The following is a 144,179-nucleotide window of genomic DNA, read 5'->3' as shown; positions in this document are numbered from 1 at the left end:
AATAATAATAAAATAAAAAAAATATTATAGAAGATTAAAAAATAAAAATAAAAAAAATAAAAACCTCAATTTCAGTAAAGTTGGCAGGACAGATATTCTGGTGGATATAAAATGAGAAGCTAGTGCTTGAGGGTGGTTTCCTTGGGAAAGAAAGTCATCAGTTTGCCTGAAGACAGCCTTTATAATGAAACAGATAATAGATTTTTTAAAAACTTTGTGTTGAATTCCTATGATGCCTAGAGTGTCTTGAGTAGATTTTGAGATGAACTTGATTAAGAGGCAAGTTGTTTTCATTGGCATGGCCTTCCTGAGAATTGCTGTTATTCTTTACATTTGATTTCCTTTTTGGGACCAAGATATAATATACATCTTTAATTTATCTCATCACTCTTGTGGGGCACTTTCCAACATATGCTATTGAATTGGTTAAGTGAAGGCATATCTTTATTTTGTAATCCATGAAAGCTGGTATTAAAGACAAAATAAATACACTTCAGAAAAGATAACATTTTTCACAACAGATGTGAGAGCAAAGACACTGCTGACATGTTTATTAGCAATGGATAAACTGAACGTTTCAGCTTGGCCCAGCACTCAGAAAATGCAGATGGGAATCCAGATGCAAACCTTGAGAGTCTGCAAAAGAAAATTTGTATTGGCCATTCGACAAGATTTCTGGCACTTCCTGCTTGACAAGAAGTACCCCTGAGAGTCACCTATCTCATGATATTTTGGCAGTTTTTCCCCTCTGCTCTGGTAACAGGGCATGGTGTTTTGAAAAAAGAGGGAAAAAAGTAGAAGTTTGCTGAACTATTTTTGACCATCAAGTTAGAATTTTAAAAAACGGGTCTGGCTTGAAATATAGAATGCTGGGTCATCTTTCTTCTCCTTAGGTTATTTTTACTAGTTGTGAATAAACTGAACGTTCTTCAGCCTTTGTAAAAATTTATTTAAATGCATGAGACCTCAGTTTAATTCCTTGATTGTCTTTTCCCTAGTGGGAAAGTACTAGACAAGTCTTAACAAATATCAGCATTTAGTAACATTGTTTTAGGTATGCTCTAATTCCAATGAGAAAATCAGGCTCAAACAAAAGAATTCATGCTTTCAGTAATATTTATTTGAAATAAAAATTACATTAGGCAGTATCCAAAAACGTAAGAATTTGATGTTGTGTCTACCCTGGGATGTATGATCACTGAGTCAATTAAATTTTTGATTGAAGTACCTTCCTGACTATTTCATCAGTTATATTAAAAATAACAACAATATTAGTAGCTACCTTTGATTTATTCAACTACAAATGCCAAGTACAGTGCTGGTTGCTTTACATGATAATAGTAACAATAGCTAATTGCACAGTTAGACACTCTTGAACTGTTTTTTTACTTGAATTATTTCATGTAATTCTTTCAAGAACTTGAAATCAATCTCACTATTATGTATATTTTACAGATGACAAAACTAGGGCTTAAGTTTTAAATTCAAAATGACTCTTAGTAAGTTTCTTTTTTTAAAGAAAATTGAGCTGAGGGAACACTGTTTTGAGATTTTTAAAAAATTGTTTCTATAGTGTTGAGATTGTTTTATTGCTTTATGAACTTTTTTAGACCACAAAAGGCCTTGAAAATTGTAATGGCATTTAAGTAATAAATCTAACAAATCAGATAGATCTTCCTCGACTTATGATGGGGTTATGTCCCAATAAACCCATTGTAAGTTAAAAATATGATAAGTTGAAAATGCATTTAATACACCTAACTTACCAAACATCACAGGTTAGCCTAGCCTTCCTTAAATGTGCTCAGAACATTTACATTAGCTTGTAGTTGAGCAAAATCATCTAACACAGTCTATTTTACAATAAAGTGTTGAATATCTCATGTAATTTAGTGAATACCATACTTGTTACTGAGTCCAAGTGTGCTCTGCTCCCCTCACAATAGGTGAGTAAATCTGAGAGATGAGGTGTTGAGGCAAGGAATATGACTTCATTCAGAAAACTGACTAACCAAGAAGATAGCAAACTCATGTCATCTTCCTAGGGTCTGAATGCTGGGTTCTATAATAGAACAGAGATGAGGAGAGGTAAGGAAGCAAAGTAAAAAGCCTATTGATCTTGCAACTATCTCCTAGAATGGCAAGTCTTGAGGAGGCGATGTAGCCTTCCTGCCATCCACATGTGGACAAGGTCCTGAACAAAGGCACTTTAGTTTAATTTTCAGGCAGAGAGAGAAGGGTTCCCTGAGGCAGCCACTCTGTATAAACAGTGTCCTTTTAGTGAACAACAGCAATGGGAAGCAAAGGTTAAAGTAAAAGATCCAACATGGAGTCAGAATGGGCTCTTCCCTGCAACAGACTGAGGGTGAAAAACAAAATGGTCGTGTGGGTGCAGAATGGTTGTAAGAGTACGAATTGTTTACCTTTGTGATCTCACAGTTGACTAGGGCTGTGGCTGCCACTGCCTAGCATCACAAGACGGGGTCAGGTCACATATCGCGAGCCCAGGAAAAGATAAAAATCAAAATTTGAAGTACGGTTTCTCCTGTTGACAAATCTTTAAGTTGAACCATCCTAAGTCAGGGACCACCTGTGCTGATTTACTTGACTGGCCACTGCTATTCTGTCCTCAGTGCCAGGAAAACATGGTGAGTTGCTCAAATAACTGAGCTCACTGGAGGCAGCAGGACTCAGAAACCAAGAACCTAGGGCAGAACCTGCATTCAAAACAAAAATCAGGACAAAAAAAAAAAATTTGACATACAAATGAACCTATTCTCAAAACAGAAATAGTCCCAGAGGTAGGAAACACACTTATTGTTAACAAGGGGTAAAGGGGATGGAGGAATAAATTGGGAGATTTGGATCATCATATACATTACTATATAAAAATAGATAACTAATAAGAGCCTACTGTATAGCACAGGGAACTCTACCCAATACTTTGTAACAACCTATATGGGAATATATGGGAATAGCACCTATATGGGAATAACGACCTATATGGGAATAGCATCTAAAAATGAGTAGATATATGTATATGTATAACTGATTCCTTTAGCTGTACAGCAAAAATTAGCACAACACAGTAAACCAGCTGTGTCATGCCATGTTCAGCTGTTCAGTTCAGTCACTCAGTTGTGTCCGACTCTTTGCGATCCTATGGATTGCAACACTCCAGGCCTCCCTGTCCATCACCAACTCCCGGAGTTTATTCAAACTCACGTCCATTGAGTCAGTGATGCCATCCAACCATCTCATCCTCTATTGTCCCCTTCTCCTCCTGCCCCCAATCCCTCCCAGCATCAGGGTCTTTTCCAATGAGTCAACTCTTCACATGAGGTAGCCAAAGTATTGGAGTTTCAGCTTCAGTATCAGTCCTTCCAATGAACACCCAGGACCGATCTCCTTTAGGATGGACTGGTTGGATCTCCTTGCAGTCCAAGGGACTCTCAAGAGTCTTCTCCAACACCACAGTTAAAAGCATCAATTCTTCGGTGCTCAGCTTTCTTTATAGTCCAACTCTCACATCCATACATGACTACTGGAAAAACCATAGCTTTGACTAAACAGACCTTTGTTGGCAAAGTAATGTCTCTGCTTTTTAATATGTTGTCTTTGTTGGTCATAACTTTTTTTCTAAGGAGCAAGTGTCTTTTAATTTCATGGCTGTTGTCAGTATCTTCAGTGATTTTGGAGCACAAAAAATATAGTCTGTCACTGTTCCACTGTTTCCCCATCTATTTGCCATGAAGTGATGGGACCAGATGCCATGATCTTAGTTTTTTGAATGTTGAGTTTTAAGTCAATTTTTTCACTCTCCTCTTTCACTTTCATCAAGGGCTCTTTGGTTCTTCTTTGCTTTCTGCCATAAGGGTTGTGTCATCTGCATAACTGAGGTTATTGATATTTCCCCTGGCAATCTTGATTCCAGCTTGTGCTTCATCCAGTCCAGCGTTTCTCATGATGTACTTTGCATATAAGTTAAATAAGGAGGGTGGCAATATACAGCCTTGATGCACTCCTTTCCCAATTTGGAACAAGTCTGTTGTTCCACGTCCAGCTCTAACTGTTGCTTTTTGACCTGCATATACATTTCTCAGGAGGCAGGTCAGGTGGTCTAACTCTATGCAACCCTATGAACTGTAACCTGCCAGGCTCCTTTGTCCATGGGATTTTTCAGGCAAGAAAACTGAAGTGGGTTGCAATTTCCTCCTCCAGGGGATCTTCCCAACCCAGGAATTGAAACTGCATCTCCTCCATTGGCAGGTAGATTCTTTACCACTGACACAGAAGCCCTAAATCAACCATACTCCAACAAAAATTAATTTAAAAAATAAAATAAAATAAGATGAGTGAAAGTATCATTCAAAATATGAGAACGTTGTTCTTACAGGTCCATTCCAGTCTGTCTTCTAAGTCTTGATTTCATACTCTTGAAACTTGATCTGAAAATATCTGTGCTAAAAAATCATCAATATTTTTGAAATTTGAGGCACCATTCTGAATTAATGTCTGCATGTACGTGTTTCTGGTACAATAGCAGAGCATGAATGTATTTCCAAAAATATTTAGAAACAGAACATTTTGAGTATTTGTTTATACAAGCCAAATGTAATGTTTTACCAATTTTCACTAAAAATAAATATAGTGATTGTGAAAGTAGGCATAGGTTTTGTTAAACTTACTCATCTTTATATTTTATAAGAGTCATCCAAAAAGGCTTTGGTTTTAATTTGCTCATTAGTTAGTGTTAATCACTCAATCGTGTCTAACAAGTTGCAACCCCATGGACTATAGCCCACCAGGTTCCTCTGTCCATGGAATTCTCCAGGCAAGAATACTGGAGTGGGTAGCCATTCCCTTCTCCCAGGGATCTTCCAGACTCAGGGATCAAACCCAGGTCTCCTGCATTGCAGACAGATTCTTTACCATCTAAGCCACCAGGGAAGCCCTTAATTTGCTCATTAGTTAGTTAGTTAAGTTGCTCAATCATGTCCAACTCTTTGCGACCCCATGGACTGTAGCCCACCAGGCTCCTCCATCCATGGGATTCTCCAGGCAAGAATACTGGAGTGGGTTGCCATTTCTTTCTCCAGGGGATCTTCCCGACCCAGGGATCGAACCCAGGTCTCCCGCATTGCAGGCAGACGTTTTAACCTCTGAGCCACCAGGGAAGCCCAATTTGCTCATAATCACACCCTATTTAGGACCCCAACCATATTACCCATATTTACTTCATTCACAGTCTTCAAAATGGTCATGATTGTTGCTAACATTCAAGGTCATTCTTTAAAAGAACAGATTTGCAGCCTGGAGTACATACCAAAGAATGTTTCAGAGGCTGTTATAACAACACAAAAGGCGTAGTCATAAAAAATGTTTGGTTTGAGAAATAGAACTGTCATTGGAATAAATATGCTGTTTCCAAAGGCAACTGCTTTCTTAAAATGTAAAGTGAGAAGTATTTCCTTTGAACATGCCAAACCTTGTATGTTTAGAGCTGTTGCTCTCAAACTTTCAATGTGTATTACATAATTTAGGAATTTTATTAAAATAAATTTGCAGATACCCTGGGGTCCAAGTACAAAATAATCCAGTGGATCTGTAGTAGGGCTCAGGCATCTGCATTTTAACAAGCTATCCCAAGGGCCTCTCATGCCCACAATCAACAGGCCATTTTCTACAACAGACTCATCTGGACAGATTACCGCAGAGCCACATGCTATGCATCCAGGAATGTTACTTCACTATGCCATGTTTTCTTTTCTTAAACCGTCTCAACATAGCTTAATACCATGTTTGGGCTTTCATGGTTAGTCTCAGTTACAGCTCATGGAGCATAGTTAAATGTTTCACCATGACCTTAAGCTAGTAACTTTTTCTGGATTACAAACGAAATCCCTCAGACTCAGAATTATAATCTCTCCATAGTATCCAGGACTACAGGCTAATAGTTTTATCTGTGCCTGCCTGAATATTTTTTAAAAACCCTTGGAAAAGAAGCTTGGTTTCATGGGAACACCAGAGTATACAGGACAAGGTCCCAGCTTTGAGGTCGCTTCTGTTCTAGAGAGAAAGAAAAGAGGGTATGCAAGTAACTAAAGTTAATGTTGCATGAGAGTCAAATGAATACTTGAGTACCATTTCTTAAATCATGTTTGACACACCTGGTTCACGTCTGCTTGAGATGTTAACAGGTATCACAAGTAAAAAGTATTTCATGCCAAAACATCCAAGATATTAACTAAAGTTAGCTTTCTTTATTATGAGACTTACCAGAAGCCTTAACAAGCTAATGTGTATTATCACTGTGCATGAGGGGTTTTAGTATAGAATTTTCTGGACTTGCTTGGTGCTGGAGATTTTCACAGACTAATAGAATGTATCTGGGCACTAGTGTAATATGCATCACATTTTGGGAAATAACAGTTCAAGCAAACATACAAGCATTCTCAGGAAAATGAGATCATTCCCAAACAAGGTAATCTGGGAAGGTCCCGTGTAGATGTTGCATTTGAGCTATGCTCAGTGATCACTAAAAAACTTTTCTCAGCAAGCACAAAATATTCATGAAAAAAGGTGGTTGACAGGACTTTCTTGGTGGTACAGTGGTTGGGAATTGCCTGCCAATTTAATACCAGTTCAGTTCCCTGGTCTGGGAAGATTCCACATGTCTCAGAGCAACTAGCCCTTGAGTCACAACTGCTGAAAGCCTGCACACCTAGATCCCATCTCCACGACAAGAAAAGCCACCCCAACGAGGAGCACATGCGCAGCAACAAAGACCCAGCGCAACCAAAAATAAATAATTTGTCAAAAGTGGTTGACAGTAGAGTTATGTTATGAGTAGTTGTCATCTTTGATACAGGATCCTATCATCAGAGACAAAACTGAATGTGATTACTTGGAGAACATTACCCTTTGGAACAGCAGAGTTGGAGAAATAGAGGTGTGAAAGCCAAATTTCACAGGATCAAAAATAAAGAGTTAGAAAGTAGTTTCTTAATTCAATATTTGTAAAAAGAAGATGGCAACTTGGTGTGTGTGAAAAAGTAGAGTGAGGGAACCCATTTGTTTTACATGGGGGGAGGCCTGAATATTTATTTTATCTTAGTGAACAAAATTTTTAGAAGCATATTTAGAAATTCTAAGTTGCAGGGTTCTGACTCAAGATAATGATGAGGCCATACATTAATGCAGTCCCTATTTACTGGATACCTACAGGGTATCAGTTCTGTAGGTTCTGTGTATAAATAAAAGAGGTTTAGAAAAATGAGTCTGGCTTGTCTCTTCCTTTGCTTGAATTCCATTAGCTTATCAGATCCAGCTCAATAAATCAAGTAGGACCAAATAAAAGGAATTTCTCACCCCAATTCATTTTCACTTTTGTTGTTTATTTGCTCAGTTGTGTCAGATTCTTTCGTGACCCCATGGACTGTAGCCCGCCAGGCTCCTCTGTCCACGAGATTTCCCAGGCAAGAATACTGGATTGGGTTGCCATTTCCTTCTCCAGGGGATCTTCCTGACCTAGGGATTGAGCTCAGATCTCCCGTATTGGCCACTTGGTAGATTTTTACCACTGAGCCACCAGTGAAACCCAATTCATTTTCATTATGAATAGGTAAAATTTACTCTTCAGAGAAGCCATTGACATGTTCCTTTATTTATTAGACTAAAAATCAACAAAATCTTTGCAGGCCCTAATTGCTCCCTCTGCCCTCCGTCGTCTGCTACCCTCCATATGCTTACCTACTGCTGCGCCTGATTCACTGCTCCCAGCACTTTGCATGATTGCCGGTGGGAGGAAGTAGTGCAAGACTGAAAAACAAGAGGAGCCAAGGAGATGAGAAGAAGGATATGGGAGGAACTTGCTTTAAAGACAGCAGTTAAGACAATGTGGTTTTACACAGGGACAAACAAGTAAGCCAATGAAACAGAATAAAGAGGTCCAGAAACAGGCTCACTCAGAGACTGGTACTGATATATGATAAAGGTGGTACGAGAAATTAGTGGGGAAAAGAAATTTTCAAGAAATGATACTAGGACAGTTGGATATCCATGTGGGAAATAAAATGAAAGTGGGGTCTTACACTAGGCTGTATATAAAAATTAATTCCAGATAGGGTTTTAAAGCTGAAATTGAAAAGTGAAACTATCAAGATTTTAAGTCCATAAATAAGAATAACTCCAAGTAAATAAAAATAACTTCAGGATAGGAAAGGATTTTTTTTTTTTTAAATAACTATAAGGTAAAAGACTGATGTTTGACTATATTAATTAAATTATTAAATTAAATATGTCTGTTCATCAGAAAATCATAGACTAAGACAATGTGTAGTGCGCTTTTAACACATGCTTGCAACATATACAATTGGCAGAGAAGTTATATTCAGAACAGATGAGGTTTTTACATATCATTAAGAAAAGGGAACTCCAGTATTCTTGTCTGGTAGATCCCATGGACAGAAGAGCCTGGTGGGCTACAGTTCACAGGGTCGAAAAAGAGTCAGACTTGACTTAGTGACTAAACAACAGCAAGAGAAAGAAAATGGAATAGAAAAAAAAAAAATGAACAAAAAGCTTGAACACATGGGTCATAGAAAAGAAATCTAAATTGACAAGTTGCCTATGAAAAAGAACACAATGTTATTAGTAATGAGAGAAATGAAAAACCAAAATAGAAATATTTATATCCCACCAGATTTGAAAACAGAAATCTGATACAGCCAACTGTTGATGAATATATGAAGGGGTGGAAACTCACATGCTGCTGATGGAAGAGAAAAAATAAATAACATTTTAGAGAACAGATTGGCACTATGTATGAAATTTTAAGATGTGTATTCCTTGAGACAGAGTTGCTCTCAGGACTCCTTTAGACACTTAAAAAGTATTAAGAGCTTTGTTTATGTGAGTCATATATGTAGATATTTACTGTATTTGAAGTCAAAACTAAGAAAAAATAAAAATGTGTATTAATTCATTAAAAAATAATGATGTTAAAATAATATTTAAAATAAATATCAACCCATTTTTGAAGATCCCCTGGAGAAGGAAATGGCAGCCCCCTCCAGTACTCTTGCCTAGAAAATCCTATGGACAGAGAAGCCTGGTAGGCTACAGTCCATGGGGTCGCAAAGGGTTGGACACGACTGAGCGACTTCACTTTCAACCCATTTTTAATTTAAAAAACTATAAGTTTCAAATAAAAAAATTAGAAGAATGGCATGGTTTTACATTTAGCAAATCTCTTTAACGTCTGGGTGACTAGAAGACAGCTGGACTCTCAAATCTGCTTCTGCTTTTAGCTTGGCTCAATATCACATGTCATGTAGCCTCTGGAAAATTCCATGCTACATTCATGAGAGACTGAGAGTGATAAATTTATAATCTTTACTCATGGACCCCCAGAGACAGTCTTGGGGACCCCAGCAATCTCTGTGTCACACTTTTGAGAACTGTTGTTCATACACTAGGATGCAAGATGAAGATGTTCATAGCAGCATGTCCAGAATGCTTATTGAAGCAACTCAAATGTCCATTTAAAGTAGGATGGATAAAAATAAAACACTGTTATTTTCACACTATGGACTGCTATGCACAGTAGAAATGAACTAACTATAGCTATGTGTGTCCATATGGATGAGTATCACAAATGTAAGTTCAGCAAATGAAGCAAGTCATACAAGAATACATACAGAGTGACTCCATTCATAGAAAATTCAAAACAGGTAAAATGAACCATAATATTTAAGAATGTATACACTAGTGGTAAAACTGTAAGGAAAAGCTAAGCAATTAAAGTCACTAAAATCATGACAGTGGTTACTTATGGGCAGGGGTGGTTACGAGGAGACAAGAGCCTTCGGAATGTGTTTGGGTGCTAGTAACATTCTATTTCTTGACCTAGGTAGTGGTTACATAGGTGCTTGTTTTACAATTATTTGTTAACTTTATTAAAATGTACATATAAAGTTTACTTGTGTTGTTTTCTCATAAATATGCTGCACTTAATAAAACAAAAATATAAGAGGGAAGTCAGGAAATTTCTCTGGATGTCATACATACAGACACACAAGATTACTTCAGTTATCTATTACTGTGTAACACACCACTTACCTAAACTTAGTAGCTTAAAATAATAGTATTTTATTGCTCCTATGACCTGTGAGTTCACCAAGCTTGGTGGGACAAGGGCTGAACTTTTTAAGATTGTCTTTCCAGTCACATATGGGGCTCCTCAGAGAGATGACTGTTACATCTAGGGCTGACTAGGTATCTTTGTCTCTTCGGGGGGCTCTCTGGCAGAGTAGACCACTCTACATTGTGGCTTGGGGCTCCAACATCAAATATTCCAAGATGATAAGCCCCAATGTGAAAGTGGTTATCAAGCCTCAGCATCATGCGAGATTGTATCGCAGTGAGACCAGAGTCAGTGTGGGTAAGGCCTACACAAAGGCACGGAAACCAAAGCAGGGAGGCATGCTTCATCGGGAAATCTGGCAATGCAAGAGATGTAAGAGGTGTGGGTTCTATCCCTGGGTCTGGAAGATCCCCTGGAGGAGGAAATAGCAACACATTCCAGTATTCTTGCCTGGAGAATCCAATGGAGAGAAGAGCCATGTGGGCTATAGTCTATAAGGTCACAAAGAGACTGATGCAACTGAAGTGACTTATCACTCATTGATTCATGCTTCATTGGGAGATATGTATATATATATAAAGTTATAAGCATATAAAAATATATACATGTAAAGGTATGTATATAAACCAATAGAAGTTTATCAAGGTTTAAACATAGATATACCTGTATTACATATATATATTTGTGTATGTGCATATACATATAAATAAATATGTATATATATACATGAAAACTCTCAATTGTCTAAGGATGGCCCCACTTGAAGGTAAGAGGATGATTCAAATGATTACTAAGCTGCATCCAAATTTGATTCTGATACTTGTTACATAAGAAGTCACAAGTTTCCTTTTTGCACAGTCCTTGCCATCTCCATTCTCCTTAGTCCAACTTAGCCTTGACTAAAGTACCAGTAAACAAATTGGGTGTTAAAAAGAAATAAAGAAAAAAAAAAACTAGTGCTGAAAACCTGCCATTCCGTCTGCACATTGACATGGCTGTGGTCATCTGCAAATAATTAGGAAGAGCAATCATCAGCAATATCGCCTTCATTTCTAGGCTCAGCATTGATAGCAACTTATTTGACCTTCTTCAGCCAGAAAATCCTTACAGGGGTAAACAATAATAACTTCTATTGGCCTGGAAGATAGCATACATACCAAGTAAGGAACACAGCGCCTTCCGCCCTGCTCTGACTGCATGGTTGTGTCCTGTGGACAGCCCCCCGGAGCACAGGGCTCCTGCATGTGCCACAGGAGGTTTGCTGGAAGACACAAAACAGGCAGGGAGGGTCCCTGAATGGAAAGATTCTGCCAACAAACATGCTGATTAAATAGTTTGGGAATTTTTTTTTTTTTTAATTTGGCAGAACGTCTACTCTAGTTCAGCATTTCTTGTAAGCAGTTATGTGGTAGACCTCTCTCCATTGGGCCATAAGCTCTCAGGGGACAGGGACGAATTCATTGCTTTCTTTGTAACTCCCTGAAGACCCTTGAACTCACTAGTACACTGTACCCCATGGGTACTTAATCACTGTCAGTGATTTGGGGCAGACCCAAATCTCAAAATCCAGAGTCCTTAAGAACATGTTTAGCCAAATATTTTTAGAGTTTTAAAGAGATTTTGTTTTGAGTTTGAGGTGGAAGCCCAGCTAATCTTCTTATTTATTTTGAAGAGTCCCTTGGACTGCAAGGAGATCCAATTAGTCCATCCTAAAGGAAATTAGTCCTGAATATTCATTGGAAGGACTGATGCTGAAGCTGAAACTCCAATACTTTGGCCACCTGATGCAAAGAACTGACTTATTGGAAAAGACCCTGATGCTGGGAAAGATTGAAGGCGGGAGAAGAAGGGGACAACAGAGGATGAGATGATTGGATGGCATCACCAACTCAATGGACATGAGTTTGAGTAAACTCTGGGAGTTGGGGATGGACAGGGAGGCCTGGCATGCTGCAGTCAATGGGGTCACAAAAAGTCAGACATGACTGAGTGACTGAACTGAACTGATGCCTCCAACAGAAATTTTGCATAGCAAAAATAGATATATTTACAAAGGATTCAGCTCAATTTAACTCCCTTCTTGGCATATCACAGACCCTTGTGCTCAGACTCCCCCAAGCCCTTGAGAACTGTCCACTCCCAAGAGGAGCAATTTATTGCCTTAATTTGATGCTGATTCACTCCAAGCTGGGATAAGATGAAGCTCTTGGTGATTCCTGTGCTGTGCTTAGTCACTCAGTCATGTCTGACTCTTTGCAACCCAATGAACTGTAGCCCGCCAGGCTCCTCTGTCCTTGGGGTTTCTCCTGTAAGGTCCTCAAATGTAAAGGACAGAATTCAAAAAGAATTTTCTATTGTTCTTTGCTTTTCTCTTTAAATGCAATGGCTGACACATGTATCCATACCTTTAAGGACATCTAATGGGATCCCTGGGTTGGGAAGATCCCCTGGAAAAGGAAATGGCAACCCACTCCAGTAGTTCAGCCTGGGAAATCCCATGGACAGAGGACCCTGGTGGGCTATGGTCCATGGGGTCACAAAAAAGATGGACACAACTTAGTGACTAAAGAACAACAAGAAAAACGGGACTCTATTTCTTTTTACCCATCATCGTTTTCCTTAAAGGGAGCTTCAATTAATGATTTATGTCAGAATTTTCATTTGAAAATCCTATCTGAGATGTAATGAATGGTCCATCGATAAGCAATACTGAATTATCTACTTGCTGAATGAATGCTGAATAATTCATTTCATATTTAAGTGCAATCATTTGCATACCTACCAAGGGTCAGATACTGTTCTCAGTATCTGAGAACGCTGTCTAGAATAGAAGAATCTGTCATTGTAAAGCAGGCCATTTTTTGGCACATGACTTCCTTAAAGTGGATTATGTTTCCCTTATTCACGTCTCTCTCCCTTTTAATTTTTTTAGGAGAAATGGTGGGATGAACCTGACAACTTTCACCCTTTATCTTCACTTACAATTTTCAGGTTGGGCTTGACTTTTCTATGCCGTTATACTCTTACAGACAGAATTTTGCATCAAGTATGTCAAAGTAAGAATCTTGTACTAATGAGATTAATCATCTATTTTACTTCTTAAATCTAACACTTCTTTTTAAAAGTTTTATTGGAGCCTTTATAAGAAAATAACTCCTATGTGTAGAGACCATCAGGAGTCCAGCACAATTTAACAGTAGTGACAAGACTCCTATTGTTTTGCCAGGATAGATTGCCATGGTACCCATGCCAGGTTTTCCATTGCCTGAATGCAGGGCACAGTGATAGCTCTCTGGGTAGTTATTTCTCTACTTAACGTGGCCACAGTGGAAGGATAAATTAAGTACTCTTGCTAACTGACATGACAAACTATGGCCAGTTGGGAGATGGAGTGTTTTTTGGTCACATAGTCTCAGAGGTGGGCTGGTTGCTATTCACCATAAAGATGCTTTCCAAGCCCATGCTCTGTCTTCAGGGCACATGGCTGACCTGAGAACCACGTGCAGGACACCCTCTCTTCCCTCTTCACAGAGGTTTCTGCTGGACAGAGTGAAACTATATTCTACTTTTCCCAACACCAGATCTACCTTTCCTTGAAGTTCCTTCTTCTTCCTTTTTTAAGTATTTATCTATTTATTTGGCTGAGCTGGGTCTTTATTGTGGCATGCAGTCACAGTCTTTAGTTCTGGCACTTGGGCTCTTGGTTGCGGCACATGGGATCCAGTTCCCGATCAGGGATTGAATCCAGACCTCCTGCCCTGGGAGCACAGACTCTTAGCCACTGAACCACCAGGAAAGTCCCTTGAAGTTCCTTCTAACCACTTATCATTTTCAAGTTTTTAGAAACTGCCTTTTACTTTCCTTCCAGGGTATTTGTATATTTAAGAGAAGTTTGTTTCCAAAAGTCTTATGCTCAAATTACACACTAGTTTTAAGAAGATACTTACTTCTTGGCCTACACTGGGATGGATGAATGGGAAATAAAAGGAGTATGCATGTGATAACTGAGTGGTGGGCAATAGGAAGCCTACATCTCTTTTAAAATTAAAATATATATTAACTTTCCTTTTAATTCTGAGAAATTATAACCTTTCAGTTCAGTTCAGTCACTCAATCATGTCCAGCTCTTTGCGATCCCATGGACTGCAGCACACCAGGCTTCCCTGTCCATCACCAACTCCTGGAGTTTACTCAAACTCATGTCCATTGAGTTGGTGATGCCAGCCAACCATCTCATCCTCTGTCAGCCCCTTCTCCTCCCACCTTCAATTTTTCCCAGCTTCAGGGTCTTTTCCAATGAGTCAGTTCTTTGCATCAAGCAGCCAAAGTATTGGAGTCTCAGCTTCAGCATCAGTCCTTCCAGTGAAGATTCAAGACTGATTTCCTTTAGGATTGACTGGTTTGATCTCCTTGCAGTCATATTTTGATGTAAAAATACTCAGCGTTTAAAGGTGCTTTTAAAATTTGACAAATAAAGGGTAAAAAATCAGTCTACCTTAGCCAGTATGAAATCTTGATTAAATCGATTTCATCTAAGGTTCTCACTTCTCCCTAGACAGCTCAGTAAGCTAAGCATGTGCCCCTGTTGGAGGCAAAATAGACCCCAGTATTCTGTATAAGCCTCCCACAAACATGCACATTTATCATTCCTCAGCAATGGTCAAGCAGCATTTAGACTTCTCTCACAGAAGCTATGAGAGTGGATTTCTTCTGCTGGAAAGCTACTGCTCCTAAACAGGAATGGTATCAGGAGACTAAACAACAGACCAGTGATTTCCAAAACACATCTAAAGATGCTTGCTAAGCCAGGGCAGATCCTATTTCTGCCTTCTTTAAATTTTGGGCTTCCCTTATGTCTCAGCTGGTAAAGAATCCACCTGCAATGCAGGAGACCCTGGTTCAATTCCTGGGGTTGGGAAGATCCTCTGGAGAAATGATAGGTGACCCACTCCAGTATTCTTGGGCTTCCCTTGTGGCTCAGCTGGTAAAGAATCCATCTGCAATGCAGGAGACCTGGGTTTGATCCCTGGATTGGGAAGATCTCCTTGAGAAGGGAAAAGGCTATCCACTCCAGCATTCTGGCCTGGGAAGTCCATGGGTTCGCAAAGAGTTGGACACAACTGAGCGACTTTCACTTTTACTTTTAAACTTTGGAGGCTTGAAAATATTCACCACTGTAAAAAGCTTCCTCGACAGAGTTAGGAAAGAACATTGAGATTTCATGCCTTAAAAAATTAAACAACTATTTTTTTTTTCTTTAATTCAAAAGGCAGTGAGTTAAAAAAAAAAGAAATTTTTTTCCTTGTGATAATTCAGATTGAGGGACAGAGAAGAAGGAAATTTCCAGGAAAAGTTAAACACTTTTCCATGGTTGTGAGTTAGTATTTCATGCATATTGATTTTCAAAGAAAAGACTTTTTTTTTTAATTGGAGGATAATTGCTTCAACAATGTTGTGTTGGTTTCTGCCATACAACAAGTGAATCAGCCATGAATATACATGGGTCCCCTTCCTCTTCAACTTCTCTCCCACTCCCATCCCCATCCCACCATTACAGGTTGTCACAGAGCACCCGGTTGAGCTCCCTGTTTTATATAGCAGCTTCCCACTAGCTGTCTATTCTCCACGGTACTGTATATGTGTCAACACTACTTGCTCAGTTTCTCCCACCCTCTCCTTATCTTGGGCTTCCCTGGTGGCTCAGAGGTTAAAGCGTTTGTCTGCAATGCGGGAGACCCCGGTTCGATCCCTGGATCGGGAAGATCCCCTGGAGAAGGAAATGGCAACCCACTCAGTATTCTTGCCTGGAGAATTCCATGGACGGAAGAGCCTGGTAGGCTACAGTCCATGGGGCCGCAAAGAGTTGGACGGGACTGAGTGACTTCACTTTCACTTTTCTTACTGTGTCCACAAGTCTGTTCTCTATGTCTGCATCTCTATTCCTTCCCTGCAGGTCGGTTCATCAGTACCATTTTTCTAGATTCCATATTATATGCATTAATATATATTAGTTTTGATATGGGAATCATCACAGGTGAAAAAAGCCCCGAGCATGCAAGGAACATGCACAGGGCTCCAGATTAGAAAAAGGCAACAGGGTAAGTTAACACTTTGTTGCTAAGAGTATGAGGCTAGGAATTTTACAGACCTGGCCTCACCAGTTATCTGTGAGACTTTGGAACAATTATTTTACCTTTCTGTGTTCATTTCCTCATCTATAACATGTGCATAGTAACATGAAATCAGCATCCCTCCTAAAATGGAATGAGATCATGCATAAAGCACTTAACACAGTGCCTGGTGCAGCTTAAAGCCGCTGTTAAGCATTTTTATTTTTTTCTTCTTGCAACAGATTTCTGTGGTTGTTTCGACAGTTTAACCCCACATCTTTACTGAGTAGCCAAAAGAGAATTTTCCATCTCTGTCCCTCTTAACCACACCCTGTTTTAATCATGAGCCAGATTTCAACACCATCTCTGAAAGGTCACCACCCACTACAGATTTTCCTCTATGTGGTTTTAAATTTCACTATATCCAGAAATGCTAATAACTGAAGTGATGCTTAGCACCTCTTATTAAGAGATTGTACTGTTATGGTATGCCACAATAATCTAGAAAGGAAAAATATGTGATTTAGACATCATGAGAATGAGGACATTCACAGGACCCTCAATCCCCACTGCTTCAAGATGATTCTCTCTGTTTTGTGCAATGAAGGAAAAGTTTATACCATATAAGGCCATCTCTCCAAGAGCTACAAATACCTCAGTAACGATAGCACATCACCCAACACTTCCAAATAAACCTCAGCCTCTCCATCTATTCATCTGTCTATCTTACAGAATAGTTCCAATGATGGAACACTGTAGGTGTTGAAAAATAAAGTATCTCCCAACTTAATTGATGTTTCATATTATATTTATTTCAGATTTTAATTTTGCTTGTGAAACACACCACACCCAGCTTATAATGTAATTATCCTCAGAACATTGGCAACTTTAATTTTGGAATAGATGTTGACAATTCAGTGGTTCTCCATCTGTATCAGTTCTTTCTTGTGCAATGATGGAAAACCTAAGTAAATTTGTGTTAAGCCAAAAACAAAGGTGGAGGGAGGGAGTGGAGGAGGGAATTTTTTGGTTCTCCTAACCAAACGGTAAGGGGAGAACCAAGTTTTACATGAAGCTATAACCGTGGACTCAACAGATGCCCATAGACCTTCATTGCCCAGTGTCTTCCAGTTCAGCTCTTTAAGTTGTGACTTCATTCTTAGGTCCCATGAGTTGGCAAGATGGCAAGTAGCTCCAAGGCAAGTTGGCCCCAGGTTTATGTTCGACAACAACAAAGTCTTTTTCTCCCCGCACCCTCACCTTCTTCTCAAGTCTTAGTGAAAGATTCAAAGCACGTGAAAATTGAAGATTGAACAAAGAAGCTTGAATAGTTGTGATGTAGAAAGGCAAGCTATGTGTGGAGTGACTCCCTCTCAAGTGGCTTCAGGAAAGAGTGAAATGATTGTTTAAATTGGGTTACCCTGCGACTGAGGTTGCCTGGTGGCTCAGATGGTAAAGAATCTGCCTGCAATGCAGGAGACTCAGGTTCTATGCCTGGGTGGAGAAGATCCCCTATAGAAGGAAATGGCAACCCACTCCAGTATTCTTGCCTGGGAAATCCCACGGACAGAGGAGCCTGGCGGGTTACAGTCCATGGGATTGCGAAGAGCTGGACATGACTTAGTGACTAAACCACCACCAGCCTGCAACTGTCACACTGTTACAACTGCTAGAATATTTAGATATAACCCCATCCTATACAACCTTCTCAAAGCATCTCACAAATGCTAAACAGCTTCTCAAACTACATTTTGGGCAAGCTATAGGGTTTGAAGAAATAGACATCTGTACTACCAGCTTTCACAGTACCCACTTTTCATGTAGGCATCAGGTATTTCAGTCTAGTTAAGGGGAAAAAAATAGAGACAGTGAAAACGTTCTCAGATTTTGGGTGTTTGTGTGTATTATGTATACACAGAGTTTGTAAACAAAACAGACAACAGAGAGCAACTCACATCTCTGAGATATATTAGATCCATAAAGATCAGTTTCTCTTAAGTCCAAACATATCCAGACCCAGGGGACACAAAATGATTTAGAACAAAAATTTTTGTTGTTTAGTCGCTAAGTGGTGTCCGACTCTTTGCAACACTCTGGACTATAGCCCACCAGTCTCCTTTGTCCATGGTATTTCCCAGGCAAGAATACTAGAGTGGATTGCCATTTCCTTTTCCAGGAGATCTTCCTGACCTAGGGCTTGAAATTATGTCTCCTGTATTGGCAGGTGAATTCTTTACCACCTAGCAACCTGGGAAGCCCAGAGCAACTTTGCTGCTCCCTTTTATTGAGAAAGGTCAGAGGGTGTGGAATCGGCACTGATTGACCACTTAGTGGGTTCCTGAGATTTCTCCCTGTGACTTTAGGAAAACTCACAGAACAGAAAGATTTGCTTGAGATGGTCCATTTTAGAGTCTGTGTTATTTTCAGCCAAGACTACGTCTTCTATTATTTTAATCAAGAGAAAAAGCTGCTATCATTTTTTTCCTACTCTGATATACACTTGTGAAAATCCTAGATTATTGACTCAAATTGTGAGCCCTCGCAAGATTTTGTTTTGTTTGGTGTAGGACAGGGATAATAGAATTATTTAACCAGTTCCACAACGTAAACAAACATTGGAAGAAGTTTAACTCTTCTAAACTATGAACCTTAAATATTCCCCTCTCTGTTCTTGTATTGGGTCACCCATATCAGAGAGTTTCTCTCAGTTCTCACAATCAAGAAAAGACAGAACTGGAGTCATTCCAGATATCTATGGAGAGAATCTGGGCCAGTGAAACCCCATCTGGACATAGAAACTATGCCCTGTTCTTATTTTCTTAGCAAATAAATGGTTGCTTTGTGGATACCAGGAAAGTTCCCTTTGAAAAGTTTTTATGAAATGTGGTCATACTATTTAACACTTGCATAAGGCATTCAGGATCTGTGGCTCTGGGTTTTACAGACTGGACAGTGTTAGCATAGGTTGGGACTTACTATCATGGCTAGCAGAACAGGATCTGCCATCAACATGCAATTTTGAGGCTGTTTGTAGGATCTGTGTTTTTCCTAGACAATTCAGATTAGAATAGGTAATCTGCCTATTGTGGGTTTTTTTTTTTTTTTTTTTTTTAGTTTCTCCTTATAAAATTAAAGCACTGTAGTGTGAAGAAAATTCTTAAATAAATGGGAATACCAGACCACTCTACCTGTCTCCTGAGAAACCTGTATGCAGGTCAAAAAGCAACAATTAGTACAGAACATGGAACAAAATTGATTCAAAATACCAGGGTATTTTGTCAAGGGTATATATTGTCACCCTGTTTATTTAACTTATATGCAGAGTACATTGTGAGAAATACTGGGCTGGATGAAGCTCAAACTCGAATCAAGATTGCCAGGAAAAATATCAATAACCTCAGATATGCCACCCTAAAGGCAGAAAGAGAAAATGACCTAAAGAGCCTCTTACTGAGGGTGCAAGAAGGGAGTGAAAAAGCTGGCTTAAAATTCAGCATTCAAAAACTAAGATCATGGCAACTGGCCCCATCATTTCATGGCAAATACAAGGTAAAAAGTGGAAACTGTGACAGATTTTATTTTCTTGGGCTCCAAAATCACGGCAGATGATGACTGCAACATGAAATTAAAAGACGCTTCCTGCTTGGAAGGAAAGCTGCGACAAACCTAGACAGCATATTAAAGAGAAGAAACATCACTGTGCCAACAAAAGTTCATATAGTCAAAGGTCTGGTTTTTCCAGTAGTCATGTACAGATGTGAGAGTTGGTCCATAAAGAAGGCTGGAGCATTAAGGAATTGATACTTGTGGTGTTATTGAGAAGACTCTCAATAGTCACTTGAACTGCAAGGAGATCAAATCGGTCAATCCTAAAGGAAATCAACCTGGAATATTCATTGGAAGGACTGTTGCTGAAGCTGAAACTCCAATACTTTGGCCAGCCACCTGATGCAAAGAGTCAACCCACTGGAAAAGACCCTGAAGCTGGGAAAGCTTGAATGCAAAAGGAGAAGCGGGTGGAAGTGGATGATATGGTTAGATAGCATCACCAAATTAATGAACATGAACTTCAGCAAACTCTGGGAGACAGTGGAAGGCAGAGGAGCCTGGCATGTTACAGTCCATGAGGTCACAAAGAGTCAGACACCACTTAGTGACTGGACAGCAAATTGCTTTTTAGTTTAGTGAAATTATATCACCTTGAAAACGAAAGAGGGGGGGGAAGGTCATCAGCTTCACAAAAGTGATAGAAAAAGATTCTTTAAAAATCAGAATTTCAGATTCACAGAGAGAAGTTTAGCTACTATTTTTGTTTGTTAAAATTTCCAAAGGATTTATGCAAATATTTAGATTCTAGATGTTTGTTTAGGCATGTATGTGTATACATTCATGCTCAAAGCACTCACATTAATAGAGAAGATGATTGAATTATGCGGGATTGTCTTGGGGAAGAAACAATAAAGTTGACTAGATTATGAAATTAGACTAAGAACAGGATTGACCAAATTTTGGGCTTGTACTGGGGAAGCTGGTTGAATAAAATTTGAAAAGCTACACAATCCCCAAATATTTCTGGTAGCATCTCCTGAGAGTAAGTTGTCACACTTTTCATTCAAGATTTAATTGAAATTAAGGTTTTCATGGAAACTTAAATGCTCAGTTGTCTCAGTTGTCATAGACATCGTTCCAGTTCTCAATTGTTTAAAAGCAGGTTTCCAAGTGTGTGTAATTTCCCCTGAAATTTATTATTTTCTTTCTCCCTTTTGCTGGACACTTTTGAGCTTAGGAGAAAACATAGACAACAATTTCCTCTAAAAGACTATATGGAAAATGGTAGGAATTTAACTGATGAAATGAAAATTTTGAATTACCAAGGGATTTGAATCACCAAATCTTTGATTTGATGCAGTAGATATAATGTGATGTAAGAAAATCATCTAATCTTCTATTGGATTTAGTTAATAAAAATTATTAAATTAATATGCTCTATCACTTTTTCATGCATTACTAGTTTTCACCTTCTTCTAGTCCAAATATAACCACTTTCAAAAAAAGTAGATGTTCTGGTTATCTCGAGAAGTCACTGTGATACTGAGCCACCCAGTCTTGAGTGGATGTAGAGACTGAAATAAAATTTGAAGAAATATTTACAAGCACCAGCTTCCCCTCCAGCATTTCCAATTTAGCCTTCCCCCTCCCCACAGTTTTTGGCCTCCTGGAAAGCTGGCCATCTCTTCAAGGATCAGGATAATTCCTCCAGTTTCACTCTATATGGATGCTCTGGCAGTTATTTGCTGTTTTTATATGAAGGTTTTAAATCTGTGCCAAACAGCTTCCAGTCATTGGATCAAAAAAGATAAAAGTTTTCTACTCAAATTGGAAATAAAGACAGTTGGGGTGTGTGTGTGTGTGTGTGTGTGTGTGTGTGTGTGTGTGTGTGTGTGTGTGTTAGAAGATGGAGATTTCCTCATGTCAGATACTGGATTTTCCTACAAACACACATCAAAGGAAAAGTCTGCTTCTCAACTGGTTCTCATGTTTTCTTCTACTTGGCTTCTTACCAAGATGATTCAGAAAATGCTGCTGAACTGTGGTGCACAAACAAGGACATGGGGTACTGGTGACTCAACCTTGTCAAATCCTCTGGGGTTTCTCTGCAGAGCCCAGAGGGTGATTGTCTACTTGAAAAGATTCCCTTCTATCAAGACATGTAGAGAGAAATACAGGAAAACCTGGTTGTAAAAACTAAATGGAGATTGCGTTTTTTTGCAAGCTCTTCTTAAAATTGTTTTTAGCATTTTACTATGTGTATGGCAGTTGCTGAGGAGAGTAAAGCCTGAGATTAAGAATGGTACTAATGGGCCCTAGAAGAGTGTCTTCTAAATTTTAGTAAAAATTAAAGCCTCTGAACTGGCAATTAAGGCATTTGGCTATGACTATAAACCCAGAAAAACATGTGATTTTTGGCTTTCCAATCAGCCCAGAACATGTTTGTTTTTCAAAATTAGATCTGATTAAAAATATTTCTCGTTGATAAAAATTTGGGTTATTTCCAGTTTGGGGCTAAATAAATAAATCTACTGTAAACATTTGAATACAAGTCTTTGGGTGAACTTAAGTTTTTATTTCTTTTGAATAAAGGAAAAAAGTAGAATTGGTGGATATCTAGTAAGTATATATATGTTTCCCTACATAAGCAACTTCACTCGCTCACTCACTCACGTAAGTTATTTACTCTTGAGAGCCCCTTGGACTGCAAGGAGATCAAACCTGTCAATCCTAAAGGAAATCAACCCTGAATACTCGTTGGAAGGGCTGATGCTAAAGCTGAAGCTCCAATACTTTGGCCACCTGATGTGAAGAGCTGATTCATTGGAAAAGACCCTAATGCTGGGAAAGATTGAAGGCAAAAGAAGAGGGTGGCAGAGAATGAGATGGTTAGATAGCATCACTGACTCCATGGACATGAGTTTGAGCAAACTCTAGGAAATGGTAGAGGACAGGGAAGTCTGGAGTGCTATAGTCCATGGGGTAGCAAAGAGTCAGACACAACTTAGCAACTGAACAACAACAAAATGCCATAAAATAAACATCAAGGGCCTACTATACAGCACAGAAAGCTACATTCAATATTTTGTAATAATCTATAATGGAAAATTACATATCTATCTATGAAACTAAATCACTTGCTGCACACCTGAAACTAACACAACATTGTAAATTAACTGTATTTTGATTTTATTTTATTTAAATAAACTATATTTTGATTTTAAAAAGTGGTTTAAAAAGAAGTATGTATCAATCACTAGTATTTAGGTAATGATCTGTTTGCAAAATATTTGTGCAATTTTATAATTTTATGCCTCATTTATCCTTTTAAAAACCTCACTTGGGTTTTATTACCATTAGTAAGTTCCCAGATTTTTTTTTTTTTTAGTTTTTAAGTTGAAAAGTGTTGTGTTAGTCATGTTCACAGGCCATTTTAAGTGTTTGTAAGTTGTCTACAGATATAAGATACAAAAATATGAAACCTTTCTATTTTTGTGAGTAAACAAACTGGTTCAAATATTGGGTTGTCCAAAAAGTTGATTCAGGTATTTCTGTAATATCTTATATATATCTTTGTCTGACAGGGCCGTCCGTTTATCCAGGAAGAAACTTTTACTAACAAGTGGTGTGATCAAGAATGTCTTATTAATGAAGCATTGTCATGATGTATACAAATGTAGGCTTAAAAATTCTGTATGATTTGAAATCTGATTAACTCCAAAATCACCTCCAGTTATATTTAGTCTTGACAAAACTCCCCCAAATCACTGAAGTCACACATAACTTTTGAGTACCCAGAGACTAACACCTTTCTCTGAAGCTCTTCATCCCTTTCAAGGCCAGACAGAGTACTGTCAAGTGAAAACCAGGACATGCCAGCAAATTCTGCATGTTTGCAACCTGGAAACGACACCAAGATAGACTTTGGACTATTTTGTTTTCCTCTCAGGAAGGAATTTAGTCAGATGATTAACTATAAATGTATTTACAGCTCATGGATCCCAGGACCCACTGGTGTGATTCAATGTAGTAAGTATTCCATCCAAAATCCGAGTAGCTAAGAAACTGACTAGCTAAGGTAATGTGAGAGATGGAAAACTAGAGGGTAATTTTCAAGGTGATTGAACTTACAGAGTAGATAAACTTCAAGGTAGTAATAGTGAAACCGTGCCTAGAAGAGCAATGCCTGGGTCCACTTCTATCCAACCTGACCAAGACAATCAAGCCAGAGCTTTACCAGATGCCTACAGATTCTGAATATGTTGGCAGCCACCCAGTGCTTTAGGGAATGAGGAAACAAAGGCATTTTCCGATAAAAACCCCAGAGACTTCTAACCCAACTGCATTATTCTAACCCTCGTGCAAGGGAGACATCTTGTGTTCCACTAAGCCCAGAGGCTTTATTTTTAGTGAGGATAGATGGAGGCTTTTCTCCATTATCCTAGGTGAGCTTTCAGAAGACACATTTATCCTAACGAGTCAAATATAAATCTATACTCAGGCTACAGATGACGCAATATAGATTTTTATTTTGGATTGAAAACACTTTAACCACAATAGCTATGGATGGAATTCTTCAACCTCCTATTTTTGAAAGTTTCATGCTGGAGAAATACAAAGAATACCACTGTAAACTAAGAAACTTAAATGAGAAAGACCATCAATTAATCAGGCTATGCTAAAAGACTAAATCAAATCTAATGACTTCATGAAGCTGGTTTTATTGCCAGCTCATCAAATGTTCATTGAGAGTCTAGGAAGTGTAAGGCACAGTGCTGAGTGAAAACTGTGATCACTATGACAATATAGTTACATATATTACATAACACATATATATGGAATCTAGGAAAATGGTACAGCTGATCCTATTAGCAAAGCAGAAATAGAGACACAGACATAGAACACATTTATGGACACCAAGAGGAGGAGGAGGGGCGGAATGAGTTGGAAGATTGGAATTGACATATATATGGATTTGTCATATATACACGTATTTACGACTATATATAAAACAGATAACTAATGAGAACCTACTGTATAGCACAGGGAACTCTACTCAATACTCTGTAATGGACGTATGGGAATAGAATCTAAAAAAGAGTGGATATATGTATATGTATAACTGATTCACTTTGCTGCACGTAGAAACTAACACAACATTGTCAAGCAACTATACTCCAATAAGAAAAATTTTTGAATAGGATTTTAGTCTAGAGGAAACAAAAAACTGTATCTTAACCAGGCCACTACTTAGCATGTTAGAAATTAGAAGTGAACATAACACGTGCTGCAGGGACATTTTACAGAGCAGATCTCTGAATTTCCCAGGCTTTGTCAATCAGCTTCAGCAGAATGTGCAAAGCAAGTGAGTGCTCCTCTGAGAGCAGTTCTACACAAGTGTGCGGAGGGTGTTGTGCCGGCAGAGCAGTCACTCTTCCTCTCACTGATGCCATGAAATGTGAAGTGCAAAAGCAGTTTGGATCCCTATTTGCAATTTTATTCAAAAATGTTCTGGAAGAGAAATTCAGTGTATGGATCAATACAAACACACTTATGGCTGAGAAGTAACAGGGGCAGAAACACAACTGGATAGTAACAGACTCAGGCTTTCATAAAGGAACCTGGGGAGACCGTCCAATCCTAAATGGAGAAGGGAAATCAATGGCAATGGAATTTGCCCTGAAAACTTTGCAGCTTAAGTTGTAAGCAAAGTGTAAGCCTTGAAGACAGCGTTCTGCTTGCAGAAATCTTACCTTGTGGTGAAGCACTGTGTTGGGCCCTGAGAGCTCTAACCAGCCACTGACATGCTAGGGAGACTTTCAGGCAGGATGTGACAATTTCAGCGACACTGAAAGCCCTGATATGTTTATATAGTCATGTCCAGTTTACCTGTGTCAGATGAGACTTTGACAGGTCTAAGAGAAAGAACTACACGGGGTCGCCAGTTAGCCATGCTGCTGGAAACACCACTAGCCCTGCCAGCCAGAGAAAAACACATGTGCCTGCCAGAAGTAACAAAGTAATGAACTTTCCATGAAAGCTATCAGTTCTGGACAATTTGGTGTTTTTAAAGAAAAGACTTATATATAGTAGAGACCATGATCATTAAGACCTGAACTGATGTGGCTCATGTATTCAGAATGAAGGTGAGAGTTGCTAGTGAAGAAATGAAGCATCAGTGCAGAGCATTTATGTTCTCGAAGGAGCAGTAAAGCACAAATAGGGAAGTAGACAATAACCTACACTTTAAAGCATCTAATGTCAGAGTCCAAGGGTTCTTCATGGCAGCAGTCCCCAACATTTTTGGCACCAGAGGCCAGTTTTGTGGAAGATAATTTTTTCATGGACTGGGGTCAGGGGATGTTTTCAGGATGATTCACGCACATTACATTTATTGTGTATTTTATTTCTATTATTATATCAACTCCACCTCAGATCATCAGGCATTAGACCCCAGAGGTTGGGGACCCCTGCCTTATGGTACCAACAATCTGTCATGATTGCATAGTTTTGACTGAGAAACAAGGGCTTAGCAAGTCTAAATATGCTTTACCTACAAGCTACACTTGTACTCACTGTAACTTAGAAATGGAAAGAAAAGACATATACAAGATTTTCACACACACTAATAATCCCTAAGGGTCCTTGGCCAAACAGTCCTGAGCTAGGATGTATTTTGGTTCATTGCGGTCTTGTACATTTCCAGAAATTTCCTTAGGGCCAATTTAACACTCAGATCTTAGAGTTATAGATTTTTTTTTAAGTATGCTTTTTACAGCATATCAAATAAGATCACACACTTTCTCAGACACAAAAGCAGACAATATTTGAGCAGTACCTGGGGCTTAAAAACAAACAAATCTCTAAAAAAAAACCATGGTAAATGTCTGGTATAAGTTTGTAAACATGAAACTTCATATTTTTCTAGTCCTTAACACAACATCTTGCACAAGTTTATTACCTAGAAAAATCTTGGCCTGAGAATGAATTTTTTTCATTAATAAGTGAATCCTGTATAAATGTCAGTATTCTTAGTAGCAACCTATTTTATTTCTTCTAGGACTGAAAGCATCACTTAATCTAGGAGTGCCAGATGTCATCATTCAATAAAGTATTCAGCACTCTATCTATCTGAATATTCATGAACCCAGATGCCTAGGAAATGTCAGATTACCAATACTCCGGTGAAATGGTGTAACGGAAACTGCTCAATGTGTGTTTTGGGGAAAACGAGCTCCAGGCTTGAGTCTTTTTACTCAGTATTTAGCTGCAGGTCCATTGCCTTACTTAATGCAAAGTTTCTTATCAACACTGGAAAGTTTGGGTTGTAATCTCAATTTGTTTCTTTTACATAAAAGTGTTTGTGTGGATAGAACTGTAGACCAAGAGACATGTCACTTGTCCCTTTCTCAGCAAGATATCCTTTGTGATCTTCTCATCATGGATAACTGACAAAGGTAAAATCTATCTCCAGAAACCATTCACTTGAATTAATGTTTATTGTCTTCCAAAGTTAGATGTTAAATTATGAGAAGCTATTAGGGTAGATACACCAAATGAGAGAACTGATTCTTTCCATAAAAAGCTTAATGTAAAGATTCATTAGTGAATGATTTGCAATCTTATATACATACATTTCAATTCTATACACTTAGAATTCAATTCAGTGTTGGTCAAATATTGGTATTTGAGGTCCTTAAAGTAGCAATCACACTTCAAATGCAAACTTAGGAACATGAAGTGAAGAATCAGAATGTGTCTTTTGCAGCCACATGGTTCAAAAGCTTCTTATTGCATCTAGAATAAAATTTTAACTCTTCACCATGACCAACTGTTCTACATGTTCTGCATATCTTCTGTGGCCTTCCCCAAGCACCTCTGGTCTTCTGTCCACCATCTTTGTGATGCTCCAGCCACATGGCCTTCCTTAACACATGCAGGTCCTAAGGTCCTGCCTTGATTGTCTCATGTAGTGCTCCCTCTATCTCCAGACATTCTCGTAGATCCTTCTCTCTCTCCTAGATCTTACCGTGGCTGCCTCTGTCTCAAATTTAAATACTTAGCCTCAGTTTCCTCCACTCTCCACCATGGAAGAGCTTCTCCTGAAATCCAATGTAAAGTAGTTTCTGGCTCCCCAGTCACCCTCTAGCATCTCTCCCTGTTTAATTCCTTTATTTGTCTTTATAATGCTTATTAAGTCCCAAAGTGATCTTGTTTATTTGTCATTGTTCTATTTCCACCAACTGAACTCAATCCATGTTGAAAGCAGAGACCTTGCCCGTCTTGTTCATTGCTTATTTCTGGCACATGTGGCCTGGCATATAGAAAGTACTCAATAAATATTGGTAGAAAATAGAAACCAAAATGGATCAAATAAACCTCTGTTGTGGGTAACTGGATCCTAATGTGGAGCCTGTGAAGATAGTGATTCAGGAATCCAACAAGGATGGCCCATATTCAAGCCTTATAGGGCAAAGTGCCCGGATTTAATGTGCACAAGTAACCTTCTGACAAGTTCATCTAACCCAACCGGTCTCTGCTTTTCTTGCCCCTATTTAATCACTCATACCAAACCTTTCATCTGGCCTCTCCTATAATTCCTCCTGGATATTCTGGAAATGACACATGGAAACGTGGACTCTGTCCATGGGAACCAACACATAGTTAACCACTCTTCCACCAAAGCTCCATTTAGTCTCCAGTGTGTTTGTACTGGCTGTTTGTCAGGGCACAGGGCACTGGTCACTCTCAGAACAGGGGCTTTGCCTCCAATTGTTATAGCTGTCTGTGTCTTAATCAGTAGCTCTATTTTAAGTGGTTAGAGTTGCATAGTATTTGGCTTCAACCACAGGCGTCCCTGGAAGGAAAATGGGAAGATGAGCGGTCAGTTAATCTGTGGTTGGAATCAAAATACCTAAGCCCAGTGGGGGCTGATCTAAATGAGGCTGAGTATGCAGTATAGCTTGAGAACTAGAGGGGAGAGTGGTTCTGATGCTCTGGCAATATTCAAGGAAAGAAGAAGAAAAGTGTGTAGAACAGATGGGAGAAGCAAGGATCTACCAACTGGAAGTCTTAAGATTTCATGGATGTATCACTTCGTTTTACTGGAAAATATTTTTGAGTAGTCAAAGCTTGAAGGGAGAGTTGTTAATTTTCTATTTTCAATCAAAACATTTTGACAGTATATTCACAAAAACTCTGGAAACTCTGACCCCAGCTGTTGTGTATCACCTACTGTCAAAATCATAAATATTACTCCTCACATCTCCATGCATCTTTTAGAGTTAATATCTGCGTGCAACTTGGTGATTCAGCTCTGACACAGTGAGAACAGAGAGCAAACTGATGTTGAGTTCTGTTTGTTTTAATTTTTTCCCCTTCTCCTCTCTCTATAACTTCTTTAAGAGAATCTGACTAGCAGAATTTTTAAGGGTGCTTGTTCAACTAGTGCAATGTGTTTGTTTCCCCAAAGCAGGAGAGGAGAGTATTAAGTGCTGGACATGCGAGGAAATTTTTGTTGTCCAACACCCGAGTGGACTCTGCCTTCTTGCTGTGTGCTGTGTTAACAGGAGATGAAAGCCATCTGTTCCCCATCCAATAATCACGTCTTCTTGATCTGCCTCTTAAAATTACACCCTTATTAGAAAGCTCTGTCATCCATTTCCTGTTTGCCAAGACACCTGTCATGTGGACTTTACGTTCAGAATCAATAACTACTAGTCTGTGGGAGCAAACACAACTTTCAAAAGACAGAATGTTGAGAACTCAAAAGTGCTGGATTCTTATCGTGTCTTTGTTGCTCATGTTCCATGATCTGTCAACTGGTCATCCTATCATTCACCTTGTAGGGGTGTTGTGTGGCTCAGGTTAATTAATATGCATAAAGCACTTGGTAACTAGTAAGCAATAACATGAATATAAATAGGAATTAAAGAAGTTTCTGAGAGATATATGAGAGAGGTCTCTATCACAGCTTCACAAAGAACATCATGTTTACTAATTAGGAAGTTTCTTCATGTGTTGCTAAATCACTTACATTTCATGTGAGCTATATAACCTGTTCCTAGGTCAGAAGCTATATACTGCTTTTCTAGAAAGTATGAAGTTTAGTTCACAATACTAGTTTCAATAAATGGCACATGCATTTGTTCCTCTAAATCTAATTTAATCTGTTCAATCAGGGTGGTGGAACTTTAAAACCCAAGCATTTGCAATGTTAGTAAGGGGCAGTAAGAGATGAAATTTCCTACCTCACTGTATCATTAAAGAACTAGGAGAACCTTGGCAGTCTAGAACATTCAGAGTGTCTTTTTGTCATTGGTCAATATTGATCATTGCTGAGTTATTCATTGTCCAAACACATTTGTGCCCTTGAAGGTGGGCAGCCCTGCTATTTCCATGTTGGCCTTAGATTCCAGATGTTTTGCTGAATTTGGAGGCCTCTACACATCTCAAACCCACATATCCCAAACTTCTGCTTAGTTATACCAGGCAACCAATGCTTTCTAAGCTACTGCCACCTCCCCAGGTCATGGAAAGGAAGAGACCACTGATTGTGGCAACAATTGTCTAAACTGAACCTAGAAAAATGGAAATCTTGTATTAAATATGGAGTTACATTACATCCTCTATTTCAAACATTTATTGAGTACTTTGCCAGATGTGTGGGGGCTTGTAAAGATAAAAGACAGTGTCTCTGACCTTAACAACCTAGCAGATTCCAGATTCTTTCATGAAGTTCATCTAACTTAATCCTTGACTCAAGATCATTCTAGTGGTGAAAGTACAGGCAATGGTACATATTCCTGTTTCACGGTTGAATGAACTGAAGCTCAGAAAGGCATCCTGATTCACACAGGATCATATCCAGTTACAGGAAATGCTGGAAATACATCCAAAGATTCAATTTCAGTAATCATCACGTTGCTCCACTCTGAGTTCCAGAGTTTCCTTCAGAAAGGAACTTAGGATGGATTTGGTGTATCAGCTAACGGGAGGAAACAATTTGAGTTTTGGAGCTTCTTCCCTAAAATGGGATGCTAAAGCAGTTGCTCAGCTTCATGTCTTGTCAGCTTGGCACTGTGTCGATCATTGGCTGAGAGAACGCAATCAGTGAGAGCCTCCATCATCCTGGTGTGAAAAGAGTTCATGCTTTGGGGTAGACAGATCTCGATTCAAATACCAAGCCCCAATAATGCAAATTAATCTCCATCCGCCTCCATTCTCCAAGACTCATTCTGGTGACTTTCCTCGTGGGACTGGTGGAAAGAATGAGTGAGATAGTTCATAGAATGAATATAGTCCTGTGCTTGCCACCATGACCCAGAGGAGGCACTTCAAAATCCCCACCCACCCCAACCACCCAAACATGCACACACTTTACTCAGTTTGTGCATTCAACAAACAGACATCTATCAAGTACCTACTCCATAGGAGCCTCATTGCTGGGAAAAAAGAATACAAATATCAATCCCCTTTAACCCCTGCCTCAAGGAATTTGGCCATCTATTGTACTTGTTAGGGAAGAGATTTTGCTCCAATAAAGTTTGGCATTTGGAGGGAGAAAGTGGGGGGTGGGATCCTGGGAACAGGGAGCAATCCTTCCCCACTGCCACTTCCAGAGGTGTAGAGGAAATGGGACCAAACTCCCTTTTGGATTTCACTCTCAGGCTGGGCGGTGGGTTTGTGGCAGGGAATGTGATGTTGCCTTACTCTTGGGAGAGCTGTAACCAGAGGGAATTCTTATTTCCTATGTCTTTTGTTCCCTGACATTTTTAATATTCATCACAGGAGCCTTTGCCAGTCATCTGCTTTGCCTTTACCCCGAAATTCATTTCCTGGGAAGGTGCAAGATGCCATGAACATCTGGCCCAAATGCTCAGAGCCGTCTTTCCCAATTGGTTGTTCCTCTGGTGATGCAGCCGAGTGGCAGCACTGTCTTTGCCCTGAGACAGTGAGACTCATGGCTCAGCGTGTCCTATGTCTGCCCAGGTCCCCTCCTCCTTCTCTAAATACTGGCAGTACCCTTCATGCTTCACTTGCCACTTTGATTTCAAATAAAACTAACCATCCTTAATAGTAGAAGAGTGGTGCTGAAATTCACTGGGGCATGTCTCTTTCTTTCCTTCGGAGAGTTCAGGCAGGGAGTTCCCATGGACCTCAGAAGGATTCTTTCCAATTCCCTGCATGCACCCAAACGTAGGGACAACAAAGCATAAAAGAGTAAATGCCAGTTAGTGTGTGTGTGTGTGTGTGTGTTTAAGAGACAGAGAGATAGAGTGAGACAAAGACACACAAAGAGAGAGAGACAGAGAGACAGAGAATGAACAACTATCACAATTGCCCTATTTCAGAGTAGAGGCATTTTTACTTAAGAAATTTCAAAAAGTACTCCAAGATAAATGTGAACACATCTACTCTGAGCAACCAGAAGCATTTTCTCAGACTACATGTCTCCTGAAGAGAATGTAGAGTTTCTACTTCTGGCCAGATTGGAAACTGTCCCCATGCCCATCTCCTCCTGCCAGAGCTTTGATCCTAAAGAAACACTTCACCATTTCAAACTCAAACCCACAATAGCAGACCTTGTGGTAGATGTGTTTCACATTCGTGATCTTCTTAATTCACACCAACTCTCTCAAACCACACTCAGTACGAGGTACATACCACACGTCCATTCCCATTTTCCTGACTGCCAGCCCCAGCCTTCACCATTCACTTCATAAACTTTTTTTTAAATCAGACTCCCTTCCCATTCACCATGCTTCAAGAGTTCCTAAAACTTCAAGTCTCTTCCAAACCACCTAAACTGGAAGTGAGATGGAATTTTCTCTAGCTTCAGAGTTCCAAGATGAAATTCATATGTTTAACCACACTGCAAATGACAACAACTACAATACTTTGGGTGTGAGGGTTACCTTCTCTAGAACTCAATGCATTTTTTTTTAAAGATCATCCTGTTTTGTCGCTGCAGCATCCTGCCAAGTAAAAAGAGGAAGGCATTGTTTTCTCATTTGACAGCTATTAAGCAAAACTGTTAAGCGGCATACCGGATTCCCTGGGCGTGATGAAGGAGGAGGCAGGGTGGGAACAAAAATAGCTGATTCTCAAAAATAATGATCTATGTGTTCCAGACCCAAAGCTTCCTTTACTACTATCTTCATTGTTACTTCTCTTTATGACCATGGTTTTTTCTTTGTCCTTATACTCAGATGGATATTAAAATTATTCAAAAATAATCCTTCTTCTCAATCATTTTGTATGTTTTCCTTCTTCCAAACACGTGTATGTTTCCCCCACCATATTGCTAGGCTGTGCCTGAAATTCTGAGCATGAGGATTAGAGGTGAGAAGGATTTCTTGCTTTCTCCTCCTCTGCCTTCTAACTCTTCTTCTGGGAATAAAGTAAGCTGATACTTAGTGCATGATATATTTAATGTGATTTTAATATTTGTAACACCTTTACTTTGGTATAATCTTCCCTCGGAAGATTTAAGTGCCTTCTCTACATTCTCACAGTTTCCAAGATGCAGAGCTGAGCTGTGAACCCCTGAGGTCTTGCCAATTGCAAGACCTATATGTTATTTCTGCATTTTTCCCTCCAAGTTTGTTCCTGATGTTCATTTTAAACATATTTAGGTCATACTAATCTCCTTTATATAGATGCTCAAAAAATGAGATCAATGGGTATCTTTATCTTTGTTATGGAAACCGGGGTTGAAACTTTTCTTTTCTTTTTTGGTTTTCCTAAACATTTTACTTTCTTTTTTGGTTTCTCTAAGCATTAAGTTGGCTGACTTAACATTCTTATTCCAGAGGCTGGGAATAAGATGAAAGCCAAGGGTCTGATTTATTTCTTCAGGGATTCATTTAAATCATACAAAGCTATTCATTGAGTTGGCTTTTCCCTTCCAAAGATCTTAATTTAGAGTGGTTCGATTTCATGACCAGTGATTGGGAGGATTTATTGCATGGAAGCAAACTATATGATCCCTTGGAGAAATATGAACAGCATCACCAGCTGAGATGACCCATGAATAAAATGGGTGAAAAGCATTTTAGAGAGGAAGAATCTGTAAGACAGATTATTTTCAGAGGAAAAAAATTACCATTGGAGGTAATAACATGTCTTAGGCTAGATATGTTCTTTGGTCTCCATAGACAGTTTCTGTGAGATGGAATCTTAAAAATAATTTTTTTCTCTCAGACTGACACACACAATCATTACAAGAAAAATGTATGCAGAATAAAAACAAAAAACAAAATAAACATACATAATTCTGCCCACCCACGTATACCAATAGTAGATATCTTGATATGTGAACTTCCATCCCTTTTCTCTGCATATATAGTTTAACAAAAACAGAATCATATCATAATACCCCTTTGAAATTTGCTTTTTTCATTTAATATTTTGATTGCCTATTGATATTCATAAGGAAACTTTGATAACACTATAATTAAAGACCTTACAGATTATATTCTGAGCTGTGTCATAACTTACTGAACCTGTCCTTTAGAATTACACAATGAGATAGTTTCCAATTTTTCATTTTAAATGGTGATACAAAGGATGTCATACAAAAAAATTTTACATGAGGGAAAAACTGAGGGATAGCAACATATGTTTGGAGGTAGAATTATTGTTATATTAAATGTATAAAAATTTTTTAAGGCTTTTGATAGGTGTTCCAAAATTATTTTTCCAAAAGTTACTCTAACATACATAGTAGCATATTACTGTGTCCATTTCCCTAAACCCATAGATTGATAGAAACAAATGTCATTTCATCATGTTAATATGTATTTCTTTGGTGAGTGATAATGTTGAATAATTTCACTGTACACATTGGCTGTATATATTTCTTATTTTGTAACTTATTTATTGTTTACTTTTGCCCATTGTTTTCTACCCTGGTATTAGTTGTTCACTTATTTAATTGCACAAACTCTTATTACTTTAAGTATAGTAATACATTATAATACATGTGACAAATATACTTTTTCAGCTTGTCTCTTTTTTTGCCCTTTTCTTCTGGTATTTTATAAAATAAACTGAAAATTTATGTTTCTTGGTAGCCAAATTTATCAGCTTTTTTTGTTTTCTTTTTGGTTTCAGGTTTAGACCATCCTGAAGACTTTAAATCAACTGAAAAAGTCTTACTTATGATACATAAGCTCTCTAGAAACTCAGCATCTCCATGCATCTCTATTTATGATAAGCTTCTCAAACTATGCTTTTAAAAATACCATTCTTCTACAGTTTTAGCCAAAGTATTGTGCCATTAAATATAAATGATAGCAGTCTTTCCAATTTTTCAGAAAAATACTTTTAAAGGAATATCTTTCAACTCCAAGATTTCCCACCACATTTTTCCCTCAAATGTTTGGTGCTGCTCCTTGTTGCTTTTATTACTATCTAATAAAAATTGGTGTCATATTATATATTCTGTTATTTTAAATTTAATACGTCAATATTAAATGGTGTTGTGCAAAGATCACTATTATTTCCAGATGTTGTACTAACTGACAAATTCAAGAATCTCTAGTGCATGGTAGATGTTTGCTACAGTTATAACTGAAAGGAGATAATGTTCACAACACGTAAGGATTAGAAAACTGAAGACTAAGAATTTTGTTATAACTGTTAATTACTTCTTACTTTCTTTGAAATGCCAGACCTTGATTACAAATATCACTGACAAATGCATTCAATGAATCTGATTGCCACACTCTTGTGAAATTATCATTTTCCAATGGGCTCAGATAACTTTTCTAAAGGTAAGATACTTTTTTTACCCACAGAAATTATTATTCTTGACATTAGAAGTACAAATGGGACAAGGAAATTTATTCCTTGTTTTTTAATGTTTCCTGAAGCAATCTTTATTGCTGTAGTGGGTCTGTGAAGAACATACACAAAGGCACCTCTCAACTGGCACTCACAACTAGAAGCTTTGAAAATATGCACCTATAAAATGCATGCATTTCCTGAACTGGTAGCTGCTTTATTCAACAGACCATTAAAAGCCCATTTAGAGGGCCTCTCACTAGCTCATGTGCGCTACAGGTACTTAAAGCTGGTGGACCCAGCATAGTAAGAAACAAAACAAAACAAAAAGTTGGACCAACATCTACTAAAATTTACAGAGAAAAAAAGCTCTCTCCCCAAACCTAAATTTCCTCCAACACTAACACTTATATAAAGAACAGGTAATGTGACAAAATTGCCCCACTTCCAAACTCTCAGCCAAAATCCAACACCCCTCCTGCCCTCCAACGATCAATCATCAGCCCAGGCAAAGCAAATGAACTTTTAATCAATAACAGCTACTGTTTCTTGTACCAGGACTGTTTATGATTTAAAAGGGGAAAAAAATTTAAATCAATCCTGATGTGAATGTTTTCCCTATTGAAGAGAAAAAGCAACACCCTGTGTCAAAGAGGGTGTTTTAAAAATATGCTAAAATAAAATAAATTTGAAATTGTTTTTACCCTTGTTAGCTATGGACAAAAAAGTAACTGCATAGGATGCTTCAGACTGATGAGTTAAGTTAGACAAACGCTTTCAATCTAGGTCTTCACACCATTGTCTTTCCTGTTTATATTCATACTTTGGTGGAGATTAATAGAGCTAGAAGGGAATTTAGGGAACATCTGTCCAAAGATGGCTGTCTTGGGAGCCCTGTCACTGGGGCTGTTTAGGCATTGGCAAGAGGATAATCAATTGGGAAGCTGTAGAGAGAACTCAAACAACGAAGTCTTTCTGGGTTATATTGGTGGGTGAAACTGATCATATGTGGATGCCTATATGTAGAATCTGGGCTTCCCTGGTGGCTCAGTGGTAAAGACTCTGCTTGCCAATGCAGCAGATGCAGGAGTTGCAGGTTCGATCCCTGGGTTGAGAAGATCCCCTGGAGGAGGAAATGGCAACCCACTCCAGTATTCTTGCCTGGGAAATCCTGTGGATAGAGGAGCCTGGTGGGCTACAGTCCATGGGGTTGCACGCATTGAACAGGACTGAACAACTGAACAACAATATGTAGAATCTACAAAAGTAGGTTGGCTATGGCTGAATATTCTTGTTCCTCTCCCTGTCTATATCCAAAAGGCAACCTTTGCCTAGAATCTCCAGGATTTTGCTGAAAAGGTTTGCAAACCCCAGTACCAGACATCTTTAAGGTCCCCTGGGTATTCCAATTCTCCCCTCAATGTTCCTTCCATTCCTCTAGGCTACACCCATGTAGGTCCGACTAAACATCGTAAATCCTAATAATACTGGTGTGGTCAGGTCTTCCTGCATCTTGAATCTCCCTTTAGCAAGGGAGAAATCAAGCTCGACTCTTTATGAAGTCTGCTGTATTATTTTAGCAAGTTTGCACAAACCAGAAATAACTTCCCCAAAGATTACTGAAATGAAATCATCTTTCACCTAATTGGGAAAGGCAACACAGGCTTTTGCTCAGTTTTAAAGAGTAACATGATGGCGGGGGCGGCGGGGGAGGGGGGGTGGGGGGTGGCGGTGATGATGGTGGGAGTGATTTCTTGACTGTTTTCTTTTACAGTTTGCTGAAATGGAACAAATCAATCCTGTCTTGCTTATTTATAAAACCTTAACACCAATGGGGTGGGGAGAATTAATGAGACCAGGCACAAGGAATGTGGAAATTTTCATTTCTAAACTGCTGGCACACAGACACGCATTAGTGTCTTGTGCTTTTCAAGGGCACTGAAGAAATGAGTTTTCTGCCTCTTACAGCTTTTGGTGGAGAGCACGCATTTGCACATAATTAGTCACCACAATAGCTGGCAACCAGAGAAAGGCTCCAGCAAAGAAGCCCACATTTTTTAAGAACCACGATGCATATATCCATAGAAGACCACAATGATAACTGTAGGCCCTTGGAAAAGAATAACCATGTGACTAGTAACACAGACGTGGTAGCAGACATACAGGGTGCATTTACTCTTCATGATGCCTCAGATGCTGCTGTTTAGTCATGATGTCGTGTCCAACTCCTTGTGACCCCATGGGCTGTGGTCCACCGTGTTCCTCTGTCTGTGGGATTTCCCAGGCAGGAATACTGGAGTGGGTTGCCATTTCCTTCTCCAGGTAATCTTCCCAGCTCAAGGGTTGAACCTGTGTCTCCTGGCATTGGCGGGTGAATTCTTTACCACTGAACCATCTTGGGAGGCCCCTACGGATTCTTTACCAATGTTGTCTCTAGGAAGTCAGTATTTTCTGTATGTTAAAGGAACTGAGACTTAGTCTCCAAAGGATTAAATGACCTGTGCAAAGAGGCACAATTCACAATTGAAAAGACCAGGACCTGAATTCAGGTCTATGTCTAAATCCCAAATTCTTTCCATTTTTCTAAGAAATATTTTTTGGAGAAATGAAGGAAGAAGTTTGTTGTTGTTAAGTTGTTTGGTTGTGTCCGACTCTCTGTGACTCCACGGATTGCAGCAAGCCAAGCTTCCTTGTCCTTCACTATCTCCCTGAGTTTGTTCAAAATTATGTCCATTGAATCGATGATACCATCCAACCATCTCATCTATTGTTCCCTTCTCACCTTGCCCTCAATCTTCCCCAGCATCAGGGTCTTTTCTAATGAGTCAGCTCTTCACATCAGGTGCCAAAGTCTTGGAACTTCAGCTTCAGCATCAGTTCTTCCAGTGAATATTCAGAGTTGATTTCCTAGAAATACTTTTCAGGGAAGTGAAGGAAGAAGTTTGGTCTATATTAAATACCATAGCAACTCAGTGTATAAAGAAAAGTTTTGATGCCTGTTGGCCACACTGACGGTTGTACCTGCTATGTTCTTCTACTCTAGAACCTACTTATATACAGTTGATATGATCAAAACTCCTGGACCACTGTCATCTCTGCCAGTGTTCACTATAAGAATACTGATATCAGTGCTGAGGGTACCAACTTCCAGTGCCTCCAAAGTAGGCAAGCCTCAGAATGGAATTGCTGCTCATGAATCATCTCTGTGAAAAGCCATGCTCTACTCCCCATCAAAAGTGGAGAATGGTTCTTTAAAGGAATATGTACCACAGTTCATCTCCTGTGCTCCAAAGCTACACTGCTTGAGCAGCTTCATGTCACTGACTGTTTCAGGACAAGTTCCATTTTCTACCCTCAGAGCTCTGACTTACGCCTCTATGTTTGGGAGGGATGCCCTAGACACCATACTTTTTGCCTTGTCCCGCTTTTGTTCTCTGGACATCAGTTACCCAAATAGCTTGAACTCCTGCCTATGATCTTTACTACTTGGCTAGAAGTTTACGTGCTATTCAGGTAGTAATAGCTAAGTGATCTTTTGAAATTATTTAATTTATTTACTTGGCTGCATTGGGTCTTAGTTGAAGCATCATGTGAGGTCTTTCATTGCAGTGCATGGACTCTCTAGTTGTGGCACATGGGCTCCAGATTGCATGGGCTCAGAAGTTGCAGTATACAGACTTAGTTGCTCCATGGCTTGTGGGATCTTAGTTCCCCAACCAGGGATCGAACCCAAGTCCCCTGAACTGCAAGGCAGATTCTTAACCACGGGACCACCAGGGAAGTCCCTAGCTGAGTAATCTTAATTTGGTTGAAGGCTCTTGGTTTAAAGAAGAAAGCCATCTAACTCATTAGCTTCATGATTGACACAATCAAATAATATAAAACAGAGAAAAATATTAGAGTAATTTGATCTGAATATAGGAGCAAGACCTCATATCTCTTTCCCTTAATCTGTTTGGAGCCTTGAAAGATACATTTAAGAAGTATGTGCTCAGACTTCTGTCATTAATGATAAGCTGTTTGGAAATTTGATGGTGGTATGTCAGACTCAATGTAGGGAGGTAGAATTTTCCATTACCAAGGTCACTATTTACTATGTTTAATGCCTAAAATAACTATCGGTATCTAGTATATGGGACAAAGTGAGTCCAGGGGAAAAAAATAGTCATTTGAAAAAAAAAGAAATGCCTACTTTTACTATTGCCATTAGACAAGCAAAGACTTCTGCCCTGAGCCCCTTGCTTTATGGAGCCCTGGCCTTTGGAGTGTCAGTAAAGATCCCGCATGCCACAACTAAGACTGGACACAGCCAAATTAATTAATTAATTAAAAAATGATCACTTAGCTATTACTACCTGAATAGCACATAAACTTCCAACCAAGTAGTCAAGATCATAGGCAGGAGTGTCTTTGTGGTATCTCAATATTTTCCAATCCCCTTCCTGTGCCTAGGAGCAGGTGGAATTCATGATCTTAGCATGATCCTACTTGCCTTCAGGGAGTGAGCCATTCCTAACAATAGGTTCAACTTAGGGAGGCTCTTAACCTGATGACTTGTAGTCCAATGTAACATTATCTTAAGCTCCCCAAGGATAGAAATCATGATTCTTACTCTCATGGTTTCCCAGGGGCTGGCACAGTACTAAGCACCAGTGAAGTTGCTCAGTCATGTCTGACTCTTTGTGATCCCATGGACTGTAGCCTACCAGGAGACTGTTGCTAAGAACACCATAGACATAAAAAACAAACAATTGTTATTGAGATCTCTTCCATATGTCCACCCATTCATGCATCCATTCACCCATCTGTTTATCCATTCATCCCTTCAATAATTGTTTCTTTTAATATATAATTTCCTGCTTACAGAACAGTGGATTCCCAGAATTTCAAAAGCACAGTGGATTTGAGATCAATAATATTTCTGAAACCCCACTCTGAGAAAGGGGCTTTCCAGGTGGTTCAGTGGTAACGAATCTGCCCGCCAAAGCAGGAGACTCAGGTTCGATCCCTGTGTCAGGAAAATCCCCTGCAGAAGGAAATGGCAACCCACTCTAGTATTCTTACCTGGAAAATACCACGGACAGAGGAGCCTGGTGGGCTACAGTTCATGGAGTCACAAAAGAATTGGACATGACTTAGCAACTGAACAATTCTCAGAAAGACATGTGGATGAATAAGGGCTAACAATAAGGAAAATTGAACTGTAGGAGGAATACAGAGTAAACTTCTCTAAGATTCAAATTTGCATGTAGGAGGAAAATCTTATCCAAGTTTCAAAAAGACACAGGAAATAAGAATTCCCTCTGCATGCAGCTCTCCCAAGAGTAAGGCAACATTACATTCCCTGCCACAAACCCACCAGCTGGCCTAAGACAGTGAAATCCAACAGGGAACATGGTCCCATTTCCTCTACACCTTTGGAAGTGGCAGTGGGGAAGGACTACTCCCACTTCCCAGGATCCCAGCCCCTGCTTTCTCCCTCCAAATGGCAAACTTTTTGGAGCAAAATCTTTTCCCCTAACAAGTGGTAAAGAACCTGCCTGCTAATGCAGGAGACATAAGAGACTCGGGTTCAATTCCTGGGTTGGGAAGATCCCCTGGAGGAGGGCATGGCAACCCACTCCAGTATTCTTGCCTGGAGAATCCCATGGACAGAGGAGCCTGGTGGGCTATAGTCCATAGGATCCCCAAAAGTCAGACTGAAGTGACTTAGCACACACACACATAATAAACAACCCGGTAGCTAAGATTTCCTCAGAATACATTTCTGAACTGGAATTTCTGTGAAGTTCTGTCAAAGAGGATGAAATTTTTAAAATTAAATTTGTGGCAAATACTTTTATTTTTACAGAAATGAATGATTAAGCCAGTTGAGATCTTAGATTCTGTGTTTAAGTATTTATCATACTCAGTGAACACTAAGTATTATGCTTTTTTCTTTATTTTTCATTTCAGTGTCACAACTTACTACATTCCATTTGTTATACACCTGCAGTTTAAAAGGGACGATAGCTGCCATCAGTTTGATTGATCCTATAGGGATAAATCTCTCTTCACAAATTGGCTTCTTTTCAAGTTTCACTGAGAATACAGGGAGATAAAACTTATGGAGTTCCTAATTCTCTATGGAAGAAACCATCTGTTAGTTCTGATACCTCAGTATTTGCATGGACCTGAGCATTTAGCTATTTTTGGTCTATTCAAATATTAAGAGTATAATAGCATGCTTATTTTTTACTCTAAAACAAAGTATATAGACTGTAGTTTTGTTTGGTTGGTTAGTTGGTTGGTTGGTTGATGAGAGAAGTCTGTAATTTCTCAAGAGCCTTCTTTTAATCCAACTGTTGGAGAGCTGATGGCTGACTAACTCTATGTTGCAAATCTGGAAACACAAAGTCTCTTTGGTAAGAGAGAAGGCTGGGTGTTTCCTCTTTCTCCCTTAAAGTTTTGTTTTGTAACTCATTAATTTTCTTGGATCAGATCTCTTAGGAAAGATGTGACTGTTAGAGTAATTGCTTACTTCTGCACACTCCTCCAGGTTCAAGGGCAGAGAAATTCAATTGCACACTATTTTAACACCCTGCTTCCAAGTAAGCGCTGCTCCCATCAGCATGTTCCTCTCTTCTGGTCTTTGCCACGAGTCTTCCACACTAGAACCAATCTCTGGAATCCTCTCCATCTGATCTCATTTGCTTCTTATTAAATCCAGAGCTCTTTTGAAAATACTTTAATAAGGACTTTTGATTCCTCCGTGTTTTTCAAGGATTTCTCAGTTTCTTCCAAACACTCAGCTGACAGATTTCTGGGAGCAGCCAGTCCCACTTGGAGACACTTTAAGCTGATGATATCATCTGAACACCAGGGAAAGGGCCTTTTGGGGGAGTCTTGTTAGCAGGGATGGCTGGGAGCCACTTTGGTCTTGTTCTTCATTTCTCTGGAAGTCAGTCAGGAAAGACAGGACTTACAGACCTGCACTCCTTGCTTCCTGCAAATGAAAATGTTCTCTCAGAAACAATGGACTTTAACAAAATATAGAGATTCAGACATGAAGGGTGGTCTTGTGGACACAGTAGGGGAAGGAGAGCATGGGATGAATTGAGAAAGTAGCATTGACATATATACACACTGCTGCTGCTGCTGCTAAGTCACTTCAGTCGTGTCTGACTCTGTGAGACCCCATAGACTGCAGCCCACCAGGCTACCCCGTCCCTGGGATTCTCCAGGCAAGAACACTGGAGTGGGTTGCCATCTCCTTCTCCAGTGCATGAAAATGAAAAATGAAAGTGAAGTCACTCAGTCATGTCCAACTCTTAGCGACCCCATGGACTGCAGCCTGACAGGCTCCTCTGTCCATGGGATTTTCCAGGCAAGAATACTGGAGTGAGGTGCCATTGCCTTCTCCTATATACACACTACCATGTATAAAATAGATAGCCAGTGGGAAGCTGCTGCATAACGCAAGGAGCCTAGCCCAGCAGTCTGTGACAACCTGGAGGGGTGGGATGGGCAGGGGGCTGCTGGAGTGGGAGGGAGGCTCACAGGGGAAGGGATGTATATGCAGCTATAACTGGTTTGAGTTGTATGGCAGAAACCAACACAGAATTGCAAAGCAATTATCCTCCAATTTAAAAAAAGATTAATACAATTTATTTTAAGAAAGAAGAAAAAATACAAGTAACTTCAAGGTGCCTATTTCCCTCCGTCTTTGTTTTCCCAATGTGTTTCTTTCTTAATGGAGACAACCTTCTTGACTTCTCCACAATTTTGTGGGTGAACACCCTGAAGCTATTGGAGCTTTCTATGTCTGCAAATCACTGTTGACTTCTCTGTGGCTAAGAATGAAGACTTAGACCCTTGCTAACATACTTGCAGAGATTTAAATTCTCTCTGAAACAATGAAATGCATTAGAGGAGAGAGCTAAGCCCCGTAGCTTCTGGATTCAGCTCTGTCTTCAGTTTGCCTTGTGTCTTTGAGGATATCATTAGGCATTTTGGGGTTTCAGAGTTCTCATTTGTAAAATGAAAGAGTTAAAATTTTTTGATATCTTCCCGAGGGTGAATTATGATTTTAACCAGCAAAGAATAGCATATTTAAATTGAAAAAGAAGTTTAATGTGGCAATGTATTTTTGGATTTGGAAAAGAACATTGGGAAACATTTGGGTACTTTTTGATAGAATAATTTATGTAAGGTAAAGTTTGGTAGCATGGAAGTGGAAGTGTTAGTCGCTTCAGTTGTGTTCGATTCTTTGTAACCCCATGGACTATAGCTTACCAGGCTCCTCTGTCCCTGGAATTTTCCAGGCAAAAATATTGAAGTGGGTTTCCATTCCCTTCTCCAGAGGATCTTCCCAACCCAGGGATTGAACTCTGGTCTCCTGCACTGCAGGCAGATTCTTTACCAACTGAGCCACTTTGGTAGCATAGTATAGGTATTAAAAGTCTCAGCAATTGCTAGCTAGCCATGTTTCACTGGAGTGTAATGGTTTCGAGTACAGGTTTGGAGTCTAAGGAAGATGCATGAGTTCTTTGCCTATGCCACATGATCTACTCAATTCACTTTGCTCTTTTCAGCTCCAGATTCTTATCAAAAAAGAAGAATAAAGAAAGCAAAAATCCCAAATCAAACAGAAGCAAAATCCCAGGATAACAATAGTATTATTACTATTTGTTTTCACTATTACTGTTTCTTCATACTTGGGAACATCAAAGACAAAGTATATGAAGTGCTTTGCTTAGTAACTGGGACAAAGCTAATCCTTACTGATTATAAAAGTTAATATGTACAGTGTTTGAATTTTCACCATTTAATTTGATCAGTTTATTCCTTTTGGAGGGATACAGGTCAGTGCCTTTCTCACTGCAAGTTTGTTTTCAATCTATCCAATATAAATATTCAACATATTTCAGTATGGTACAATATATACAAAGCTTTAAAAGCTGAAGTATTTCTCTGGTCCATTCATTGAACACATTTATTAAAAATTTCCAACTGATTTTGAAAAAAAAATCAATCCCAGTTTACAGAAATCCATCATAAAAATGTTTATTTTCATTGCAGGTCACCTGGGTCATTTTACTAACTACTACTTTAAAAGTTCAAGCATTTAAAAAATCTGATTTAAAATAGCAAAGGGAGAAAACATGAACCACCTTGTCGAAGTATTTCCTTAAAATTTAAAACCAGCTTTGTCACAGAAGTTTGGAATTTAGTTACACTGTATGTTCAAAAAAACACAGTTGTATGTGTGAAATCAACAGCTTCTATATCAATTGGTGGAATATTACAACTTATTTTGATGAAGTTATGGGCTTCCCGGGTGGCTCAGTCACAAAGACTCCACCTGCAATGCAGAAGATGGAGGTTCCACTCCTGAGTCAGGAAGATCTCTTGGAGGAGGAAATCGCAACCCACTCCAGTAATCTTGCCAGGATAATCCCATGAACAGCGGAGCCTGGCGGGCCATAGTCCATGGGGGTCAAAAACAGTGGGACATGACTGAGCAACTAGACAGGGATGTGTGCGTCATATCCAATTTCAAGTGCACTTCTGCTTTGTAGCTTTTTTTTTTTTTTTTTTACTTTTTGAAAAAATATTTTGTGTTATTTATGTTTGCTTGCACTGTGTCTTTGCTGCTGGGCTGGCTTTCCCTAGTTGCTGTGAGTAGGGGCTACTCCTTTTTACATGCACGGGCGTCTCATTGAGGTGCCTTCTTTTATTGCAGAGCACAGGCTCTAGAGCACGTGGGCTTCAGTAGTTGCAGTTCCTGGGCTCCAGAGCACAGAATCAATAGTTGTGGTGCTTGGGCTTCATTGCTCTGCAGCATATGGGATCTTCCTGCACCAGAGACTGAATCTTTGTCTCCTGCCTTGGTTGGTGTATTCTTTACCACTGAGCCACCAGGGAAGTCCCCACACCATAGCTTCTTAATTTATTAAAACCATGTTTCACCAAAATTTGTGCTGTATTATTATTACAAAATATAGCTTTATCTCTAATGTCATATATTTTAACTGAATTTACATTCACAACAACATCAGATATTTCACTGTCAAGAGAATGAATTTCTAGAAGGTTGGCTTTGATTATGTGAAATTGGTGGAAAAAGAAGCATATTTGGAAAAAAAAAAAAAAAAGAAGCATATTTGGGATGAGCTAATTTTTTGTTTGTAGTATTTAATGACCAATATAAAATTCTCAGTATTTAACTGTGAATTTCTTCTTTGGTTCATGAAGCCACACACTAACAGTTATTGCTTTATTTTGAATTTATGCCCCCCAAAATCTTGGAATAAATAATGAGTGAAAGTGATTTAGAATAGCCATTTGATCTAAATGAAAAGTTGTGTCTTACCAAATGATATGAAGGATGCCTCCTTTGGTTATAAAGAGGAAAGAGTCTGTATAAATTTGTTACTGAATTTTGAAGTAACTGCTGATGCTTCTTCAGGAGATTTGTGTCTTCTGGTTTTCATGTGGTTGTTTATACCACTAAGACCCAATGGTGGATGGTAAATGTCATGAAACATTTCATGCAAGTTACATGTTCATCACTCACTCTCTTGAGTAATCAAAATTCACTTCTTATTTTTCTACTAAACCCATACTTCCTCTTTTAAACTCATTGCTGCCAAAAGTGTTTATTGCAGTCTAAAAAAGCAATGTCAAACAGTAAAACAAATAGTTGTCGATTTTACACTATACAATAAATGACAAAACAGCGGTATCCAACTGGTTAAAGTGTTCTCTTCCTGTTCCACAGATAAGACTACTCTGCTTTTATTTCTTCCACTTATTTCACATGTACCTAAACTGTAATTTGCCACATTTCTTATTCACAGTCACTTTGCTGACTGTGACCTGGTGGCTTCATGTATTTTGCAGCCCTTGCAAATGGTCACAATACAACTGATTGCTTTACCAGATGGCCAGTCACAGTGGTGCTGAATGCCCCCAGAACTGTCAGAGATAGAAGGAGTCAACTGTACCTAACAATTCATGTCTGTGTACAATTTGTTTTTACCAGAAAAAAATTTTTTGAAAGGGATTTATGAAGGATTGAGGAAAGGTGAGGCATAGGGACAGAGAGATGAAATATCACTGGGCACCTTTCAGATTTAGTCACATATAAGAATAAGAACCCTGTGCCCTACAAGTATGTCTCACCCGTGATTAAGTCCTTTCAGTCGCGTCCAACTCTTTTTGTCCCTATGGACTGTAGCCCACCAGCCTCCATGGGTTTCTCCAGGCAAGAATACTGGAGTGGGTTGTCACGCCCTCCTCCAGGGAATCTTCCCAGGAATCGAACTGCATCTCTTACGTCTCCTGCATTGGCAGGAGGGTTCTTTACAACTAGTGCCACCTAGGTCTCACCCACTACAAGATAAGATCATCATAGCAGCTAGGAACAAAGGAGAGACCTGCCTAACTGTTTAAAGCTGATTCTAAAGCAATTATTACAGTAAAATTTTATTGCACAATGAAAAGTTTGGATCAGATACTAAACCAGATGGGAAACCAGGGCAGGACTCATAAACTAGTATTGTTCTGGGCTTATGATCACACCACAGAGTCACTTCAAAATAGAGTCATTTCAAAACTATCTGGACTTACTCTTTCTGCTTCAAGAAGAAAGAGGTATGTCTTGTAGGTAGAGATCACTGAAAGATGGGATTTTAAATAAATCCCTGAAAGAGTTTTCTCAAAATGGTACCAACAATAGAGAAACCCTCATCATTGGAACTGCTAAATCTGAGCATAGATGTTATGGAGAGGACTGCAATTGAACAAGATGAACTCCAAGGCTCCTTCTAAGGGTTTCATGATTCTTTATTTCTTTCTCTTTTTAGTTTTTATTTAATTCATCAACTTTATTTATTTTACCTTTTTCCATTCTTTTTAAAAAATTATTTAAAATTTTATATTGGAGTATAGCCATTAACAAAAGTTGTGATAGTCTCAGGTGCATAGAAAAATGACTTAGCCATATATATGTATCCATTCTCCCCCAAACTCCTCTCCCACCCAGACGGTCACATAACATTGAGCAGAGTTCTAAGGGTTTCATGATTTCTGATCAATGAACTAACTGTTATAAGTAGATCTTAAAGGGAAAGAATTTCAACTCTGAGAATATTGGAATTGTTTCAGCAGATGTCAAAAGGGAAAAAAAAAATCTCTTTCATGAGTTTATATATACTTCCAAAGACTTTTAATGGGTTTAGATGTGCTGGTAGAATCTAATCATTCTTTGAATAGCCACAAAAGATAATAAACTTTTGATTGAAAGGGATCTTAAGAGGTCTAGAGTACACCATTGGTACATGGTCAACAATGGACCAATGCTTGACACATAATTGGTACACGAGAATCTTTGGGAAATATTAAGCTTTCTGAACATCATCTCTATAATGAGAGTTGTATTACTTTCTCAATTCCAGACAGACCTACAATGTCCAACAGGTAGTAATGGAGAGAAGAGAATGCCAGTTACTTGTCCTCTTGTGTGATAATTTGGAGGCCATGTAATTGCTTGAAAGATAAGTTGATGTGACATAAAATCCATTTTATGCACTGTTTAGAGTTGTCTGATACTGTGTGTGTTACATTCAATTTGTGATACACTTACTTTCATTAATCTTCATTTTCTTTTTTAAAATTTTTAAAATTTATTTGTTTATTTTTGATTGTCTGGGATCTCCTGCATTGCAGGTGGATTCTTTACCAGCTGAGCTACCAGGGAAGCCCTAAACCAAGCCATAGGCCCTGGTTAAGGGGGGTGGGGAGGTGGTGAAAAAAAAACAGGCTCTAAGTTTCAGTCATAGCTCTTTGTTGACTAGCTTTGTGACTTTAGACATGTTATGTAAATTCTTTCAAATCTGTTTCTCCATTTAAAACATGAAGATAATAATATATAATTTGCATGATTCTTGAGGATTAAGGATTAAGGGAGATAATATAAAGCAGTGCTTAGCAGGTCTTAAAGTGCTCCACAATGCTGTTCCCCTCTAACTACACTTCTCCAGCTAGAAATGTTGGGGAAATTTAATGGCTAAAAAGAATACAATTTCAGTGTGTACTGTATGCTCTATACCTCAGGCACTGCTACAGACATCCTGGGGAATACAGGGAAACTTTCAAAAGGAATAAAAAATGTTTCTTGCCCTATAGAAAAGGAATAGTGAATAGTATGGTTCTTCAGTACATGCACTGTGGTAGACCACACAGGAATGTCCTAATTGAGGCTATAGCATTGAAACATGCTTGTATACAGGGGATAAGGGTAAAATGTCATCAATTCTATCTCTGAGACAAAAGAACTGTGGTAAAAGAACAGCCAGTTAATCCTCAGATAACACTCTTAGAGGACAAAATTAAAAGCTGACAGTTATAACCACTTGCTACAATTCCAGACAAAGGTCTATATAGTCAAAGTTATGGTTTTTCCAGTAGTCATGTATGGATGTGAAAGCTGGACTAAAAAGAAGGCTGAGCACCAAAGAATCTATGCTTTCAATTTGTGGTGCTGGAGAAAACTCTTAAGTATCCCTTGGACTGCAAGGAGATCAAACCAGTCAATCCTAAAGGAAATCAAACCTGGACATTCATTGGAAGGACTGATGCTGAAGCTGAAACTCCCATACTGTGGCCTCCTGATGCAAAGTGCCGACTCACTGACCCTGATGCTGGGAAAGATTGATGGCAAGAGGAGCCAGAGGATGAGATGGTTGGATGGCATCATCAACTCAATGGACATGAGCTTGAGCAAACTCCAGGAGATAGTGAAGGACAGGGAAGCCTGGTGTGCTGCAGTCCAAGGAGTCACCAAGATGTGAACACAATTTAGCAACTAAACAACAACATTTCCAGAAGGTCCCAGAATGATTTGCAGAATTCCACCACGGAACCTAAGAATAGGACTTAGCTAACAGATCCTGAAGGGAGAACATATTTTCTGTGAGTAATTGCGCAGGAACGGGACAGCCCAGTGGGGCAACTACAGGCTTAGTTTCACACTCCTGAGTTATCCTGGCATGGTGGTTGCATTGCTTGGGGACACACCATCTGTGAGATGGAGTTGTAATTTTAACCAACACATAACAGAATCAAGGAGATTACTACGCAGCTTGAAGTCAAGATTTGGAAGAAAGTCTGCTGCTTTTAGAAGCAAGAAACTTTAAAGTAACACAATAATTTAATTTTTATTTTACATTGGTACAGTTGATTCTTGTTATTCACGGATTCCGTATTTACAAATTTGCCTACTTGTTAGAATTTATTTGTAACTTCCAAATAAATATTTGCAATGCTTTCATAGTCATTTGCAGCCGTGTGCCAAGTGTCAAGAAATTTGAATAGCCCTATGCACGCATTCCCAGCTGAGGTCAGACAAGGTGATGCTCTGCCTTCTTGTTTCGACTCTCAAACTGTTAATGTGTCCTTTCCACAGTCTAGTTAATGCCATGTTTTTAGCATTTTGTACTTTTTGTCCATGATTTAATCTGTTTGAAACGGTCCCCAAGCGGAGTGCTGAAGTGCTGTGTTCCCGAGCACAAGAAGGCTGTAGTATACCCTGTGGAGAAAATACACATGTTAAAGAAGTTTCATTCAGGCACTGATTTACAGTGCGGTTGGCCATGCATTCAATGTTATTAAATCAACAAAATATATAAAATAAAGAGTTTTTAAATAGACACATAAAACAAGATTATGTATTGACCAGTTGATGAAAATGTTGTGCTCTGAGGCTTGCAGGAACCTAACTCTGTACTTCCCCTAAGAGCATGTTTAAGTGTTTGCTAATTCAGTGTTCCCAGCTACTTAGAGGACAAATGGCTGCAGGTAATGAAAATCATATGTTATCTAATATTAGTTATCCAGATTTGTTTACCTTAGAAAAAAATCACTTCTAGGGATGAAGGAGAGTTTAGTGAACATTTATCCCAACTCCATAATTGTATAAAATGTTAGAGAAAATGAGAGTATAGACTATAGGCCGTGATCTTGGTCCCCAAGCAAGAAGAGTCAGGCAAAACCTGGACCACAGCCAGGGGCATCAGCCCTCAAACCCATGCTTGTACCACCAAACCACACTGCTTTTCTTGTGTGTTACCAAACTCAGGTTCGACTGCTCACTGCATGCCAAGCCATATGTCAGGTGACAAGGTGCTGAGGCAAAGAAAATGACTTTATATGAGAAAACCTACTAACCAAGAAGACGGTGGACTAGTGTGCCTAAAAACCATCTTTGTGTCTTGGCACAGGCAAAGGACTGTTAAAGGCACCGTGGGGGAGGGGACTGCAGGGTGCATGAACAGCTCATGCACAATTCTTGAATTGGTTGGCGTCAAGGTGCAGTTTCAAGCATCACCAATCTTCTGGTTTCAACTGGTCGGGGGTCTACATATTTGAGGTCAGCAGTTTTTATTTGGTGGGAGTCTGCTTCTGTCAAAACAACTTAGAACTGTGTGTCAGAGAATGTAGCTGCCTTATAGTCTAACTTATTACCAGTTTTCTGGCCCAGAGGCTGTTCTTTCTTTCTACATCTTCACATTTTCTAATCATTAACTCTTGAGCCAACCTTTCGAGGGTCAGAGGAGGCCTGGGAGACTCAAGAAAAAGGCTTTTTCTTGAAAGGATAAGGATACAGAGAGTTGTAGAGGTTTCAAAGGCATGGAGAAGTGACTGCTTTGGGAGGTGCACTCCAGTGGGAAGAGATAAAAGAGTGATTTCCCACGTGGGGTGTGCTTCAGGCTTCCCATCCAGGATTGTTTATCCCTCTGGTGATGTTGAGAGAGTGACTGCATAACTCATGTACCTAAGCTTAAAGTAACACGTACTCTTGAATCACGCTTGTGGGCAGCATTGTACTATATGGTAAATGGTCCTTATGATCCATATCAGGAGTAAAGAAGATCAACATTTATAAAAACAGATTTTTCTTCTAGAATGTTTACTACTACCCTAAGTGTGTTTTGTTTGTGAGTCTTGGGAGTAGCTAACAAAGCTTTGCCCTTTCAGACATTTTTGTCTCAGTTCCTGAATACCCAGCAGAAGTCACTTGCTCCAAATTAAGGTGAGACATACAGTTAATATTTAAGCCAAACGAGGTGACTAAGGTAAAGATGAGGTAGAGGGAGTGAGCTATCAAGAGATCTTGGAGAAGCATGAAGGTGACCATGTGTTCAGAATGATGTCATTAAGTTCAATGAACACTTGAGCAGCTGTTAAGTAAGAAGAATATTGCTTTTTGCTCTGGTATTCATCTCTTGAGGTCTATATTATGGTAATACCACTAGAACCCCAAATTCATTCTGATTGTCAATCAATTAGATGGGAAAATAACAACAAATTAGTACAATCTATTCAAAATCATTGTTAATTTTATCTCATCTTTTTCATGGCACCTTTCCTTTTTTTTCTCAGTATATACTTGAAAATATCTTCCCTAAAAGCACAAAGAGCCAATAAACTGCAGTTTCCCAGTATAGAAAGCCAGTGTCTAAGAGTGAGAGTCTGCCATCCAGTCCATGCACCAGACCTGGAGCCAGATTAACCTGACCTGTCTCTTAGCATGTGGACACTTCTATTCATAGTCCAAGGGCAATCATTATGTAATGCAGTTGTCAGGGGAAGGTTAAAAATAACCTAATTTGTAGGTGCACTGAGAAAGTGGGGGGGGGGTCAGTTTTAGAGCCAAAGTGAAGTCACTCAGTTGTGTCTGACTCTTGGCGACCCCATGGACTGTAGCCTACCACGCTCCTCCGTCTATGGGATTTTCTGGGCAAGAGTACTGGAGTGGATTGCCATTTCCTTCTCCAGGGGATCTACCTGACCCAGGGACCTAAGGCCTGCATTATTTTATCATCAAGTTTTCTTCTATTCAGTTCAAATAGCATTAACTATCAAATGTCCTTGGTATCATTTTGTCAACAATTTCAATCTGAGAAAAAAAAGAAACAATTAACACTGAGCATTTACTACATGCCACATAGTGTTCTGGACTCTTATATCAGTTATCTTATTTAAAACTGATAGAAAACAATCCAAGTGGGTGCTTTCTTTTCCATTTTATAGGTTAAAAAAATTTAAACAAAGAGATTGTATAATTTTTCTTTGGTCACTAAGTAATAGAGCCAACATTTATAACTATCCAAGAGTATCTTGATCCAAATACCATCCTCTTTTAACTTTACCACATGACCTTCTTCTATTCATCTGTTTTCTATGTAATACATGGAGATTCCAGGCATCATTTCTCAGTATTTGACCATTGGACAATGTGGGTCAGAGTCACCTGGGATACTTTTTTTTTTTTTTTTTTTAATAATTTGCAAGTTTTATATTTTTTTACTTGTTAATGACTGCACTGAATCTTCATTGCTGCACACGGGTTTTCTCTAGTTTCAGAGAACAGGGACTTCTCGTTGCAGTGGCTCCTCTTGTCTTCTCTCAGGTTTATGGGTTCAATTGTTACAGTTCATGGGTTTAGTTGCCCTACGGCATGTGGGATCTCCCCAGACTAGGGATCGAACTGGGGTCTCCTGCGTTACAAAGTGGAGTATTAACCACTGGACCACCAGGGAAGTCCTGGGATACTTATTAACAAACTCCTAGACTCCATCCCTGAACCCATAAAAGGTTATCAAGAATGTGTGCTGGTTTGCTCTTTTCCTTCCTCATTTCAGTTCAGTTCAGTCACTCAGTCCTGTCCAACTCTTTGCAAGCCCATGAACACAGTATGTCAGGCCTCCCTGTCCATCACCAATTCCCGGAGTCCACCCAAACCCATGTCCATCGAGTTGGTGATGCCATCCAAACATCTCATCCTCTGTCGTCCCCTTCTCCTGCACTCAATCTTTCCCAGCATCAGGGTCTTTTCAAATGAGTCAGTTCTTAGCCTTAGGTGGCCCAAGTATTGGAGTTTCAGCCTCAACATCAGTCCTTCCAATGAACATCCAGGACTGTTCTCCTTTAGGATGGACTTGTTGGATCTCCTTGCAGCCCAAGGGACTCTCAAGAATCTTCTCCAGCACCACAGTTCAAAAGCATCAATTCTTCAGCGCTCAGCTTTCTTTATAGTCCAACTCTCACATGACTATACATGACTACTAGAAAAACAATAGCCTTGACTAGACGGACCTTTGTTGACAAAGTAATGTCTCTGCTTTTTAATATGCTATCTAGGTTGGTCATAACTTTCCTTCCAAGGAGTAAGCATCTTTTAATTTCATGGCTGCAATCACCATCTGGAGTGATATTGGAACTCAAAACAATAAAGTCAGCCACTATTTCCACTGTTTCCACATCTATTTGCCATGAAGTGATGGGACCAGATGCCATGATCTTAGTTTTCTGAATGTTGAGCTTTAAGCCAAACTTTTCATTCTCCTCTTTCACTTTCATCAAGAGGCTCTTTAGTTCTTCTTCACTTTCTGCCATAGGGGTGGTGTCATCTGTATAACTGAGGTTATTGATATTTCTCCCAGTAATCTTGATTCCAGATTCATCCAGCCCATCATTTCTCATGATGTACTCTGCATATAAGTTAAATAAGCAGGGTGACAATACACAGCCTAGATGTACTCCTTTTCCTATTTGGAACCAGTCTGTTATTCCATGTCCAGTTCTAACTGTTGCTTCCTGACCTGCATACAGGTTTCTCAAGAGGCAGGTCAGGTGGTCTGGTATTCCCATCTCTTTCAGAATTTTCCACAGTTTATTGTGATCCACACAGTCAAAGGCTTTGGCACAGTCAATACAGCAGAAATAGATGTTTTTCTGGAACTTTCTTGCTTTTTCAATGATCCGGTGGATGTTTTCAATTTGATCTCTGGTTCCTCTGCCTTTTCTAAAACCAGCTTGAACATCTAGAAGTTCATGGTTCACATATTGCTAAAGCCTGGCTTGGAGAATTTTGAGCATTACTTTACTAGCATGTGAGATGAGTGCAATTGTGTGGTGGTTTGAGCATTCTTTGGGATTGCCTTTCTTTGGGATTGGAATGAAAACTGACCTTTTCCAGTCCTGTGGCCACTGCTGAGTTTTCCAAATTTTCTGGCATATTGAGTGCAGCACTTTCACAGCATCATCTTTTAGGATTTGAAATAGCCCAACTGGAATTCCATCACCTCCACTAGTTTTGTTTGTAGTGATGCTTCCTAAGGCCCACTTGACTTTACATTCCAGGATATCTGGCTCTAGGTGAGTGATCACCCCATCCCATCATGATTATCATGAAGATCTTTTTTGTACAGTTCTTCTGTGTATTCTTGCCACCTCTTCTTAATATCTTCTGCTTCTGTTAGGTCTGTATAATTTCTGTCCTTTATTGAGCCCATCCTTGCATGAAATGTTCCCTTGGTATCTCTAATTTTCTTGAAGAGATCTCTAGTCTTTCCCACTCTATTGTTTTCCTCTATTTCTTTGGCTTGATCATTGAGGAAGCCTTTCTTATCTCTCCTTGCCATTCTTCGGAACTCTGCATTCAAATGGGTATATCTTTCCTTTTCTCCTTTGCTTTTTGCTTCTCTTCTTTTCATAGCTATTTGTAAGGCCTCCTCAGACAACCATTTTGCTTTTTTGCATTTCTTTCCCATGGGGATGGTCTTGATCCCTGTCTCCTGTACAGTGTCATGAACCTCTGTCCATAGTTCATCAGGCACTCTCTCTATCAGATCTAGTCTCTTAAATCTATTTCTCACTTCCACTGTATATTCATAAGGGATTTGATTTAGATCATGCATGAATGTTCTGGTGGTTTCCCCATTCTCTTAAATTTAAGTCTGAATTTGGCAATAAGGAGTTCATGATCTGAGCCACAGTCAGCTCCCAGTCTTGTTTTTGTTGACTTTATAGAGATTCTCCATCTTTGGTTGCAAAGAATATAATCAATCCAATTTCGGTGTTGGCTTTCTCAGGTCCCCTTATTTCCTGAAAGCATGATGATCTCTTTAGTCCCTGGGGATTTGTCACTTCTTTACCTGAGCTTGATGGTCCTTGTTGATCATCCTATTCATGTTTATTTCTGTGAAAAACTAACTATACCTATTAAGAGTTAACATCTAATGTCTATTCTATAACTAGATTGTAGATTTCTTGATTGCAACTGTATCTTAAATTCAATTATATACCTCTGATATTATGCCTTACACATGGAGGATGCTTGGTCAGTATTTTTGTTGACTCAATGATCTATATTTGATCTTTACATGCTGTATTAAGGTTGTATATTTGGAGGGACTTCCCTGGTGGTCCGGTGTTTAAGAATTTACTTTTCAGTACGGGGGAAATAGGTTCAATTCCTGGTGGAGGAACTAGGATCCCACATGCTGTTGAGTAACTGAACTTGCATGCTGCAGTAACTGAGCCTGCAAGCTCCAGAGCCTACGTGGCAGAACTAGAGAGTCCATGCATAGCAATGAAAGATCCTGCATGATGCAACAAAGATCCCATGTGCCACAACTAAGACCCGCTGCAGCCAAATAAATAAATAATCTTAAAAAAAATATTGTATAGCTGGCATCAGCCACTGGCAGTGCTAAACTTTTCTGGAACTGGCAGAGAAGAATGAAAATAAATATCTCATTCTTCCAAGGAGAGCTGAAGTTTCCAGAAAGTTCAGGGTGTAAGGTTTGAAAGGAAGTACTTTTCAGAACTTCTTGCCAGACACAAAGGCCATAGAAGGACCAGGACCTCACTGGAATCATTTTCCAAGTGGACATGGTTTTTTGATGGGATGAGAAATGCCAAGAACATGAAGGTCTTGTTGCAAAAGCTGTCACCTGGCTCCTCCCCCTTAAGATGAAATCTAGTTCAAATGTGTAATTGTTTACTTATTTTCCTGCTTCCACCCATCAGGCCCAATCTCTGCATATATTACTGATTATTATTACTACATCCTGGAAGGCATCCTTAAAGCTCCCTTTTATGTTGTCTTGTAAAAAACATATGTGATACCTTATTCTTTTTCAGTCATATTTCTTTCTGTTTCCCCTAATAAATTATTTTTTGCAAAATAATTTCCATGACTGGCTATTTAAATTTCAAATGCGCTTGCTTCCTTTTACAAAATCAGGTCCATTTGCAACTTTCCAACTTTGTTTTACATTCTGTAATTTCTGGAGACACAACCAAACCACAGCTTTCTTTGAATACTTTGGTGCAATCAAGTATTTAAATTATAACCAATACTAATTATTACCAGTTTTATGAAAGGATCTCTTTAATTCTGGCTTCCTTTGTGTCTCCACTTACAACTCAAGAGACTTTTCAAAATGCTACTTCTTTTCTCCGCCATTCCCTCCTCTGGGCCTAGAAGTGCTTCTATTCGTAGAAGTGTTCTTTTCTGTCATTCAAGTTAAACTTGAAGGAAAGATCACAATTAGTGATTTTGCTGTTGTTGTTTAGTGACTAAGTCATGTCCGACTCTCTCTTGTTCAGTGGACTATAGCCCACCAGGCCCCTCTGTCCATGGGATCCCCAGGCAAGGATACTAGAGTGGGTTGCCATTTCCTTCTCCAGGGGATCTTCCCAACTCAGGGATGGAACCCTCATCTCCTGCATTGGCAGGTCGGTCCTTTACCACTGAGCCACCATAGAAGCCCCAATTTTTTTTTTTTAACCTGGGAGGGAAAAAAGGGCAATGTGTACTTAGCCACAATCATAGCACTTGCACTAACAGGTAGAAGTACCCCTCAGTTGTCAGGACAACATATACACCTGGTCCCACGCAGCTTCAGGATCTTAGCGGCACAGAGCCACTGCATGTGTTATATGGTGTGGATTTCAAAATTACCCAAACCAGGTAAATGGGCTTCCTGATGGTTTCCCTAAATTGTACTCAGCCACTCAGGGGTAACAAAGGGTATTATCTTGCTTAAAAATCCTGGGTGCTTTAGATGGGGGTGGAAAAACTCATCTGTAGATTTGGCACCCAGCACAACCACAGAGGTTGAGTAATATAAATAGTAGAGCTCTGAAGGAGATGGGCCTGGTTTCAATATCACATTCTGGTCTTACAGTCCAGCAAAGTACAATAAGTTGAGGCTCAGGGAAATGAACTACAATCTGGGGAACATATGAAGAATGATCAGGGAGTGATTTATATACTCATCTTGGTAATGATAAAAGTGTTGGGTAAAGAGCAACATACAGAGGGAATCTATCCTGTCCTATTGTGGTCTATAACTGTATTCTTTTCCTCTAGCTTTTCGGTACCAAACCCAGGTGCCAATTACAATGACAGTTTTCATGGTCACTGAAGTGAAGTTCCAGACCTTCCGTGGGTCACTCAGCTCTGGAAATTGTCTAGGCCTAAGAGCTTTGCCTAAATGACGCTTGCATTATTTTTTACCCTATAATTGTTAAGGCTTTTAAACTTACATCCAACTGGGGTTAAGATATTATTCAGCCGCGCTGTCTTAGCACTCTCCATGGAGTGACCAGCGATGCATTCCTAATAAATAACACTCCAGAGAGTATAAGTGCATGTTTCCTAAATGTTAAACTCTACTTCTGTGATCATCAGAAGAAGGACATCTATCTGAAACTTTATTTTGCACATCAACTCCTAGGAAGACTCAGGGTATTTTTAATTAACAGAGGAAGGAATTTGTAAAAATCAAGTTTTCCTTTCCTTAAAATGATAGCTTAGAAAAACTGCAAAGGACTTTATAAGCCAAAACCAAACTATTAAGTCAGTTCAAAAGGATTATATTTCCTGATCTTTTTCCTGAGAAAGTGCAATTAATGCTCATCCCTTCCATTTCATAAACTTTCTGATAAATTAACACATTACAGGATAGGTTATATTTGTTTTATAATTTGGTGCATTTTCTCAAGTAATTTGGTACGATGTTTAGATTCAAAATGAAGGATAATGGACACAAGTCCCATAAGAGAGCTTCTGGTTCTTTGTTGAAATATCTGTTTACACCTTGCTGAGGATAGATTGAATGAGAGTTAAGGATACCTCACACAGTGATTCTAGGTCCCATGGTCTAGATCCTTCCTGGAAGTCTTCACTATGGTGCTGCTTGAGATGTCATCAAAGACCCGCATCTCACCATCAAAGGACAGTTTCCAATCCCACCCTCAGCAATCAGTTAATCAGCAAGCTTTTGAAGAATAGAGGATAGTATCAATCACTTTGTACAGTGACCTTGTAAGAAAATATTTTGAAAGAATTATATTCCAGTGTGAAGGGCTTACAAGACAAAGGGGGATTAACGAGAGGCTGTCTGTCATCCTTCTCAGCTTGAGAATTAAGTAAAGTAAGCTTGGGAAAATGTGTGGCACATAGAAAATTCTCAACAAATGTTGGTTGCCTTACCTATCTCAGAGCTTTGTGTGTGTGTGTGTGTGTGTGTATGTGTGTTAGTGGCTCAGTCATGTCTGACTGTTTTGTGACCTCATGGACTGAAGCCTGCCAGGCTCCTCTGTCCAGGGGATTCTCCAGGTAAGAATACTGGAGTGTGTAGCCATTTGTTTCTCCATCAGAGCTTTGTAGTTTTATCCAAAAGTTTCCAATGACATGATATTTACTATTGCTGTTTAAACCAAATGTCATGTGGGAACAGTAGTATTAAAACAGTAAGAAATTTTGAAATAATTTCCTTTTGTCTGACTATAAAAGTAGTACTATGTTCAGTGTCTAACATTTGGATACAATAGGAAAGTGTAAAAAGGTACATGAGTTTCACCAGAGACATTACAGTTGACACATTGCTATAAAGACTTTCAGTTGCCCTTTTTTATCTTTTCCTCTCTCTTTTTTATAAAACTGAATCTCAATGTTCTATACTCTGGCTTTTGTACTAAGATATCATGAATATTTTTAAGCTATTAACTATTCTTATTTTTAACAATTGCATGGCCTCCCATTTTGTGAATATATTATTTATTTAAGTAATCTCCAATTTTTAAACATTTGGATTATTCTCAGCTTTTCTCAATTATAGATATAACTGATAGAAACTCATTTATAAATTATTACTGATTATTTAATTAGAATAAATTCTTAGAAGTGGCATATTGACTATTCAGCAATTAAAAAAGCAAAAACAAAATCAAACTATCAAGTCATGAAACATGAATGAAACTGAATTTCATTATGCTGAGTAAAGGAGGCCAGCCTGAAAATGCTATATACTACACAATTCCATTTTTATAACATTCTAAAAATAATCAAGGGCTTCCCAAGTGGCTCGATGGTAAAGAATCTGCCTGCCAATGCAGGAGACGTGGGTTCAATACCTGAGTTGGGAAGATCCCCTGGAGAAGGAAATGGCAACCTGCATCAGTATTCATGCTTGGGAAATCCCATGGACAGAGGAGCGTGGCAGGCTACAGTCGATGGAGTCACAAAAAAATCAGACACGACTTAATGACTCAACAGCAACAACAACAGAAAAGCCAAAACTACAGAACAGACAATAGATAAGTGGTTTCAGGGGATTGGTGAGGGGAGAGAGTCTGGACACAAAAGGAATTTTCTGGGGTGTTGGAATTGCTCTGTATCCTGTGATGGTGGTTATTTGTCTAAATATCTCTCTAAATGTCTCATATCTCTCTCCAACTAAATATCTCTCTAAATGTCTCATATCTCTCTCCAACAAAAACGTTAATTTTACTGGGTGTAAATTTTTTTTGTAAATTAATTTATTTATTTTAATTGGAGGCTAATTACTTTACAATATTGTAGTGCTTTTTGCCATACATTCACATGAATCAGCCATGGGTGTACTTGTGTCCCCATCCTGAACCCCCCTCCCACCTCCCTCCCCATCCCATCCCTCAGGGTCGTCACTGGGTGTAAATTATTTTTTTAATTTTTAAAAAGAAATGGTATTACAGTGTTAAAGAATACTTCAAAGATGCTTTCAAGCATCTTAACATATGTAGGTAAAGTTATATGTACACCTGTCTGTGTTTATTTATAATTAAGAGATTCCCCCCCAATATTACACCAATTTGTAGTCCTACCTGTGGGGTATGTAAATGTTCATTTCTAAAAAGGAGAGCATTTCAAAGCCAAATAAACAATAGCAAGAGAGAATTCAATACAAAGAATAACAAAGTCGCAGTGTAAATCAGCTTTCTTTTCCTACCACATGTTTCAATGACTGGGGAGAATTCTCAGGAAGGGAGTCTAAACAGACATCTTCTACACATATCAAATTTTGGCCACATTCTTGAGAGGAAAAAATGAACAGTGTGTTGAAGGGTTTGTGCCTTAAGAAACGGGTAGACGTAATGGCACGAGAGATGATACGTGATTCTGCGCATGCCATCACGTAGCTCCTGCCCTCCCTCTGCCCACAGAAAATGACAGGACTTGGCCTGCTTACAGCTCTGGATATATGGGGATGATGTTCCCCACATGGCCGAAGGGAAATGGCTCAGACATCTGCTTTCCTGAGGCCAGCTGAGTGGTGTGGTCCTGGTGAATTTCTGAAAGTTTGAATCAAGGTGGACACAGGAGTGGTGTTACAGAAGATTAATTTGAAGTTGTTTTTCTCCAGGTTTAGAATGAACAAGTAATTTTTAGTAGAAAAAAATTGGTTGCCAGGCACACTGACCATTTTTCTATGTGGGTTTGATGCATCATCTTTCTTCAGATAATATTTCCACAGATTATTGAAAAAATACATGAATTGTATTTTAAAGTCTTTAAAACTTTTAAACAAAGAAGAATATATAAATCTCCCACAAATTAATCACCTAGAGATATGATATCATTCTTTCCTTTATGGTGTATTTATTTCTAATTTGTGCATGTGTGTGTCTTTGTGTTTCTTTTATATAATTAAAACCATATTTGTACACAGTTTTATGTCTTAATTTTTCACTTAAATACAATACTGTGATAAAACATTTTTTGAAAATTTGTTATTTAATGGATGTCTACTATTTCATTGCTATCAGTTCAGTTCAGTCACTCAGTGGTGTCCGACTCTTTGCGACCCCATGAACCGCAGCACGCGAGGCCTCCCTGTCCATCATCAACTCCCAGAGTTTACCCAAACTCATGTCCATTGAGTCGGTGATGCCATCTAACCATCTCATCCTCTGTCGTCCCCTTCTCCTCCTGCCTTCAATCTTTCCCAACATCAATATGCACTAAATTATTTAAAATTTTCCCATTGTGGAGGGTTAAATTTTCTTCCATTATTTTACTAACTTGGGTAACACAATGAAAAACATCTTCTAACAGAAATCTTTGCTGCATTTCTGATTCTTTCCCTAAGATATGTTTTTCAAGAAACATACATTTGATATTTCTGAGAAAAGGAACTGGCCAGTAAAGTGTTAGTTACTCAGTCATGTCCAACTCTTTGTGACCCAATGGAGTTATCCAGGCAAGAATACTGCAGTGGATTGCCATACCCTTCTCCAGGGGATCTTCCCAATCCAGGACTGAACCAAGATCTCCTGCATTGCAGGTAGATTCTTTACCATCTGAGCTATTGACCAAAAATTTATTTTTCTCTTATTTAATTTACATTCTGCTTATGTGTTATAGGGCTATCATTTCTTCATGGATTCTATTTTTTGTTTGTTTTAAAACCATAGGTGTGGTGTTAATGATCTCTCAGCTTCTAGTTCAGCTCTCTGATCCTGACCACCATCTCAAAGCCCCACACCCATTTGCCAGATATAAAATGTTCCCCATGGACTGGGGCTCTTTTCAGGACAGCCATCTCTCAAGTCCTCAGGTTTCCTTCAACCTCTCCTTATACATCCTGCTTGGACTCTGAGGCCACTTCCAGCAATACAGGTTCTTCTCCCTCAGATCTCAGATTTGATCCCAGCTTGGTTCGCTTGTAACGGAAAATCAAAGGTGTGGTTCCTTGGAGCCTTCACGACTGCATTTCTTTCCAATTCTGTCCAGTACGAGGTTCACACCTGCATCACATTTGCATTGAAGTCGAAAAGAAAAACACCCTGAACATGTCCAGAGAGCCAGTGATGGGAAAAACTATGGAACTGGTTGAAATTTGTGAATTATTGCTCTTTAAAATGAAACCAAAAGGAAGCAGAGCTACTGTGCACCAGCAGCCCATGTGAAATGCAACGAGTTTTACTGGATTGAGTCTGAAGTTTAGTATTAAGAGACTGAGGTTCTGTTTCAGTGGCGTGACTTTATGAAAGCAATTTTATCTTCTGGGGCCTGCTTCAACCCAACAGAAAATAGAAATTAATATTCCCCACTCCCTTGCTAGCACAATATAACCTTTGAAAATGTAAAAATTCATGGTCAGTCTTTTGTATTCCTCAGAGGGAAAGGAGTTAACAGATGGCCATTTTTTCCTAAAGCTAGAACTCAGATAAATCTGGTTTTGCATTTGGCACTGCTGCCGAAATACATGACGATCATTTATTGTTGGCATAGAAGCTTCTTGATGACATGAGGCGTGTATAGAAGGACTATCTCCTTTAAGATATATCCAGCTAGTGCACATCAAACACCCCCTGCTGCTCAAGTAATTGGCTTTTCTTCCACGTTCTTTAGTTTCCACTTTTGCTTTAGGTCCTCTGCCAGGGCTACACAATATAATATCCCATCATTGTTGAGGTCACAAGAATCGGTCATTCATTCCAATAAAGGTAGAAATCTTTGTCTCCAGGCTGAAGCTTGTATAATTGTAATAACTAGCATTTATTAAGGTCTCACAGTGTGACGTGAACTGTGCTAATAGCTTTATAGGCATTTTAACATATAATCCTCACAACCACCCTTTGAAAAAAGGCACAAGTCTGTTTCTAGTTTGCAGATGGGGAAATTGAGGCCTTACTGGGTAAGGAAATATACAAAGGCTGATGTTACAAAACCCTATAGAATTTTGAACTTTGAGCTTTTGAGTATATTGTAGTAACTACCTCCTAAAAGAAAATATTTTAGTGTGTAGCTTTTCATTACCCTACTCAACTAAAAATTAAAACTATAGCAACTTTTAATGACAAAAGCATTCAACTCTAGGTTGTTACTATCTTTCTTTTCTGTGAAAGAAGTTAAATTAGCTTGGGCTTTGTTGAGCTTGACAGCATTCGTTTTGGCTTGTAAAATTTTGCACATTTGGTATGGAAATTACCCAGGGAATATGACTCTTATCCCAAATATGCCGTTTATGCTGGAGTCAGTTTGGTAACTATAACCTCTCTTTTCATGTGTCAGAACTGGTCTTTCTTTCTGTGGATTTTTTTTTTTTTTCATTCACTAGAAATGTGCTCTTTTACATGTTTCAGACCTGAAGAACAAACTCTATCAGGTGAGGTTATTATTACTCTGTTGAGCACATCACTAGTCTGTCTCCCCTCCTTTTTATTTCTAAAGGGATAGTAGCATGTCTACTGAGATGTTGGTGTGACAATTCTTTATAGAAAAATAATCTTTCATTTAATGGTGCTTTAAGAAATGTCCTTCAAAAAGAAACTAGTTGATATGAAAATAAATCCAAAGTATCTATGTATATGATTCATATCCATGTGACTCAAGGTTTCTTTTTTTTTGCGAAATTGTTGAGGTCAGAAAGATGGATATCCTAACTAAAAGTTCTGAAAGTTTGAAGGTATTTGTTTTCTTATAGACTTTATTAATATAACTCATCTTGATATGGTTTATGTGGTGATATTTATAGGCAGGCACCCAGAGTGTGGTAAGTCTGTGTTGCTAATGAAGTAGCTGGATATTTCTTAGGAAAATTTCAGAGCCTAGTGAAAATACTATCACACAATGTATAAACTACTCTATCTCCCCAAGGAAATGGACTGAAGGAACATTTGGGGCAAGGATAAGCCAAATGAGCACGTAAGGTCCAAAACTATATACTGAAGAGCAAGACCAGCATCATTTTAACTCCAAACTATTAGCACTATTGGTAGTTTTTCTTTCCATTACTTAAAAAAAAAAATGCACACTTCAACAAATTGCTTTGTAGACTTCCCTGTTGGTCCAGTGGTTAGGACCCAGCACTTTTATTGCCATGGCCCTGGTTTCAATCCCTGATCAGGGAACTAAGATCCTGCAAGTCATGCTTCATAAGTAGAAAAACAAATTGCTTGCTTATTTTATCCATTTGGTTATTTCACTCAGATATTTGGTGCCCTGAGTAGAGTGGTCCTCAAATATCAGTTTCCACAGAACTTACCTGAAGGGGTTGTTAAGTTATAAAATCCTGGACCACTGCCAGAGATCATAATCCATTGAGTTTGGGGAGATGTCCAGGAATCCTCCTTTTGTCAAGCTTTCAGGACATTCTAATGCGGGTGTCTTTCTGGGCACACTTTGAGAAGCAATTTTGTAACATAAAAGGCATAGGATGAGGTCACAAAGGGTACAACAATGGAAAAGACTTGTTTTGTTTCTCAGGAAATTTCAAACTAAAAAGGATAATGGCTTTTTAATATGCATGATAAATGATAATAGTAACAGCTATTATGTGTCAGGCATTATTTTAGATTATATAGCTGTTGAATGAATCATCCCAATAGTACTACTCCCATTTTACAGTTGAGGAGACTGAGGTTCATAAAGATTAAGGAGCACAGCTAAGAGTGGGAGCCCAGGCGCTTATGTACCTCTCACTGCTTCTGTGTAAATCATAATATAAGGCAACACACAGTAAATGTTGCGAGAAAATGACACATCAAGCTGGTTTAATGAGTACAATGGAGAGGAACCTCATGTTCATAGGTGTTTAATGAATACCTTGATCCACATTTTTTTAAAATTCAATCTTCATCACTCAGTGAGCTATGAATTATCATTTCATTGTCACCATCAGTTTCCACATATATAAAGAGGGCATAGTAAAATGCCTTGTCCCACAGTATTCTTAAGAGGATTGAGCAAAATAGTAGATGTAAATTGTCTAACATGGTGCTTGACAGTAAGCACTCAACAAATGTTGTTGTTATTCCATCGTTGAGTTGTGTCCAACTCTTTTGTGACCCCATGGACTGTAACCTGCCAGGTTCCTCTGTCCATGGGATTTCCCAGGCAAGAATATTGGAGTGGGTTGCCATTCCCTTCTCCAAGGGATCTTCCTAGCCCAGGGATCAAGCCCACATATCCTGCATTGGCAAGCAAATTCTTTTACTGCTGATCTACCAGGGAAGCCCCCCAAAGTGTTAGATACTACTATTTTCACTGTCATTATTTATAGTTGAGAAATCTGAGGTTTAGAGAAGTTGTGAAACTCGGTCAAGGTTACCCACTAGCAAGATCTGGGATTCAAACCCCTATCTGCCCAGCTTCCCTTTAAATCCCAGCACATAGCCTTGGGGAGAGGAGAATGCCCTTCCAACTCTGATGACCTGGGAAAGCTCCATGGAAGAGACATCACTAGAATCAGGCCCTGCTGGATGGGTAGAGTTTCAAGGGCAGAAATGATGGGAAGGCACTCCAATTTTTGCCTGACCTATTTAACCTTACTGAAATTATGTCTATAATTTAACAAAACCCAAACCTCTCAAGACTTCAGCCTTCAGAACTTCTGCCAAAACAAATTTCAGGCAGGTTAAAGAAAAATGTCCCTGGATTCCTTCAAGATACTCACGTGAAATGTGTAGAGAAAGCTTGCGTATTTAAAGCAGAAATAAAAATTGGACCACAAGATTGCTACAGCTGATCGAACACGGTGTCCTAAAGAGGCAGACCACAGACATCCTCGTGAGCTCTGAGTGTTAACATGAGCTTGCAGAGACCACGGCACCATGAACGTGGCCCTGATCCATGGGGTGGAGTGGAGAAATTTCTGCTGCCACAAGCATTTCAGGAGGAAACTCGTAGGCTTAAAAATGTAGTCCCTGAGTCCTTGGAGATACACTGACAGGTTTTAAATCACTTATCAATGAATTGCTCTTTCAGTGCAATCCACCGGGGAAGAAAATCAGAGCCGCTAACAGCCTAAGTTTCTCTACCAGTCCAATCAGGGCCTGTGTGTGCAGAAAGGGCTTCCTTAGGAACTTCCCTGGTGATCCAGTGGTTAAGAATCCACCTGCCAGTTCAGCGACACAGGTTCGATCCCTGGCCTGGGAAGATCCCACATGACATGGAGCAACAAAGCCTGAGCGCCACAGCCACTGAGCCTGCACTCGAACGCCCTGGAACCTGCAGAGTGCAACACGAGAAGCCAATGCGATGAGAAGTCCGTGCACTGCAACTAGAGAGTAGCCCCACTTGCCATGACCAGAGAAAGCCTGTGTGCGGCCACAAAGACTGAGCACAGCCAAAATGATAACAATAATAATAAAATTTAAAAATAAAGAAAAGAAAAGGCTTCCCCTAACTCATCTAACTAGAGGCAGAGGCAGGGCTACTAGGTCTTACTCTCCTGGCCCCCAGGCTAGTGTTTCTTCTCCACCACAGCTCCCTAGTGGTAGGTAAAGAACCCACCTGCCAGTGCAAGAGATATAAGAAATCTAGGTTCAGGCCCTGGGTTGGGAAGATCTCCAGGAGTAGGGCATGGCAACCCATTCCAGTATTCTTTCCTGGAGAATCCCATGGACAGCAGCCTGACAGGCTGTAGTCCATAGGGTACCAAAGAGTCGGACACAACTGAAGCGACTTGGCACAAGCTCAGTCAGCCCCAAAGGTTCTCTAGAAGGTGCCTGGAAGAGAGCACATTGATAGTCTTGCCCCCAGAGATACCCCTGAAGGAAAGGGGCTTTAGGAAATTCCTTTTATGCCTCCTTAAAAATCCCCTTTACATTTTATCCCTCTATGGGAAAAGTTTTTTTTATTTTTCCATCCATCCAAAAGCTTTTTCACTTAACCAGCTTGTTCATTTATTCATTGATTCAATGAATATTCATGAAGCACTTATCATGCACCAGACACTGTGCTAGTTTCCATGGAGATGGCAGTGAAAAGAGGGGATGACAGTTCAGTTCAGTCACTCAGTCATATCCGACTCTTTGCAACCCCATGGACTGCAGTACGCCAGGCCTCTGGGTCCATCACCAACTCCTGGAGTTTATTCAAACTCACCTCCATTGAGTCGGTGATGCCTTCCAACCATCTCATCCTCTGTCGTCCCCTTCTCCTCCCGCCTTCAATCTTTTCCAGCATCAGGGTCTTTTCCAGTGAGTCAGCTCTTTGCATTAGGTGGTCAAATTATTGGAGTTTCAGCTTCAACATCAGTCCTTCCAATGAACATTCAGGACTGAATGTTCCATTAGGATCCTGAAAGGATCCTCCCTTAGGATGAACTGGTTGGATCTCTTTGCAGTCCAAGGGACTCTCAAGTGTCTTCTCCAACACGACAGTTCAAAAGCATCAATTCTTTGGCACTCAGCTTTCTTTATTGTCCAACTCTCACATGCATGCATGACTACTGGAAAAACCACAGCCTTGACTAGATGGACCTTTGTTGGCAAAGTAATGTCTCTGCTTTTTAATATGCTATCTAGGTTGGCCATAGCTTTTCTTCCAAGGAGTAAGTGTCTTTTAATTTCATGGCTGCAATCACCATCTGCAGTGATTTTGGGGCCCAAGAAAATAAAGTCTGCCACTGTTCCACTGTTTCCCCAACTATTTGCCATGAAGTGATGGGACTAGATGCTATGATCTTAGTTTTCTGAATGTTGAGCTTTAAGCCAATCTTTTCATTCTTCTCTTTCACTTTTATCAAGAGGCTCTTTAATTCTTCTTCACTTTCTGCCATAAGGGTGATGTCAACTGCACATCTGAGGTTATTGATATTTCTCCCAGTAATCTTGATTCCAGATTCATCCAGCCCATCATTTCTCATGATGTACTCTGCATATAAGTTAAATAAGCAGGGTGACAATATACAGCCTTGACATACTCCTTTTCCTATTTGGAACCAGTCTGTTGTTCCATGTCCAGTTCTAACTGTTGCTTCCTGACCTGCATACAGATTTCTCAAGAGGCAAGTCAGTGGTCTGGTATTCCCATCTCTTTCAGAATTTTCCACAGCTTGTTGTGATCCACACAGTCAAAGGCTTTGGCATAGTCAATAAAGCAGAAATAGATGTTTTTCTGGAACTCTCTTGCTTTTTCGATGATCCGGTTTCCATGGAGATGGCAATGAAAAGGGGAGATGACAATCTCTACCTATATTGAGCTTACATTTGAGTGTATGGGGAGGGATGGTCTAAACAAGATAAATTTGGTCCTTTGGAAACAAATACTAAGGAGAAAACAAAGAGGAAGATAGATAGGAAGTTGGGGGAAGCAGGGGGTAGGGATGAAATTTGGGGTAGGATAGCCAGTGAAGGACTTACTGAGAAGAGGACATTTGGGAAGAAGTCCCACAGGTACCCAGGCAAAGAGACCAGCAGAGCAAAGGCAAAGGTAGTATACCCAGCACATTAGAGGGAGGAAGCGGCAGAGTGGTGGAGCGGGGTGTGGCTTTTCTCTGATGGAAAGGAGTGAGAAGGGGTGTCATTGGAGAGTTTTGAACCAAAGAGCATCTTGATGCACCTCAAGTTTCATTGATTCACTTTGATCATTGCGTAGAGACAAGACTGAAGGGGATGGGGTAGGCAATAGGAAGATTATTCAGTTACTGAATTCACTAGAGCTAGAAGGTATTTTCTGTTATTTTTGAGGTCCTCCAAATGCTAATGATCATTCTATTTCCTCTATTTCCTAAGCCCTGTAAGTTTTTCTACCTTGGCATCACGTGTAGGGAACAAACTCCAGTATATATTCCCACTCCTGCTTGTCCCCACTAATTCTGAACAATGAGGCTCTGAAACAAAGAACGACAGGGAAAACTGAATTGACAGCGTGAAAAATACTTCACACCGGTTCTCTCAACACCCACTCAAGTCTCCTTCTTATGCATCTTCCTTTACTTCAGAGGCTGGAAAAATGAAAAATACGAAGATATTTTCCAGACTTTCTTATAGCCAAGGCTTCCAAGGTGGTTTGAGTTCCATCAAGCAGACACACTGCTTTAAGCCTTGAAGGCAGAAGTGAGCAAAGGAAGGTGGTGGTCATGTAGAGAAAGAGGGACCTTCAGGAAAACATGATGTGTGTGTGTGAAGGGGGGGGTGCAGGGCGGAGACAAGAGTTCTCTGGGGAGAGATACCTTTTACTGCCAAAGGTGAAAACTGCTGAGCAGTAATGCAGTGACAGAGAGACATGTCCTCAAAATATATTCTCCTGGATACACTGTCCTTGGCTAGTACCCACAAGCCCTCTTAGAGATCTTATAAGCTTCCAGTTCAGGTAATAAATCTTTTCTGATTGAATGAGTCCAAGATGGCTGCAGAAGATCCAGCTATCTAATCTAACTTTTAGGCTTCAGGAAGGATATGGAAACATAAGCAATTTCATCAGTGTTCTGCCTCAATTCCAAGGATACTTACCGGAAATCCTTCACAAAAAATTTTAATTTACATCTCATTAGTCATCACAATGTAGTCACATGGCCACATTTAGTTTCAAGAGGGCTAGGAAATGTAGAGATTTAGCTAGACCCATTTTCATCTCAGTAACAAAGGATAGCTGTTAGTAAAGAAGAAAATGGAAATTGGATAGTCAGCTTGCAGTCTCTGCCACAAAAGTATGAATTCTTTTAGAGCTCTTGATAACTATTGTTAAATAGCTTTTCAGAAATGTTTACACTCTTCTCATCATAGAAAATGAAAAATATAGCATGGGGAAACAGTTAAATGTACATGTCCAAATGTATAACTGTAGTCATAAAATTGTCTCTTTGTATCAACAAAATTTTTCCACAACTATTTAAGTGCCTAAAACACACCAGGCTCTGTTCTAGAAACTAAGAAGCAAGTATCGAATAAGCATGCAAAGATCCTCACTCTCAAGAGAACCCAGCTGCAAAATGTGTCACATGAGGGACCGTGCTATCATTTATATGGAGTTTTTAGAGTTGGTCAGTTTGATGTCAGTGATGGTTGATAAGTATTGTGATTTGAGTTTTGGAATGGTTGACCTGAAGCATTCTTTTTGACGTAACTTGTTTAAATATAGAGTCTGTGGTCTGTTGAAGGCACTGAGAACATGTGAGAATAAAGTTATGTTGCCAGGATACGTTAGCACATGGTATGTTACTCACCTAACTGCTCTCCAAGGTGCTCTCATGTTTAGGGATGGGGAAAGGAAGCCTTGCAGTAAAACTATCTCATCTAAGATAGTGATCCAGTTAAAGACATACCAGAAGTTAGAAGTGTGTGCAGGTACTTGCAGCGTATCTGAAAGCAAGATCAACAACTAGTTTAGTGTTTAGTACTCCTTTTTTTTTTGGCAATAAACCTTTTAAGTTACAATGAATTCAAAAAGAAAGAAGACATGAGGAGAACATGGAGGGGACTGTGAGGGGTGTATTATGATGCGAGGGCAGTGGCAGGAGAGGGAACGTGGTAAGTAGTAGGCCTGAGCATGACACTGTATAAAAATGCGGCCATTCCATCCCGTTGTACCTGGGAATCATTAAAAATGTGAGAGAGGGACATGATGTTATGAAAGCAAATACAAGGATAGAGGCACTATTAACACAGTGCCTGGCACCTAGTAAGCCCCCTCTGAGATGTTAATTATACAGATCTTATAATTAGTATTGTTCCTTCATCATAAGCATACTCTGGCAGCATCATGGAGGATGAGCGGGGAGTTGTGAGATTAATAAAGAGGATTTGGGAAGTTGTCAGTGGTGAAGAGAAGGTAGGGAAAAGAGATTATCAGGAGGAGAACAAGACTTACTGGGAGATAAGGTAGGAAGAAGAATCTGGGATTCCTACATGGGTGTCTGGTTATATGGTGGGACCATTCACTAATAAAGAACATATAGGAAAAGGAATATATTTGTGGTGGCGGTGGGGGAGGTGAGATGTCCTGGGAACCTCCAGTTCAACAGGTCCTCTTACATCCCAATTTTCTGTTCCAACCTAAAACACCGAGGTCTTGCCATTTCAAGCGACCTGCTGGACTCGGAATTTCTGTTAGAACAATGTGGAGAACAAGACCAATTGTCAGCTCACTCTTTTCTTGCAAACTGCATGATATTTCTCAGGGACTTTGAAACCTGTTAGCTAATGTCCTAGAGGAAGCAGGGCATTTGCTTGGGTTCCTTTCACGTCTAGTGTCATGGGAAGAGGCTCATCAAAACCGAGTTGACAATTTCAGTCCTCCTCTGCTCATGTCAGGGATATCAGGTGAGAGAGCGGACCAGCAGCGAAGGCCGCTCCTCAGCCTCAGTGATGGAGAGCTAGCTGGCCCTTCGGGAGATCTGTGTGCCCACCTGGATTGTTTAAGGTAAGAGCTGAGAAAAAAATTAAAAAGGTGCTCAAGGACAGCCCGCCTGTGGGACTAAGTTAGGAGTAAATTTTATATGGAATAAATTCCTGGTAAAACATCCCCACTCCTAAAATGCAGAATATATTTATATTAGGTATTTTGGAAAAGCAAATTATGGACTTAGAAATTAAATACACATTATTGAATTCTGTTTTACCTGCAGCTCACTTATTTTCAGGCCCAGCATAATTGCTTTCAGACCTCAAGCCTGCTGAGTTGGTGATTTCGTTTGGCTCTGCAGAGTCATTGAGACTCAACTCCAGGCCCAGGGATAACAGTGCCCTATTTCCTCTAGCCCCCAAGAGGGTCAAAAGTGGAGCCCACACCAAAGAGGAGGGAGATGAGTATTTGGGTACCTCTCTGAGTCTTTCCTTCACTCACCCAGGCCACTTGATTAAGTTAAACCCAATCCAGGCCCCTTCCCTGCCCCCATACTCAGGTAGCAACTTTTATTGTTTTTTAGAAATATATGTGTGCCATGTAGCATAGTGAGTCAGATCGGGATTAGAATCTCATTTCCGCTTCTTGGGAACTCCAAGTTAACTTTATCCCTCTGAGCTTTCAGTGTCCACACGTATAAAATAGGGCTAATAGTAGGATTATAGTGCTGTTGTAAGACTGATTAAAATAACAGGATGCATATAAAAGTCACAGCATACTACCTTGTGTTCTATAACTTGCAGATCTGTATATAAATGATATTACGGTGAGATAGATCAAAAGTGCATATTCAATATGGTCAGTGCATATACAAGGCCAGGCTATACAAGTCTCCAATAATAAATCACTGAATCTTAACTAAAGACTTTTTAGTCAAAGCCAATATTCCAAACAAAGCAATGGCATTGGTCATCTACAGTCTTTCTGTGAGGGGAGAAACAGGACATAATTACTTTTACAGAAGTTCCCACCAATTATTTTCAGAATACATAAAATCTGATGTGTTCATCAGGGAAATCAATTTGTGCATTCTGGAGTCTTGTCTCCAGCAGTGACAATTAAAGTTGGAGAAATCACTGAGCACTGCCTCTATCTTTCCAGAACCCTTCCTGTTCATGGGTTAATTCCTCCTTATTCCCCAAAGATTATACCTGTAAAACTTTAGGTCTTAACACAGGAGATTCAGTTACCCTTTTTATTATTCACTTATCTTCTGTTCCCATGCTATTATACTAGAAGAATTTTAACCACCCAAATACCATCTAAAACCATGTAAATGTAATTTGCAAGAAAACTTCTGATGGGTCCCTTTGGGCCTGTTTGCTATAAGCTTAGTAACAGAATGTATTTTAAGTGAGTCTCTTTTTTTCTGGCTAAAATTTCACATTTGCCCCATGTTTATACAAGAATGTGCTTGCTCTCTCCTGGGCACTAAGCTTCATCCTCCATGTTTCCTCTGGGGTGTAGTTTTATAATGGACCAGTGGTTTTGATGACTTCCCAAAGTTCTTGCTTCTACAACTCATGACTGAAGAGATGAAAGCAGGGGCCAACAGCAGGAGAAAAATGTCTTGAGAACCCTTGTCTTCAATGCTAAACCTCTCAGGATCTGGGGGCAGCAGTACCAAGCAATTGTAACAAATGTGGGAAGAAATAGAAATTAAATATCATTTCTGATGAGAAAACGATCATAACATCTTAAGCTCAGATGATCTTGGATGAACAGAGTGTGTCCCACACAGGGAAGACTCCAGCTCTTCCCTTTTCCAGTTCATCTTTCATTCCACTGGCATTGCCCTTCTATGACAACAGCTGTGATCAGTCAGAGCTCGACATAAAATCCTTCAGACTTTGTGATGATTGCATCAGCCTGGCACGTGAGCCTTTAATGTTATGCCTTCCCAGCCTCATCTACCATCCTTGCCCCTCACACCCCTCCAACCACACTGAATTTCTTCCTCCAATTCACCAGGATTTGCTTGCTCCTAAGTCTTTGCACTGGCTGTTTCTTTGGCTTGTTAAAATCCCATGCATTTGTCAAGGTGCAGCTTAAATACAATGTCCTCAGAAAAAGTCCATACACCTGTAGCTGGCATCCTCGCTTTCTCTCCTGTGTACTTGGGTACTTTTTAACAGACCTCATTAAAACACTATACAATGTGGGGCTTCTGAGGTTGCTCAGTGGTAAAGAACCCCCCTGCCAGTGCAGGAGACACAGGTTCAATCCCTGGGTTGGGAATACCCTGGAGGAGAAAATGGCAACCCATTTTAGTATTCTTGCCTGGAAAATCCCACAGACAGAGGAGCCTGGCGGACTGCAATCCATGGGGTTGCAAAGAGTAGGATACAACTGAGACTGTGAGCATGACACACTTATTTGTATGCACTGGTTTTTTGGTACGTCCCTTTCCCCTATTTTACAGTGATATCTCAAAGGGTAGGATGTTTTGTGAATTGTATGTGCTCCAATGTTAAAAATAGTAAATGAATTTAAAAATGAGTGTATGAACCAACTCAGCACAATGGGCCAATGATGGATCTTTGAGAAGATGGTATATTAAGGAGGGACACACTCTCTTCCTCTACATTGTCTGGACTATTCAACTGTTATTTTGTAGCAGGTTTACCAGGAGCACACAACAATAGACCCCTGGGGACAAATCTTCTGTTCGCAGAAAGGCAGGTGCACCTCGGTAGGATGAAAGAGACCTTTCAGGTTGCCGACCCTTTAGATCGTAAAAATTTACCAAAGAGAGGATGGCGTGATAAGGTGTCCTCCATGAGAATGGAGGGGAACTGTGTGGGAGAAAACAGGGCACAAAGATTCTTTGGCAGAAAAATCACAGCTCTGTGGGCTGGGAAATTCTTCCACTTAAGAGTCATATGCTCTGGAATGTGCAAGGGGAAATAGTCTCAGTAGGGTCTTGACTCAGCAAGGCCTGGAATTGATGTTTGGGGCTGCTCCGCAAGGTCCTGGGGCATTTAGATTCACAGTGGTGTGAGCCGAGTTGCACACGCCGGCGTGTATCAGTACAAGCCTTAAATCAGAACCACCCGTTACACCCTCTCCCCTCTCCCTGGCTCAGAGTTCTGCCCCCCAACCTCCCCCTTCACTGCAGGCTCATTAAGGCTTTTCCCAGTGCAGAGACACTGCATTTTGGGGACTGGTGGAGCGTTTGATATTTTCCACTCTGCGTGTCAAGGGCATTTACAGTCGGCGTCAGAATGTTATGTCGGTCTGAGGAGGCACTTTGAAGTGTTTGTGGTAGAGGCCACATGTGCAGGCAAGATGTGCCTCCTCCCCATCCCCGAGTTCCTGCTCAGCTCTTTCCCAGCGTCATGTGACAATGAACAACACTGCTTAACCCTTTACTTCTTGGCTAGCTGTTTATGATCCCTGTCTGTGTGCATGCCCAGTTGCTCAGTCATGTCTGACTCTTTGGGACCCCTTGGAGTGCAGCCCGCCAGGCTCCTCTGTCCATGGAATTTCCCAGGCAAGAATACTGGAGCGGGTTACCATTTTGTGCAAGGAATCTTCCCAACCCAAGAATCGAACCCGTTATCTCCTGCATCTCTTGCATTGGCAGACGGATTCTTTACCACTGAGCCACCTGGGAAGCCCCTAATAATCACTATTATTATTATTTGAAAAGGTACTTTACCTCTTCCTACATCTGAGCTTTGGCGACAGTGTGGAGCCTTTTCTTCTTATCTTCTGGTTACCCCTTCTTGGAACCCTTTCGTGGCAGTTTTTGCTACCACTTTTCATGAACTTACATGCAGAAATGTATTTCCCCAGAGGACACACAGAGCAAATGCATATCTTTTAGTATTACATAGATAGTAAAAGCAATGGGATGCTTGACACTTTCTCACCAACGCAGAGCCGGTTCAGAGATGCTCAGCAGTCTCCAACAGCAGGGAGCCCCCAAATGGAGCCTTTGTGTTTTCACTTTACTAAATGATAATTCACAGGTAGCCCTTCAAAAGTCACTCAGCCTATTTCATGAAAGTCTGGGGATCTGAAACCCTGAAAAAAAAAAAAGAGAGAAAAACATGAGACCTTGAGAGAAAATATTATCAGCTGACCTAAGTGTCTTACTTAGCTCTGCGGTTTGGCTCATGCAATGGAGCAGGCCTGAGATTGATGACCTCCTAAGCTTTCAACTATGAGGTTCAGCAATGCTCCGCAAGCTTGGAGAGGTTTTGAATTTGGCAGGATCTGGTGGGTGGAGAAAAAGGACTCCTCTCAGAGACAATAGGCGTCAGTCTCTCTTGAGATCAGTTCATATTCACAAAGCACTTGGCAATCCAGTGAGAACAAAAGAGGTTTTAGTGAACATAAGCCATTTTCAGACACCCAAAGATTGAGACCTTTGGGCCAAGGTGCCTTGGGTTCTGTTCCACCACCAATATCTTTGGAGATATTGACTATCAATGAAATAATCATCTGCAATGATAGCAGTGTTTGTATTTTAATTTAGGGATCGGAAGAACAGAAGAAATATGCCTTGACGTTAGACTCTCAAATACCAATAACGGTTACAGTGTGTTAGACAGTAATGTGCTTGAGAAAACATTATGTTATTTCAAGTTTATAATAACCCTACAAGGTAATTCCTATTGTTCCTATTGGAAACCCAGACAAGTTAGTAATGTACCCAAGGTCATATTAGGAAATGGAGGATGTGGGACAGGGACTCAAAACTTCCTGACTTCAATGAATATCTGTGTTATTAACCTCCGTAACACAACTGTGCCCATACAAGGTCAGAGTTAGCGACCTTGTCATTTCCTAGGACAACTCCTAGGACACAGCCTGCCCTTAGCTCACATTTTCCTAGCTCTGAGTCAGGAGTGTTTTATAAATACCTACTGAATGAAGGAATGAGTGAATGGCCTTTAACAAGCCTGGGAAAGGCATTGAACCCTAAGGCAACATCTCTCAATTTCTGTAATGAAAGCCTGACCTGGGACATCTCCAATACAAACAGGACACTTTCCCAAAGAAGTCAAGGATTCAAGTCCTTGGAGCCAGGAATTCATGTTTCCCTGTCCAGAAATCCCTCCCAGATAGCATAAAACTCATGGACTCCCTACATGTCTTTCTTCCTATGCCACGGGCCCTAAGCTTTACTGTTCTGCCAACAATTAGGCACAAAGAAAGCAGATTGAAGAGAACACCAGTTTACATAGTTTGTTAGAATAACTTTGCTATTTATATGTGCTCTGCGTGGGTTCAAGCGCTTTTCTAATAGGGCATTTGCATTCTTGTGAGGGGTCTTACTAAAGTGAGAAAAGTGAAGTGGCCAAAAGGAGAGTTAATAAATAGTGTCTTGTCACAAAGATGTCTTGTCTTTTAAGTGGATCCCAGGAGGGCTGCTAGGATGGGATTAGGGGAGGGGTATATCATGTTTTATTTTTTAACATTGGTTGGAATGAAAAACTTTTCTAGTCACTGTGTCCTGGAAATAAAATATTTGATGTGGAATAGTGTCCAGGACATATGACCCCTAAAAAGCCTACTTGGCCCAAAGCTTGAACCATGTTTTCAATCAAATGCTGCTTTGAATACCCTCTGTGCATTTGACAGTGGAGACCCCAATCTGACCATTCCCTTATAAGTCTTCTCCCTTTATATGGCTCCCTCTGCTTAAATGAGCTAATTAATTTTTGTCTCTAAGGTCCCAGAAAGAAAGAGATATGTTTTTCCATTGCTGAATGGATTAATCCAAGTATTTTTTAATGGTTTCAGAGTTACATTGGCAGCTGATTCTCACAGAAGAGGTGATTAGCAGCTAAATCAATTTTAAATGAGGCATTTGTCATGATTCAGCCTACTCATAAACCTAAAAATTAGCAACAACAACAACAATAAAATCCCTAAAGGTCAAAACTACAAAACTAAGAGGACTAAGATCTGCTTTATTTTTAAATTATTAAAAGCAGTTGGTGGTCCTTTGTCTGTATTACTACTAAGAATTTAATTTTGTCTTTATTCTTTCATTGTCCTTCAAGTTCTTTACAGTTTTTGATTTATATCTTCTGTCTTCCTCTTGTTTCATATTTTCCATGCTTGCTGATTCACAGCTTTCATCCTTTACATCTCCTCATGTTTTCTCACTTGAGAGTGTGTGTTTCAGATCTGAAGTAGGATGGGAGACCAGCGGGGCTCCATGAAGGAGAATGTTCATGGTGAAACCAAGCAGCACTCTGTAGGGCTCCTGGGCACAGAAGCCTTTCCATGCCCCCCCATTTCTTGCAAGGAATAGATTCCATGACCTTCCATGAGTTCTGAAGGGCTGCTAATCAGGGCAGGGAGGGGATAGAGAGACAAGGGAGGAGCAGTCAGGAAACAAGCGTGCAGCCTTGGGGCAGAGTCCTGATTCTACCTTAAGGGACACACAAAACAATATCTTCAAGCTATTACAGAACTGCAACCCCCAACAAGTGGAATCATTCTTCACTCCAGAGAAGACTGACTGAGGCCAGATTAAAGAAACGAAGAAGGTCATCAAGATTAGGAGACAACCTGAAGCCAAATTAAAGGAGTGCATGTCCTGCACACACCTTAATCTTATTAGCAACCCTGCCCTTGAACCATTGCTATAAAACTCCTCACCAAATCCTTCTAGGTTGGGACACACAGGTTTTGAGGGCCCGGAACCCACCGGGGCCCTCTTGGCCTGGCAAAGCAATAAAGCTATACTTTTCTATTTCACTCAAAACTCTGCCTCTGAGATTTGATTCAGTACCAGTGCAGGCCAAGTTTTCAGATCAGTGACAAATCTCTGTCTGCAGCATTATTCACCTTCAAGTGAAAAAATTTCCCTGGATCTTTCACCTGAACACCTATCTTTCCTTTGCTGTTTGTTTCCCTCTTCATCTTCATTGTTTTTCTCTTTTGTCACCTTTTAAATTTCCTCTGCTTCCTTTCCAGAGGGAATACAAACAGCTATTGTTCACTAAGTACTGATTATATGCTAAATATAATATTGAGACCTTTACTTTATGTCACTTAACCATAACTGGAATCCTAAAATGCAAGTGATTCTCTCACCATTGTACAGGTGATGGATCAAGTGCCTTGCCCAAGCCAGTGAGTCAACAGAATCAAGATTCCACCCCTCTCTGCCCTAGTCCATGCTATCTCTACTGATCATTTCATTCTCCATTTTCCTGCTGACCTCATGCCTGAGTTTTCACTTTAAAGTCTGAATATCTGAGGCTTGAGATCTTGATACTGGGTTCAATCTTCCTTAGGCTTTGGCAAGGGTGTGTCAAGGTGAACAGGAGAGTAGTTCTTTAGTTCTTTTTATCAGTGTTATTTTATTTAGATAATTTTTCCTTCTTTTAAATGCAGCTTGTTTTTATTGAAGAATTTGTATTTTATCTTAGGGTGCAATTTATGAAAAATGAGACTAAAATTAACTTTCATTAGCAAAAACATTCATTAAAAAAAAATTAGTCCACATGTAAAGTTTAAAGTCTTGTTGGTGGCGCTAGTGGTAAAGAAATTGCCTGCCTACGCAGGAGACATAAGTGACACAGGTTTGATCCCTAGGTCGGGAAGATCCCTTGGAGAAGGGCATGGCAACCCACTCCAGTATTCTTGCCTGAAGAATCCCGGAAGAGATTGGGCAGAGAAGCCTGGCAGGCTACAGTCCAAAGGGTCACAAAGAGCTGGACACGACTGAAGTGACTTAGCACACATGCACACATTAAATCTTTTTAAGTGTTCAGTTTAATTTTGGGCTTCCCAGGTGGCAACAATGGGGTAAGGGACCTGACTGACAATGCAGGAGGTTCGATTCCTGGGTTGGGAAGATCCCCTGTAGTAGGAAATGGCAACCCACTCCAGTATTCTTGCCCGAAGAATCCCATAAACAGAGGAGCCTGGCAGGCTATAGTCCATAGGTTCACAAAGAATCAGACATGAGTGAAATAACTTAGCAGGCATGCACATAAAGCTTAAGCATTTTGATTATCATCTAAAACCATTTTATTGCCATAAATTCAAATGATGCAGTGAATAAGAACCAATTAACATTTTGTGCCTTAAATAGATTAGAAAAATAGTGATCATTTCAAGTATTAATATAAAGGCATTAGGCCATAAACTGTAGAAAATAGTTCAAGAACCTTTTTTATTTTCACCTTGAAAGTTTTAGGGAAGGACAAAAACAGCTAAACAAAGAATTGTCTACTCACCTTCCTTTTATAAAAGTTGTGTTAATAATAGCTTTACTATTAGAGATTTGGTGATGACTTTTCCTCTTAAAAGGTGATATTTTACAAAAGTTAAATGGTAACTTTCGGTTCCTTCCCAGCTTGAAATAACTTATGTTATATGATTTCAATGCTGATAAGGAGAACTTAAATAGGAAAACGAAATTCAAGTTTTCTAAATGGAACTCATATATTTCACATTTATTTTTTCTTTTATTATTTTCGTGTCTACAAATAACTCATAGTCAAGATCATGGTGGTGGAAAAAAAAAAAAAAAAGATCATGGTGGTGGTGTTTGTTGTTGTTCAGATGCTAAGTTACGTCTGACTATTTGTGACCTCATAGACTGCAGCACACCAGGCTCCTCTGTCCTCCACTATCTCCCAGAGTTTGCTCAGATTCATGTCCATTGAGTCAGTGATGTTATCTAACCATCTTATCCATTGCCACCTTTTTATTCTTTTGCCTTCAGTCTTTCCCAGTATTAGTGTCTTTTCCAATGAGTTGACTCTTTGCGTTAGGTGGCCAAAGTATTGGAGCTTCAGCTTCAGCATCAATCCTTCCAATGAATATTCAGGGTTGATTTCCTTTAGTATTGACAGGTTTGATCTCCTTGCAGTCCAAAGGATTCTCAAGAGTCTTCTCTGGCACCACAATTCAAAAGCATCAATTCTTCAGCACTCAGCCTTCTTTATGGTCCAACTCTCTCATCCATACATGACTACTGGAAAAAAAAAAAAAAAAAAACACACAGATTTGACTATATGGACCTTTGTCAGCAAAGTGATATCTCTGCTTTCTAATACGCTGTCTAGGTTTCTCATAACTTTCCTTCCAAGGAGAAAGCATCTTTTAATTTCATGACTAAAATCCCTGTCCACAGTGATTTTGGAGTCCAAGAAAATAAAATCTATCACTGCTTCCATTTTCCCCCGTCTATTTGCCATGCAGTGATGGGACCTGATGCCATTTTCTTACTTTTTTAAATATTTAGATTCAAGCCAGCTCTTTCACTCTCCTCTTTCACCTTCATTAAGAGGCTCTTTAGTTCCTCTTCACTTTCTGCCATTAGGGTGGGTGGTGTCATCTGTATATACGAGGTTATTGGTATTTCTCCTGGCAATCTTGATTCCAGCTTTTAATTCCTCCAGCCTTGCAATTAGTATGATGTACTGTGCATAGAAGTTAAATAAGCAGGATGACAATATACAGCCTTGACTTACTCCTTTCCCAAATTTGGAACCAATCCATTGTTCCACGTTCAGTTCTATTACTTCTTTACCATAATACAGGTTTCTCAGGAGGCAGGTAGCATGGTCTGATACTCTTGTCTCTTTAAGAACACTCCACACTTTGTTGTGATCCACACAGTTACAGGCTTTAGTGTCATCAACGAAGCTGAAGTAGATGTTTTTCTGGATCCCTTGCTTTCTCCACAATCCAGTGAATTCTGGCAATTTGATCTCTGGTTCCTCTGCCTCTTTGAAACCTGACTTGTAAGTCTGGAAGCTCTTAGTTCACATACTATTGAAGCCTAGCTTGAAGGATTTGGGGTATGACCTTGCTGGCCTGGAGAATTCCATGGACTCTGTATAGTCCATGGGGTCACAAAGAGTCGGACAAGACTGAGTGACTTTCACTTGCTAACGTGTGAAATGAGCACAATTTTACAGTAGTTTGAACATTCTTGGCATTGCCCTTCTTTGGGACTGGAATGAAAACTGACCTTTCCTAGTCCTGTGGCCACTGCAGAGTTTTCCAAATTTGTTGACTTACTGAGTGCAGCACTTGAACAGCATCATCTTTTAGGATTTGAAATAGCTCACCTGGAATTCCATCACCTCCACTAGCTTTGTTCAAAGTAATGCTTCCTAAGGCTACTTGACTTCACACTCCAGGATGTCTGGGTCTAGGTGAGTGAGCACACTACTGTCATTATCTGAGTCATTAAGACCTTTCTTGTATAGTTCTTCTATGTATTCTTGCCACCTCTTCTTAATATCTTCTGCTACGTCCTTACAATTTCTGTCCTTTAACATCATGTGTGTGAAGTGAAATCGCTCAGTCATGCCCGACTCTTTGCAAACCCATGGACTGTAGCCTACCAGGTTCCTCCATCCATGGGATTTTCGAGGCAAGAATACTGGAGTGGGTTGCCATTTCCTTCTCCAGGAGATCTTCCCAACCCAGGGATTGAACCCAGGTCTCCTGCATTGCAGGCAGACACTTTACTGTCTGAGCCACCAGGGGAGTCTTTAACATCATACTTCATAGTAAAAGATTGAATAATTTTTCAAATACATCATTTCAACAATGCAGCAGAATAAAGATCAATATATGAAAATTTTATTTGTATGCACGAGCAATGAACAATCTGAAAATAAAATTAATAAGATAATGTCATTTATAATAGCATTAATTGCAATTGTTGGTGAGGACCTGGAGATATTATAACACTCATACCTTGCTCAGAGGAAAATAGAATGGTATAGCCACTTTGGGACATAATTCTTCAAAATGCTAAATAAAGAGTTACTATTTGACCCATCAATTTCAGTAGATATATACCCTAGAGAAATAAAACTATGTATACACAAATACATGTACATGAATGTTTATATTGAATGATTTATAATAGCCAAAAAATGGAAAGAATATCAATGTCCATCCCTGAAGAATGGTGGTATACCCATACAATGGAATATTATTCAGTATTAAAAATGAATGAAGCAATGGTATATGCTACAACATTGATGAAACTTGAAAATATTGTACTAGGTGAAAGAAGCCAATTAGCAAAGACCCCACATTGCTTGGATATACTTATAAGAAATGTTTAGAATAGACAAACCCATAGACAGAAAGTAAACTAGTGGTTGCCTGATATTGGGATGCAGGAGGGGAGCAGGAGTGGGGAAATTGCAGTTAATGTACATGAGGTATCTACTTAGCGTGTTAAAAATGTTCTAAAATGAGATTTTGTGGGTGATTGAACAACTTTGTGAATATACAAAAACCCACTGAGCTAAACAAAAAATGTATTGAGAGAAACCTATTCTGGGCAAGTTATAATGTTAGTTGTACAAAAATAATTATGACATGATCTCTGTATTAGAAGAAAAAAACAAAATACTAATTCATCCATATTAAAAGGAAAAGTGCCAATTCACATTCACCAATTTAATTAAATAGACAAAAGTGATGAAAGAAAACAGGAAACATGGAAAAATATTCACTCCTACTATTAGGCAAAGAGATTCAACTTAAAATAGCAATTAACTACTCTTCTTTTTAAACAATTAACCAGAAAATTTGAATACAAACTCCCTGTGCTGGCAAGGGTGTGGTGAAATTGGCCATCTCATGTGCAGATGATGTCATTTAACTCAAAACTCCTTTGAAAAGCAATTTGTAAATATACATCAAGGACAATAAAAATATTCATACTAGTTGACCTACTAATTCTACCTGTGGTGCTCTATCCTAAAGAAATAACTTGAAGAATGAACCTATTTGAGAAAGTAAAGAGAAGGAATATTTATTAGATCTCTACTTGATGCTAAGCGCTTGACCTATATTATTAGTTATGTATTCTTTGTTTCACTTACAGACAAGGAAACTCAGGTTCTGCAAAATTAGGGCCCCTATATCAGTCACACTGCTTGTAAGAGACGGAGTTGGGCTTATCTCAGATGATCCATTCCAGTGGCCCTGGGCTCTCAGCTGCAATGGTGGTTTTCCTGGGGGAAAAACATCCCTCAAAAGGTAATTATCATTTTACCTTTGGCATTGATCATTCCTGAGTTTAAGATGCATGTTAAGTCACAGACATTTCTACCTGTAAACTATATGTCCCTGCATGTCTAACAAGATATCTTAGTGTTTTCCCGTGTATAAAATTTTGCATGAACACATTATTCTATACAAACGTAAAACTCTATCAAATTGTGACTTGAGTTTTTAAATTTAATACTGAGTTTCATAGTTCATATTTCTCTGATGTGTAGCAATTAGGTTGTTTTCATTTTGTTGATCTCACAGACTGAGTTATACCAAACATCCTTGTGCACATCTCTTTTCACACATGTATGAGAGCCTCTCTTGAGTCTCTACTACTTGAACAGGCTTCAAGTAGTAGACTTGCAGAGTATTGACATGTTAAAGTTAAATGTTGCAATTGCTCTACAAAGTAGTTGTACCAAAGCAGACTCCTACAGTTATGTGCCAGGTTCCCAATTCCCCACATCTTCTCCACCATTTAGTGTTATCAGACATTAAGTTTTGCCATTCTGGTGGGCATTAAATATTATCTACATGCAATTAATTTTTTTAAAGTAAAAACAAAGCAAATACATAAAAATTTCCTGGGCTATTTGTTTCTGGATATCTTTTATAAAAGGCAAGCAGACATAGTTAAGCCACTTGATTTTCCACCATTTAAAGAATTTCCAAAGTTTTGAGTTTACCAGTACTCAAAGATATTTTCTAGATATCAGAAGGTATTTTCTAGATATAAACTAGTCACTGAATCTCACTCTATTTTGAGACCTCAAGGCAGCCTAGGTTGAATTTTAACACTTTCTACACAGAAGTTATGTAATTAGACCAAGCAACTTAAAATAGAAACAAATTCATATTTATCCCAAAATATTATTGAAAGAGATAAACGAAATAAGTAGTACACTTAGTCCAGTGCCTGATCAAAATAAGCACAGAGTAAAAGTGTTGATAATATTAATAGAGAAAACAAGGAGTTCCAGAAAGACATCTACTTCTACTTCATTGACTATGTGAAAGCCTTTGACTGTTTGGATTACAACAAACTGTGGAACAGTCTTAAAGAAATGAGAGTACCATACCACCGTACCTGTCTCCTGAGAAACCTGTCTGTGGGTCAAGAAGCAACAGTTAGAACTGAAGATGAAACAACAAACTGGTTCAAAATTGGGAAAGGAATACAACAAGACTGTATATTGTCACCTTGCTTTCTTAACTTCTGTACAGGGTACATCATGTGAAATGCTGGACTGGATGAATCACAAGCTAGAATCAAGATTTTCAGCAGAAATATCAACAACCTCAGATATGCAGATGATACAAGGGCAGAAAATGAAGAGGAATCAAAGAGTCTCTTGATGAAGATGAAAGAGAAAAGTGAAAAAGCTGACTTAAATCTCAACATTAAAAAAACTAAAATCATGGCATCCGGTCCCATCACTTCATGGAAAGAGAAGGGGAAAAAGTGGAAGCAGTGACAGATTTTATTTTCTTGGGCTCCAAAATCACTGCTGACAGTAACTGGAGCCATGAAAGTAAAAAACTCTTGTTCCTTGGAAGACAAGCTATGATAAACCTAGCAGCATATTAAAAAGCAAAGGCATATTTCACTCCATATAATAGGCTCCAGGTTCATCCACCTCGTTAGAACTGACTCAAATGCATTCCTTTTTATGGCTGAGTAATATTCCATTGTGTATATGTACCACAGCATCTTTATCCATTCATCTATTGATGGACATCTAGGTTGCTTCCATGTTCTAGCTACTGTAAATAGCACTGCAGTGAACATTGGGGTACATGTGTCTTTTTCAATTTTGGTTTCCTCAGGGTGTATGCCTGTTAGTGGGATTACTGGGTCATATTGTGGTTTTATTCCTAGTTTTTTAAAGAATCTTTGGACCATCTTTGATAGTGGCTGTATCAATTTACATTCCCACCAACAGTGTAAGAGCATCCCCTTTTCTCCATACCCTCTCCAGCCGATGGAAATTTACTCTATGATTCAGGGAACTCAAATGGAGGCTCTGCAGCAACCTAGAGGAATGGGATGGGGAGGGAGATGGGAGGGAGGCTCAAGAGGGAAGGGACATATGTATATCTATGGCTGATTCATGTTGAGGTTTAAGAGAAAACAGAAAAATTCTGTAAAGCTATTATTTTTCAATTAAAAATAAATAAATTTAAAAAGAAAAAAAAAGCAAAAAACATTACTTTGCTGGTTTTGTATGTTAGTTGCTCAGTCATGTCTGACTCTCTGCCATCCCATGGACTCAAGCCCACCAGCCTCCTCTGTCCAGGAAATTCTGCAATCAAGTGTACTGGAGTGGGTTTGGGTTACCATTCCCTTCTCCAGGGGATCTTTCTGACCCAGGGGATCTGTATTGCAGGTGGATTCGTTACCATCTGAGCAACCAAGGAAGCCCAAAGAAAGCTGAGTGCCAAAGAACTGATACCTTCAAATTGTGGTGCTGGGGAAAATTCTTGAGAGTCCCTCCATCAGCAAGGAAATCAAACCAGTCAATCCTAAAAGAAGTGAAACCTGAATATTTATTGGGAGGACTGACGCTGAAGCTGAAGCTCCAATATGTCGGCCACCTGATGTGAAGACCTGACTGACTGGAAAAGACCCTGATGCTGGGAAAGACTGAGGGCAAGATGAAAAGGGGGTGGCAGAGGATGAGATGGTTAGATAGCATCACGACTCAGTGGACATGAATTTGAGCTAACTTCAGGAGATGGTGAAGCACAGGGAAGCCTGGCATGCTGAAGTCCATGAGGTCACAAAGAGTTGGCCACAACTTAGCAACTGAACAGCAACAAATTGATAATAAGATTGAAATAGTATTTGGTCACCAGAACATTTGGTTCAAAAAAGGATCTTCTATGGTAGCAAAAATTTTACATGTGTTTGACTATCACGGTGAGGGGTAAGAAAATCAAACTCCTGGCTTTGGCCTTTTTTCTAAGTTGTTATGTGTGGAACTCTGAAATATTTCTTAGTGTTTTAATTAATTGATATAAAGATTAAACACTGAGAAGAGCCCACTTTGTGGGGTGGGCACATGTCAGCTTCCTTCCTGTCGTCATTATTATGTGTCTTGGCACAAATCTAAATTTTTTTTTACCAGATTGGTCCATATCTCCAGTTAGGTATAGAGAAGGAAGTCAGTCAGAAATAAATTCAAACTACTCAAAGCTAACCCCTTCACTGGTGGCTCAGCGGTAAAAAAATCTGCCTGCTAAAGCAGAAGACGCAGGTTCAATTCCTGGGTTGGGAAGATCCCCTGGAGAAGGAAGTGGCCTCCCAGTCCAATATTCTTGCCTGGGAAATCCCATGGATAGAGGAGCCTGGCAGGCTAAGTCCATGGGGTCATAAAGAGTCAGACAGGACTTACTGACTGAATAACAACAACGGAAAAGACAAGACTTAATGACTGAATAACAACTCAAAGCTAATCAGTATGAGTTATTTGATCATAAAGAAGGCCTTTCATGGAGAAATCCTGCTGATCCTCCAAAAAGCAGTCACCACATTTTCTTGGCCATTCTGCATATAGCACACTTGGGAATTGTTCATGTGAAAACCTTGGCTAGTAGCATTGCCCAGTGGCCTGGAATTGATTTTGATATTGGAAGGATTATAAACCAGTATTGTACATGCCAGGCTACTCAGCATAACTCAGCAAATACACCTACTCTTCCAGAAGGCAAAGCCAAAATTCTTGATCAATAATCCATATTGCTTTTTATATTGTATCTCATGGATAATAATGAGTTCAGTAGATTTCACCTAAAAATGCTTGGTAAAGTTCCCACTCTTATCTCATATCTCTCTGTCAATTTTTGGCAGTAGTAAACTCTAGAACATTCATGAAGGGAACAATGAAAACTTGGATGGGTGTCATATCCAAATTTAGATCTTATCATCCTTGAAAAAATAATAAAGCTAAGAGAATATTGTGTACAGTATGTAACTTGTATCCAGTGATAAATATTTCAGAATCCTTTCTACATAGAATCTGAAAAAAAAAAAAAAAACTGTTACCTAAAAGTTTTAAGTATTTTTCTCCTTTCTGAAAAGTGCAGGCTTGACAAACATTTGAGGTGGTACATCCCTTTGACCTGGCATAACTTTCCCCAGAGAAAATTACTTAAGTAAACAAAGAACAAATATCTTTCCTGGGATGAAGATGTTTGAATCAGTGGAACTCTAAGGAGTTAAACTGTTTTCCACAGTAATGAAGAGGATTCCAACTAGTGGAGACAACAATGTATTTCTGGAAACTATTTTCTTTAGAGGAATATTTCTTTCCTAGAATATTTCTTGCCTGTTAGATTACATTACTTAATCTTAGACTTATGAACGTGTTATTTATGTTGCTAAATTGTCCTTCCCACATTGCTGACCATAAGTGATCAAGCCTAAGGCAAAATATTTTAAAAAATCACTCTTTTTTTTTTTTAACAAATAGGTTGTCTTGCTCTTTGGAGGAAGTTAGCATGAGCAGCAACTCCAACTATACCAACTAATGAGAATAAGATTTAATTTACAGGCTTTCCTGGTGGCTCAGACAGTAACGATTCCACCTACAATGCAGGAGACCCGGGTTCGATCCCTGGGTTGGGAAGATCCCCTGGAGAAGGGAAGGGCTACCCACTCCAGTACTCTTGCCTGGAGAATTCCATGGATAGAGGACCCTGACAGGGTTACAGTCCATGGGTCCTCTCAAAGAGTTGGACACGACTAAGTGACTAACTCTTTCACTTTCATCCTGTATTATTATCTTTAAACAATTTATTCGACCCTTCTATTTCTTAACACCTCTCTTGACTGTCTTTTAATTAATGAGCCTTTCTAACCATCTAAGTAATAGAAATTTACCACATAAAGTCTAAAAGAGGTATCCCTAAACACTGGCCAGTTCTTCTCCAAGTTGTCATTCAATCCTTTTGCCTTCAGGCTATGCCATCTTCATCATATGGTTTCCAAGTTACCATGCTCATCTGCGTCATACTTTGCAAGGGATAAATCATAGAGGCTGAAGCACAGGAAATCTTTATTGTCCAGACACTGAGGTAGTATATATCACTTCCAGTCAGATTCCACTGGTTAAAAGCCAACTGTGAGACACAGATTTAATGGGAATCCAAAAGATAGACTGTGGGCCTAGGAACATTCCACCCTTCTAGGTCACCACAGAGCTCCAAGCTGGGCTCCCTATACTATATAGCAGCTTTCCTGCTAGCTATCTATTTCACACATGGTAGCATTGTCAATGCTATTCTCCCAGTTTGTCCCACTCTCCCTGCCCACCTCCACATCCACATGTTCATTCTCTCCTCTGAGCCTTTAACCCTGTTTATTCATCAATCAATATTTTTAATTGATAGTTTACAGTTGTCTTTGGGAGGCTACAGTTCTCATTTTCAGTTTATTGGAAGCTGAGGCAGGTGGGGATTTTCATATTCTTGAAGTCAGGGGAATAAATTTGCGTGCAGAAATTCTTATGGCTACATGTGTATTCTAGTCTTTATAGTCGCCCTTCGTAAATCAGGAGCCAAGACCAAAAAACATAGAGAAAAGTGGAAGCATGATTCACAACACTTGTTAGCGGAAGAATGAAGAAGGAAGCCAGACTGGTATTCCTAAAGCCCAACCCGAAGTTGGCTGCTGATCTCCAGCTTGTAGGGCCAGTTGAATCATTACAAACAAACTTCAGTTATCTCCACAGAACTGAGAGGATCAGTTTTAACACTTATAAATTAATCAGAAATTTATTCTGTATTTCTGTATATATCTACTATACTCTTAGATACTTTCTTTTTCCTGCAAAAGTCAGCTTTATTAATCATATGGAGTTGGACCAATGTGGCTTCCTATCAATATAATTGAGTTTACCAAGGATGGGTCATATACATTTCACAGTACAAATAGGCTAGTAAGGCATCACAGTGCTAAAGGTTCAGAAGGTCACTCTAAATGCAGCCTGGTCACCTGCAGAGCCTGGAGGTGCATCCATTTAGTGTTATCTGACTCTGCACCTTCTAATGACTACACCTTCTGATGATTCTCAGGAACCACAAAATGAAAGATGCAGTACGTCCTCAGTTTTCTGCAAAGGAAGAATCTGGACTTTTCACACACATTAATAATGTATAGGGATAGATACTCAATATTTTAAGTGCCTGAGACAAATGAATTTGTTTAAGCAGTCACTTAATGCTTATCTTCTTAAATTTAGCAAAGCACTTTGACAGGATCTATGAACAGGTGGGGGAGGAATAGCTATGAATAAGCAATCTAGGTAACTTCAGACTGTTGTGAGAGATAAAAATATATACATCTATTGACTAAAGGAGACAAAGGTTCGAATATGCCTACGTTCTGGAGATCTAATGTGCAGTATGGTGAATAGAGTCAATATTATACTGTATCCTGAAAATTTGCTAAGAGTTGTATCTTAAGTGTTCTCACCATAAAAAATCATAACTATGTGAGGTGATAAATATATTAATTAACTTGATTGTGGTAATAATTTTATAATGTATGCATACATCAAAACATTACACTGTACAACTTAAATATACATAATTTTAATTTGTCAATTATACCTTAAAAACTGGAAAAAGAAATATATAAATTTAACTAAAATATATGGCATAATCACTGTTCTGAAGAAGAAATATTAACAAGGCATACTGATAGTACAGAAGATGAATGGATTAATTGTGATTAGACAATATCAAAGAAGGCTCATAGGGGAAATGATACTTAAGTTGGGACTTGAAGGTAGATTGGATTACAGATGGTGGAGCTGATGCAAGAAAATTTATGAGCAAAGGTGATGAAATAAGCAAGTTCAGATGTTTGGGGAGTAGAGAGTAATCTGATTTCATGGAAACAATTCAGTCATTATTCAATAAACATTTATTGAGTGCCTATTATATGTCAGATACTATCAGAGGCACTCCAGAGACATCTATGAACAAAAAAGATTAAAACAAAACAAAAACCCTGTGTTAGATCCTTTACGGGTGGGAGGAATATAGAGAATATAAGAGAAAGTAAGAAGATAAGAGTGAAAAGGTTGAGGCCAGTATATCAAGGGCCTTGAATCCTTTGCTGACAAGCCAGAGTCTAAGTTTAGAATAGGGATTTGGAAGTTCTTGCATACATGTGAGAACAAAAGCCCTGAGATAATAAGAGGGACAGAGGAAATCCAAAGAGAAGATTCTGTTGAATGCCAATATTAAATGAGGAATATAAAGGAAGAGCTGGTAGAATGTATGAAAAAGGAGCTGTCAGATTTTAAGTTTCCTCAAAGAAGGGGCAACACTTATTTTTCACCACTGGATCTTGTGTCTAGCACAGTGCTCTCAGCATGGTGGGTGCACGATAATGTTTTTAAAATTGCATTACTGAAAGAAGGGGCTTCTCGGGTGGCTCAGTGGTAAAGAATCTGCCTGCCAATGCAGGAGACCTGGGTTCAATCCCTGGGTGGGGAAGATCCCCTGGAGGGGGGCACAGCAACCCACTCCAGTATTCTTGCCTGGAGAATCCCATGGACAGAGGAGCCTGGAGGGCTACAGTTAATAGGGTCTCAAAGAATTGGGCATGTTTGAAGTGACTCAGCATGAAGCATGCACCAGTTTGGGTTAAACAATGAAAAGACACCAGAAGGACATCAAAGGGTAAAAGAAGAGCAAAATAAGAAATTTCTTCTCTCTTCCTTCTCTGCTGGCCAGGATTTTGCAGAGGCTGATTTTCTTCTGCTAAGGCCACAGCTCATATTCAATTGTTACAGCTTTTGTTTGTTTCTGATAGCACTTCTCTCCTTACTTACTGCTCCAGGCCTTGCTTTCTTGCTCTGACTAGCCCCTGGAGACCATAGTTAGCTCTCATAACCTCCCCACAGGGTTATTTCACTTAACTATAATTTACCTTACTAAAATTAAACCCTTTGAATGTGCTGTTTCCTACTGTGACCATGGCTGATGGGTTAATTAAAAATTTTAAAGAGATCATTCATAATACTTTAGAGATACTATAAATAGATGATTAGGGTGGGGAATCTGAATCCAGGTAGGGTAAGTCAGTCAATCAATAGTAAGCAGGAATGTTGAAGCTGTGGGTGGAGACTTTTTTTTAAAGTAATAGAGGGTGAATGAAAGAAAAAAAACATACTTGAAGAAGTAAGGGCAAGGGAAGTTGTTGCTGGGGTTTTTTCAAGGATTGAAAAGAATTCATATGTAAACATGTTCAATGGAATGAACCAGTAGAAAAAGAAAAAGACAATTTAAGCCTCAGAGATGATAATTAATAGAGCACTATTCAGAGAAATTAGACCCAAGAACACTGGTTAAAACCTATGAAAGAAACAGGGACTTGATCTGGGACGGGAAAGAAAAATGTGAATTTGGTGAAAGGCACAGATGGAATGGGTGAAAGCAAAGATGAAAGCTAAGACTGTATCTGAGGGTCACTCTTTTCTGTGCAACACATCATGTAGTAAAATTTGCTAAGATGGTTTTAAAAGACTGTCCAAGATTTGTGAGAAATGGTAAAGAGGAATAAGTTGACATGCTGTGGAGTTAAATTTTATTCTATAAAATGTTGGATGAGAAATGATGACAGCTCTGCTATTTTATCCTTGATCTTGCAATGATGAGTAGGACAGATTAAAGAAGAGAAAATTTTCAAATTTAAAGGAGATTGCAATAGTCCAGGGCAAGAGTTAATGACAGTCTGGCCTGGGCAGTGAAAAATAAGGCTGGATAAGTGTGATACAGAGAGTTGATTCATGCATTTGTTGACTATTCTGTGCCTGACCCTACAAAAGGTGTAGATTTCACAAAGAGTAGAAAACATACTTCTAACTTGAAAGAGCATACAAGCTAGCTGGGAAAGCCTAGATACACAACAAAAACTATGGTAAAGGAAAAATTATTGAACCAAGAGTCAGACCCAGATCCTAATTTGTGCCTGCCACTATCTCAGTGTCAGATCCTGGGTAATTTATTTCCTCATTTGCACCTCAGCTTCTTTGTTTGATCAATGAGGAAGTTAAAACCTGATGGTCCACTTGGTTTCTTGAAACAGTTCTCAAGTAGAAGGAACCAGGGCTCCTTGGAGAAATACCTGATGCTAAAGCTGAGGCAGGTAAAATAAAAGACAAGCCTGGAGCATCTTGGGTTCCAAAAAGGAAGAAAGTGCTTGACAAATAAATAGATGGGGACATGTCAAAGGAAGTCAATGGAAGTAAGATTTCAGTGGCTGAAGTTAGAACACTTTGGTAAACAAAATAAATAACACAGTATGGAATTATTACCCAAAGTGTAAAATAAATGTACATGTAAAATAAAAATGTAAAATAAATTAGTACATGTTGGATCAGTTGAGTGTCTGACTCTTTGCAACCCCATGGACTGCAGCATGCTGGGCCTCCCTGTCCATCACCAACTCCCGGAGCTTGCTCCAACTCATGTCCACTGAATCAGTCATGCCATCCAACCATCTCATCCTCTGTTGTCCCCTTCTCCTCCCGCCTTCAATCTTTCCCAGCATCAGGGTCTTTTCCAATGAGTCAGATCTTCACATCAGGTGGCCAAAGTATTGGGGCTTCAGCTTCGGCATCAGTCCTTCCAATGAATATTCAGGACTGATTTCCTTTAGGATGGACTGGTTTGATCTCCTTGCAGTCCGAGGGACTCTCAAGTGTCTTCTCCAGCACCACAGTTCAAAAGCATCAATTCTTCAGTGCTCAGATTTCTTTATTGCCCAACTCTCACACACATACATGACTACTGGAAATACCATAGCTTTGACTAAATGGACCTTTGTTGGCAAAATAATGTCTCTGCTTTTTAATATGCTGTCTAGGTTGGTCATAGATTTTCTTCCAAGGAGCAAGCATCTTTTAATTTCATGGCTGCAATCACCATCCGCAGTGATTTTGGAGCTCAAAAAAAGAAAGTCTCTCACTGTTTCCATTGTTTCCCCTTCTATTTGCCATGAAGTGTTGGGACCGGATGCCATGAGCTTAGTTTTTTGAATGTTGAGTTTTAAGCCAACTTTTTCACTGTCTTTTTTAACTTTCATCAAGATGCTCTTCAGTTCCTCTTCGCTTTCTGCCATAAGGGTGGTGTCATCTGCATATCTGAGATTATTGATATTTCTCCCAGCAATCTTGATTCTGGCTTGTGCTTCATCCAGCCCAGCATTTCGCATGATGTACTCTGCATATAAGTTAAATAAGCAGGGTGACAATATACAGCCTTAACGTACTTCTTTCCCTATTTGGAACCAGTCTGTTGTTCCATGTCCAGTTTTAACTGTTGCTTCCTGACCTGCATATGGATCTCTCAGAAGACAGGTAAGGTGGTCTGATATTCCCATCTCTTGAAGAATTTTCCACAGTTTGTTGTGATCCACACAGTCAGAGGCTTTGGCATAGTCAATAAAGCAGAAGTAGATGTTTTCTGGAACTCCCTTGCTTTTTTGATGATCCAACAGATGTTGGCAATTTGATCTCTGATTTCTCTGCCTTTTCTAAATCCAACTTGAACATCTGGAAATTCACGATTCATGTACTGCTGAAGTCTTGCTTGGAGAATTTTAAGCATTACTTACTAGCATGTGAGATGAGTGCAATTGTGCAGTAGTTTGAACATTCTCTGGCATTGCCTTTCTTTGGGTTTGGAATGAAAACTGACCTTTTCCAGTCCTGTGGCCACTGCTGAGTTTTCCAAATTTGCTGGCATATTGAGTGCAGCACTTTCACAGCACCATCTTTCAAGATTTGAAATAGCTTAGCTGGAATTCCATCACCTCCACTAGCTTTTTCATAGTGATACGTCTTAAGGCCCACTTGACTTCGCACTCCAGTATGTCTGACTCTAGGTGAGTGATCACACCATCATGGTTATCTGGGTCATTAAGATCTTTTTTTTTGTATCGTTCTGTGTATTCTTGCCACCTCTTCTTAATATCTTCTGCTTCTGTCAGGTCCATATCATTTCTGTCCTTTATTGTGCCCACCTTTGCATGAAATGTTCCTTTCGTTGTTGAGTGAAATGAATAATTGCATTTTAAAAATGGGAAAGAAGAGTCAAATCTTTTTTATAAAAGAATTCTAAATAATATATGTAGATACTCCCCACTCGAAGGGGTGAAGCTTGACCCTCCCATGTACCCAAATGGCCTAGGCTTTATGACTCATTTCCAAAGAATAGAATAGGGAAAAGAAAAACATTAACTTTACCCTGGAGAAACCTGGTAAACACAACAGTAACTAAGCGACAAATGTTAATATCACAATAATGGCATGTGGTTATCATGTACTCTCAACATGATGAGATAAGAGGGGCATTTCCTCTCTCTGATCTTCTTCCTCCAAACAACATGACTCCAGCCTACTTATGAGAAAGACATCAGACAAACTCAAACTGGAGGACATTCTACAGGATCCCTTGCTAATGCTCCAAAGGACTGTCAAAGATATGTTTTTAAAAAAGAAAACACTGAAAAATGATCACAAATCAGAGGAGACAGAGGAGACATGACAACCAAATGCAATGTGCTTTCCTGGATGGAGTCCTGGAACCAAAAGAAGATCTTAATGGAAAAACAGATGAAATTCAAATAAAGTCTGGAGTTTAGTTAATTAAAAAAAAATTGATGGTCTGTAAAGTCTCTTCCAGCTGGTAGCTATAAGAATAGCATTTATTATCTAATTGCTTCATAACTGTGCTCATATTGCTTATAAAGTGCCAAGAACACAAGAGGTAAGGGAACCATTAAAGCAGGATGGAAGGCTTTAATCAACTTTTTTTTCTCTTCTAACTTCCTGTAGTTGTGTTTCAGTGATGTAGTGTGTGGTCAGGGCAAAGCAATTTTTGAGGCAATAAACTAGTGTTTTGGTGAAAGTCTCTTGTCTGTTACTTTCCTAAACCAGCAGTCACACTCTGCCCAAGTAAGAACAGCCTTGAATGAAACAGCAGGTTTTCATTCGTTTGCAACCACCAGTGTTTGTGTCTTCTAAGCTGCGCCCTCACAAGGCAGCACACTAGGAAACTGTTGCTATGGTGATGGTCGCGGTGGCAGGGCTACCTTTGGCTCGTATGATTTTCCTGGACAGTTTCTTTGCCTAAAAAAAAGTTTATGGAGCCCCAATGTGAAATCATGCTGGCTCTGATTCATGACATTTTCCCGAGACTTTATAATGTTTCTTTTTTCTAAATAAGCAATTTCAGGTCAGGTAAAAATGTGAGTAAATCATGCCTGACTCTTGTTCCAGATGTATCAATTTCTGTTCATTCCTTCCCCCCCGCCCCCCTTTCATGGCTTTGAGGCAATAAAAATAAGCAATGCCTCCACTCTGGAACCTTTCTGAGTATGCAATATATAAATGATATACCGTGCAGGGAGCAATATTTCCCTGCCTTGGTTATTACCAACTTTAGCGTCTTCTCTGGCAATTATCTGAAACAGAGCAAAGACGTAGAGTAATGATCTTGGCGCACTCAAGACCCTGGGAGGATCAAAGAGGCTGATGTGACAGTTCATGAAGCGAGGAGGAAGCAAACCATCCCCCACTGCCAACACTAACACAGCCCTGTGCTTGAGAGTCTGGGAGAACCCAGTTGCCAAGTGTCTGCCTGCATTTTCTTTGAGGCAGCCAGGCCCGGAGCAAGTCAGGAAAATTACGGCTTTTATCAAGCAGACAGTATGGCTCTCTTTGAGGATGGCCAAAGTCTCAGTCATTGCTGGTAACTGCAACACATGTGGTCTTTTCAAGAGAGGACAGGAGTATTTTCATTAACTGGGAGAGAAGGTGCCTGCATGAGACTTCATTTATTTGGAATACGAGGTCAAAGCAAAAAGAGGTGAGCTGTTTATAAAGAAATGAGTGAGGGCTCTGGAGACAGACTGCCTGGGTTTAATCTTGGCCCTTCCACATATCATTATGTAAAACTTGATTTTACAAATTCTCTGATTTCTCTGCCTCAGTTCTCCCAATCAGCAAAATGAAAATAACAATCACAGTATCCAAGTCACAGGATTGTCTTGGCAATTAATACATGTGAAATTCTTTAACACTGTCTGGCACATGGTAATGCCTCAGTAAATGTTCATTGCTATCATTTATCTTAATTTTTAAGATAAATTTTTAAGATAAAATTTATCTTAATTTATAATTTTATCTTAATTATCATTATTCAGTAATGATAATTATAAATATAATCGTAATTCAGAAAATAATCAGGTTTTGTGATGTCCTGTAAGCTGCTTTTTCAGATTGCTTATACTCCAAATATTCACCAAGGGTTTAAAATGTACTGGGCATTGTGTTAAGCACTGTAGATAGTTCAGAAACCAAGTCCAGCTCTTTGCTGTCAAGAATTTGTATTCTGGTGGAAGAGATAAGGAAAGTGTGCCCAAAAGATCATTCTATATGACAGAGCATTTTTCTCTCTGGTGTGGCACTGTTTATAATGTACTTTGGGATTTTAGGAAAAGAAGTGACTAGTCACTGGCCTGGTAAGTGGGAGGGAGTACTTTTCAAGGAGGAGGTAGCATTTGATCAGAACTTGAATTATGAGTAGAATTTTTTGTTTCAATGGTGGATATTGGCATGACTGTGGGTATCAGGCAGGTGAGGGGCAGAGTGGGAAGGACTCAAGGCAGATGAAATGACAATGGGAAGATATTGAAGAGGTACTTGAGAGATAGGAGTTGTTATTGTTTAGTTGCTAAGTCATGTCTGACTCTTTTGGGACACCGTGGACTGTAGCCTACCAGGTTCCACTGTCCACAGGATTCTCCAGGCAAGAATACTGGAGTGGGCTGCCATTTCCTTTTCCAGGGGATCTCCCAACCCAGGAATCAACCCATGTCTCCTGTGTCTCCTACATTGGCAGGCAGATTCGTTACCACTGAGCCACCTGGAAAGCCCAGAGGGCCATGAATAGACTTGACCAAAGGAGTTTGCCTGTTTATTTCATAAATAAAATGGGCTTCTTTTGGAATAAATTGATAGTGCTGATAAATTTTGGATTAGAGGTGTGCTCTAGAAACTGATTCTGAAAGAATGTCCTGCCATAACACTAACCCTTTCCTACACAACACAGAAAGATACATCCATCATTTATCACCGTTTCCACACACAAGTGTTTTTAATTAAAAATTAACAACATAGCTTAACAAGACTTTAGCTCCTCAAAGATTATATGCTATAAATTATATAATTACAGAGTACTGTTACCAGAGGTTTTACAGAGCATGTTATAATTAATTTGTCAACTGAGATTCATTTTTAAGAAGTTTCTTTTCCTAAACTTCATGTGCTTTATTAATATAATGTGGCACTTGGATCCATATAATGACATATACAGTATTTCTCTCACAACAGATTTGGTCAAAAGATCAATTTGTTTCAATTACATACATATATGAGAAGAAACATAAACAAAAATAGGTTTTTCAAATATTCCTTGAAGTTAAATTCAAAACTTCACTCCAAATGTTAAGTCAAATAGAATATTTTGGAGAGGCGTAAATGCATCTGTATTATCTTTTGGATACTAAGCAATTTAAATTGGGGATCCATTCATTTCTGTTTTGAAAGCCGTTTTGAAAAGCCCTTACCATATTTCCACTCTCCCTCTTTCTCTTTCTTTTTTTCCATCAATAAACTCCCCTCTGCTAGGTACCATACCAGATGCTTCCTTATCAATTTCCATCAGTGTAGGCGTTCTTATTTGTTTGTTTGTTTTCCTATTAGGCTCCATGGTCAATGATGATGGAAAAGCCATAAATCAAGCACCACACCATTTGTTTCATAAATTTCTCTTACAAAACTCACTCTTTAATTAGAGAGGTACTACTGCAAAGTTTTTCAGAAAATTCTCCAGGCACTCCTTGAAGACCTTATAATCTGCGTTTTCACTGCACACAGACCCTCCAAGGAGAGGTTCTGGGTAACTATGATATTTGAGGTCAACTAGAATTCTTAAGAAATGAATTCTGGCTGTGATTCCTGTACAACCTGAAGGTAAGCCAGTAACAACCTATCTGACCTTTGGTTTTCTAAACTAGTATTTCATTAGTAATACTGTCTGCATGCTGCAGAATAATTAAGGCAAAATGTGGCCCACTGGACCTGACAAAACGTGGTCCACTGAAGAAGGGAATGGCAAACCACTCCAATATTCTTGCCTTGAGAACCCTATGAATGGTATGAAAAGGCAAAAAGATATGAGACCAGAAGATGAGCCCTCCCGGTTGGCAGGTGTCCAATATGCTACTGGGGAAGAGTGGAGAAATAGCTCCAGAAAGAATGGAGAGACTGGGCCAAAGCGGAAACGCTGCTTAGTTGTGGATGTGTCTGGTCATAAAAGTAAAGTCTGATGCTATAAAAAACTATATTGCACAAGAATACGGAATGTTAGGTCCATGAGTCAAGGGAAATTTGACATGGTCAAGCAGGAGATGGCAAGAGTGAACATCGACGTTTCAGGAATCAGTGAACTAAAATGGATGAGATTGGGTGAATTTAATTCAGATGACCATTATACTTATTATTGTGGGCAAGAATCCCTTAGAAGAAATGGAGTAGCCCCCTTAGTCAACAAAAGAGTCTGACATGCAGTACTTGAGTGCAATCTCAACAATGACAGAATGATCTCAGTTTGTTTCCAAGGCAAATCATTCAACATCACAGTAATCCAAGTCTATGCTCAGCCACTAATGCCGAAGAAGATGAAGTCAAAACAGTTTTATGAAGACCTACAAGAACTTCTAGAACCAACACCTAAAAAAGATGTCCTTTTCATCATAAGGATTTGGAATGCAAAAGTAGGAAGTCAAGAGATACCTGAAGAAATGAGCAAACTTGGCCTTGGAGTACAAAATGAAGCAGGGCAAAGTCTAACAGTTTTGTCAAGAGAACTCCCTCTTCCAACAACACAAGAGATGACTGAGACGACATGGACAACAACAGATAGTAAATAGCAAAATCAGATTGATTATATTCTTTGCAGTCAAAGATGGAGAAGCTCTAAACAGACAGCAAGAACAAGACAGCTGACTGTGGCTCAGATTATGAAATCATTATTGCAAAATTCAGATCTAAATTGAAGACAGTAGGGAAAACCACTACACCATTCAGGTATGACCTAAATCAAATCCCTTATGATGACACAGTGGAGGTGATGAATAGATTCAAGGGATTAGATCTGGTAGACAGAGGGCCTGAAGAACTATGGACGGAGGTTCATAATATTGTACAGGAGGTGGTGACCAAAAGCATCCCAAAGAAAAAGAAATGCAAGAAGGCAAAGTGATTGTCTGAGGAGGCCTTACGAATAGCTGAGAAAAGAAAAGAAGTGAAAGGCAAAAGAGAAAGGAAAAGATATACCCAACTGAATACAGAGTTCCAGAGAATTGCAAAGAGAGATAAGAACACCTTCTTAAGTGAACAATGCAAAGAAATAGAGCAAAACAACAGAAAGGGAAAGACTAGAGATGTCTTTAAGAAAATTGGAGATACCAAGAGAATATTTCTTACAAGGATGGGCACAATACAGAAGAAATGGCAAGGACCTAACAGAAGCAGAAGAGATAAGAAGAGGTGGCAAGAATACATAGAAGAACTACACAAAAAGATCGCCAGTCCAGGTTGGATGCACGGGACAAGTGCTCGGGGCTGGTTCACTGGGATGACCCAGAGGGATGGGATGGGGAGGGAGGTGGGAGGGGGGATCAGGATGGGGAACACATGTAAATCCATGGCTGATTCATGTCGATGTATGGCAAAAACCACTACAATATTGTAAAGTAATTAGCCTCCAACTAATAAAAATAATTGGGGAAAAAAAACTGAAATCAATGAAATTAAAAAAAAAAAAACCTTAAAGACCTGGATAACCATGATGGTGTGGTCACTCACCTAGAGTCAGACATCCTGGAATGTGAAAGGGACCTTAGGGAGCATTATTATGAACAAAGCTACTGGAGGTGATGGAATTCCAGCTAAGCTATTTAAAATCTTAAAAGATGTTGCTGTGAAAGTGCTGCACTCAATATGCCAGCAAATCTGGAAAGCTCAGCAGTGGCCACAGGGCTGGAAAAGGTCAGTCTACATTCCAATCCCAAAGAAAGGCAATGCCAAAGAATGTTCAAACTACCCTACAATTGCACTCATTTCACAAACCAGCAATGTCATGCTTGTAATCCCTCAATCTGGGTTTCAGTAATACGTGAACCTAGAACTTCCAGACGTAACAGCTGGATTTAGAAAAGGCAGAGGCACCAGAGATCAAATTACCAGCATCCATTGGATCACAGGGAAAGCAAGAAAATTCCATAAAAACATCTACTTCTTCTTCATTGACTATGCTAAAACCTCTGACTGTGTGGATCACAACAAACTGTGGAAAATTCTTGAAGAGATGGGAATACCAGACCACCTTACATACCTCATGAGAAACCTATGTGCGGGACTTGAAGCAACCGTTAGAACCAGACATGGAACAATGGACTGGTTCAAAGTTGGGAAAGGGGTATAACATGGCTGCATATTTTCACCCTCCTTATCTAACTTCTCCACAGAGTATATCATGCAGAATGGTAGACTGGATGAATCACAAGTTGGAATCAAGATTTCCAGGAGAAATATCAATAACCTTAGATATGCAGATGGTATCACCCTAATGACAGAAAGCAAAGAGGAACTAAAGAGCCTCTTGATGAGGGTGAAAGAGGAGAGTAAAAAGCTGGCGAAAAACAACACTCAAAAAATGAAGATCATGGCATCGGGTCCCATCACTTCATGGCAAATAGATTGGGGTGGTGGGGCGGAGAGTGGAAACAGTGAGAGATTTTATTTTCTTGGGCTCCAAAATCACTGTAGACAGTGACTGCAGCCATGAAATGAAGATGCTTGCTCTTTGAAAGAAAAGCTACAATAAACCTAGATGGAGTATTAAAAAGCAGAGACATCACTTTGCTGACAAAGGTCCATCTAGTCAAAGCTATGGTTGTTCCATTAGTCATATACAGATGTGAGAGTTGGACCATATAGAAGGCTGAGTCCTGAAGAACTGATGCTTTTGAATTGTGGTGCGAGAGAAGACTCAAGAGTCCCTTGGACAATAAGGAGATCAAACCAGTCAATCCTAAAGGAAATCAACTCTGAATACTCATTGGAAAGACTGTTGCTAAAGCTGAAGCTCCAGTACTTTGGCCATCTGATGCAAAGAGCCGACTCATTGGAAAATACCTTGGTGCTGGGAAACATTGAAGACAGGAGGAGAAGGGGGCTGGTGACAGAGGATTAGATGGCTGGATGGCATCATCAACTCAACGGACATAAGTCTGACCAAACTCCGGGAGATAGTGAAGGACAGGAAAGTCTGGTGTGCTGCAGTCCATGGGGTCGCAAAGAGTCAGACACAACCAAGCAACTGAACAACAATATGAGCAAAGCATTTTGATCCCCTTCAATAAAAAGAATTAAATGAATTATTAAATAAAAATAACAGAAATAGCAATAAAGCCAAGGTAAAAGAAAATTGTGCTGAATGAATTCAGTTCTTCCTCCACAGAGCTCTTCTACATCCTTAAAGAAGCTAAGACTGAATAATATTTTAAAACGGAAAACTGAATGACTGACATGTAGCCCATTAAACAAGAGTGATACAATTCTGTACATCTAATTAATTAGTTAAAAAGCCTTTCATAACAGAAAATAATTCCTAAAACTATCTAGAGATAATGTGGTAATAGTTTAGAGAACACTGACCTCCATACACAGCTATGGGATGTTGAACTTCTTTGACCTCAGTTTCCACATGTACAAAACAAGGAAGTCAGACTCCAAGATCTATAAAATTCTTTCCAATACAAAGTCTAAGACTCTTGAAACCTCTTAATGATAACCTCCAGCATAAATTTCCAACCACTAATTTGAAAGTTCTTAGCATTTAAAATAGTCATAATTTTGCTACTCTTCTGCTCTAGCCCACTTCAAAACTCCTACCTTTTGATGAGTTAGCCAGAGAACATAATGTTTTCTCAGAGCTCTTTGTTCTGAGTAGGATTATGCTCCAGTTAGACTTCCTCTGGTTTACTTAATCCACATTTTACGAAAATTTGGCATCCAACTGCTCAATGAAACACTGCACCACAGATGAAACCTCCAGATCATTTATTACCTAGAGTCCTCTCAAATTTGTTCCCAGAGTATGAGAATCTGAAAGCAGCTGAAAGAATACTTCTAGACCTGAACCCTGCTCTCTAGAGGCAGCTGAACTCAAGTGTGTGAGTCTGGTTATATGTCATCAGAGGAGTATACAGCCAGGGCCAAGTATATTACAGTTCTCAAATATCACCACCACTTGTAGTTAGGTGATATCAGGTTGAAATGAACAAAGGAGGTAGAATAACTATAGTCTTTTTCATAGGATTGTTGTAAGGTTTTAAGATAATGTACGTAAATCTTCTGATACAGGGAAGGTAAATAGTAGGCAGTAGTTGTTATCAAGGAATACCTAGGTTTACTGGGCTCAACTTTCATCACACCCACTCCTCGTTCTAAGGCCTTGTCAAAAAGAAACCTGCAGTTCCTCAAAAATATTTCACTTTCTTGTGTGTAATCAAGTTTTATTAAAGTATAGAAGAGATAGAGAAAGCCTCTGACATAGACATCAGAAGGGGGCAGAAAGAGTTCCCCCCTGCTAGTCTTTAGCTGGATGTTGAAGCTTTCCTGGTGGCTCAGACGGTTAAAGCATCTGCTTGCAATGCAGGAGACCTGGGTTTGATCTCTGGGTTGGGAAGATCCCCTGGAGAAGGAAATGGCAACCCGCTCTAGTACTCTTGCCTGGAAAATCCCATGGACGGAGGAGCCTGGTAGGCTACAGCCCATGGGGTCGCAAAGAGTCGGATACGACTGAGCGACTTCTCTCTATATATATAGGTACTAGCAGTCTGCTAATTAGTCTGCATTTGAGACATTAGCAGAGACTGGCACCAGGCCCCTCACCCACAACATGCATTTTGAGATAACATTGGCACAAGGTGAGTTGTCCTGAGCCATAAAATGATTGACATGAATCTTGAAGAAAGGCAGGTTTCCAAGCAAATATAGTCTCATTAACATAGCTTAAGAGAACATTTGCATGAGTAAAACATGCTGGTTTGACAAGTCCATTTCACTTTCTATTACCACTGGGCCCATTGCATATGCTGTTCCCTTTGCCTGTTTCAACACTCCCCACCATTTCCTTTAACCAATTACCTCCTATTCAACATTTTAAATTTCAAAATGTATTCGTGAATGAACAAATACTTATTGAGCACCCACTGTGTCTGAGGCACTAACTTTGATGATGTACCTATACGAGGGAACAAACCAGATCAAAACCCAGCATGTGTTTTCCTAATATGTCTTGTAATTACCAAGATACTCTTCTTTATCCCTGCTGGACTGTTCCCTAGGGGTGAGGACCATGCCTTTCATAAAATATAGTATCTTTTGCTGTTTTCAACAATATGGATGGAGTTGGAGGGTATTATGCCAAGTGAAATAAATTGGACAAAGACAAACACTGTATGATATCACTTATATATAGAATCTAAAAAAATACAACCAAATAGTGAATATAGCAAAAAGAAATGGACTCACAGACATGGAGAACAAACTAGTCGTTACCAGTGGGGTGAGGGAAGGGGAGGGGCAAGACAGGGATAGGGGATTAAGAGGTACATACTGTTATGTACAAAATAAACTACAAGTATGTATCATACAGCATGGGGAATGTAGTCAATATTATATAATAACTATAAGTGGAGTATAACCTTTAAACATTGTGAGTCACTATATTTTACATCTGTAACTTACATAATATTGTACATCAACTATACTTCCTTAAAGAGAAAAATAACACAATACTAAACAAATGTCTTGTGTAAAGTAGGTGCTCAATATTGAACAAATAAATTAATGAGCAAATAAAAATTAAGAAAGCCTGAGAATAACTGGAAATAAGAAAAGGACAAAATTTTAGTCACATTGTCAGCAGTATGAGAAGAGATTTTTCAGTCCCTGCTCAACTGAACCCTAAAAACTTTCTGCTAGTTGCTAAAGACCTTATTCTCAAAAATCACAGCTCTCTCAAAGGAGGACTGTACATCTATTTGATTCCAAGCAAATGTTTAAGTTTCCCCTGAATTTTCATGTTTTTCCCAAAGGAAAAAAACATTAAGATGTTTGTAATGAAGCTAATAGGGCAGCAGAGAAAGAAGAGTGGAACTTTCCAAAGGAGCTGAGGTGTAGATTGACTTACAAAAATGGTTTTGAAGAGATCAGTGAAAAGGGTGACAACTTGTGAAATAAGAGCATGAAAAGTATCTAATGGATAGAGAAGAAAAGTTAAAAAGCAGGAAGAAAAAAGTTGTTAAGAAAAAAGCACTATGGAGGAAAGATATTAACAGTTAAAGACCATGAAAACAGCAGAAACAATATAAGTATACAGTAAATATGAGATGGTTGGATGGCATCACTGACTTGATTGACATGAGTCTGAGCAAGCTCCGGGAGTTGGTGATGGACAGGGAAGCTTGGCGTGCTACAGTCCATGGAGTCGCAAAGAGTTGTACACAACTGAGTGACTGAACTGAACTGAACTGATACAGTAAATATAATTATTCTAAGTTACTAATGAAATTGTTATGTTTGATTTACTCAACAGCTCTGTAAGTTCTGTAGTATTGTGTATGCACTAAGTCGCTTCAGTCTTATCTGACTCTTTGTGACCCCATGGGTTGTAGCCCGCCAGGCTTCTCTGTCCGTGGGATTCTCCAGGTAAGAATACTGGAGTGGGTAGCTATTCCCTTTTCCAGGGGTAAGTTCTGTTAGGGAGGTTGTTATTCTTCTCATTTCATAAATAAGGAAACTAGGACCCAGAGACTTGCCTGAAAATTACATAGCCAGTAATCAAAGTTCTCAGATTTATGGCCTAAGAATTTTCCCACAAAAAGGGAAAAGATAGGATCAAAAATCAAAGAATAAAGAGCAAGTAGTGCCCCATAAATGCTTGTTGACTGTATGGGAAACAGACATAGCATAGAAAACAGAGAGTAAAGACACAAATTTCAACTTCAGTGGAGACTGTTGCCCAGGGATCACAAAACATTTGTAAGACTTTGGCTCCTGACACCCACAGTTATCAGTGTGATGTAACTAAGTGGAAGAAATTACTATTTTGAATTTATAAATTAAGAGATTAATGAACAGTAAGTCAGTAACTGGAGAAGAGTATCCATCAGGGTCCCAGTGGGAAATAGATGACATACCCAAAGGGTGAAAAGCATTTAATGAAGGGACTATTTACAGAGATGGAGGCTGGAAGAATAACCCATGGACTGATCATAGAGGGAAGTGATTTATAGCCTAGGCCTGAAGGGCAAGGAAGGGGAGCATGGACCCCATTGAGGGCTGTGGCTGCTTAGTGGGACCTGAGTTCTTTGGGTCTCTGACAGGAGAGTGCAGTCATTGTAGTGATGGCAGGGGGAGGGTGGTGGAGCCAAACACCTTCTTCTCCAAAAATAAAAAACCAAAAAATAAGAAAATAAGGGGAAGAAAAGAGAAACTACTACTTCCACAGGCTGTGAAAGAGAAAAAAAGTTGTAAGATTAGGAAATGGAATATATATATATATTTACATGTATGTAATATAAATGCATGCTACATTACTTCAGGGTCCAACTCTTTGTGACCCTATGGACCATAACCCACCAGACTTCTATCCATGAGATTCTCCTGGAAAGAATACTAGAGTGGATTGCCAAGGCCTCCTCAAGGGGACTTTCCCAACCCAAGGATCAAACCCATGCCTCTCATGTCTCCTGCTTTGGCAGGTGGGTTCTTTACCACTAGCACCATCTGGGAAGCTTACTATATATTAAATTATATATAAATGTTATATATGTATACATACATACACATATGCATATATGGTTTATTTTTTAAATTTTTATCCATTCATTCTCTAACAATATAATGAGCCTATTATGGCAGGTGTTTAAAACTCCTGAGGTTAATATGACAATAGTACAAAACTCCCACTCCAGAGGAAATCACATCCTGCTGGGGAAGAAGACATGAAAGTAGACAACATGAGCATAAATAATAATAACACCAGCAAAACAATATGGTATGTTATAAAAGAAGTGTATACATAATTTCATGGTGGAAAGAGCAAGCGCAACTCTGCTGGGAGAAGGGGGAAACGATGGTTGGAGAGCTGTTTGTGAATGGGGTGGCTTCCAAGTTGCAATTTTTTTTTTAACTTACACATACACAGTTTTTATTTAAAAAAGAAAAGAATGGAGCCATGGCCAGACTGAGCCCAGACTGGGCTGTCTCATGCTGGAGAACTGAGCAGCATTTTTGAAAGCAGGCAAATGAAATGAAGGCTTTCCAAGAGAGTAGTCTGTGCACAGGGACAGAACCAAAATGGGCCTGATGACTTGGGGAGCTGAAATAACTCAGCAAGGCTTGAATTCAAATGTGTGGTTTCATGCTAGGTATTCAACAGATGGTGGCAAGTCATTGGATGTTTTAAAGCAAGAAAGTGCTATGGTTAGACATATAAACTAGAAAGACCATTATTGAACAATTGCTTCCAGTTTAGAGAATGGAAAGGAAGTAATGAAATGAGAAAAAGGAACAATCGGGCAAAAGTTTATTTTCACTAAATTTCTGTTTTTCGTTGGTCATGATTTCGCAGGTTGATTATGTGTACTTGAAAGGCCATTTTGATGTAAGGAGAAGAGACGGACTCCCAGATGGTGCTAGTGGTAAAGAACTTGCCTCTCAATGCAGGAGACATAAGAGAGGGGGGGTTCGATCCCTGGGTGGGGAGGATTCCCTGGAGGAGGGAATGGAAATCCTCTCTGGTATACTGGCCTGAAGAATTCCCATGGACAGAGGAGTCTGGAGGGCTACAGACCATAGGTTCACACAGTCAGACACTACTGAAACGACTTAGTATGCATGCGCTGAAGGAGAAGAGAAAATGAAAGATGGAATTTATTTTCACGATGGTGTCCTTGGCTTGCTGACATCTTGGAGCAGTACTATAGGTAAAGGGGATCTCCGGCTCATGCACTGACCTGGGTAGGACCTTAACACTTAAGAATTTCCCTTCTGTTTCCCTTCTGAATGTGACCAGCTCAACACCAGCCAGCCACTGAAAGAGAAATAGGGAGGAAGCTTCATCCTCCAGCCAATACACCATTGGCCACAATGAGGAATGGAGCTGAGAACTGGAGAAGCAAACCAGAGCCCTCTGCTTCTCTCCATTATTCCCAACAACAGATGGAAAAAAGGCAAACCTTCACCTCCTGTGGTCGGTGCTCATGTTCAACTAGGAACTTCATTCTCAGTAGCTACAGATTTTCCTAATCTTTCATCTTAACTTAACTTGACACTGGGTTCTATTGCCTTTCATGAGAAAGGTCTTGGGAGGTTGTAAACCTATGCGGTTGGGAAAAGAATGTTCTGCACTAAATGGGGAAGGAGAGGAGCTGCAGATTTCCAACTTTCACAACTTGTCTGCTTGTGGAAACTGTGCTGCAACGTAGTCTTGAAATCGTTTGGGTGGGCCTTGTTTCTGAGGAAATAAAGAGGCCCCAGAACCTCCCAAGTGAGTGGAAGAATGATTTCCAGATAGTCAAGTGGAGCCGCCTCTGGCTACATGAGCTGGATATGCTTGGCAGTCTTTCCCTGTGGCTGGCCAGTATCCTGAGGTTAGCAAAGCAGAAGGCAAATCTTTGGGGAGCTGAAAGACATGTGCACGTGCCAGCATTTTTGACAAATGTTCAGTTAATTGTTTTCTATGATTCTTCTCTTGAGACACAGACTATGTATACCAGGCGCTCAGCACAACCCCCTCCCACCCTCCTACACCCCCGGGGAAGCTTCATAATTACACACATTTGGGCCAAGTGTCTACCCCACAGGAAATGGACAGATTGCCCCTGCAAATGAAAGAATGACGCAGGGCATGGGAAAGCAGAGAAACGAAAGATCAACTCACATAAGGAAAGCCAGAGAGTTTCTATACCAACATGACAAACTCGGGGTTTCTTGTATGGATACCTAGGGAATACTGGTCAGAAGAGGCTTGGGTAAATTGAGGAGAAATTTGGATCGTTCTATAACTGATAAATCATTCCGTACTTGGAAACCTCAGCATTCCAGGATGGAATTCAATTTGGGATTAGTTCCTGGAAACTGTGGCATGTACAGTGGGTTCAAAAACAAATTATGCATATGTAGAGGCGAAATGGAATTTAAACTGTAAAATCCATGAATTTCATGACTGCTTTCTTCCAGATCTAGCCGTTTTGCAATTTTGCCTCTTTTCTCACCTAGCGGGTTCTCTAGTTATGTGTTCATCTCTTTCCATTTGTTCATCAAATATTTATAGTTGTGCACTGAGTAAGATGCCTACCACTCTGCTCATGTTAAATTAGAAAGTTGAATCCCCTCTGAACAATGCTCTGATCCAGGCTAATTGGATCAGAACCTTGCCTATCACATAGGAGTGCTGCTTACTCAAGCAGTAGACTGGAATGGTTAAAGAGCCCCAATTCTACTCCTGACACTGCTCTAGAGATTGGCTTCAGGGAAAGATAACTCAATTTTGATTTATTTTTGCCAAAGGTTTGGAATCAAGAAATTTATGCATTGGACTTCCCTGGTGACTCAGATGGTAAACAATCCACCAGCAGTGCTAGGAGACCCGGTTTTGATCTCTGGGTCGGGATGATCCCCTGGAAAAGGAAATGGCCACCCACTCCAGTATTTTTGCCTGGAGAATTTCATGGACAGAGGAGCATGGCAGGCTACAGTCCATGGGGTCACAAAGAAAATTCAACATTTCTCTATGATATCAGTAAGATACTTTCTTGTTACTTCATTAAAGGTCGAGTTTATGAACCATAACAACAGTAACATGCTAAACCAATTTCACAACAAGATCTGGAACCTAAGTTTCAATAAGAAAAGTAAATTTCTGAGTTACTGATCTAAAGATTAGTTATTTGTTGTCTTTGAATACAAAACTCTCAAAGAAAATGGAAACTTCCTTGAAAAGAAGTTGAGTGTAAAAGGTGTTGAAATCACAAAGGTGAGAGAGAAAAGAAGTTGGGTAATGACTGAACATCTGGAGAAATCTGTAAATAAACTTGAACACAATGTTAACTGAGCAAACTAGAATGCAAGAGAAAGCATCAACAATAAAAAAAACTAATCAAAACTTTTGTCATCAAGAAATAAATGTTAGGCAAGAATTAATATTGGTGAGTTCAGATTTAAAAATTTGACCAAGACACTCAGTATAAGAGGCAGAATGAAATGAAGTAAAGATGAAGAAAAAGGTCTGTAAACAAGGGGAAAAGAGGAGACAAGTTGGACTGACTTTTCCTTTACAAAAAATAAAAGAAAATAAAATACAAAGAATTCATCTTGAGCAACCATACTGACTTCCACTAGGCGAAAAAAAAGTGTATTGTTTTAGTTTGTTTTATTAACCAGGAGACAGTTGGGTCTGTCTGAGACAGAAATAATAACCATAAAGTTTTACCGAATTAAAGATCCCGCTGCAGTTCTGAAATGAGTACAAGACTTTGCATACAGAGTGTACTTTAAGAAGCAGTAGTAAAACATTCTGGTATGATTTGTTTGGGGAGAAGAAAGGAGGGGGAAAAAAACCCTCAATGAAGCCTCTTTCAGACATGTGTCATGAGCTTTTTGTCACTGAACTCTTCCATATTAACAAACTAAATTGTTCTTCCTTTCATTCCTTTGGCCACAGGCAGACGAAATTCACCAAAGTCTCTACCACAGACATTCTCAGATGGTGCTAATAAAAAGAAGAAACCCACACTAGGATTGGTGGTCCACATTGCGAGAGTCACTAAATATCATCACAAAGCAATAATTATCCTAGAGCCTGCTTGGTGGCTCAGCATTCTGAAACACAAGTGTCAAGAGCATACAGTTTCAATGGTGTTGCTAATAGGAGCTCATGTTTTGTGTTGGGTGGTCTTCTGTGCTGCCTGGTGGTCTTGTTTCTGCCTGCTATGACAACACTAATGGTTTCATGTAGTTCCCAATCCCACACAGTATTCACTTGTCTCTCTTTAGTAATGCATGACAAGTCATAAAAGACAGACTACCCAGAAATGACACTGCAATTATTCCAGACGTTTTCTCTCCTGGTGGTGACAGTTCCAAATCAAGTTGGCTCAGTATTTAAGTCAAAGCATTTTTCTAAGTGGCAGTTCAAAATGCAGCCTTAGATCTGGAAAATCAAACTGGGCTCCTCTTGCCTCTTCCATCATTGCTTGTAATAAATATTCAACTGTTGGACCACAGCTAGAAGCTTATGATAGATGATACAGAATAGATTCCAACTCTTTTTTCTCCAGATGCGACGAACTCATCTTTTGGTTAGAGAGACTTCACTACCTTTTAATAAGCATAAGCGGATCGTTTTACAGACTTTCTTGCCACAATTATTTAAGGTTTATTTCCCAAGGTCTCACAAAGAGAAGAAAGAGAAGGTTCATAGCTGCAAAGGATATCAATATAACCTCTGTTCAGAGGGTTGGAGAGTCACATACCCCAGAATTAATCCAGGCAGCTATCCCACTTTGGGGGCTTCCCAGGTGGTGCCAGTGGTAAAGAACCTGCCTGCCAAAGCAGGAGACATAAGAGACACCGGTTCAGTCCATGGGTCGGGAAGATAGAAGGGCATAGCAACCCACTCTAGTATTCTTGCCTGGAGAATCCCATGGACAGAGGAGTCTGGTGGGATACAGTCCATGCAGTCGCAAAAAGTCGGATACGACTGAAGCAACTTAGCACGCAAGCGCATACTACTTTTAACTCTAAAACCAGGATTGAAACATTCTTCATCATAAGCTGACCCATGACTCTGTACTCAGAGGATTAAAGACCAAGAATTTAATCTCAACAGAATTTTTGGAGTCATATTTTGGGCTGGGTTTGGGGATTCAGTTCTAGTCCCCATAAACTACCCATCCTAAAGTAATTTCCTTGCAAACTCCTTCACTATTCACTGCCTCTACCATTCACTGGCTATTTTACATTTGGCCTTGTGATTAAATTTTCACAGTCATTCCTCTTTGTCTATTTCTTATCCTACATTGTGTGTGTGCTAAGTCATATCAGGTGTGTCTGACTCTTTGAGACCCCATAGACTATAGCCTACCAGACTCCTCTATTCATAGGATTCTCCAGGCAAGAATACTGGAGTGGGTAGCCATTCCTTTCTCCAGGGGTCTTCCCAACCCAGAGACTGAACCCATGTCTCTTACATTTCCTACATTGGCAAGCAAGTTCTTTACCACTAGAACCACCTGGGAAGACCCATCCTACACTATACTGCTGTTCAGTTGCTCAGTCGTGTCCAGCTCTTTGCGACACCATGGACTGCAGCTCGCCTTGCCTCCCTGTCTTTCACTATCTCCCGGAGTTTGCTCAAACCCATGTCCATTGAGTTGATAATGCCATCCAACCATCTCAACCTCTGTTGCCCCCATCTCCTCCCACTCTCAATCCTACTTACACTATAAGTTTCTTGAAATCAGATACCAGAAATATTTATCTTCATATATCCAACCACAGGACTGGAAAAGGTCAGTTTTCATTCCAATCCCAAAGAAGGGCAATGCCAAAGGATGTTCAAACTACCACACAATTGCATTCATCTCACATGCTAGCAAAGTAATGCTCAAAATTCTCCAAGCCAGGCTTCAATAGTATGTGAACCATGAACTTCCAGATGTTCAAGCTGGATTTTAAAAAGGTAGTGGAACCAGAGATCAAATTGCCAACATCCGTTGGATCATAGATAAAGCAAGGGAATTCCAGAAAAATATCTACTTCTACTTTATTGATTACACCAAAGCCTTTGACTGGGTATATCAGAACAAACTGTGGAAAACTTTTCATGAGATGGGACTATCAGACCACCTTAGCTGCCTCCTGAGAAATTTGTCTGCAGGTCAAGAAGCAACAGTTAGAACTGGACATGGAACAATAGACTGGTTCCAAATTGGGAAAGGAGTATGTCAAGGCTGTATATTGTCACCCTGCTTATTTAACTTATATGCAGAGTACATCATGAGAAACGCGGGGCTTGATGAAGCACAAGCTGGAGTCAAGATTGCCAGGAGAAATAACAATAACCTCAGATATGCAAATGACACCACACTTATGGCAGAAAGTGAAGAGGAACTAAAGAGCCTCTTGATAAAAGTGAAAGAGGAGCGTGAAAAAGCTGGCTTAAAACTCAACATTCAAAAAACTAAGATAGTGGCATCCAGTCCCATCACCTCATGACAAATAGCAGGGGAAACAATGGAAACAGTGACAGACTTAATTTTGGGGGGCTCCAAGATCACTGCAGATGGTGACTGCAGCCTTGAAATTAAAAGACACTTGTTCCTTGGAAGAAAAGTTATGACCAACCTAGATAGCATATTAAAAAGCAGAGACATTACTTTGCCAACAAAGGTCCATCTAGTCAAAGCTATGGTTTTCCAGTAGTCATGTATGCGTGTGAGAGTTGGACTATAAAGAAAGCTCAGCACCAAAGAATTGATGCTTTTAAACTGTGATGTTGGAGGAGACTCTTGAGAATCTCTTGGACTGCAAGGAGATCAAACCAGTCAATCCTAAAAGAAATCAGTCCTGAATATTCATTAAAAGGACTGATGCTGAAGCTAAAACTCCAATATTTTGGCCACCTGATGCAAAGAACTGGCTCACTGGAAAAGACCCTGATGCTGGGAAAGATTGAAGGCAGGAAGAGAAGGGGATGACCGAGTATGAGATGGTTGGATGGCATCACCAACTCAAGGTACATGAGTTTGAGCAAGCTCCAGGAGTTGGTGATGGACAGGGAAGCCTGGCGTGCTGCAGTCCGTGGGGTCACAAAGAGTCAGACACGACTGAGTGACTAAACTGAACTGACCCAGTGCCTAGCTCTGTGCCTCGTACATAATAAAGGATCCATATATTTTTTAGTTAGTAGATTAAATTTGGCCCTGTTGGATTGAAGAAAGTGATTACAAGGATGAATTATTCTTAGTCCCGTTCCTCAGGGTCTTTCTATTTTATTACATGGCTGGATACAGAGTGAATGCTCAATAAATGCTAGCTGGTTAGTGAATTCTCAGTTACTTTTCTCTAAGTGGAAAGATAGCTCACCAAAATGCATGTATGCCAGCAAAGCCAAGTACTGTTTTATTTCACTCTTTCTGGTGTTATTAAACCTTTCCTCTTCTCACTCAGGACCCCAAGTAACTAAGAACAAGACTGCATCTAAGCCTAGAACTGTTTACCACACCAACTATAATATCTGAGGCCAAAACTTGGACGTACCTTCTTATACCAGGAGAGGATATTTGAAAATACAACCAGCATACAATCATCCAAAATGTTTGGTTTTTTAGTACTTCTTAAGCAGGATATAGATGGGCCCCAGGCTAGGCAGCTGGGGTTTGACCCCTATGGACAGGTACTCCAAAACAGGAGGAGTGAGACAGGAGCTGAGGCCTGTGCAGATAAAGCACAGAGACTACATATTCCTCATTCTTGAGATCAAGGAGAGCTTCCCAACTATATGTGCATGGAGAAGCTCCTTCAAGATCAAAAGGGAGTAATGTCAGCCTACCTACAAGCCTGTTTGCTAGAATCCATCTTGGCTACAAGATGCATGCGAACACATGGGAGGACCCTGAGATAAACCAGATATGGACTCAGAACCAAGCAAAGCAAGATGACTGGGCCAAAAGAAACCCAGAAGAATCGCCCCATGTAAGTGATTCAAAGTATCACGAGGGTGCAGCTCCCTCTCTGAGGCCTCTCTTGTGTTTATCCACATGTCTATCCACATGTACCCGTTTCCTCTTAATAAACACTTTATTTGTTGTACTACTTTCTTCTTCTTTGTGGAAATTCCTGCAAAGCCAAAGGGCCCGGGACTTGTCACTGGCCATTAGTCTAGTGGCTAGGATTCAGCTCTCTTACTGCCATGACCTGATTTCAATCTCTGGCTGGGAAACAAAATCCTGTTTCAAGTAACTGCAGGCAGAGGCCACCTGAAATCATTTCTGATAACCAAAAAAAACAAAAAACAAACAAACAAAAAAGGATACTTACTATTCATTAAGAATTTCCAGTTGGACCTTCACAATTGTATGAGAAAATAAATATGAGCCTACTTTGAAACTGTATAAACACACAATGCAAAGATTAGGGCTATAAACAGAATATGTATTTCTGCATTAAAAATACTTTAATTTGTGGGTATACACATGAGGAAATGATTTGAGGGCCTTTACTAATTTATATACATTCTTCATTGTGTAGAGCTTAAAACATGAGCTCTAAAGTGAAGCCAAAGCCAAAAAGCACCAGAGAGGGAAATAAAGCAGATGGCAGAAGACTAGGATGTTGTAAGAGTGAAGGGATGCAGGAGGATGAAGGAGGCAAAATGCACGTATACTACCTGAGAGAGAAAACTGGAAACTTAACCTCTATTCAACAGATTCATACCTGTGACTGAGGTGCCAGGCACAGAGCTAAGAACTGTAGAAGACACCAGGATAATAGAATCCAGCCTGATGCGGGAGAACTCACAGTCCAGGGGCACTGCTGGCAGGGAGTGGGCAGAGAGAGAAAAAGAACAGCTACTCATATAAATATAATAGAAAGCAGAAGTCATTGCCAGAGGAGAGGTTCACATAAAGTACTGTGGGAGTTTAGTGACAGGAAATATCTCTTCACTGAAGGATGCTTTAGGGTAATTTCATAAAGGAGTGGATGTTTAAGCTCAGCCTGAGACAGAAGAAATTTAGGAAGTACAAAAGGTAGAAATGGCACTCTACATGGAATTAACCATATGAAAAATACACAAAAGCAGGCAGTCTATTAGACCCATTTAATTAGTATCAAGTGTCCCATTTTGTCTAAGGTTTAAGGCATAGGGACATAGTGAGAAATGGGGTTGATAAGGTGGATTGTGGCTGGATTAAAGATAGTGTTGAACAGCAAGTGAAGGGATTTGGAATTTTTTCAACAGTTTCTGGGAGCCACTCAAGGTCTAATGAAATCCAACCAGTGTTTTCAAAAGCTCATCAGAAGGATATTATATTTCTATGATCTGTGTCACTAACTTGGTGGATCAACAAAGACCCTCATGGGCTCTTTAAAACACAGGGAAATTTTAAAAAATAATTTTAATATATATGTATATGTATAACTGGATCACTTTACCATAATGCCATTAAGAAGACTTTGGCTTTTCCAGTGAGTGACATGCGAAGCCATTGAGGGTTCAAGGTCTAGGATTGACAGGATCTGACTTGCATTTTAAAAGCATCAGCTGGCTGCTATACTGAGAACAGACTTTGGGGAGTCAAGTATTTTCAGAGGCAATTACAGTAATCCAAGTGAGGTAAGACCATGTCTGGGCACAGATTAGTAGTAATAGGAGTAGCGAGAAGAGGTCTGATTCTAGATACATTTGTTAGCAGGGCCAACAGAATTTTATGGTGAATAAAACATGGAATGAGAGAAGAGAGGACTCAAGGAGGACTCAATATTGTTGATCCAAGTAACCAGAAAGACAGAGGTGCCAAAAACTCAGGTGAAGAAGGTAACATATGGAGCAGGTTTCAGAATTCAATTTTGTACATATTATGTACATATGGAAATGATACATAGGCATTTAAAATTCAAGACAGAGGGCTAGAGATATAAATTTGGGGATCTAATATAATGATGGTGTTTAAAAATACAAAACTGGGTGAGTTCACCAAGGGAATGAATGTTGATAGAAAGGAGAATCTGGGCTGTTACAACATTAATAATTCTGGTAAAAGAGGAGGAACCACCAAGAGAGATTGAGGAAGCACAGCCAGGAAGGCAGGAGGAAAAACTAGAGAGTGTGTGTTCTGGAAGCCACGTGAGGTGAGGGAACCAAGGAAGAGGATCCGTCAACAGCGTCAGATGTTGTGCTCTGAGCACTGAGAATGACCGTTGGATTTATCATCAAGGTTGTGAGTGACCCTGACCAGAATAATTTCAGTGGACTGGCAAAAGCAAAAACCTGAATGTTCAGTTGCTCAGCCAGGTCTGACTCTTTGCAGCCCCATGGATTGTAGCCTGCCAGACTCCTCTGTCCTTGAGAGTTTCCAACAAGAATGCTGGAGTCAATTGTCACTTCTTTCTCCAGGGGATCATCCCGACACAGGGATCAAACCCACATCTCCTGTGTCTCCTGCATGGACAGGCAGATTCTTTACCAATAGCACCTCATGGGAAGCCTCCCAAACCTGAAGGGAAAGCTGGAGACTACAAGTATGCACAATTCTTTTGAGAAGATTTTCTGCAAAAGGGAGCAAGAAATGAGGCACTAATAGTAGAAAGAAGTACGAGCGGGTGCTACTCTTCCTTGTGGTACGCAGGCTTCTCACTGAAGGGGCTTCTCTTGCTGGGGAGCACAGGCTCTAGGCGCACAGGCTTCACTAACTGCAGCATGCAGGCTCAGTGGCTCCTAGGTATGTGGGCTCTTTCTGAACCAGGGATCGAGCCTGAGTCCCCTGTGTTGACAGAATTCTTAAACACTATGGAAGTCTCTTATGGCCATTAAAGAGGTAATAAAGTTAAATGAGGCAGTTAGGGTGGGCCCTAATCTGACATGACTAGTGTCCTTATGGGTTTCCCTGGTGCCTCAGTGCCTTATGGGCTGCCTCGGTAAAGATTCCACCTGCAATGGAAGGGACGCAGGAGTCGTAGGTTCAATCCCTGGGTCCAGAAGATCCCCTGGAGGAAGGCACAGCAACCCACTGCAGTATTCTTGCCTGGAGAATCCCATGGACAGAGGAGCCTGGTGGGCTACAGTCCATGGGATCACAAAGAGACACGACTGAAGTGAATGAGCATGCACCAAGTGCTATAAGAAGGGGAGATTAGGACACCAGAAATGGACCTCAAAGATGCGCACACACCAAGGGAAGACCATGTGAAGACCACAGTGAGCAGGTAGCCATCTGCCAGCCAAGAAGACAGACCTCAGGAAAAGGCAAATCTAACTCCTTGATCTTGGACTTCTAGACACCAAAATTGTGAAAAAATAAATTTTTGGTGTGTGAGCCACCTAGTCTGTGGCGTTTTGTTATAACAGCCCTAGAAAACTTACATAGTAGTTGTTTTTATTCTGAGGGTTTTTTTCCTTTTTTCAATTTATATTTAATGGAAGAACAATTGCTTTATAGTACTGCATTGGATTCTACCAAGCATCGACATGAATCAGCCATAGTTTACCCAGGTCTCCTCCCACTTAAACATCCCTCCCACCTCGCTCCCCGTCCGGCCACTCTAGGTTGTTACAGAGCCCCTGGGTGAGTTCCCTGAGCCGTACAGCAAATTCTCATTGGATATCTATTTTACACATGGTAATGTATGTTTCCATGTTACTTTCTTCATTCCTCCCACCCTCTCCTTCTAACCCACCCCCAGCCTTGTCCGTAAGTCTGTTCTCAATGTCTGTGTCTCCATTACTGCTCTGCAAATAGGTTCATCAGTACCGTCTTTCTAGATTCCATATATATGTGTTAGTACATGATATATATTTTTTCTCTTTCTGACATACTTAACTCTGTATAATAGGCTCTAGGTTCATCCACCTCTTTAGGACTGACTCAATGCATTCCTTTTAATGGCTGAGTAATATTCCATTGTCTACATATACCACAGTTTCTTTATCCATTCATCTATCAGTGGACATCTAGGTTGCTTCCATGTCCTAGCTATTGTAAACAGAACTGCAAAGAACATTGGGTTACTTGTGTGTTTTTTAATTTTGGTTTCCTCTGGGCATATGCCTAGTGGTGGGATTGCTGGATCGTATGGTGGTTTTATTCCTAGTTCTTTAAGGAATCTCCATACTGTTCTCCATAGTGACTGTATCAATTTGTATTCCTGCCAACAGTGCAAGAGTTTCCCTTTTCTCCACACCCTCTCCAGCATTTATAGATTTGTAGGTTTTTTTTATAATGGCCATTCTGACCTGTGTGAGGTGATATTTCATTGTAGTTTTGACTTGCATTATTCTGAGTTTTTAATTTTTGCTTCTGTTGGTGGAGGGGATAGTTTTAAAATGGAATAAACAATAATGGCATGTTTGCATGTTTTTTAGGAAATATTCAGGGAGAGAAGATAACCTGGGAGGCAGAGGAGGAAAACTGATAAGAGAGATGCTTGTTGAGAAGGTGAAAGTGGATCAGATCTGGTCTTGTTATTTATTTCTCAGAGCTCCTCTTATCTTCAGGCCTCAGTCAAGGACCTTAAACCTTCTCTGATTTTTTGATAGTGATTGTATCAGAATCAGTAAACTTAAAAAGGGTGAGGAGGAGACTCTACAAACCTAGATTTCTAGAAAAATTATGGATCTATTAAAACAAATAGATCAGAAAAGGAGAAATTATTTTTTAGGGGAAAAGAGAGTGACAGAATTGAGGAAAATCAAGAAAAAAAGAAATAAAATGAATTTAACTTTGCACTTATAAGATGTGTAGGTGAAAATGTTCTTGTTGGTGTTGAAATTGTTGAGAAAAATCTAACAAAATCCAATGAAAGAGATGAGATGAGTCCACAGTGAATCTTTCCTAAATGGTTACATATCCCATGAATGGTTTTCTTACTATGAAGTGTTTGTGCCACCACACCACCATAACCTCCTTGTTTTTTTTAAAAAAATAATAATAGTTATTAAGTTATTAACTAATAGTAATTAACTAATAGTTATTAAGATAAAGTCATTGCGATGAAAATGTGGTTTGGTAAAGGAAAGTTGGTTAAGAATAAGTTCCATTTGGGGAAAGAATAATAACTATTCAACCTTGGCATCTTCAAGATGTTGAACTATGTGCCTAGGATAGCACAAAAGCCCATATAGAGATAAAGGCAACAACACTGGGATTGTAGAGCAAGCATGAAGAAACATGACTATCAAATCTTATAGCATTCATGGAAATTAGGAAATCTATAAATATCAGCCCCATTTTGTAATGGTGGGAGAGTCTTGGTATATCAAGGCTACGAGATTAGATTCATAATAAATGTAATTTGAAGTGGTCCAACATGTCACAATGAATCAGTACCAAACGAAGGACTGGAACCCAGGACTCCTGGCTCCTATCCAGGACTACCCACAAAACTATATTTCCTGTGTTTTTATTTTTAATCTTGAACTAATTCTCAATCTCTCTCTCTCTTTCACTCTCCAGCCCTCTCTCCCTCCCTTTCTCACATACCATAGATGACCCTTGTACACGTGCTCCATAAATCACTCTATAATGGAGTGCCTTTGTTGTTCTGTTCGCTAGGTACCCAAAGGAAGATTATGGCAGAGAATCAGGGCTCAGCATTAAGGGAGATAATTGAAGGTCATTCAGCTGAAAATAATTCATATTTATCCATGGCTTCTTTTACCAGAGCATCTGGTTTCCGTTAGCCAGCATGGTGTCCTCTGGTTCTGACTGTGGTGGCCCATGGTAACCACATTTTTGCTAAAAAAGAAAAGAGTGCTTTCTTACATCTGTTCCCGAGATGTTTTTCCATCCTTCTTTGTACAAAGCAATGCTCTGCGTTTAGATGAACAAAGACCAAAGCTTCATGCTGTTAGGTACTGGTGACTGGCCTGCCCCTGGGCAGCTTCTCTGTGACTTTCTCTTTCTGTCAAGTTCAATCATAGAATGAAAGATTAGGAAAGCTAAGGCCAACCAGTTCATCTTACTTACTCCTGCCAGAATGTCAGTTCTAAGGGGATTTAGATTTAGATTATTTGTAAAGAGATTTTCTGCTCTTATCTCTGTACACAAAAAATATATTAATTCACTCACTAAACTCTTAGCTGAAACCTGTGGGTAGGTTTCAGTTTACCTGCCCACAATAGACACTCATCTTTAGTTTCACTTATCTATGACTGCTGTCTTAGCAACAGGAACTCATACCTATATCTAAACCAGAATCTCCTTCAGCCTGTTTATTAATAAATGATTCTTTACCATTAACCTACTAGTTATCTCTTAAGAAACATATTAGTTAGTTAAAGGGACAGAGCATGAGAGAGAAAAGGAAGTGAGAAAAACCCAGTAAGAATAAATATTAGAAACACAAAACTTGAAAGTATAATCAGTAGTAGGTGAATTTTGACCTTAACCCAAAATGAATGACATCACTACAATTAATAGTAGTAGTTAAAACTTACAAAGTACTTTCTGTATATTATGCTTGATGCTTTAGGTTCACTATCTCATTTAATTCTCGCAACAAAACCATAAAGTAAATGATATTCCTTTTTATTGGAGTATAATTGCTTTACAAAGTTGTGTTAGCTTCTGCGGTACAATGAAGTGAATCAGCTATATGTACATATACATCTCCTCCCTCTTGGATCTCTTCCCCACCCAGTGCCCCATCCCACTCATCTAGGTCATCTCAGAGCATTCATTTTACATAAAAATTTGAGTGATATCAACATATTTGTGGAGTCCTGGCAGGAAACAGATGGAGCGCTCAAAAATAGTTAATTGGAGGAGGTTTTAATAAAAGTCCTATTTGCCAAAGTGTAGGCAGAGTGTAGGGCTTCCCTGATGGCTCAGCAGTAGAGTCCACTTGAAATGCAGGAGATGCAGGAGATATGAGCTTGATCCCTGGGTCAGAAAGCTTCCTTGGAGGAGGAAATGACAACCCACTCTAGTATTCTTGCCTGAGAAGTCCAATGGACAGAGGAGCCTGGTGGGCTACAGTGGATGGGGTCACAAAGAGTCGGACATGACTGAGTGACTGAACACATATGTCAGGCATGGTGTAAGACAATTTATAAGGTACAATGCAGTGCTCTGATGCTAGTACTGTTGGGGGTATTCCTATCCCTGACCCTGGAGAGGGAGAGAATGATTTCCTGAATCCAGAAGGAGAGCCAAGGGGGGAGGACTATATGACAGTGGGGAGCAGCCAGCCTTTGGGAAATCCAAGGGAGGATGTAGGAGAATAAATACTCTATCTTCATTCTCTTCCAATGCTCTAACTTAACTAAAACCCACCAAGGGTCCCAGATCAAAGGAACCTGTGAATAAATATGCTGATGTCAGACTACTGGGGAAGAGAGAATGGTGAAGAGAGTAGAAAGCAAATCTAAATGGGCAAAGTAACTTTCTAATGTCCCAGGAATCAAGGTCACAAAGTGATGCAGCAGGATTTTAAATCCATAACTGTCTGACTTTAGAGCTCACACTCTTAACCATCTTGCTCTACTGCTAATGGCTTTGAAATACCAAAGAGAAGGGAGGTTAACTGAGACAGGAGAGAGTATCAGAAGAGGTACAGAAGAAAGGAGGCTTTCCAGGTGGTGCTGGGGTAAAGCATCCACCTGGCAATGCAGGAAACATAAAAGACTCGGGTTCGATCCCTGGGTCAGAAAGATCTCCTGGAGGAGGGCACAGCAACCCACTCCCGTACTCTTGCCCGGAGAATCCCACGGAAAGAGGAGCCTGGTGGACTACAGTCCATGGAGTCGCAAAGAATCGGACATGACTGAAGCGACTTAGCACACATACACAGAGACGAAAGGGATATGCACAGCTATGACATTTACTAGATACGAACCTCTGGCAAGACTTTCCTGAATTGTTTTCTCATCTACGACACAAAATGTAGTTCTTCTTTCTTGGTGCAGTTAATATCATCGATTTCATTATCTTTGTTCTGACTCACCCTGGAAAAGAGATGACTCACCCAAACTTATGCCCAGAGACCGTAGTCTTGCTGTGACATAGTTTACAGCATTGTGAAAAACTGCCTGCTTTGTAAGTCACACATCATTGACCGGATGTCTGAAAGAAAGTGGCCATGAAATCTTCTGTTATTTTTCTTGCTGTCTTTATCTCACATAATAAGTGTACCCTGGAGAAGGAAATATCAATGCACTCCAGTATTCTTGCCTGGGAAATCCCACGGAGAGAGGAGCCTGGCAGGCTATAGTCCATGGGGTCGCAAAGAGTTGGACATGACTTAGCGACTAAACAACAATAATAGAAGTACCCACTCATTTTACCAAACCTGATTCAAGGAATTTCGTATCTACTGCACAAGAAATGATAGGAGAGGTGATTTGATTTATAAATTGCTCTCTGATCTCTTTTGGAGTCACTCTGACAGAAGTGATCAGCTGACAATAAATGGGTCTGAGAGTAGCGGTGCTCTTAGAAGTCCGTACATATGGTGCCAAGACCCTATGGAGTCTAAAAAGACATCTCATAGCAGCTTACAAAATACTGTTCAGGAATTTCCTGTGCCAAACGCAAAGATGAAAAATAGGACTGCAAATCAGAGAAATCCAAGCAAGCAGGAGACAAATAGAAAATACATGACAGGAACAGTTTGGAAAGAAGTCCAAGGTAGTAACAAAGCCTTCATTCATATGTGACATGAGAGAGTATCAGATCAAGTTAAAAATCAAGTTTCCAGAATGGAACATAAATACAAGGATAGGAAAATATCTAGTTTGTTTCCTAGAACTTGGAAGAAAAAAAGAAATGGAAAACATGGGAAAAGATAAGAGACCTAAGAGATGAATACAGAAGACCCAAAATCCAAAGAATTAAGAGTCTTGAGAAGAGAAGAGAAATAATCAAAACAATAAAACAAGAATTAAAAAAAAAAAAAAAAACTGGAGGGTGAATTCAAAAGCATGATTCTACCACATGCCAAGTCATGTAAGTGAGAAAAGAATCATACTTAGAAAAATCATTGTAAAAAAAATTAAAACATAAAAAATAAAATGAGCAGATTATAGAGGTCTCCAGGGAAATTTGTATATGAAGGCTCTATTAGCCAATGCTATGGTGGTTATCTTTTTGAAATATATACCTGGAGTCAACACTGGGTATACCTTAAGCTTACACAATGTTCTGTGCCAATTATTTCTCAATAAAGCTGTGGGAAACAGATTACAGGGGGCAAAGCAGACTTCCTGTCAGTAAAAGCAAATGCTGTATTTTCAAGTTCAAGGGTCATTTTTCAAACCCTAATTTTATTTTTTCATTTTTTCATGACTTCATACACATGAAAAGAAAGTGAAAGTGTTATTGGCTCAATTGTGTCTGACTCTGCAACCCCATGGACTATAACCCACCAGGCTCCTCTGTCCATGGAATTATCCAGGCAAGAATACTGGAGTGGGTGGCCGGCCATTCCCTTCTCTGGGGGATCTTCCCAATCCAGGGATTGACCCTGGCTCTCCTGCATTGCAGGCAGACTCTTTACTATCTGAGCCATCAGGGATAGACATATATGTAGAAAAGTGGTTGCACAATTAGACTAATTAACTAATTAGACTAATTATCTCCTCACATAATTACCTGTGTGTGTGTGTGTGTGTGTGTGTGTTAATAACATTTAAGATCTATTCTCGTGCTTCCCTGGAGGCACAGTGATAAAGAATCTGCCCGCCAATTCAGGGGACATGGGTTCAATTCCTGGTCCAGGAAGATACCACAAGCTGCAGAGCAGCTAAGCCCAATACCACGGCTATTGAGTATGCTCTAGAGCCTGGGAACCACAACTCCTGAGACCATGCGCTGCAACTGCTGAATCCCAAGCGCCTTAGAGCCTGACTCCACAATAGGAGAAGCTACAGCACTGAGAAGCCACATTCAAAGCAAATAAAAAGTCTTAAAATTAATAATTAGAGATAACTATATGGAAAGTGAAAGTCACTCAGTCATGTCCAACTCTTTGCGACCCCATGGACTATACAGTCCATGGAATTCTTCAGGCCAGAATCCTGGAGTGGGTACCCTTTCCCTTGTCCAGGGGATCATCCCAACCCAGGGATCAAACCCAGGTCTCCCTCATTTCAGGCAGATTCTTTACCAGCTGAACCACAAGGAAAGGCATAGTTCAAATAGTAACAAATAGGTCAATAGTAGCATAGTGGCATGATTTTCACTGGGAGATTTGAGTCAGGGAAGGCCTAGAGAAAGAGAAAATAGCTAGGGAGCTATTTCAGTTATCCACATGAGAGACAATGGGCATCTGACCCATGGTTGTGGCCATGGAGTAGAGATTAGTGGACAAATTTAAGAAATATTTAGGAATTAGAATGGATAAATTGGGAGGATGATAACACAGAAGGAAGAGTCAAGACAGACTCCGTGGAATCAAGTCATAAAACATTATCATTCTTTGTGAAAAGAAATGCCGAAGGAGAAGAAGGTTTGGGGGGGGGGGTACAGTGGAGAGCTCATTTGAACCTAAGATACTGAAGGGATATCCAAGACAAATGACCAACTGGCAGCTAGATACATGGTCTGGAGCTCTGGAGAACAGAATCCTTTAACAGGTGGTATCGTAAGCTGTGAGAGAGGGTGAGTTAACAACTTACGACTGATGGTTCTCTGGGCTTGAAAATCAAAATATTAATTAAAAAAATTTCTGGGGATAATAGTTTAGAATAGTAAGAAGTAAAACTTATGTGAAATCCTTCTAAAGCTATATTTCAGTTATTTTGATGCTCAGAGATGTTGAATTTAAAAGAATGCATTGCAACATGAAAAGATGCTCAACATCTCTAATCCTCAGAGAAATGCAAATCAGAACTACAATGAGATATCATCTTACACTGGTTAGAATGGCTATCATCAAAAAGACCACAAATAATAAATGCTAGCAAGGATGTAGAAAAAAGGGAACCCTCATACACAGTTGTTGGGAGTGTAAATTGGTACAGCCACTATGGAGAACAGTGTGGAGTTAACTACCATATGATCTAGCAATCCCACTCATAGCCACATATCTGAAAAAAAATGAGAACACTAGTTCAAAAAGATATATGGACCCCAATGTTCTTAGCAGCATTATTCATAATTGCCAAGATATGGAAGCAATTTAGTGTCCTTCAACAGACAAATGGATAAGAAAATGTGGAGTGCTACTCAGTCATAAAGAAAGAATGAAATTTTGCTGTTTGCAACAACATGGATGGACCCAGAGGGTATTATGCCAAGTGAAATATGTTATTATGTAAATATTGAACCTAAAAAATAAAACAAACTAGTGAATGTAACAAGATAGAAGCAGACTCACACAGATAGAACAATCTAGTGGCTACCAGTAGGGACAGGGAGTTGGTGAGGGGCAAGATAGGGATAGGGATAGGAGACTAAAGAGATACAAACTAGTATGTAAAAAATAGACAAGTTACAAGAATATATGGTGCAGGGAATATAGCCAGTATTTTATAAATTTATAATTATAAATGGAGTATAATCTATAAAAAATTTTATCACTATGTTACATACTTAAAACTAATGTTGTAAATCAACTATACCTCAATTTTAAAAAGAATTTAACAAGTTAAGAAAGAAAAGGAGGAAGGAAGAAAAAAAAACATGTGGATTAGAAAAAAAAGAATACATCCCATTTCATCCAACCAAAATAATTTCAGAATAACAAACATTTTACTTGTGTCTCCTCAAGCTCCATGAGGTTGACACATAGTCACATAGTCCTTCAAGACTATTCTTATTTCTCTCTTCAATTCACTCCTTTCACAGACCACAGTGAATCTCCTTGAAATCCTGACACAATCGTATCTTGTCTTCTGTTCCCCCACTCCCCACGTTTACTTTTCAACCCTCCATCACGAAATCTCAAAGTCAATCAGGACTATGGTTTTCACAGTGGGGGGAAGAAACAGCACGAAGAAGGTCAAGCTAGAGTTCTTTTTAGCGTCATGGAAGGAGAAATGTTGGAAATATGCATATGTTGATAAGCCTTGTCCCATTCTGTGTGTGCTGTTCCCAAATAATGACCCAGCAGTGGTAAGGACACAGTGTCGTTAACAGCACAGTGCTTTCCAGAGGAACGCCAGCCTTCCATCCACCAACACTTCTCACAGTGCTACAGTTTTGGATCTGGCCCTTATCTTGTCTTATCTCTCTCTGTCATCACTGCTGGGAAGACTAATCAAACTAATCAAACTCACAGGAGACTGAAGTTTATCAATCCAATTAGACTGTCCCTTCCTCCACTTATTCTGGGAGAGATATTCCTTCCAGGTTCTAGAATAGTGATCTTTTTCCCTCCCAGGGTACTCCCTTCTCATTAGCAGAACAGTTGATAATGAAAATACTACTGGGTGAACAGAAAATAAAAACAAATGGAAATATGAATGATCTTAAGCAAAACCTCCTCTTCATGCTAAAAGTGAGACTGCAAAACAAAAAGTCATTGCCCCAAACATCCTGCAGCAATTGAGCATTTGTGTCTCCTAATTCCCTGACGCTGGACTGGCCAGCTGTGTCTTCCTCCAGACTGAGCAGTCTTCTGTGCATTCAACTCTTTCTCCATATGAAATGCAATACAATTGGGTTGCGATTACTAAATTAAAATCACATTCTAGAACTGCCTGCTTGAAATTACACCCAGGCGACCTTTACTAGAGTTTTGTGTGTTCCCAAACACTTGAGACACTTATTTACAGACAATCTCCAGGCCTACTCCCACACATGGCAAACCTTATTTCTCCTATTTCCAATTTAGGAGGAAGTATCTCACTGCTGTCCTGACTGTATGACTGCTGCTCAACAGAAGGGAAAAAAAAAAATCTATCAATATCTCTCATCCATGATATATCCCTCCCTCTTTTCTGTCTCTCCCATCTCTCAAATGTAACTTCTGTGGTTATCCAAAAACCACAGAAAATATAATAAAAATTTTTTCATCTTTACAAATCAAAGTCCCTACCAAGTTTGAAAAATAGTCAAGTCTGAGTCAAGCATTAGTAGAAGTTCTGCATTAGACAGTTTTCATAGGTTTTTTTCTCTTTATTTTTTTCATAGATTTTTTTCTCTTGGTCATATTTTTTTGCAAATTTTACTTTGATATAGCACAAAGAGAACTTATATTCCAGAATTCACACAGCTGCTTTCATCGATTGATCTGTTTCATGTTCCCCCATAATTCCAATCGTTATTTTATCTTTTATTTCCTCTTGATTGTTAGCCTGTTGCTTGCAGACATTGGGACAGGGGTATGACTGTCTCATAACACAGTGCTTGGCATGCAGTCAACGTGATGATTGAACACGGCAGGGCAGGCACTGACGCCCTGTGCCCTCTGTCTAGACATTTCTCCTGCCAGTTCTCTCTGGATCGCACACTCCCCTCTCCCCTTTTAGAGGTAAAAACACAGGAAGTGTTTAGAGGCAGAAACACAGAAACAATCATTCAGTTTGATGACATGCAAGCAGAGCGAAAAATAATTCACCTGGACAAATAAAGGATGAGGTAGAGATAGGGAAGGAGACTCTTTAAAGACTGCAAAGAGAAGGGGAGTGGGGGATGTAATGGATTGTTCATTCCATTTTCTGGCTCTTCCACGCCTCCTACCTGTATCAGCAGCAATTTTCCTTTAAGCGTTTGACAGCATTTTCACTTTGAGTCTTGGGCTCTGGATGGGAGTCTGGAAAAGCTATTGAGAACTTAGTTCTTCCTTCCACACCCCCACATGCACACAGAGAAACCCATACACAGACATGACTGGCACACCCATGGAGAAGCCACATGTGCACCTAAGAACACATGGACCGGCAGACAATAAAAACGCACAGTGGTAGCCAGAACCACTCCAACCACAGATGCCTTCTGCTGCAGACAGCACATGTGCTTGCATTCTCACACCCACACAGACACAAAGACCCACACACAGATGCCACAGCCACACCCATAGTCCTTCCTTACTCAGCTGTGACTTTCCTCCTACATCCCCTGTTTGAACACAGGACTGTCTCTAATTAGAAATTTCTCAAGTCCGTCTTTGGCTGACTCATCAAACTTCTCACTGTACAGCCTCATGAAAACTCATCTTCTAAAATGCTCAAAATAACTGAGAATGGAAGAGAAGCAGAACACAAGTCACTAGACACTTGCGGGAACTGAAATTTGGAAAGTTAGGTGGAAAGGCTGTCAAGGCTAATAGTGTCCCAACTCCCCACCAGATATCTCAGTAGATGAACACATGAGTGATCTGGAAATGGTGACAATGCAGTAATTACAAAAGAGATGACCACTAGTCCTATAAGGAAAAGAGAATATGACCTATGAGGGAAAGAAAACGAACTTGACAACCAAACAGACTTAGATCCAAAAATAGCAGTGTCCTTTACTAACCGGTAACTTGGACAAGTTATTTAATCTCTGAGTAACAGTTTATGCAACAATAAAATTTACATTCCAGTATCTTTATGAGGATTAAGTGCAATGATATATGTAAAGTGATTATTATAGTGTTTGGTTTCATAAGAATCTGTTTTATTTTTGTTATTGAAATTGTTCCCAAAACATCCTGTGAGTTCTCCGGGCAAAAGACCCTTAATTTTCAGACTCTCTTAAGACAAATAAGAAAAGTTACATACTCACTCTTTCCTCAGGAACAGAGTGCCATTGGTAAGCAATATTTGATAAAGGAAAAAATGAATGAGCAAATAGATGAATGATTGAATGAATGGTGTAACTGTATTATACACTTTGCAGTTCTAAGAATCATCAGTTACTAATATTAAATCTATCATGTAATTCTAGTATGAGAGGTCTCTCAGTTTAATAAGAGAGACAACTTAGAAAAACCTAATTTTAATAAAACGAGCAAGATATTGCAAGGTTTTATCAAAGCAGCAGAGAAAAGTATTATAACTCTGCAAGAGGGCAAGAAAATGTCCCAAGAAAGTTTTTCCTAGATATGTAATCTAGGTCTTGAAAGGTTTTATTGGGCAGGGAAAAACTGAATAAGACATTTTAGGAAGAAGAAGAATCATGGGCAAAAGTACAAAAGTATAAATGATGTTTACTTGGGGCAAAATGAATAGACCAAAGTGGCTAAAATGTTGGGACATGAGGTGACAGTTCAGTTCAGCCATTCAGTCGCGTCCAACTCCTTGAGACACAATAAACCGCAGCCCGCCAGGCCTCCCTGTCCACCACCACCCCCCAGAGTTTACTCAAGCTCTTGTCCATTGAGTCTGTGATGCCATCCAACTATCTGATCCTCTGTCGTTCCCTTCTCCCGCCTTCAATCTTTCCCAGCATCAGGGTCTTTTCCAATGAGTCAACTCTTTGCATGTGGTGGCCAAAATATTGGAGTTTCGGCTTCAACATCAGTCCGTCCAATGAATATTCAGGACTAATCCCCTTTAGGATGGACTGGTTGGATCTCCTTGCAGGCCAGGGGATTCTCAAGAGTCTTCTCCAACACCACAGTTCAGAAGTATCAATTCTTCGGCACTCAGCTTTCTTTATAGTCCAACTCTCTCACGTATACATGACTACTGGAAAAACCATAGCCTTGACTAGACGAACCTTTGTTGGCAAAATAATGTCTCTGCTTTTTAATATGCTATCTAGGTTGGGCGTAACTTTCCTTCCAAGGAGTAAGCGTCTTTTAATTTCATGGCTGCAATCACCATCTGCAGTGATTTTGGAGCCCACAAAAATTAAGTCTGTCACTGTTTCCATTGTTTCCCCTTCTATTTGTCATGAGGTGATGGGACTGGATGCCATGATCTTAGTTTTTTGAATGTTGAGTTTTAAGCCAGCTTTTTCACGCTCCTCTTTCACTTTCACCAAGAGGCTCTTTAGTTCGTCTTTTGTTTCTGCCATAAGTGTGGTGTCATTTGCATATCTGAGGTTATTGATATTTCTCCCGACAATCTTGGTTCCAGCTTGTTCTTCATCCAGCCCCACATTTCTCATGATGTACTCTGCATATAGGTTAAATAAGCAGGGTGACAATATACAGCCTTGACATACTCCTTTCCCAATTTGGAACCAGTCTGTTGTTCCACGTCCAGTTCTAACTGTTGCTTCTTGACCTGCATACAGATTTCTCAGGAGGCAGGTCAAGTGGTCTGATATTCCCATCTCTTGAAGAATTTTCCACAGTTTGTTGTGATCCACACAGTCAAAGGCTTTGGCATAGTTAATAAAGCAGAAGTAGATGTTTTTCTGGAACTCCCTTGCTTTTTCGATGATCCAGTGGATGTTGGCAATTTGATCTCTGGTTCCTCTGCCTTTTCTAAAACGAGCTTGAACATCTGGAAGTTCACGGTTCACATACTGTTGAAGCCTGACTTAGAGAATTTTGAGCATTGCTTTGCTAGCATGTGAGAGGAGTGCAATTGTGCGGTAGTTTGAGCATTTTTGGCATTGCCTTTCTTTGGGATTGGAATGAAAACTGACTTTTCCAGTCCTGTGGCCACTGCTGAGTTTTCCAATTTTCCAGGCATATTGAGTGCAGCACTTTCACAGCATCATCTTCAGGATTTGAAACAGCTCAACTGGAATTCCATCACCTCCACTAGCTTTGTTCATAGTGATGCTTCCTAAGGCCCACTTGACGTCCCATTCCAGGATGTCTGGCTCTAGGTGAGTGATCACAACATTATGATTATCTGGGATCTTTTTTGTATAGTTCTTCAGTATATACTTGCCACTTCTTCTTAGTATCTTCTGCTTCTGTTAGGTCCATACCATTTCTGTCCTTTATGGTGCCCATCTTTGCATGAAAAGTTCCCTTGGTATCTCAAATTTTCTTGAAGAAATCTCTAGTCTTTCCCATTCCATTGTTTTCCTCTATTTCTTTGCATTGATCACTGAGGAAGCCTTTCTTATCTCTCCTTGCAATTCTTTGGAACTCTGCATTCAAATGGGTATATCTTTCCTTTTTTCCTTTGCCTTTTGCTTCTCTTCTTTTCATAGCTATTTATAAGGCCTCCTCAGACAAGCATTTTGCCTTGTTGCATTTCTTTTTCTTGGGGATGGTCTTGATCACTGCCTCCTGTACAATGTCATGAACCTCCATCCATAGTTCTTTAGGCACTCTGTCTATCAGATCTAAACCCTTGAAACTATTTGTCACTTCCACTGTATAACTGTAAGGGATTTGATTTAGGTCAAACCTAAATAAATGGTCTAGTGGTTTTCCCTACTTTCTTCAATTTAAGTCTAAATTTGGCAATGAGGAGTTCATGATCTGAGCCATAGTCACCTCCTAGTCTTGTTTTTGATGAGCCAAGTGATAACTCTGGAAAAATAGTTTTGGGCGCTAGCTTATGGAGGCCTTGCATAATGAGAGTCTTTGCACACAAAGACATTATCTTTAACTCAGATGGTGACAGACAAGAAAATGACCAGATCAAATTTGCATTTTTAAAGAGATCACTCTAACATAAGCGCAAGGATCAATTCAATCAGGACAAGATTGAAGCTGAGATGTCAGTTTACGTCCTCAACCTTTTTCATATGCATTATTACAGTGGTATCCCTAAGGCAAGGAGACAGAGTACATAAAGAAGACAATTTTCTCAGCAAAATCTATTAGAATGTTGGCAAGAATTAGAAAATGTTTGAAATCTGTGGAGTGAGTAAGAAGGAAGAATTACAGATGACTGAGAATACAAGATTACATGATTGGCTAAATGTTGTTTTGTTAATCAAGATAGAGAACTAGTTATCTATTGTTGCTTAATGATTTAATCCCCAAAACCTAGTGGCTTAAAATAACACAGTCATTCTACCATTATCTCTTACAGTTTTGGAGGTCAATTGCCTTAGCTCTATGGTTCTTGTTCAAGATCCCTCATGTGTTGCAGTCAGATGGGCTGTGGTTGGGGTCATCTCAAAGGGTTCTTCTTTCTTGTGCCTGGAGAATCTTGTCCACTGAGACCTCATTTGATGCTGTTGACCAGAGCACCTACACTTGGCCTCATCATGTGGCCTAGGCTTTCTCACAGCTTGGTGGCTAGGTTAGCAAGTGTTCCAAGAGAACCAGGTAGAAGTGAATAGAATTTTTAGGACCTGGCCTTAAAAATTACATAGTCTCTTCTGCTGCTAGTCACTTCATTAGTCAGAGTCATCACAAAGGTCCACCCAGGTTCGGGAGGGAACAGAGACCCTCAACTCTGGATGAAAGGACTTATAGTGTCACATTCCAATGTTACAATGAGATATATTGCAATAGTCATCTTAGAAAAATACAATCTGCCACAAGGACATAGAAGAGCAAATCTGAGTCCTGTTTTAAATGTGTTGAATTTCATATGTCTGCAGAACATCCACATGAAAAAGATAAATGGGAAATCATAAATTTGCTTTTGGAGTTCATGAGATCTGAGAGTTAATCAGAATATGTGTAGTAATGGAAGTCATGGGGCAGATGCTATTGTTTCCAGGGAGTAGGGAAGAAGAAAGAAAAGAAGGTAAGATAAGAGAGAGGGGAGGAGGGCAGGGTTATTAGTTTCCTAGGACTTCTAGAACAAAGTACCTGCAAACCAGGGCTAAACACAACAGAAATGTATGTCTCATGATTCTGGAGGCTAGCAGTTTGAAATCAAGGTGCTGGCAGGGCCATGATCCCCGAAGACTCTTGTGGAGGAACCACCCTCACCTCCTCTGGTTTCTTTTAGCCTCCCGGTGTTCTTTGGTTTATGGTAGCAAAACTCCAGTCCCTATCTCCCTCTTCACATGGCTGCCTCCCCTGTGCATATATGCTCTACCACATTTCTCTTATCTTTAAAGGACACAAGTCATATTGGATGTAGAAACCACTTTACTCCAGTATAATCACTTGTTAATTTAGCCAATTACATTTGCAATGACTCTATTTCTAAATAAACTCACATTCTAAGGTACTAGGAGTTAGAGCTTTAATATAGCTTTTCCATGCATGCCCAGTCACTGTGGTGTCACTGTGAGAACTGTGGATATCGGGACAGGATGCTGCAAAAAGAAAATGTGTGATTAACTTAAGGAATAAAAGCAAAGGTTTGGAGAATGGAGAGAGAAGACAAATGCCAGGAGAAAAAGGACATGGCCTGGGCTAGGCTTAATTATTTATTTCCTTGATCCCTAGGAAGCATCCAAGTAGAGGGGCCATTACAGATAGCTTTCTTTAAAACTGTGCTTTCCACAAGTGAACCACGAAGGAAGAAGCCTTTTTTCTTCACCAACACTCTTCATATGCCTGTTCCACACCCCCAGACCCAGACCTGCTGAATTTCTCACTCTTCCCTGAATCTCCTGCTCTTCTTCCATGTTTTATTCTCACATTCTCTGCTCTTTCCCATTAAATCGTTCTGACTTTTGCTTTTCTCTTATCCCTTTCTCATAGTCCTTCTAATCTTGGAAAAGACAATGGAAAGAATGCTCCGTCCCACCCCTTTTTCTAAAATGTTTGCTTCATCCATAAAATCAGTAGTTGTCATCTTTTTTTGTGACTATTTCCTAAGTCACAATGACAGAAAAAAGAAAAGATAACACTTGCACGGTTCGCCCAGAAGATGGAATAAGATATTCACATGCCCTGAACTGCAGGCCATCAACTGAACAGAAGTGGCAGAATTCAAGCTGGAGTTTTACAGGCTGAATGTAGTCAGTGCAATGGCTCCTAATGTGTCCTAATGCTCCAAAGGGCAACTGATCCTTTATTCTTAGCAATCTTTATTCCTGAGGAGAGTGAGCATTTTGGCTTAGGATTCCCATCAGAGGGAGTTTTGTTCTAACTGTTTGAATGCATAGAAGTACTAGTGATCTATCTCAACCTGTTATTAATAGCTTACTGGGAGGAATAGGGTAAGGGAAGATGGCCATACACTTTGTATTCCAATGTGTATGGGACAATAAATGAAAAAAAAACTTTAAATACACAGATAAAAGAGTGAATGGGAAATGTGTTAAGTGATGTAGCTTAGCACAAGTTAACAAGTAATATAACTATTCTCATGTGAAGTATAATGAGTAATATAACGGGAGGCAACAAATTTTAGCAGACAAGAGAGTAGATTCTAGAGCCAGGCTCCCTTGGTTCATATCTTAGTGCTACTGGGACAAATTATTCAGCATTTGTGTGCCTCAATATCCCCAGCCATAAAATGGGAATGACAATAATACTGATACCAACTTCCTAGAGAAGGCTAATGAGAAGACTAAATGAGTTCATATAGATAAATATTTTATTAGTAACACCACATAAATTTTACTTTTATTATGAAAATTAACAGTTAAAGAAGTACCTAAAACTATATTGTATTATTTTAAAATTTTAGCCTCTAATAACACATTTCATGATTCCCTGGTGGCTCAGATGGTAAAGAATTCATATAGCATGATGCATTTTTATATAGTACATAGTACAATAGAACATTTTTAGTTTAAATATGTTTTATTTTAAGTCATTTTTCTCATAAACACTTTAAATTTTTAAGCTCTAAAATGTTTTTTTTAAGTATAGCATTTTGTAAACGCTGTTTGTTCTTTACTCAAATATCCAAAAATATAAACAGAATATACTTGGTTTTTATAAAAGGAAATAAAATGAGGTTAACATTGAAAATGAAAAGCAGATTTCTTTTAAAACTTGGCTTTAGATAAATACACATGCTATTGTTTTCCACAATAAAATGTAGCCAGTATTTTGGAAGGACTGGTATCCTGAGTATCAGTTTTAAATAATGAAATTTAAAATCCAGATTCTTAACCTCTATCATGTTTAAGGTGTGACCTGCCAAAAATTGGCAATCCATCCCTGCTTTTGCTTGGTAAATATCCAGGTGACACTGAACCAGCTAACTCTGGGTACCAGTAACATACATGTCACTGCCATCGCGTTCGGGCTCCGCTGGTGGCTCCGCGGTAGAGAATCTGCCTGCCAAAGCAGGAGACGTGGCTTCAGTCCCTGGGTGAGGAAGATCTCCCAGAGAAGAAAATGGCAACCCACATCAGTATTCTGCCTAGCAAATCCCATGGACAGAGGAACCTGGTAAGCTACAGTCCACGGCGCAACAAAAGAGTTGGACTTAACGACTAAACAACAGCGACAGCCGTGATTTTTAAATGTGTTGCCTACACACACACACATGCATACACACAGATACAGACACATCTGCATCTGTTAGAAATACTTTGAGTAGCAGGTAACCTAACACTGGCTTGAGTGTATCTGGGATTGTTGTTTTCTGACAATAAAAATGTGTGCAGGTAAATGGCTTCTGGCATTGGTTTACTGGTGCAAAATTGGCAAGGCTTTCTCTTCAGGTTGTAGAACGGTTGTTTCGTAAGCTATCAATTTAACATTCATGGCAAGAAGAAAGCAGGGAGGCAGTAATTATCTACATCGCTGAAGTCTGCCCTTGCATCAGAAAAGCAGAAACATCCCTAGAAACTCCCTTCCCCTCTTCACACACAGACACACAGCAAACTTCTCCTTAGTTTTGTCATCCAGAATTGGGTCACATGACCACCTGTAGTGTAGTTGCAAAGGAGTTTGGGAAAGTGCGGGACAAACTGTTAATGACTGCCTCAGGTTAAACATGATTAATCATCCGGGCCTAGGCGTTATCACCCTGAACAAAATTGGGGCTCTGCTATCAAAGAAGAAGGGACTATGGGGTAGGTAACAAGTAATGTCTGTCACAATAACTGACCACTGATTGGGATGTAGAAGGCGCAGGCCTAATCACTTTACATACATGTTATCATTTAATCTTCACAAAACTGTGAAACGGTTATTTGTAAATGCTCTTTGTTCTCCATTCTTTATAAATGGGAAAGCAAACCTCACTAAAGTTGTGAGTACCTTGTCCAAAGTCACGCAACTGGTTAGATGCAGGCTGAGATTTGAACTCAGGTCTGATTCTAAGCTCACATATTTTCTATAACATCATACTGCCCATCAGTCCCTTGACCATCCCTAGTTCTGTCTGGCTACAACACATACCTCTGACTTTATACAGTCTTTTTTTTTATCCTTGAAAACCCCAACTTTTATTCTTGAAAGACAGCTGGATAAACTGGCAAAAGCCAGTTTGTTGAAATTTCAAGATGGTATAAAAATACTTCCAGGATATAGTCGCATCCGCCAGACGGTCAACCGCGGCGGCAGTGGCCCCGGGCCGGGCGGTTTACACAGTCTTGATCACAAGCCTAGCCCCCCACCTAAAGTGTAAGACATTCAAAATCTTGGTTTAGAAGATGGCATACTGTCTTCATGCCATCTTGCGGCTTCCCAGGTGGTGCTAGTGGTAAAGAACCTGCCTGCCAATGCAGGAGACATAAGAGATATAGGTTTGATCCCTGGGTCTGGAAGATCCCCTGGAGGAGGGCGTAGCAATCCACTGTAGTATTCTTGCCTGGAGAATCCCACGGACGGAGGAACCTGGCAGGCTATAGTGCCTAGAATTACAAAGAACTGGACACAACTGAAGCGATTCAGCATGCACGCATGTGCCTTTCATGTATGTCAAAATGCTGGCAGTTCAATGGTGAATAGGACAAACAGGCTCCTGATCTTTCAGTTTCTGTTCTATAGGGGAAGAAAGGCATTAACCAGGTAAACAAAGATAATTTCAGATAATGACAGCCATCTGAAGAAGATGTAACAAGGTAATGTGATAATGAATAATCTACAGGCTACTTGTGATGAGACGCCTAGAAAGCAATGAATCCTGATTGATAGAAGGAAATTTGGGGGAAATTTTAAATTTAAATTTAAATTTAAAATTTAAAGTTGGGGAAAAGTGAACTCCAGGCAGAGGGGCTAAGAAGTGCAAAGGTCCTGAAGCAAGGATTTTCATAGGTATAGAAAGTTGGTCAGGGACATTGGAAAATACAGATTGAGAAAGACATGAAAAGAAATGAGATCTGAGTGGAATCTGTATTTTATTCAAAATGCAATGGGAATTTTGATAGGTTTTACATAAGCAGGGGTAACATGATCCAATTTTTTTTAAAAATCACCATGGTATCTGTGAAAGGAGTCTTGACAAGGCGTATGAGAAAAAGTAAAGATTTCAGTGAGGTGAATTGGCCAGAGCAGCACTAGTAGAAATGGAGCAGACAGATGGTTCAAAATAGGTAAACATTATCACACAACTTACCTTTGGGGAAATTTGTTTTGTCATTCATTCCATTTTATCTTGGCTTTGCAAACCACTGTGTTTTATCACATTCATATGCATGTGCCCAATGAATTGTGTCCACTATTTTTTTTTCTGAAACGCTTTTATAAAAAAATAAATAAATGCTTTAACACACTGACAAAATTCAGTCAGATATTTAGCATTTTTTCCTCAAGGCAGTTCTGAAGCAGTCAGTTCATTCAGCATCTGAATTCAGAGCACCCACATCTTCCTAGAAGAATAAATAAATAATAGTTAGTCTCATATCTTTTTATAAATACAGGCTGTCAGACGTTAAGATTTGCATAATTTGCCATAATGAATTATAAACTTCTCCCTTTTTCTCTGAGCTCATGAAATTAGTCAGGATAATAGAAGATTCTCCCAGAAATTGTGTGCTGGGGTTAATCAGTGTGTTCCTAATTGGAATTATGAGTGAAGTAAGTGAGGAGAAACACATGTCACTTTTGGAAGCTTCCACTGTAAATTTACTATGGCTGGATGCAAACTCCTGGAAAAACCATCTTCATTTAATTGCAGTGGGAGCTGATAATAGTGCTGGTGTTTTTGAGAGTGCAATTTAGATGAATATTACCCAACCCGTCCTGTTTTGCTTTTCTGTTATTTAAGCCCTTCAACAATGCCTGGCCAGTCATCCTCAGAGTGTGCCTTGTATATCAAGCTAAGCTTCTTAAATTATGGTGGAAAGGAGATATGTAGCAACAGAATGAATTCTGTGTAAATAATTTGAATTTTCCTTTTCATGAATGAGGATAAAGATGGCTTTATCCCAATGCACAGGAGGGAAATAGGGCCTGGCTGTTATCCGAGTAATTGAACAACGGAGAGAGCAAAGCTGGATGACTGAGGCTCAAAGCACCCCAAGCAGGAAATCTTGGGCTCATGGATCTTTATAGACTTAAAGACCCAGCTTTAAGGACTTTTAAAGAGAAGCCCTGCATTTGGGAATCTTCAGAGGGTTGAAAACAGATCTCCAGGTGATCAATGCAGAGTGAATGTTTTCAGTTACAATATCCAATTAAAGCATTCTTGTACGATTGAAGGAAAGGAAAGAAATCAGAAGACATTTAATGCCTTTTAAATCCAGATAAGTTTTACTATAATAAAAACACATGCCAACTCCTTGACTTCCTGGCCTAATAAGTCCCAGGTATAGTTGTGAAGCCAGATCCAAACTGTAAGAACAATGAACCAGAAAGTCTTGGTGGAATTGTGAAGTTTCTATGGTCCCATATTCTGAGTTAGTCTCAGCAGCCAAAAGAGTGATTTATAAAACATTGGGGGAAATGGGTTTTTACTTCCAGGCTCTAACTTTCAAGTAAATATTAAGTGTCTCCTGGTCATTAGAGACTGTAGCCAGTATTCAGATTATCTATATCACCTCTTGTTAATTAAACAAACATTAAAAATAAAACAGTGAGAGCTGCTATTATTTACCATGTGTATTTTCAATCACAGCACACTATTAGCTTCTGTTTATCACAGACTTCCCTAATCTAGGGGAATCTCTCTGTATGGCTTTTAGATCTTCTTATTGGTTTGATAAATAGATCTGATGCATTCAGAATCTCAAATAACTGTTAAGATATCATTCCCGACCCCAACTGATGATTGCTCATCTCACTCTTAATCATGCAATTCCTCCTTTCTCCCCACCCACTCACAGTAACGCTGCTTATGTGCTGCGTTGATCTGAAGGCAGTAATATTTGTAATCCAATCATGCAACTTTCTCTTTTCAGCAAACCAAACAAATCACTGCATATTTCTGCGCTTCTCCTTTTATCAGCGATTTGGGTGTCATCATCCTTGTCGCCCATTTTGTTTTCATGGGTTTGGAGAGGACTGATGTTCATGAAACATTGTGAACAAAGAAGAAAGCTGCTTCTAAGCACCTCCAATGACTATTTTCACGTCATAACTGTCATAACAAGGAGGAAAATCTTCACAATTTGGAAGGCTTTCTGAAAATTAGCCCCACTGTACCAAACCTTTGATCTTTTGGTCAAACTGTCAATCTCTGGAGAACTCAGCTCTCTTGTGAAATTTTCAGGCTGTTCCCAAAACAATTGGTTGCATAAGTTCTGAGAGCCAGACCCGAGAAACTCCTCTGTGTTTTGGAAAGTTCCCTAAATAGACTTAGGTAACGATGGCACTGGCACGGAGACGGATGGATGGTGCTGCCCTAGCTCTTCCAAACACACACAGCTCACTCTTTTTCTACCTCTTGACAGCTCTTTTCTTTCCTCCTATTCCCATATTTTTTTATTTCCCACTCCTCTCCTCTCCTTTGTCTCATTCTCCCTTCCCTTTCCCCCCACACACTTCCAAGCCTGAGATCAGGCTCTGACTTCACCAGCTTTGCTTAGGCAAGTCTGCTGCTTGACCAAAGGATGAAAGATGTTTCTAGGTTTAACTAAAACCCAAGTGGGACATCACATAACACATGGAGAGAGGTTCTGGCTGCCAAGTGCTCCAAGGGCAATTTTTCTCACATTGTTTCAGAACTTTTGCTCCAGGGTGCTCCAAGAGGAAGTTAAAAATTGGGTTTAAAACATGTATGATCTTGTGCCAAACAATTGAAAACAAATAGTCGGTTTACAGTTAAGACCTTGCTAGTTTTCACTTTTCTGACATATAAAGTAAAACAAAGATTCCTTTGTTTTAATAGCAGGGTTTTTTTTTTTTTTTTTAATTTGCTAAACTGAAATAAAAGTAAATTGAAAATAAACTGAATAAACTGAAAAATGTACAAGATATAAATTTATTATAAATTTATAGTTTAGTGCAGACTTCTCAATTAATGTTAAAAAGCCTTGCATAAAATTATGCATGCTATTCTATGTTTTTTATATCAGTAAATAAATTTATGCTTGCCAGTTTAATACACAATTATGAGGTGTATTTTTTGCACATTTTGTTTTCTGTTTTTATAATATCTTATTTAGATATTGGTCCTAATTGCATATTATTTATATTTTCACTGGCCTTTGCCATTGCTATAGTTCCATATGTGCATTTACAAACCTGATATCTTCATTCCAACCTTTTTGTAAAAGATATCTTGTGATTTCCTTATGCAATATACTTTTTTTCAGATAAAAAATAATAAGTGCAAATTGATAACATCTTATTTATATCTATTCATACATTTATGTATTATTAAACATAAAATTAATACTAAATATAAATAAATTTACAACTTGAAAAAATACATTGAAATATGTAAAATAAAATAAGTAGGATTACTGAAAATTTTTATCTATTTAAGGTTTTGGGACTTCCCTGGAGGCTCAGCAGTAAAGAATATGCCTGCCAACGCAGGAAACGTGAGTTTGACCCCTGGGTCAGGAAGATCCCCTAGAGAAGGAATTAGTAACCCACTTCAGTATTCTTGCCTGGGAAATCCCATGGACAGAGGAGCCTGGCAGGGTACAGTCCAAGAACTGGCCACAAGTTAGCAACTAAACAACAACAAGGTTTTTGGAGTAAATCATGAACTGATTCTAGAAACAATTTTAAGTGGGGGACATTTGTTAGTGTGAGTTAACCTGATGCATTTTCTCTGGGAGTTTCCTCCATATTTTCTTCTTGTGACAATCTGTGACATTTCATAGTTAGTAGGGTCTCCCCTGTGAGCATACATTAGGAGAAGTCATTGGAGCTGAAATTAATAGCTTCAGTTATCACACTAAATTTAAACAAACTAACTTAAATGCAATTTACTTTTCAAAAAGCAGGGAATTATTGGCAATAGAAATCAAATGAAGTCTTTATTCTAATCAAAACAGACCAGAATTCCTAACCATTCAAACTTACCTAAAAAGAGGCTCTCCCACTGTGTTCCTTCCCACTACAAAGGTTTCAAAGTAGTGTCTGTAATCATCCTCACTTGCCCTTCATACTGCTCCCTTAACTCTTACTCCTGTGAGGGAAAAGATTCATGGACTATTTTAAGAACTACAGAGTAACTTTTACAAATATGTATATTTTTTTGTAAAAGATACTCCATAGTTCTACAGTCCATAGGGTTGCACAGAGTCAGACATGACTGAAATGGCTTAGCACTGAGCACATTTTAAGAACTATAGAGTAGCTTTTACAAATCTGTATACTTACTCTCTGGAGTATATGTAACTTTTCAGAAGATATGCCAACACAGTTTTAAGGAAATCAATTTCCAGATACTCAACTTCCATATCTACTCTTTCCTAAAACAAATTTGCCAAGGTCGATGTCTTCAATGAAATATCTGTAGCCCTTCTCTGTCCCACTTCCTTTGGCCATAGCCTGTTTCTCACTTGACAAAAGAAAGGTATACCTGTCTCCCATCCCTTGGGTGCCCTGCATGGTTCTAAGATGCAACAGTCTCTAGGATGGCAAAAGAGCAATTGTAAATATTCGTGTCACTTCATTTGATCAAAACAGCATAAACTTCCACCACCTACCACACTGTGAAATGCACGTCCAATACAATTTTATTTTTGACTTGCAATAATTTGAAAAGTTATAATTAATGTAAGTTGTTTTCCATCATTTGCCTATGAAAAATGACTGTAATGATAATACAGAGAAAAGTTTAACTCTTAGAACTCTAAGGTTACAGAAAATTTCTTTCTTTTTTGCAACATCTAGGCTAATCTAAAATTGTAACAAAAGGAATTTAAATTTAGACATGAAGTTCTTGACTAGAGATTATTTAAAAGAAGAGAATAGGAATTGTTTCTTTTTGTTGCACAAGCATATGAAAGAGTAATTAATAAAATATATTTAAACAAAAAATAGATTAAATTGGTGTAACATTTTGAGGAGGAGGTGGAAAGGGAATACAACTTACAGGAGAAAAGAGAATGATGCAAAATGTCTAGTTGTTAAGAAATATTCATGCTTTTAAAAATACATGACTGTGGGTGTAACGCTATTGTTCAGCAGCTAAGTCGTGTCTGACTCTTTGCAATCCCATGGACTACGTTTAAAAGTGAGGTAACAGTTTCACTTTAAAATTTCAATGTAAATGTGCCATAAATTTTATCCTTTGAAACTGAATACACTTACAATTAAGTATTTTAGTTATGAACTTTAAAATGTGCAAGGGAGAATCATAATCTATCAAAATTATCTTAAGCGACATGAGAAAAAAACAAAGAAGTTCCCTGATAAAAAGAACATGCTTTCCCTTATGAAACATATTCCTAACAGAAAGAAATCAGACAGGTAGGGGAAACACCATGTGGCATTTTTTTGTTCTTATAGGAAATATGCCCTGTCATTCCTCCTTCCTCCTGAAGACTCTCAGTTTAAAAAAAAAAAAAAAAAATTCAAAGTAGCTTCTTTTCCTTCAGTCTAAGTGGAGCTTAATTTCTGAAATGGCAAGAAAATATAAATGGATTCCATAGGTAACATTACGCTGAGAAGAGCTTCCAGTAATTCCAAGTGACTGGGTTAACCTCGTGCTTCCCATATGTTCAACCAAATGCCAAATGCCAACAAAATATGGTGCCTGGCAGCAGGGTACTAACATCCTATCTAAATGAAATTAGGTTAAAAGTATACATTACAGGCAGACTTGAGAAAGAAAGTGAAAAATACAGAAAGTGGTCACAAGGGTACTAATAGAAGGAAGAGGTTTGGGCTTAGCTATGACAGTAGGAAGATCTGGGAGCTGACGGATTGCATCAGTGTGTGTGTGTTTCCGGCTTCATTGCCTACCTATCTGCTATGGACTGAATGTGTTCCCGCCATTCATATGTGAAATCTGATTCTTCAATGTAACTTTATTTGGAAGTGGGGTCTTTGGGAGGTAATTAGGCCAGGAGTGTAGAGCCCTTCTGATTGGATTAGTGCCTTTATAAGAGGTACAAGAAAAATGATTTCTCTCTCTGTCTCTTTCTCTCTCTGCTTAGTGAGGGGACAGTAAAATGGCAACCATTTGCAAGCCAGGAAAAGACTCCTCACCAGAACCCCATCATACTGGCCCCCAGATCTTGGACTTTCTAGCCTCCAGAACTGTGACAAATAAATGTTTGTTTAAGCCACCCAGTCTATGGCATTGTGTTATAGCAGCCGGGACTGACTAAAACATGACCTTAATCTCTGCAGTGAAGCATGGCCCAAACCTCAGTGCCCTAATTATTTGATTTGCTCTTCTCTACCCCAGGTTTTACCTCACCTATCAGTAACATAAAACCCAGACCTCTTTA

At 39.5% G+C, this 144,179-nt stretch overlaps 1 long non-coding RNA gene across 1 annotated transcript; it reads right to left on the bottom strand.

The window, feature by feature from the left end:
• Nucleotides 1-49,799: 49,799 nt before the first annotated feature.
• LOC133069609 (uncharacterized) lies at nt 49,800-128,575 on the bottom strand. Its single transcript, XR_009695911.1, has 3 exons — nt 128,403-128,575; nt 75,492-75,859; nt 49,800-50,167 (listed from the first exon to the last, which is right to left on the bottom strand). It is a non-coding gene; the product is annotated as an uncharacterized LOC133069609 (long non-coding RNA).
• Nucleotides 128,576-144,179: the final 15,604 nt, after the last annotated feature.

This window comes from Dama dama, chromosome 14 (assembly GCF_033118175.1).
Source record: "Dama dama isolate Ldn47 chromosome 14, ASM3311817v1, whole genome shotgun sequence".
Lineage (NCBI taxonomy): Eukaryota > Metazoa > Chordata > Mammalia > Artiodactyla > Cervidae > Dama > Dama dama.
Note: the sequence above shows the minus strand (reverse complement) of the source record. Positions and strands in the feature narration are given on the sequence as shown.